The sequence below is a fragment of the Urocampus carinirostris genome, chromosome 7 (genome assembly GCF_059441175.1).
Source record: "Urocampus carinirostris isolate Australia breed hairy pipefish chromosome 7, RoL_Ucar_1.0, whole genome shotgun sequence".
NCBI lineage: Eukaryota > Metazoa > Chordata > Actinopteri > Syngnathiformes > Syngnathidae > Urocampus > Urocampus carinirostris.
In genome coordinates, this window is record NC_142355.1 from 27,215,623 (window position 1) to 27,337,518 (window position 121,896).

Sequence of the window (121,896 nt, forward strand, 5' to 3'; positions counted from 1 at the left end):
GCCCCTGTTCGGCTGCGGCTGCATCGGCTCGCAACAGTTTTTTACACGTCGGCCATAAGACCCAGTCTTCGACTCAGTTTTGACGGCGCACAAAGTCTGCTCGAACTGCAGATTAAGATACGATCGCAGTTTTTTTTTTTGCTGGATATGCGATCATCCAGACATCAAGCGCTCGGTGCTACGACCACTCGGGAGTGTTTATTAGCCACGGACTGCTATGTCAACAAGACCCAGCGGCCTACAAAGCAGCGAAGCAGAGTGGCAAGACAGCGGCGTGACCGCCGGACGAGGAAGCGAGGTTGTCGGGCCGGGCTAACAGCTAGGCTAAAGGCTAAACGCCTCTCCCATCCATTCTCCAACGTTTGCTCTCTGGACAATAAACTGGACCATTTAACAACTGGAAGTGGCATCGAACCGCGAGATGACGAACTGCTGCGCTAAAATTCTGACGAAGACATGGTTAATCTTATCTATCCCGGCTGACGTTCAAAGTAACTGTGCGGGTCAGATGTATCGACATTTCGTTCTGTATACGCGTGTATATGAATGACAATAAAGTAAATCTGAATCTGAATCTGAATCTAATGTTCTGCAAAGAATTCAATTTTTGATATTGTGACACTGTGAAGTTTTATTAAAAGAGACATGTATTGGGATTTTAAAACTGTGGGTTTCAAATTTAAATTCCCTGAAGAGAGAGTTCCAAAGAATTGATCAAGTATCTTTATTTTTCTACTCAAGATAAGATTAAAAAGGCCAGTCAACAAATCTTACCTTTATTGTAATTAAATATTCTGCTCATCACAATATTCTATTTTCTCTTTTTCTTTCTTACTTTTTTCCTTTCTCTTTATTAAATGTTCATCATGTGTCAAGTCAAGTTTATTTGTATAGCCCTTCACAAAGAGTCTCACAGGGCTGCTCAGACCACAGATTATTGCAAACCACAGACTATTATGACACCATCCCCTGATCTAAAACCTACATGACGGCAATGAAAAACTCAAAAACCTCAACATGAGGTAAATAAAGAAACCTTGAGAAGGGACCGCAAACAAAGTAATCCCCTTTCCAGGATGACCAGGCTGCAATGGATGTTGCAATACACTGACATCGTCAACATGAAACATAGGTCATTCATATGCTATGCGATATACTCTAAGTGTGTTTTAAGCCTAGATTTAAACATTTCCACTGAGGTTGCAGATCGAATGTCAGGGGGAAGAGCATTCCACAGCACCGGGGCCCGGATGGAGAACGCTCTCGAACCTGCGGATCTCTTCCTGGCTCTTGGGATCACTAGTAGACCAGTATTTTCAGAGCGAAGGCTCCGGACCGGAACATAGGGGCAAATTAAATCTGAAAGATATGAGGGAGAAAGTCCATGCATGATTTTGTATACTACCAACAGAACCTTAAAATCACATCTTAAGCTACCAGGGAGCCAATGCAGTCTAGCTAAAATCGAGGTAATGTGCTGTCTAATACAAGTGTAAACAATGCTCGCTATGAATGACAATAAAGTTGATTATAATGAGAAAAAAAAAATTAGACAAAAGTGAACAGGCAAACAAACTATCATGAATAACTCATTAAAAAGACTCAAACCATTCACTGTTAGTGAGTAAGATGAATGCATTTTTTAAAATTTAGATTTAAATGTGTGTATTAACTGTTTTTGCCCTTTAAGTTTCTGAAAGGAAATACAATATGACCACATCATGTCGTTTGTCTGATAAAAATATTATATTTGCAAATTAACTTCCTCGTAACCTACAGCCACATAGAAATGGGTTATATGATTTTTGAAATTAAAGTTATATAAAAAAATCTAAAAGCTTCCATTGACCTGTTTTGCTATACCCATCAGCACAATCTGGAGAGACAGCGCCAACCCGTCTTCTCCCAACTACATCAGCGAGCAGCACCCAAACGCCTCATCTCCGCCCACCCACCTGGCGGTCATTGTAACACCCACCAGCGCTTACTACATCATCTACATTTACGTGGCCACTTCGGAAAGCGTGCTAGCGCTGGGCTTCTTCCGGGGTCTTCCGCTGGTGCACACGCTGCTGACCGTCTCCAAGAGGCTGCACGACCAAATGCTCAGCTCGGTTTTGAGAGCCCCCATGGCGCTGCTCAATACTATGAAGACTGGTGAGTTAAGGCTTGATTGACAGTATTTGCCAGATATTGATGGGGTATATTTTTTGTGCCAGGTCGGATCATGAACAGATTCACTAAGGACATGGCCACTATCGATGATATGCTGCCTTTGGTTCTTTTTGATCTCATTCAGGTAACACATCAAAAAGGAACCTAATCCAAAGCAGAGTTTCTAACCAGAAAATCAACATGTCCTGTTTTTGTCCCCTGGCGATAGCTGTCAGTGATCGTCTTGGGCGCAATCTTTACCGTGTCCATCATACGGCCATACATCTTCATCGCCGCCATCCCATTGGCTGTCATTTTTGTCATCCTCAGGAAGTACTTCCTCAGAACAGGACAGCAACTCAAACTACTGGAGGCTGAAGGTAATTTCTCGGATGAAGTTACATTTTTTAGAGGTCAAACTAATATATTTTAAAGTATTAGTAAATCAACTCAAGTCCTTACTGTCCCGTATTGCTCGTTTATGCAAGTATATCTAGGGAGGATATATTTAGAGTTGAATGTGGAGCACTTCGGTGTGACTAGAATCTTTGTAGCGGCTAGTATGGCAGAAGTCACCATTATCAACAAGCTTCACATACACAGCCGTTAGCATTAAAGAGTCTTGGATGCTAATTTTTCATTAAAAAGTATTCCTTTTAATGAATAGAACACTGTCGGTTGTTTATTATGGTTAATAATTACAACTTTTGTCATAAATACCGTCTGTCATAAGAAAAAAAAACATAATTTAGTCCCTAGGTACTTGGCTTTTCACGACCTCTTTGAATCACATGCTGAAACATATTCCACTATCCATTATCCCCAATTGCTTCTTACAGCGAGCGGGGGGCAACAGAGCACATTTATGTGTGGCCCGGCAGATTTTTTCCCCCCGTTCTGTCCACCAGTAAGTTAACTACACATGTGTGCTCGTGATCCATTATCCCCAATCCTATATTGCTGCGAGTGGGGACTTTTTATCATGAGGCTTGCGGTTCTAACCTACCTAAAATGAAACGCACGGCATTGATTGATTATTTGCTGAAGCAAGATTATTCATCACTAGACATGAACTCTAAAAATTGCAGACACAACAACATGAAAAACAGGCGAATTGTGTTTAATAATTCTTATTCTGAAATCACAAAATAGTATTAGGGAGTACCTTGGGTTGACTTCCAGTTTGATAAATATTGAGCATGTTTTTAAAACCTGATTAATCCCTGCAGAGGCGGTAAAGTTTAGTTTACTTCACGAGAAACACTCTCCAGTATATTTTTGTCGGACAAATATCGAACAGCGGAAGTGCGGTTGGGCTCGTTTGACGGCTGAACCCTGTAGAAGGAAAACATTAGGGAGGAAGAGCGAAGAGGGGAAATGATGGAAGAGGCGACCACAGGAAGTCCAGCTTGGGCGCTGTGTCTTAGAGGTGACAAACATTTGTGATTAATCAGGTTATATTTGTCATTGAATCCGTAAAAAAATTTATTCCGGTGTTGAAGGAATTGATTAATTGGGATTTTAGTTTAAATTTAGAAAATCTTGTAAAACTGAGTGAGCAAATTATGTTTTTCAACTTCAATCTAGTCTGCGGCGCCGGTCGGGATGAGACGAAATGGGATTTCCTTCATCCCCATCCTGACGCTGGTAGCTGTGTGCACACCCAGAAGAACATCAATCACTCACGTTGTGACCCCTAGATAAACGACATCATTGTTTGTTGGGGTTACAGTTACATTTACAGTACACCCTCGGGGTACAACATTTATCCGTTCTCAGGTGGGGATCATAAAGTAAAATTGTTCTATGGCTGGTCATTGAAACCTATGGTCATTAGCTAAGGTGTTCAGAACCTACGGTACCCCAGGTAAAATCATTACATTTTTGTATACATCTCATCTCATTAGCCTGAACCGCTTATCCTCAGTAGGGTCGCGGGGGTGCTGGAGCCCATCCCAGCAATCATCGGGCAGTGGGCAGGGGACACCCCGAAGTGGTTGTCAGCCAATCGGAGGGCACACAGGGATTGACAACTCGCTCGCTCATTCACGCCTAGGGACAATTTGGACCGGCCAATCCACCTGAAATGCATGTCTTTGGAATGTGGGAGGAAACCGGAGTGCCCAGAGGAAACCCACTCAAGCACGGGGAGAACATACAAACTCCGCACAGGAAGTCCGGTAGCTGGATTTGAACCCACACTGTAGGTTCCCAAGACTTTAGAACTGTGCTGCACACGTGCTTCCCAATTTTTTATACATGTAAAACATGAAAAATAAAATTGTACATAGTAAGCACTACTTACAGCAAATGCAATTTACATGCTTATGCTTTAATATTATAGATAAGAACTATTAAAGTAAAACAAAAATGAAACTTTATTTAATTCTAGGGTGACCTGGCTTGAGCTGGTACACTGCAGTTAGTGAGCGGATGCAGAGGGGGGATGGCTCAGCAGTTAAAATTAATTTAATTTTAAAACTTACTCTTGCGAGGATTGTCATGCCCTTAAAGGATTTGTTTTCGTTAATCACAATGCAAATAGATATTGCAGGGATGTGATTTTTCCGCTAATTCGCGGAATTCCGCTTTTTTTATCTCCAAAAATAAAATTTTAAGATTTCCGATTTTTTAATTGGTAAAAAAACCGATTTCGTCTCTACAGCATTCCATTTTAGTGTTTCCGTAACTGAAATGAAACGTACTTGCGATTGGTTGAAGTCTCCGTGTTGACCAATAAACGCGCTTGTTATAAAGGCGTAGGAGTATGCCATTGTTCATTTCTCACACGTTTTTGCCGAGTGTTTAAAGAAAGATGTCCGAGATCGAACGCAAAGATGCTCCGCGAGGTAAAGAAATTGATAAGATCGTAAAAAACAAGTTTCGATCGGACTGGTTGGAGAAGGAATTATCTACAAATGTTGGAAAGAAGACTGTGACGAATTTGTTCAGTGACTTTATTCGGAAGATCGATCGTGCCGGGAAAGCGCTTTGCATTTGATGCCATGATACCATTGTCTATGGTGGGAGAGGTTTCAAAGCTCTTGAAAGTCACGCAAAGAGCAAAAAACACGTGAAAGAACTCCAGTCAAGAACAACAAATTATTCCATCGCTGGTAGTTTCGGTGCCCAAACGAAAACTCAAAAACTTTAAGGCCTCCATCCCTTATTGACACCAGAAACGGAAGCGGTAATAGAGAGACGTGATCCACCCCAAAAACCTGTACCAGTTGCTGATAGAGTCGTGAATTTTGAGGTAGGTGGTAAACTTTTCAAATTTATTTGACAGTTTTCCCCTTTTTTTCGAAAATATTATAACGTAATAAAAATGGCCATAAATATTTAACAATTACAATAATAGATTTTCATGTGTACATTACACCAACACTTTACTGTAGGGCCTATACTTATTGTACTTTCATTTATAGATAACATCTTCTGCTATAACAAAGACATTTGTGGTATGTTCTAATATGAGTTACTTTTCATTTGGTCATGATACAATTATTTCTTCATGAAATTTGAACTCTTCAACATGATTTATGTGTTAACTTAGTAATCACATGAGTTAGATATGATGATATTCTCAGTGATAGTTTTTAAAAGCAAAGGCAGTCCAATGTTTTTTAATGTGACTGATTTTGAGTTGACTTAAACTGTAATTTTATATGGGATAGTTCAAAATACATTGAAAATTGATGCTGTTGTTTTGTCTATTTCTTTGTCATCTGAGTGCATTGAAAGTACTTAAAAAAACGTAAAACCCATGAGCTCCGGGGGGCTTCGCCCCACTTGTCCCCCCACCAGGGCACTGCCCTGGACCTAGCTGGGTGCCCGCGGCCCCCAGACCCCCGCCTAATTTTCAGATAATTTCACTTTGGTCAAATCACATCCCTGATATTGATGAGCTATTGAATGAATCCCCATTTAGCGCTTCCTTTCTCTCTCTTTGCAGCCCGTAGCACAATCTTCTCGCACGTCATCATCTCGCTGAAGGGCCTGTGGACCATCCGGGCCTTCGGGCGGCAGACTTACTTCGAGATGCTCTTCCACAAGGCGCTCAACACCCACACGGCCACCTGGTTCCACTACCTGGCCACTCTGCGCTGGTTCCTTTTCCGCTGTGATGTCATTTTCGTGCTTTTCTTTACTGCCGCCGCCTTTATTGCCGTGGGAACCAACCGTGAGTACACACCACGGGAGAAACTTTTTAAAGTAGGATTATCAAAAGCAAGCACACCCCCTTTAAAGCATTTTACATATCATCCCACCCAGCAAGAAGACATCAAACAGGCGTCTTTATATTGTCTTTTGGTTGAAAAGTAAAAGTGGAAAATTGTATTTTTAAAAATGTTGAAAAAATGAATTTGGACCACATTAGAGGACATAAATACTGTAATGTCCCTTAAACTGATCAATGATGCACTCAGTCGCTAATTAAGTCTCATTGCCAAGTAAATAAAAAAATAACAAGCTGTAATAACATTCACACAAGAGCTACTGTTGGTCGTAACTCACACCGTTCACGCACACACGCAGACTGATTTTAAAGCACAAACCGTCCGCATATGCCGCCTCCCTCGCATCCTGTTCTTAAAGGGTCTATGTGTGTACTCAAACAACTGTAACAAAAGTAACAGACGTTACAATTCTATTTTTGGTGGAATAAACATGACTCAATTTTACATGTTCATTTTGGGACTAAATCGTGTCTAAAACAGACCAGAATTAGCCCAAAATCAAGCATCCAAATGATGTTCAGAGCAATCTAAATTGGGTCAAAATTGACCACTCTACTATTTGAATCAATTTTAGCTGACATTTTGTTGTTTTGCCAAAACCCCATATTGGTTCCTTAGCTAAAGAATATTTTTCAGTTGTTAGGAACAAAACAACCAAGTTTTAGGGTGGTTTTGTACAACACATTTTGGGGGTTCTTTTATAAACAAAACAATTGCATTTTTGGGGGAATTTTTGACACAAAATAATGCAAAAAAGGGTGGGAAAAAAAGAGACTGGAACAATTCAATCAAAAGTTTTTTTCCAACCGAAATGACAAAGTTCTGGGGTTAGTAGTTTTTTTACTGTAAAATCCACTGTTTTGCTTTTTTGGTACATGTAAGTGTATCCCCCCCAAAGGCAATTTTTTTAGAAAAATAGGGGCTTCTAATATAATCACACTTTTGGGGATGTTTTGACCCAATTCGTTTTTCACAAAACAACCCAACTTGCGTTAAATAATTCAAACATATTGTTCCTTTTTCTTATAATTAAAAAATAACCATCATTGGATCAATTTACTCTAAATTTCTGTCTTTTTCTACTTGTAGTTTTTGGGTACAATATAAAGATAAAAAAAATAATATTAAATCAATAACAAAACAACAATTTTGGAGGGCTTATCAAAACAAATGGTATCCTTCTTTTCACAAAACAACTTAAGTCAAGTCAAGTTACATTTATTTGTGCCGCCCTTAATCACAAAATGTCTCAAAGGACTGCACAATGACACCATCCCCTGATCTTAAACCAAAATGCTGGCAAGGAAAAACTCAAAACCTCAGCACGAGGAAAAAAGAAACCTCGAGAAGGGGCCTCACAAGTGGTTATCCCTTTCCCAGGATGACCAGGCTGCAATAGATGTAGCATTGGGTAGCAATACAGAAAACATGGTGAACATCGATAAAAGAAAACAATAGGTAAAATGTTGAAATTTGTCCGGAAAGTGCAACAACGCCTCAAGCCTGTTAAATAGTCCAAAAAGTCCATCAAGTCATTGATCAGTCCACACTCGACCCAAATTATGTTTTGCCCCACAAAAAAGAAATTACCTAGTTTGCATTATCCACTTTCTTTTGAAATTAATCAAGTTTTTGCGTTGTTTGTATTTTTATGGTTTTAACAAAAGAACCCAAGTTGGGGTGGAGTTATTTGGACAAATTGACATTTCCCAGGACCCAAGTTAGGATAAGCAGTGCCGAAAATGGGTGGATGGAAATTGACTATTTCTCTTATGATTAAAAAAAAAAAACGATCCTCTGTTGGGTGTTTTTCTTTTATAACAACATAGGCGGTTTGTTCAAATGAACTCAAGGAACTGATCCGTCCACTCTTCACCCAAATTGGGTTATTTCCCAACCCAAAAAATTTAAATCACCATTATTTTGTGTTGCTTTAAGCAAATAACAAAAGAAAACACAGTAGAGTTAAATGGGGGCATATGTGAGGCAGATGATAATGGAAAGGCAAGTCGGAAGAGGCGGGTTTTGAGTCCGGATTTGAAGGTGGACAAGGTGGCGGAATTTCGGAGGTCGGGCGGCAATGAGTTTCAGAGCTGGGGGACAGAGCGGCTGAAAGCTCTGCTCCTTATGGAGCTGAGACGAGTGGCGGGTATAGTGAGACGGAGGGAGGAGGATGATCTGAGGGTGCGGGGTGGCGTGGCAGTGTGAAGGAGGTCAGAGAGGTAAAGAAGGGTAAGGTTGTGAATGGCCATGTAGGTGTAGAGGAGGATTTTGTACTTGATGCTATAGTTGATTGGATTGTAGTAATAAATCGGTCCCCATTTGACCCAAGATGGGCTGTTAATTGTCTTAAATAAAGGTGCTATTTTTTGTAACACATTAGCATCAGCTTTTCGTCCTTCTGCAGTAGAGTCAATAAAGAAGGGAGCTCATTATATTCCACGAGCTTCCTGAGTCGCTCCTGTGGGACGAATAACTATCCAACAATCATTTATGAACAATGGAGAAGAACGTGTATCTTTGATCGTTAATAACACAGATGAATGTCCCGAAAGAATCTTTCCACAGGGTGTGATGAGTCTTATCTGAACTTTGCAACGTGTCCACCGTTGCAACGCTACTGGATAAAATGTCATAGGAACAGGAAGTGTGTGTGTGTTAGGTTAAACGGAGAAGGGAGCATTTGCGTCACGTTATCGCTATTGGCTGTTTTTGTTTGAACGGAACCGTATAATTGTGGAGCGCTTTGACATCATTACATTGAATTTTTTGTTTTTGTTTGTGCCTCAGAGGACAAACCGGGTGAGATCGGCATCATTGTGGCGCTCGCCATGCTGATCCTGGGTACGTTCCAGTGGGCCGTCATCACCAGCATCACCGTGGACGGCCTGGTATGCACGCCGTGACCTCATCACTGTACAATGAATGAAAAGAAAAGAGTAAAAGGAAAGGAGCGATGATGCTATGGTAAATAGCATTGCAACAAGCTCCTTGGGGGAAAACAAGGATGTAGCCGATGCACAACAATAAAGCTGATTCAATCAATGAACATTTCATTGCAACGTCAAATCGTGGGTTGGGATAGGGAATTGGCACTTCCGTTTAACTGAAGCTTTAAATTAAGGATGTTTAAACATGTGACCCGCGGGCCGGGTCAGGCCCGTCAAGGGTTTGAATTTGGCCCCGAGACAATACTGAGAGAAGGGCAAGACAAGCAACTGGAGCTGTAGTTCTTTCTCTTGTGCTCTCTTTCTCACTCTTTCTTTCTTGCTTTCTTTTTTTCTCTCTCATTTTCTTTCTCTCTCTGTCACTCTCTCTTTCTTTTCTCTTTTTTGCTTCTCTCTCTTTTCGCCTTTTCTGTGTCTGTTTCTCTCTCTTCTTTCTCTCTTTCTCTCTCTTAATTTTGTTTTCTCTCGTGTTCTAGTTTTTTTCTCTGACTCGCTTTGTTACTGTATCTCTTTATCACTCTTTCTTCCACACTTTCGCACTTTCTTTTTTCACACTTTGTTCTTTCCTTCTCTTTCTTTCTTTCTTTCTTTTTTTCTTGCTGTCTTGCTTTCTTTCTTGCTGTCTTTCTTTCAAACTTCCTTTCTTTCACACTTTTTCTTTTACTCTTTTGCACTTTCCTGAGCACCTTCTTTCACACTTGCACTCCTTTGCTCTTTCTTACTTTCTCTCTTTTCCCTGTCTTTCTTTTTCCCTGTTTTCCTTTATCTCGTTCTCTCTCTGTCTTTCTCTTTCTCTCTCTCTCTTTCTCTATCGGTCCTTTTTTCTTACTCTTTAATCCGCTACTGTGGTCCGGCCCCCATGAAAGTGTTTTTTTCTACCATGTGGCCTCTGAGCTAGAATGAGTTTGACACCCCTGCTTTAAAGATAAATTCTGTAAAATCTGACCACTAGTAGGCACTGTATTGTCTAGTGCGAACGAAAAATAGTGCTAAATGAGCACAGCGTAGCAGCAAGATGCCAGACGAACATGGCGGCGTCTACTTCGTATGGATTCCGCTATGTATATGAATATCAACATTCGTATGACAATTCATGTATTTTTGATTAATGTACAAATCAATGTTTTTTTTAACCGATAAAGGTTTTTTTGTCAAAAAATTATTTAATATTATTCAAAATGTTTGAAGTATTGTTTTTCCTATTAACTTTAATTGTTTTTTTCTTCAAAAATAAAAAAAGTAATAATACAAATGGGAGCACGACCGTGTAGTGGTCAGCAAGTGTGCGGTATAGTTCTGAGGTCATGAGATCAAACCTGGGGTGTTTGCATGTTCTCCCTGTGATGGCGTGGGTTTCCTCCGGGCACTCCAGTTTCCTCCCACATTCCAAAAACATGCATGTCAGGTTAATTAGCCAGTCCAAATTGTCCCTAGGTGTAAATGAGGGAGTGAGTTGTCTGTCTCTGTGTGCCCTGCGACTCGCTGGCAACCGGTTCAGGGTGTCCCCAGCCCACTGCCCGAAGATAGCTGGGATGGGCCCCAGCATTCCCGCTACCCTGGTTAGCGTGCAGCCCCACGGTGCAGAGTTTGCATGTTATTAATAGTAATAACAATCTCATTTTAGGTAACAAGATTTGCTCACTTGCTCCTATTAACGGTTTGAGGAATGCTTTGGAATCATCCCGCCTTTGCTCTGTTCTGCAGATGCGTTCGGTCGACCGCGTCTTCAAGTTTATCGACCTCCCGTCGGAGGAAGCATGGGCAGTCGGCAAAGGCTGCAAAGCGGGAAACGACCTGATCATCGACAACCCGCACGCTCAAGAATACTGGCCCAACCGGGGCCAAATGGACGTCAAGGGCCTCACCGTTAAGTACACGGAGGCCGGACGTGCCATACTCAGTGACGTCAGCTTCTCCGTAGACGGCGGGCACAGCGTCGGTCTTCAAAGCTGCACCTATCTGCTCCCAAGAAAAGGAACTTTTTTCTGACCGGGCTCTCCATCCGCTCCAGGTGGGCCTGCTGGGTCGAACCGGATCCGGGAAAAGCACCTTGCTGTCGGCTCTGCTGCGTCTGGCCTCCACTGACGGCGATATCTCGGTCGATGGCGTTTCCTGGAACTCCGTTTCGCTCCACACGTGGCGGAAGGCTTTCGGCGTGGTGCCACAAGTAAGTAATAGTCCGACCGCGATCAGAATTCAGATTTAAGGAGCAGTCCAAATGAATCGTTTACATCAGGGGCAGGCAAACATTTGGAGTCGCAGGCCAGATTGGTTTGAAACATGTGACCAAGGACCCGGGCTTGGAGACCTATCATGTAATGCTCATTTGCATTTCTGGATAAATAGACATGCATGTTACAATTGTTAGATTTGTTTCATCAAATTGAATTCAAAACACTCAGAATTAAAGCCAAATAATACATGAAGTCCCTGTTTTAAGCACTTATCCTGATTTGGTTTTTGTCTTTACTGTGCAATTTTTGTCGCACGGATACACCAAAGACAAAATCTCGCATACTGTGACAAAGAAAAGAGATCCCGCTCGCAGCCATTAAAACAAACTAGCCAGATAACTCTTAGGAAGTTGCGTCTGCAACATCAAGCTCTCCTCATTTGTTTTTGTTGTCCCGTCAAGCTCTCTTGTGGTTTACTGTGAGAATAACATGTCATTTGTTATATGAATAATCATAATCTGTTTAAAATTTCAAACATAAGTCGCTCCTCAGGTCAAGCCATGAAATAACAACGCGACTTATATCATGGTACATACGGTAGATAAAGGATGAGTTCATTTCACTCATCAGATTCAACGAAATACTGTTCCTGTTGGCTCCTCACTCCAGAAGTTGTGCTGGACACTATATATGGATAGATACAACTGTAACATGTTCTCCCTGGGGTCTGAAAACAAAACATAAATGTCCCGGAAATGTAACCCTTCTTTGCTGTACCGGCCGCCTGCACACTTGGAAAGTCTGCGTTGTTTTTTCGGTTGTTGTGGTTTGGGGGGATGTGGCTGAGACGTCCAATTGAATTCCTCATCATTTCAAAAGAAACACTGACACGAGAATGGCACCACAGGAAGACATAGGTGAAATAAGGCGTCTCCAGACGGACAAAATAAAACCACCTGCTTACATTGAAAAAGATTACTAAAATAATAGATAGCGAAAGTGCGCCTCCTAGTGACTTTTCACTACCTGCCTACTTCCACATGAGGCTTTTTAGCGCGTAAACCGGAGTTTGCATGTATTATTCGTACTACAGGTCCCACAGTGCTTTGCGGCATAAAATTATCACGGATTAGTGCAAGCAATCACATACGTCGATTCTGTTTAAGAGTAATCGCAAAATGAAAGAACTAGCCCAACCGTTTCCATCTGAATATTCGCAGTCGGACTAGGAGCGGGAACAGATTTGACAGCTTTAAATTTTCCCAATACTGGCAATCGTCTGATTCTTGCCTTGCAGGTAAACATAGTCTTTGTTTTTTAATCCTAGAAAGTTTTCATCCTCACCGGAACGTTTCGAATGAACTTGGACCCTCACGGGCGCTACAGTGACGAGGAGTTGTGGAGGGTCGCCGACGAGGTACTCGATTTCCGCCGTCTCACATCCGCATCATTGAATTGACGTGTTTTCGTTGCGGCGTTCAGGTGGGCTTGAAGTCCGTTATTGAGCAGTTCCCCGACAAGTTGGACTTCCAGTTGGAGGACGGTGGCAATGTGCTGAGCAACGGACACAAGCAGCTGATGTGTTTGGCCCGCTCCATCCTCAGCAAGGCTCGCATCCTGCTATTGGACGAGCCCTCGTCCTACCTCGACCCCATGTGAGCACAACTCGATTGGCAAAAACTTGTTCTGCAGATGAGTGTCTGAACTTTCCGACTTCCGCTTAGACAGAGAAAGAACAATATTTGGGGTTGTTGAGTTTAGTAAGAAAATTGATACGTGTATAGTATAGTAAACCTTCAAAATAAGGAGAGGAGGCAACAATACATGTACAACTTGCAAGGAGAACAGGGGAGGACTACAAAAAACCCTTACAATGCCAATTTCCATATCCATTCCAAAGATCCTCCTAAGCTCTTACTTTTCATTAAATCGCTTAAGTGACAAAGAGCAGATTCGCCCTAAAGGTTGTAAACATAAAAAACAGCAATACACACAATGATATAAACAGTTCTTAATAGTCAAAATAATGAACTAGAGTGAGGTATACTAGTCAAAATAACAAACTGGCATACTTTGCAATCACTGTTGCAGGTGTCCAATATCATAACGGAATAAACTGATCAAGTACAAGCAAAATGGCCTGGCATTGCCGAGCTTGGGGTTGCGTGGGTTGGTGTTGCCTGGCTTGGCGTTGCCAGGGGCCATGGTTTGTTGAGAAAGTGGCAGGGAGCCACTAGGGAGTGCCAAAGAGCAGTATTTAAACAAAAGCAAAAGTTTATAGATTTTGTTGGTATATTTTGGGGGTGCCCTGAAATGAAACCTAGTAAAAGACACTCCCAGGGGCCTAAAATACTACTGTGTAAATTTTCATGAAAGTCGGTTCACTAGTTTTAGAGACTATAAGCCACATACCAACACACACACGAGCACATAAATCAGGACTAAAAGATATATAGTATAGGTAAAGAAGTTATCTTAAAAATAAAACAGTAGTATGAATTTATAAATCATAAGTATAAAGTAAAAAAAAAAGAAAAGTGCTTTAATGTTAAAATAGTGTACGTTTTACAATTAATAAAAGTGATAATAATTTAATCGTATTACTGATATAGTGAATACAAGTAAAATTATCTTGTTTTGTAAAAAGTTCAGCTTTTATATTTTTCGATTATAAGGCAAATTTTGTAAATATATACAATGGGATTCAAAGACTTGCTCCATGTCCATTTTTTTCCTAATGTACAGTCAGTATTTTGCGCCTAAGTCTATTTTTTTTACATGGATTATAATTTAAGAAAAATGGTTTTAGAGCAAGCAGATGGCTATTATTGATGCAGTAGAAGAAATCACCCATAGCATAGAAAAAAAGATACGGAGTTGGTGTATTTATTCACTTAAAAAAATCATTTGATAATATACTATTAAAAAAACTGGAAAAATATGGCATTGGGGTGTGGCTCTGCATTGGATTGAAAGTTATTTGACGGGGAGGAAGCAAAATATAAAAATGGGAGAGTTGTCATCTGAATACTTGGACATCTGTTGTGGAGTACCACAGGGTTCTATCCTGGGACCAAAGTTATTTAATTCATATAGTAACGATATTTTTAATGTTTCAAAACTATTGAAAATAGTAATATTTGCAGACGACATTAACATTTTCTATTCAAATGATAACTATATTGTTTTGGTAACCTGTATTAACCGTGAACAAATAAACCTAAACGTATGGATGGATATAGATAAACTATCTTTAAATTTAAATAAAACCAAAGTAACATTCTTTGGTAATTGCAAGGCAAATCAAGATTTAGAAGTAAAAATGGATGGTGAGCTTTAGACATTGTATCAGAAATGACATTTTTAGGGGTCATAATAGACAATAAATTAAGATGGAAAACACACATCAGACACATACAAACTAAGGTATCTAAAATAATTTCAATAATCAATAAAGCCAAATTCCTTTTAAACAATAATGCATTGTATTTATTATATTGTTATCTAGTTCTGCCATACTTAACATATTGTGCAGAAGTCTGGGGCGTGCAATTAGAACCATACACAGGGTAGGATATTGAGATCATATCAATATTTTATTCCTGCAGTCCAAACTATTAAAATTAGATGATTTGGCAAAGATTTTCACTGCAAAACTGCTATTTAAGGTCAGCAAAAACATAGTGCCAGAAAACATCCATAAATTCTTCATTCGGGAAGAGGGAAATGATAACTTAAGGGGCAGTAGTGAATTCATAATCCCAAAGGTGAGAACCACCAGGAAAAGTATGTGTGTCTCTGTGTGTGGAGTCAAGCTTTGGAACGGATTGCAAGACGAGACCAAACGGTGTCCAAATATTTACTTGTTCAAATTTAAATACAAAAAAACATTCCTGGCGGAATACAGAGATGAAGAAAATCGGGTATGAGTGATACGAGAGATTGGGAATAGTGCGTCTAGTTGACTTTGTGTTATTTTTGCTATTCTTATATCAAAACTGTTATTATTAATATCATTACAATTCTTGTTATATCATTAGTATATTTGGTGGGGGAGATGAAGGGGTAGGTCATATAAGCATTTGGTTCTTACTACCCCTTTCGAACATATTTTGTAACGTTATTTTGTTGTTGAGTGATTGTTTTTGTTCTGTTTTTTTATTTTGATGTTCGAATAAAGTTTTCATTCATTCATTCATAAGTAATATGCAAAAATACATGAACTATAATATAAACATTAATTAAATACAGTTTTCATAGGCTAAGAAATTACTAGTTTTTTAACATAATATGAGCCTCACCTAGAGTGAGCTGACATAATTTTCGTACATCTTGCTGTTACGGGTACCCTAGAACCTCAAAAAGGCTGGGCAAAATAACAAGAAGTAAAATGGTGCAATATAGTCAAAATGAGCCTCCGTGGGTTATATTCTTCCTCGTGCTTTGTACACTCGATTTGGGTTGCCCCACTTAGTCTCTTCTCTATCACTGTCATGTGCGCAAGGAATGAGATTAAACTCAGCCGCGTGCCTAAACATGCGTACAGGCTGTTGTGACGCTACGGGTTTCTGATTTTCAGTCAGTACAAAATTTGGAGTTGTGTTTTGAGGATGGTTTTGTTGCACTTCCGTGATACGCTAACGACATTTTCATTAAGATTCATTCATTCATTTCATATTGACAGCTTCGATAGTCGATTAAAATTGACAGCCCCAGACACAGTCGGCAAACGAGTCAAGTCATGTTTATTTGTGATGCCCTTAATCACAAAGAGTATCAATGGGCTGCACAGACCACAGATTATTACAAACCACAGACTGTTATGACACCATCCCCTGATCTAAAACCGACATGAGGGCAAGGAAAAACTCAAAAACCTCAACGTGAGGAATTTGAAGAAACGAGTGTCTTAATCACGGCACAATGTGTGACTTTTCTGTACTAGATGTTTCCCCGCTGAAACAAAGTTGAGTTTCATCCTTTTAACCAGGTGTTCTCTGTATTTGGGATTTGTCGGTACTCTTTAAATCACTTAGTGCTTGTTTGCCGACAGACGATCAAAATAATAAACGTTTGCTGCGCTCCTACTAGAACCCTGCAGGTTCTCCGCAAAACCCTGAAGCAATCGTTCTCGGGCTGCACCGTCATCCTCTCCGAGCACCGACTAGAACCTCTCCTCGAGTGTCAGTCCTTCCTGGTGAGACCCCCCCTTATTTTTCACTCTATCGTCCATCAAAGGCGCTAACATTTGCCGTCCTCAGATGATGTCGGGCAGCTCCATCAAAACGTACGAGAACCTCCACAAGCTCCTGAACGAAACCAGCCAGCTCAAGCAGGCCATGAGTCCCTCGGACCGCCTTCGTTTGGGCCCCACGCTGCACCGCCTCAACTCCACCAAAAGGGCGGCGCCACCTTGCGCCAACATCGCCTCGCTGCCCGAAGAGGCCGAGGACGACGCGCTCGACACTCGACTCTAGCTAGCGCAAATTAGCGCCAGTTTGAAGCACTTTAGAAACACGCTGAGGTACTCGGTCCAAAACGAACAATAAGAGCACAAGTTGCCAGTAATTCCTTCGAAAGCCGCAATAATTCCTTTGGTGTTTTTTCTTCTTTCGTTTGTTTTCGTAGTAGTCGGGTACTAGGATGAAGCTTTGTTCTGTTCTTTCATAGAAAACGTGTTTTAAATTTGTCTTTTCGCTTCATCAAATATATTTACAATAAAACATTTTGACATTTAAAGTGCAGGATTTGTACAGGTGCTTGAAATCTTTGTGAATGCTGAAGTTTTAATGCTGCGTTTACATGGTTAGATGCTTGCTTTTACACAGGGTCATGGATTTGATCCCAGTCAAGCCAGCATTATTTTGAGGGTTTTGCTTGCAGGTTTTGTTTAGTGCGTTCGGTCCTTAACTAGGCTTCTAAAGCGGTTATGCTTTCAAATTAACAACAAATTTAAGGGAAATTTAAACTATCTTAGTATTCAACATTACTGGTTGCCCAACTGGTAAAATGTGTGCCTTTCAGACACCTGGTTGTGGATTCAATCCCCTGTCAAGCCTCGTGTTGTTTAAATCTAGGGCTAGGGTTTTGGTTAGCTCTATAGCCGCATGTCTTGAACATTTTCCTTCTCCAACTCAGATGATGCAAAATTTCAGCTTGTTAGCAAGCTGTGTGAGAGCTTGATAATGTTCCAGGTGATTGGAATCCTCTATACTGGAACAGAGAAACTCCGAAAAACATGCAGGACCTGTGGCTCTTGAGGACCTGGTTGGCCACCAATGAGCCAGGGTTACGGTTTTGTCTGGAGCTAGGGTTAGGGTTTTAGTATTTTTGGTGTGAACTTTCTTTAGTATGTGGCTGATTTGAAGCTGTTTTTAAAGGGGGGCTTATATGCGATTTCGGCTTATATGCGAATACATACGGTATTTGAAGTCATTTAGGTTTTGCTGGTTAATTTGTTTTTGTACAGAGCTGAATATGTTTTACTATCTCTATAAATCAACATTTATGTAGTGATTTTTTTTCCGATTTGGGTCGCAGCTGGCAGTACAGCAGCTTGGGTGTTTAGGGCGTGACACAGTTCTGAGATTATGGGTTAGATTCCAACCTCCCTGTGCAGAGTTTGCACGTTCTCTTTGCGCCTGCGTCGATTTCTTCAGGGCACTCCGGTTCCCTCCACATGACAAAAACATGCATGACAGGTTAATTGGTAACTCAAACTATTGTCCCTTGGTATGACTCCCACAGATAGATGAGATGGGCTCCAGCACCCCCGCGACCCTATTGAGAACAAGCGGTGCAGAAAATGGATGGTCAGATGGGTCGCAGTTTGTCTTTAGGGTGGAATGGTAGATCCTTAAATTCGACCAGTTGTAAACTACTATTCTAAAGTTAGAATAGCCTTTAATTTGTAAATAATTTGAAATTTTAAAAGCCTAGTTTAGAGCTGAAACCTTAATCTCCAAACCATAACTCTAACCAATTGAATTTACAATCTTGTCATACCAGTTGGGCTGATAAAGAATGATCCGGAGTTAGAATAGCCTTCAGTTTGGAGGTAAGGGTTTTGGTGCTAAACTAAAGTTTTAAAGCCTTTTTAGGGTTTCGTGGTAAGATGCTTGGGCCACTCAAACAGGGTTGACAGTTGGTTCGCCAGTTAGGGTTAGGATATTGGATTGGCGCTGGGGTTAATCAATGCTGAGTAATGTGGAGGAATTCCATTTTTTTCAGGATTAAAAAAAACTGTGATATGATATATGATATATACAAACGCAATTCTATTTATTATTGATACATTTTGTAAATAATTATACATGTTTGTTCTTCAAAAAAACAAATGCATTAACCATTGAGGAATGGTTTGAAACACTAACTGAACAAAACATGAAAGTCGTCGCGAGAGACGTACCCAAAAACAAACCAAATTTTTTCTTACATAACAGTAACAATATACTGACATTTTATTTAGTGGAACAAAAATTGGATTGCAGAATGCAAAACTATGTAAAAAAAATAAGGGGGAAATGGGAATTTGTGTACACTTGCTAATGTCAGGATCAGAAAGGACACAGGACTCAATTGCGTTACGTTCTCACGAGTTTTATTAAAGGAAAGAGGAAGGGCTGCGTCCACGATCCAGAATTCGGTAGGCGCGGGAAGCAGGTCGCTTTGAACGCGGAACTGGATCTTCCGTGGCGAGCGATGGCGTTGTCGGGAACGGAAAAACGGGTCAGTAACCGGGACATAAGAGCAAAAACTTGGTCAGGGTCGTAAACTAGTCGTAAGCTAGGAAAGTAGACAAAAACGGGTCGAAGCCGGGACGGGAGAGTAGACGTGGTCAGGATCAAAAACGGGTCGAAGCCGGGGGACAGACAGGAGCAAAAAACAGGTGGGAGTCCGGGCCGAAGAAGGCTTGCCTAGTGTTCCTGAGGTTCGCAGACGGACTGACAACAGGAGACAGATAGGAGTGGGTTTAAATAGGGACAGAGAGCCAATCAGAGTCCGAGGCAGTTGACGCCAAAGGAGCGGGCAAAGGTGATGTATATCGGTAATTCATGACAGCTAACCTGAAAATTTAAGATAGCCTTTGTATACTCCAATTTTACCTTAGTATGTGGACCTCAGAATAAAATATAGTTCACCCTAAAACACTGTGTCCCCGACTTACGACGTTTTCACTTTATAGTGTGAAATACAGTAAGCGCCCCCCCTCATACATGGAAACCTCAGTGGCTAATAAGAATACATAGTGCCCTCTGGTGGACGCATCAGAAACTATTTTTATTCGTCCATTTCAATGAACGTTTTCAATAAAGAACATTTTCCAAAGTAATTCCAGACTAGAAAACCACACCACTTTTTACCATTTTAATATTTGTGTGCTTAAAAGACAACTTGTTTTTCTTAAAAACTGCAAACAGCCATGGTACACTTTCAAAACGGACTAAAGTCTCTCCTGTACATATGTATACATCATATATTTATATCTCCGTATATTTATAAACATCAAAGTCATTTCGCTTGAGAATAAATGCATACACAGTGATTGATGAGAGAAAATAATCTTGTAGTAGTAGTATGGCTTACAGAACACATCTATTACCCACTTTCAAACACTTTTGTCGTCGACTGTACAAATACGCTAACGCTAAAACTCTTATTTACACGTAAAACCCTGATTCGTATCCAAGAGAAAATCCGAAACACTCAAAGGAAAAACTCAAAGTCGGTTTTTCCGTTCGACGAGCGACTAGTTGCTTCTACCGCAAAATAGCGTGGTCCCTAAAGTACACACGAGGGAGTGCGACTTGTAGTACAAAGAGTTCAAAGGTAGTGGTGGGGGGAGGACATCTGTGTACACCGTTATATAATAATTATACACACTGGAGATACACCTTTTAGGAACTTACAGTATTGCTTCGATTAAATACCGATAAAGTTTTGGATTCGCCATCTAGTCACTTAAGCCGGGTACACACAAAATCTTTGGATACAATAAAAAAAAACATAACGTGGGGAAGGGCATCAAAATTTCTTTTGTACTTCATGATTAATTAAAATGTAGGAATTTTGGATTTTTTTTCCCGTTTGAAAATGCCAAATATTTTTTTAAAAACTGCTAAACATGCCTCCGATAAGCAGGTAGTTGCCTTGCATGGCTGCTATCGGTGTATGTGTGTGTGTGAATAGTGACCTGAAATCTAAAAAAAGGTCTCAAAATTAATTGACTTAAGTTGGATGACAAAAGGGTTTTTTGCTAATCACACCAATATAAAATACCTTGTAGTGAACACATTTCTTAAAAGTGTCTAAGAAAAGCATGTATAATGAATGCTATTTTCTTAACAGTACATTGTGTAATATTTGACCACTAGACGGTGCTGTATTGTCTAAGGCGAAAGAAAAGCAGTTCCAAAGGAGGACAGCGTAGCATGCAAGATAAAATAAATACGTAACAATAACGCTAAAATAATAAAAAAAACACCTGATAAGAATGTTGTGTGTGCCAGGCTTAATTCATCAACAGGCAAAGAATACTTATTCATCCTCTCTGCTGACATTTATGAAAATTTGTAGCTCAAAATAACACCTAAAACAAACCCTCCCCAGACTTGGGACTTGGGCATGCGATTGGCCCTCGCTTGAGTGGGCGGGGCTTATTTGCGATTGCGTTGTCCGAGCCGAAGTTGCTCTTGTGATAGTTGGTTGCTGCTGTTGCTTCTGCTGCTGCTGTTGTGGTTGCCGGCGGCGATGCGAGGCTGCTGCTGCCCCCTGCTGGGCACAGGAAGTTGGGATCGACTTCTTGGGATGGAGCGACGTTGGCTAATCTGGACGGTTACCTTATCAAACAGCGACAATAACAAAAGAGTCTTCATTTCTAACTTAAATCAGGGGTTTGAAACTCAATTTACTGTATTTTCTGGACTATAAGGTGCACCTAAAAAACCCAAATTGGCCAGAAATTTGAAAGTGTGCTTTATAATCCGGTGAGCCTTATGAATAAACAGAGTGAATATATATACACAAGGTTTTATGTTGTAATTCAAATGATTGATTAATCCATTATCATAGCTGGCCCAAATCGCAATACAATGTGTGCAACGGGATTCAAACCGGCGGTTAAGGTGTCCACACTTTACCACAAGACCATCAGTGGTGTAGATGACGTATGAAAAGGCATTCGTTTATTTCATCATGACACCATTATTACTGTGCCAGAAACAGTGATTTGCAAAGTGTATTCTGATAGGTTAAACAGTCTCTCCATTTTTTCACCTCTGTGTCAAAAATGATGCAAAATACATAAAACAGAAGGTTTTTTTAACAAAATACTGATATATAATATAAAACTGAGAGGTTATCTTCACACAGGTGAAGAGGTGGAAAGACTGACTTATCAGAATACACTATGCAAATTTGTGTTCCTGGCACAGTGAGTAAAAATGTGTGATAACGTGTGATAGTGTAATAATGAGATAAGCACTCATGCCTTTTCATATTTCATCTGTACCACTGTTGGTCTAATGGTCAAGAGTGAGCGCCTTCACCGTTGCAATTCGCGTTCAATTCCCGTGGCAAACAATATTTTGCGATTTTAATCAGTAATCCTTATTGGCTGGCTCTTAATGAGTCTCAATTTCGTGTGCCTTATAGTATTTAAGATAAAAGACTATTTTTGGGGGGGTTGTGCGTTATTATGCGGTGCACCTCATAGTGTGGAAAATGTATTACAGGAGGCGACCGGAGTTCGGGTCTGGGTGAGGTTGGGCCGAATTGGTTTTCAAGATAAGCTATGATGAAAATATTCCACTGTAATTTAATATCTTTTTGAACATTTTCTACAGACAAATAAGATGAAAAATATAGAATTAAGAATTGATATGAAAATAAATTCAATCAGTAATACAATAGTTCATATATCTTGCAAGATGCACTCAAAGTTTAATGAAATTATTGGCCCTCGGGCTGCAAGTTTGAGACAACCCGCCTTAAATCTCCTAATAAATAGTTATAAAATAAAAAAAGATGACTTTCTAACAGTTTGGCTCCACCTTTTCCATTTGGCCCATGAACGTGAGATATTTCTTTGCTTTTATTACCGGCTGAGCTGATCGGTCCACGGCGACTTCCTGCTCTGGCGAGGTGGGCGGAGCTGGGGCGGGTCTTCTGCAGGCAAAAAGGAGGATGTCGTCGTGGTTGGATGCCAAGGTCTGGATGCGGCAAAAACAAAAACATTCATACGACTGGATACTTTCAATGACTAAAACTTAAAAAAAAAGAAAACACATTTTATTCATGATGATTCAGATTGTTTCTGGGATGTAGAGCAGGGGTCACCAATGAGAGCTACTTTTTAGCACAAAGGTAAACCAGTTCAATATGCATTTCTAAAAATAATAACTCATCGCTATGTTGTTACTATGTTATGACCAGTTTGTGATTATTACAAGTAGGTTTAAAATCATCTCAGTTAACCACTACAACATCTGCTTTGTGTAAGTGCATAGAGATTCACACATAACGATTGTAAGATAGAAATAGGTTTGAAGACACCAATCGTGTCATTGGTTTCTCATGCCAGTTACATATTTCATTTCCTAGAAAATCAAAATGACCTATAAGTGGTGAGCTGTTCTCAGAAATGTGGGCACCACATTGGTCAAGTCAAGTCATGTTTTATTGTAAACCCCTTAATCACAAAAAGTCTCAAAGGACTGAAGAGATTACAGACTAGTCGAAATTAATTTAAAACATAAGCAATTGAATAACTGATGGACAAGACAATATACAACATTTAACATAAATTATGGTAAAAGAACACTCTTACTTGGTTTAAAGGGGCAGTGTGTTATATTTAGTACCTTCATTTAGTTAAAAAAAATTTTTTTTGAATAATGGGCAAAAATGCATGAACTATCATACCAATTTCAATTTATATAGATATTTATAGGTTAGTCGGTGGCCTTAGGGTAGGGCGCCCGCCCTGAGACTGGGAGGTCGCTGGTTCAAGCCTCGGCCGAGTCATACCTGAGACTTAAACTTTGGTACCCGTTGCCTCCCTGCTTGGCGCTCGGCATTAGGAGTTGGAATTGGGGGGTTTGGACTCCCAACACATCAGTTGGGTTGGGCGAGGGGGCTGGGAATCCCCTCCTCTGTATAATTTCCCAGAAAGAGTCAGAAAAAGACTCTAACCACCTACCCCTAGGGGGGCATGGCTCTGGTATACTGTATATATACATATATTTATAGGTCGAGAAATTGGTATTTCTTTTACGTAGCAAAATTCATACTTAGTAGTCGCTGCCATGTTGGTGTGGCATTTTGCTGCTATGTTGTCTTATTTGCCAGTAGAGCAAACATTGACACATTGAGCCGTTTCGCGGTTTACTTTTCCCGGTTTCGGTGCTTTGCATATTTTCATCGCAGTGTACTTTGCATTCTGATAAGCAACCATTCAGTTAGTCCTGAAGTTTATCCCGCGCTTTATTGAATTTCTTCACTATGACATTCAGAGCACTCAGCAGAAATCAAATGAGAGAAACTATCGCCGCAGGCCCTTGCCATACTTTGTTTCCTCAGCTGGTCAGCACTAGTTCTAAGCCAGCTGCTGGGTGGCTCGCATCGACACAGGGGTTTCGACAGGCAGCTGGAGAAATCCTTGGGAAGAGCCGAAGCGCGTCTAGAGTAGCTGCTGACACCAGCGGGGAAATAACTAAGGTTTCAACTTCGCTGATTTAGACTATTGCGGCTCCTTTTAAGAATGCAACCTTGCAAAAAAAATAAAATAAAATACTCGGACAGATTACCTTACACCAAAAAATCATCCAAAATGTCCTCTATTGCCGTCTGGTGGCTGCAACAATCAAATACTAAGAAATAATAACATGTGAAAGGAGTTTGTAATGCAAACCGGACCTGTCTGATGTCTGGTTCAGACTTGCTGGAGCACAACGACTGAAGCTCTTGGATCAGGTCTGTCTCCTCGTCCGAGAACATCGACAAACCCGTCGACTCCCTGAACAGAAAGAAAAAGCAGGTTAAACTTGAAGAGATCTTGTGGATGTTATATGAAACCATAGTTAGCATATTGCGCAGGGGTTAACAACCTAACAGCTACTAGTTTTACATGCATTTCTGGAATAACAATTACTGTATTTTCATAACCATAGGACAGACCCTGTTAAAAGGTGGAATCTCCGTGGCTGGTTGTATTTCTGTATTCAACACATACACAGGGCGTACCACAGGATAGGGCGCCCTCTGTTGCAGCCGCCTTATAACCCAGACAAGCATCCAAGTGTGCGTTACGTCTTCGCTTCCTGACATTAAAGACTCATTATTAATGCACTTGTCTTGTTTTTCTACTGGCCTATGTATAGTTTGTCAGTACAGACGCTCCCCTACTTACGACCATTCGAGTTACGAGAAACAGTAGATACTGTAGTGCTTCTTTCTGCTGCTACTGGAATGTGGTGGCGCTGTGAGAGTTTACCCAGCATCCAGCCCCGAAGAAAAAATCCGTCTTCCTCTTCCCAGTTTGTGTGTAAACATATTGTACTGTATCTCAAGCGCGCCAAGAACTTTTATTGTTTAATATCTTGTGCATCCATTCAATATGATTGGTGTAAAGTATAAAGAAGAGGTGTGTCGTTTTCTTTTGAAATGAAAGTGGATTGCTTTTTTTTGGCCACTCTCTAACACATAGGAGGACCTCTTGAAGCTTGTCTTCCAAAAGTAAGTTAAACTCAACTTTATTTATCTTTATAGAGCATATTATTTTATGAAATGTTTATTTTTTGGTACAATACAATACAGGTTACTTAAACAACCCTTAAACATACTTATACAAACCTTAAACATACAAAATATAGCACTGAAGCAACTTACAAACAAATTCAACTTACGAACGCTCGTCCGGATCTTGTTCGTGAGTACGGCAGCGTCTGGAGATAGTTCTAAAAGTGGCTGCGCTCATCTGTCTACAACTAACTCGACTGATGCGGGGACATTTTCGGGAAGTCTTGTGGCGGCAGCAGAAGTGCTGCATTGTGGGATCTGTAGTTTGAGAGTTCTCAGCGCTTCATAGAGCCGGGCCATTATATTACAGGAGTATGAAATGATTTCACAGATATAATTGTACGCCGGGCTGGATGTGGCCTGCGGGCAGAGAGTTTGGCACATATGCTTTGGAGCCTCATAGTGTCCTCAGCTACGTCCGCCACTTTACACCACACACAAGGCGCACTGCACAATTTGGAAAAAATCAGAGATTTTATGTGCGCCTTACGGTCATGAAAATACAGAATGTTTTCTATTTTTTACTAATATGTTATTACCATGTTGACTCTGATGTAGCGACAGAAAAACACAGATATGACCAATAAGTATTGCATTCATTAGTATTTGGCAGTAACAAGTATAGTATATACTAGGAATTGACCGATATGGGTTTTTCAGGGCCGATACTGATTACAGGGATGTGATTGACGTGAGGAGAAAAAGTCTGAAACCTAGCTGGGGGTTTGGGGGCCGCAGCCCCCCCAGGGGGTCCAAGGCATAGCCCGGTGAGGGGGCGCAGGGGGGGCGACCCCCCCCGAAGCTCCTGGGTTTTAAGCAATTTACTTGTCCAAAACCACGCTTAAATTTATCGTTTGAGTAAAATCTTTAGAAGAATTAAATAACAAAATAATTTGCCCACATAACTGATTTTTTTTATAAATACTGCAAGGTCAGTTCAAATACAGTTCAGTCCCTGCAGTTTGTGCAACAATGCGGCCAATTTTTCTAACGGCCGCCAGGGTGCGCCAGAGCAATAAAGGTATGAGTGAGACAGTCGGATTTTTAATTTGTTTGCTACGCAAGTGAAAAAGTGAAAGTGAAAAAGTCGGAATTCCGACTATAGTCGGAAAAATCACATCCCTGTGATTATTAGTATTAAAAGGTGGCTAATAATTGATATTTGGAGCTGATAATCCGTTGCTACAAAAGCTTAAAAAATGGTGTAAGAATTTTTTAATAATGCAAAAAGAACATATTTTTAAAATAAAAATAATAATAATAAAAACTCTGATTTTATAGTAAATAAGTTAGAAATTCAACACTACTAACATGACTAATGTTTAACTTAAACCAAAAACTCACAGTGCAGGAAAGAAACTCGAATAAAGTTACACGAAAACTTAAATAGCGCCCTGATTTTTTTAAATATAAAATAAATACATAAACATGTCAATACAATCAACATGACTTAAATTAACTTGATGCAAAAAGTAATTGGAATTTTCAACAGTAGGGACAAATTGATAAGTGTGGGCACTCCTTATTTTAAAGCCAGATTGATGAACTAATGTAAACAGCTAACGAGGAGCGAGCGAGAGAATAACTCTGCTTCAAAGCAAAGTTCATGTCTGCCAATTGACTTAATAAAAAACCTTATACCGATATCCGTCAGTTTTCAAAATGTCTGTGCGGATAATCTGTCAACCTCTAGTAAATACACACCTGTGGATTTTCCCATTTGTGGTGCACCTGACATCCGTAGACGATACAGAGCCTGGAAAAATAAACGAGCGCTTAATTGTGATCCTACTTTTGTATTGAGGAGAAATAAATCCACAAGTGGTGAATACAATAAGTTAAATGAAAGCATTATGAAAAAGACGAACAAAAGAAGGTTCAAATTCTACGAGCGAAAGTTGTTGGGCGGATGATAATACCTTGTCTCAAGGAGCCGGTCCAGCTGGAGGCGGAGTTTCTTTTCTTTCGAGGGCTGGTATTGGATCTCCTCAGCTTGTCCCGACACCTCCTCCCACCATTGCCGCTTCCTTTTAAAGAGCCAATGGCAGTCAGAGGACCGACTCCGCCCCCGAATTCAACCTCTGAGAAGAAAAAAAAATTGTAAATAATTGTCCATCGATTCGGGACTACAAAGCTCACGTGATTAAAAGTCCGCATATTTAAGAAGGAAACTCAATTTTGTCTTCATATGAACTGAACTGGATTTAAAGCCTGCAGCTGAAAAATGAACTTGTTTGCGTCCATTTCTTACTTTCGAAAGAAAAAGTAGTTTGATATATAGCGTACATTTGTATTAGAATATTTAATCCCAAAACTCATACCAGCCGCAGCTCATGGAACCACAACAAAGAGTTTTTGTGGGGCTCAATCTTCCGCTTCACCGGGTGAGTAAAAAAACATTTAATGTAGTGTAATTTTACCCACTCACTTATTTCACACTCCTCATGTCCTTTCACAGTGCCAGACTAGAATCAGAGGACACATAGAACTGTAATTACATGCATAATTTTCGTTTTTAATGCAGGTTTAGCATTTATTTATGTGTTTTTAATGTAATAGTAGCAATACTCTGTGTCCTCTTGTCATGTGCGCAATGGATGGGATAGCTTAAGCTCAAACATGTATACAGGCTATTGTGATTCTACAGTCTTCTAAATTTTAGTCGATACAGTACATTGAGTTTTGTTTTGAGATTTTTTGGTCGCACTCCTGCGTATATGTAAATGCAAATTTAATTAAGATTGACATTTGCAATAGTTGATTGACAGTTGAAACAGTCCGCAAAAGAGTGTTTAATCACAGGACAGTGTGTTACTTTTTTGAGCAAGAAATTTCCGATCCTGTTCCCTTGGGAATCTTGTTCAACCATGAATGCATCACTAATTAGAGGCATTTGGCTACCAAAAGGAGTCATAGTTACTTCCGCTGTTAACCTGTGCTTCATTGAATTTCTTCACTTTGACACTCAGAGGACTTGGGCAGAAATCCCATCCCATAAACACCCACTTTTTTTTAATAAAACAGTCTGATTGCCTGGTTTGCAACAGTTCTAGTTCATCAGAATGAGCGGCATAATATTGTAAGCCGCAGTGTATAAATTGTAGAAAAAAGTAGTGGATTGTATTCTGGAATTTACAGTGATAATAACGATGTTGAATGCAAGTCTGACCGTGGCGAGGGAAGGGGCATCCGCGCAGGATGGCCTTGTTGACCAGGATGCTAAGAGCGGCCTTTAGCACCGCCTGCTGGCCGTCGCTCAGAACAACACTTCCCGGCAACGACGAGGAGGAGCGGCAGGCCGTCACCCGGGAGACGATTGCATTCTCCACACGAGGAACCACCACAGAGCTCCACAGCCGGGACAACCACCTGTAGATGGCGCCATTATAGTGAAAACTATGTTTTTGTTTTTAAATGAATGAATGATCTTTATGGTCATTACACAAGTACAAATGACCTCTTCTTACAAGCTTAATTTGTTTCAGGATGGCGCTCGTAGCTCAAATTGCTCGAGTAATGTGCAAATTTTCCCGTTATGAAATAATTAAAAACGAATTGGTCCGCTCCTGTCCTAAAAGCAAGTGATTAGCTATGAAACAAATTTTTCTGATCACTAAAAACACACAGAAACAGTAATTAAACAAAGAAATACAGTAATAAAATAAATATTATATTAGAGAAATAAAATGCTAGCTTATTATAACGAATGTGTGCATATGCTGCGGGCGAACGGGGTCAGGGGTTGCTAGTCTGTCTTGCTGTGAGTAAATAGGTGCCGCATTGTGTTTGTAAGGTTTATTTTCACTTAGTAAGTAGGATTTATAATTATCAATAAGGGACGCAACTAGTGGAGGTGAGATAAAGTGACTGTTGATACGTGAGGACCTACTGTACAGTTAAAATTAAAGTTAATTTAACTTTAGATGAACAAAGGCATAAAAACATTTGTTCTGCACAATTTTTAATTTCTTGGGCAGTCGTAGTTTGCTTGTGGAAACTGCACAAGCTGATTCTAGTGGTAGCCCATGCAATTGCTCTTGAACTAGATTTTCCTCCGCATAGCGAGTTTTACAGTCCTCACATGGAACAGCCGGTATCCAGAATTTAGTTTTATCTGTTTTCATTTGAGAGTGAAGAAAAAATAAGATGACATCTTATATCACACTTTACACTAAATTCGCTTCTAAAAATACACAAAATAAATGCCCTAGAGCCATTGAAGTAGTCACAAAATGGTCGCCAGACCACCATTTTGTTTATTACAAGAAAATGTAAATATGCTTGTTTCGCCCCTCAGTTTGCCTCACAATTTTCCAAAGAAAAATCCAATTTACACATTCCAAAAATACCCCACATTCCTTGTGATAAATTGTAGTTGTTTTAAACATTACACGAACCTGTTTTTATTTTAGGGTGAAGAATAGACAAGAGTCGTGTCTTGCTTGTGAAATGGCTGAAGAAGTCGTTACTAAGCACACCATTCACAGGCGACACGCTCCCCCTACTGGTCAGATTTGCAACCTGTACTCTCCAAAACATATGTGGCTTGTCAAGTCATGTTTATTTATGACGCCCTTAATCACAAAGAGTCTCAAAGGGCTGCACAGACCACAGATTATTGCAAACCACAGACTATTCTTCCCCATATCATCAACAGAAAAAAATAATACCTTCCAACTTGTGACAATAAATATTTCAAGCGTCACGCGAGCAAGATTTTTGTTGCAGATAAAATTGTATACAGAAATTCTCTTGTTCAGAGGTGCTCATACAAAGAGGTATCACTGTATTTTAAATCAGGATACGAGCAAGATCCTGGAACGCGTTAAACTCATATTTGGAGGTATTTCTGTGGCTTGTATTAGTGTACCTGACGATGGCGTGCGGGTCATCGGCATGGACGGGGCAGGCCAGGAAGTGCACGGGCCCCATTAAAGCTTCGTGCGTGCCAAGATGTGCCAGGCAGGCATTGAGCTGCCTCCACACTTCAGCCACCCACAGCACCGCCTTCTCCACGACGCCATCCCTGCACCAAGTCGCACTTCCTGTCTGGAGGACAACACATGAGGACCATGTCACTAAGCGGACTGGAACCAGATTCCGGACAGGTGAGGTGTAGACCTGGATGAGAACTTTTCTGCGCAGGTGTCGAGATAGCAGGCCGTGCAGAGGCTCCTGATCCCAGCGGAGACGCAGCCAGCGGAAATGCTGCTGTAGGCGAAGCTCTGAGCCTTGGAGGCGGGGCTTGGATAGGGAGCCAATCAAGAAGCTGCGCTGACAGAATTGATGTGGGCCTGGAGAGAGGTAACGATTGACTTTCAGGAAATAAATAATACTGCCGCTTTTAAAAATTAAACGATTTATCAAAAGGCTTGCCATTTATAATCTGAATCTAGTCTAATTTACATTTATTCATAAATGACGATTTGTGTGTGCGTGCGTGCGCGCATGCGAACAGCTGAATCTTTTTTCGTGAAAATTTACACAGTTATACTTAAGGCCTCCGGGAGTGTCTTTAACTAGGTTTTGTGTCAATGCACCACAAATAAATAGCAAAAAATTCAAGGAACATCTGCTTTTGTGTACGTGCAGCTCTGAAGCTCTAGCGTATTTAGAATGCCCGACAACACCAAGCACCGGGCCGTTATGCTTGTATTATGAATGACACTTTGAAAGTCTCTGGGTAGGATTAAATAAGCATATGCTCCTTCCTACTCCCTTCGAACATGTATGTTTTCCCGATTTGCTGTTTTTTTTTTTTTCGCTTTTGTCATGTTAGAAACAAAAATTTCATTCATTCAACTAGTAACTATAACTCATTACTGTAGCCTAGATAGTAGGGCGCCCGCTCCGAGACTGGGAGGTCGCTGGTTCAAGCCTCGGCCGAGTCATACCTAAGACTTACAACATTGGTACTCATTGCCTCCCAGCTTGACGTTTGACAGTAAGGGTTGGAATTTGTGGGTTTGGTCACCTAATGACTCCCAACACAGCAGTTGGGTCTAAAATGGCTGCGCCCTGTTTGGCTGCGGTTGCATCGGCTCGCTACAGTTTAAATGTACGGGTCAGGTGTATCGACATTTCCTTCTGTGTGCATGGTTGCAAAGAATGACAATAAAAGTAAATTATTCTTCTTTTTCAGTAAGACGCCCTACATTGATGCACTTACCAGTGTTGAGCAGCAGGGGGGCGACAGAATTCCTATTGTCCAAACTGTAGCACAAATCGCCAAGCAGCGCTGAAAGTGATGCCGCCTTCTCTAGACCCTGCAGCAGCAGAACCATGCAGACGCCACGATTGCGTGCTGAAGAAGGCACCAGGAAGCCTGCGTTGAAGGAAGGAGACGCTGATGAAGAAGAGGTGATGATTATGATGATGATGATCGTGATCTCACCACAGGAGACGAGAGTGTCCAGTAGGTGGTCCTTGGTCAGGTTTTTCTGCACGTCCACCTTCACCACTTCGCAAGTCTGACCGCCCGCCTCCTGCTTGGACTGACATAAGGGAGAGAGGAAGAAGGGATGTTGTCATGGAAACTTGAGACATATCACACATGGTAAGATGCATACAGCAAATGTGTCCAAACATTTTCTTCCGAGTGCCACAAAGAGAAAATTTGAAGGAAGCAGGCACCACTTTGATTTTTGTTTAAAACTATTTATTTTTTAGAAATAAGTATTTTAGTAAAAGCTGTGGTCCACTGAAATTTAGTGGGCCACACAGGCCCTAATTTTGACACTCTTTGGCATGCAGCAAAGCTGTTTTTATACTGCGTTGCATGTTTGTTTTGATTTTAAATACTGTGACGTATTACAACTCTAATAGTGGAAAAAAAGAAATGGTGAATTATAGTTTGACATAGTTGTTTGGCTCAAAGATACCACTAAATGGTTGTCACTCAATCTTTTAAAAAAAAAAGGTACCCAATCAGGCACTGAGATCATTGTTGATATCAATTTCAAAGACTATGTTAATTATTAACACTACAAAGTTGCTAGAATGGTCCTCATTGTCATGATGATCTCACCTTAATGCAACGAGCCAACAAAGCAGCGACGTAATCCTGACAGCTGTCCTCCAGGCCGTGAAAGATGACACTCCCGTATTGTTCCACCTGTCAAACAACACGTTACATATTTTTACTGTTCAACGTCATCTCATGGAGCAAATATAGACTATTATTAGCCGTGTAGATACGCAGTTAATAATGATATCTTCTAAAATCTGCTGTGTTGGATCTGAGCACTTTCCTCGCCCACACTTTTTTTTATTTGAGTGAGTGCGTGCGTACCAAGCGAACGTAGTTGAGCAAAACCGGCAGCGGGAAAAGAGACTCCAGAGCCAACTCATCAAGGCACAACTCCGAAAGACCTGAGGTATATAAAAAAATGCAAATACACACAGTTTTATGATATGTCCCTTGGCAATTATAACGGTAAATAAAATGTAATTACATTTCCAAGAGTACAGCGTTCCCTCGACATACCAGGGTTTGACTTTCGAATTCTCAGAGAACTACATTCTGTTTTATACAAATAACCCCCTATCCATGCTGTCTGCAAGGATTTCTATCAGGGGGCAAGCACGAGCGACGTTATAAAGATTATAGACGCTGTTTCCCCATTTAACATTTGGTATTAATTAAAGGATATTTGTATTTATTGATCACCAAAATTAACAGTTATGGTTTTTACGCGCTTCAAAAGTGTGCTCCTTTTCCGCTTCCAATGTGTTTACAAGGAGTGATGTAAGTGGCTTGCCAAAAGCATAGACTTACAGTCTATATGGATGGATCCGACTGCACCATTTTTGCTGTGGGTGCAGAAAATAAAACTGAAATTTCCCAGAGCAACCAGCAACAATGCCTGTCTGCATGTATCATTCAGTTTTGTATTACAAGCTCCACAGTGCAGTGCGGCATAGAAAAATGCCAGATGAGGGGAAACTGCAGCTCCACAGAGCTGATGCCGGTTAATGAGATCTAGAAGTCTATGCCTGTATATTAGGAATTAGTGTAAAGACTGCTAAATGGCTCCTTGCACATGTTAAGACATCCTGTTTTGTGTGTGTTACCTAGGAAAATACTATATAACTATATGCTGAGAACAAAATATTATGAAAAGGCCTTATTTACTAGGCTTAAAACACACTTCTATTCTATAGCTTATGACTTACCTATATTTCATGTATGTGTATTATTTTTTATTGAAACATCCATTGCAGCCTGCTCATCCTGGAAGGGGGATTACCTCATGTGCGGTTTCTTCATTTTCCTCATGTTGAGGTTTTTGAGTTTTTCCTTGCCCTCATGTAGGTTTTAGATTGCAATAATCTACGGTCTGTGCAGCCCTTTGAGACTCTTTGTGATAAAGGGCGTCACAAATAAACCTGACTTGACTAAATGGAAAAAAAGGTGGCTATAAATACAGTGCATTGATTAACAGATTCTTTGTGATTCTCAATGGTACATATTAATATGGAAATTCACTAAATACCGGTGGTTATCGAACGGATTAACCGTGGAAATCAAGGCAATATTGTATCATATAAGATGTTATTTAAAAAAATAATAATTGTACCTTTCAATCGAACAATGGCGACTTGCCCAAGAGGTTTTCGCACTAAATCCCAAGGTGAGACAGGAAGTTCCTGACCAGGCCGCCACTCATGCCCTCCTGCAACAACAATAACATTCATTAAGGAGATAAAGAAGAGGTAAAGATGTGCACGTCAAACTGAAAAGTCACTCTCGGATTCTGACCAATGAGAACGGAGGCGATGCTGTCGGTTGTGAGGCCCAGCGGGGGATGCTGTGCATCCTCACCACACAGTATGTGCAAATGTGTGCTGAAGGCCTGACCGATAGCGGCGCTCAGCTGAGACCAGCGCATGGAGCGATCTACGGACAGTCTGCACAGCACTGACTGAAGCTCGCTCGTCGGGTGCTTGTTAGAATCGTCATCATCCATGGAAAAAGTACAGAGATCGGTTCTGACACCATCTGAATACTGGAGTCGAACCACCACGCTGTACTGATCTGCAGAGAAATCGCCACCCAAAGCATCAAAATCGGTTTTAGATTCAATTCAACGTCAAAATGGTGACACAGTAAATATGTTTAATTAGATAAAAGTAGAAACTTAAACTTGGCAACCCATCGAATTCGTTTGATTAGGTGATCATTTTAAAACTTGCTAAATAGTGAAATCGAGGGTTGGAATTTGAGTTTCATTTGAAATACCATATTTCCCGGACTATAGGACATATCAAAAGATAACAATAAAAACACCTTAGATTTAAAGTGTGCCCTAAAATCCATCCTCATAGACCAGAAATCACAATAAATAAAATTATAAGTACATAATTATAATGAAATGATACTACTAAATACAGTAACAATTTATGAATAAATCTATTAATTTTAAGAGCGAAACCATATTTCAGGTTGGTTTATGTTCTGTGAAATATTTTTTCCTAGTGATCACCCAGAACAGTGGCGCTTTTCAGCATGTAAGCTACTGATAAAATGATCTGCAGGGTTTGGTGGCCAAATTCAAGCATTTATAAAGCACTTTCAAAGCCAATTTCCCCAGTACACGGCATCTTGTTCTCTGCACCTGCGTCCTCTTGGGTGCAAAATATTGGGGGTAATGACTCTTCACATGACAAAGCCATACCAAATAATGCCATCTAAAGTTAGACACGAAGGAACAAGAAATGCAACGGCAAAGCTGAGCAATCAGAGCAGGCGTATCAGTCATTTTTAAGCAGACCTGATTCATTTTTCTTTATTTAATCCGTGGTCTGTTGAGTCAGCCTGCCGAGAAATATGGCAACTATTTCAACCCTTTACGAGCACTTTACCCAAATTTCAAGCATTTTTCGAACCTAGAAAAGTGCAACGTTAAAATACAAGCATTTTAAGGATTTCAAGCCCCTGTACGAACCCTGGATCTCATTACAGCAAAAATAGGCAGAATTATAATAATTTTTGAATGGTCTGAAGATTAATGTAGCATTAAAAAAAACGTCCCAACTCGTGTAAATTAAGGTTAATGATGTTTCTGAATTCATGCCTGAATAAATCAAATACATATGATCAAAATGAAATACAATGGTCAGAATGAAAAGCGTGTCAAGAGAGTGACTTAATTTAAATAACGGTAAGTGTGACCCAACAAAAGCACTGAATACACTTAACCATGATTGCCCCGGTAGATCATGATCGGCGTAATGAGCACCCCTGATATAGACTCATTGTTTTTGACGTTTTTAATCAAAGTTCAATTAATTGTCCATAATACTCTGTCTTAGTCCACACAAACACAAACACACACACACCCACACACACACACTTACTGAGATTTTCCAGTAGATCTTTGCAGTCATCTGTAGCAACGTCATGAATGGTGCGATTACATTTATCCCTCCTCTCGATGTCTTGTTCACGATGGCTACACAGCACCTCCAGACAATCCTTCAGGCCTAAAGCGGCAGCCATGTGAGCGGCCGTCCAGCCATCTGCGTTGGCCTGGTTGAGCAAGGTGGCCGGCAAAGTGGAGGTGACATTAGGTCGATGGGTTACGGCGGTGTCTCCGGCCCCGGGGTGGCAGAGGAGAAGACACAGCGTCTCTAGGTGCCCTGATCGCACTGCCGCGTGCAGACATGTGCAGCCGTCCTGTATGGAGGATCACAGCACATCGATCAGTCGGTTTATTTTATTTTTTTTTAATTACAAACATGTATGTTCTTATAAGACTGAATAACCCTTGAATTATGTGTGGGTTATATAGCAAAAACATTTAATAATGGTGGACAGAACAGCAGCAAAAAGAGTCGGCGGGCCCCCAAAAAAATGTGCTCTGCCTGTCCCCGCTCACAGAAATGTCCGATTGGGGATAATGGATGCTGGGCACATAAGTGCAGTTTTCTGGTGGACAGAAAGGAAAAAGGAGCTGCCAACCCTGACAAAGATGTGCTCGGACACCCCTACTCGCAGCAATATGCGATCATCAGGGATGATTGATTATAATAGAGAAGAGCAGATCATTTTAAGAGGTAATAAAGGCACAAAAAAATAGCAGGGCCTGACAAAATAGCGCACTGCCGGTCCCTACTTGCAACAAAATGCAATCAGCGATAAAGGATGGCAGCCACAAGCAGTCGGCAAGGCGGGGTTTGGTAGGTTGGTTAAATTTTGTCTTCAATTATATGGTGTGGCTCTCAACAACAACAAAAATCAAAATGCTTCTCTTCCATGGCTCTTTTGAGTCAAAAAGGTTCCTGATCCATGTTTTACAGCATCTCAGGGGAAAGCATTACAAGTGCAGCAAAAAACAAAGCACTCCGGAATAAGTGAATCACATCCAGGGCAGCCAGTGGGCCACTTAGCGTTGTCATGGCAACCCCTCGGGTGAGAATCAATCTCTTTATGCAAAGATGTGTTAATTGAGGCATCTACAGTAGATAGAAATTGTTTAAAGAAGAGAAATAACAGTTGCATTTTAAGACTACGTATATGAGGGAGGGGCTTATATACCGTGGCCGTATGGGATCGATCGGCGCCGGAGCAAAGCAGAATGTGGACGCAATGTTTTCTGCCTGCCCCGCTGGCCAGGAAGAGGGGAGTCTGGCCGTCGTCCGCAGCCGCGTCCACTACGGCGCCCGCAGCAAGCAGAACTTCCACACATCTGGATGGAATGCTTATGTTAGTTTCAAATTTTGGATTTATTATGTCTTGATAATATACAATGAATAGCACATGTCTTAGAAGTGGTGATCATTTATTCAGGAGAGGTGTCAAAATTGAGGAAAATGTATGAAAACAAGTAAGGTATTAATTGAGCAAGGTACACTGACAGATAGATTTACTCACTTTCAATTTACTGTTTATATTTTTGTACTTAAAACATACTTTGTTTTCTTATTGAAAATATTTTAAAATAAATCATGAAATAAGTCAAATGATAAGGAATATAAAAAATATTTTTAGTTGTATCAGAGAATACACTTTGTCCTTATTTATTAGAAATAAGAACTTTGTTCTATTGTATTAAAAAAAGTTAAAATAAAACATTAAGTAAAATATTTGAAATAAATTAATGTCCCAAAGGTAGATCATTTTGCCCATTTTAAATATATGTACTGTATGTATACTTTCATAAATTAATAAAATTTAATTTATTATTTTATTGAAAATGTTTTAAAATCAATCATAAAATTAATATAAAATAAATGCAAAAATAGTTCTATTTAAATTAGAACATACATCCTCTTAAGTCCAAATTTTAAAGTAATACAAATGTATACTATATATTTTTGTACACTGACAAGATCATTTTAATGTTTAAAAAAATCATAAAATAACATAAGTATTACTGATTTAAGACCATATTTTAGTTAAATTAGAAAATCTTTTTTGATTCCAAACTTCAAAATGATAAAATCATTTTCACTAAAATGAGAAAATATACTTTGTCTATGTCGTATAAAATATATATTTTTAAACAAAAAATAAAAAAATATACTTGAAAATAATTCATCTGTTATCAACCATGTCACATCATTATACTCTAAAAATAATTTTCTTAGATTTTTTAATGAGGAAAACAAGTGAGAAACGTAATACAACTACAAATACGCTACCTTAAATTGGCTAAACTTACTTTTCACGGAAAAAAAGTTTCCAAAGCTACCGAGATAAGAAACATTGGGCCAGCAAAATGGGGACATTTTTTTTTTAAAGTTTTATATTACAGTAAAAGTTAAAAGTTAAATAAATGTTTTTATTGTTTCCTTTATTCTTTGTTTTTTTTTACATGACGTGCTTCTTGTTTTATGTTTATTGTGGTGTAATCAATTTTTTTTTTTAAATCATACTTTTGCAAGGCTTGGAACGGATTAGCACACTTACATTCAAAAGGCGTCTCTACTTACAAATGTTTCAGGTTACGAAGCTACTCCCAGAACAAAGTAAATTCGTAAGTAGAAGTACAACAGTACTAGGCAAAATACATGAACCACCATACCAATGTGATTGTTTTATCCCCCCAAAAATTAATAGATCAATAAATTTGTATTTATTTTACAAAGTGGAATCTCTACCTAAAAATCACCGACAGGTTTGTCTGGCATCTTGCTTCTACGCTGTGTACTTGGCACTGGTTTTTGTCCGTATTAGACAGCACAGTGCTGTCTAGTGGTCAAATATTACAGACTACGGCTTTAATAAAGCATTTGCAGTCATACTTACGTGAACGTATGTGAACTTAGACTCACCCGCTGTGACCGTTGGAGGCAGCAAAGTGCAAAGGTGTGAATCGGTTTTGGTCGGACACATCAACAGGGGACCCAGAAGACAGCAGCAGCTTCACACACTCTATATTAAAAATACATTAAAATAAAGAAAAAAAACAATGTAATAGATATATGATCGGCTGTGCCCACCTGTGTGTCCGTGTTGAGCAGCAGAAAACAAGGCAGCAGTCAAGTTGTGGAGGTCTTTTGTTTGGTAGTCCGGGTAAGGGTTGTGGTGGTGTGGATTGCCGGAAGTGGTAGGGTGGGGTTGGTGAAGCAGCATTGACATTAAAGTGACATTTCCCTGGGAAGCAGCTTGGAGAAGGAGCAGCGGCCGCCCGCCGTCCAGGGCAACGGGCCCACCGCTGCTGACAGGGGACACTACGGAGGGACACCAGCCTGTGAGGAGCGGGGATGGGGATGATAGGGAGCAGGGATGGAACAAGTTAAACCGGGAGAGGGTTGACAATGACACTAGAAGTGCTGAGGAGGATAAAGAGGAGAGGAAACAATATTGCTAAGTACCCGAAACACAAACTTATACACAATGTAACTCAATATACTTCACGTTAAAAAATTAAAAGTACAAAAATTGAGATTTTAAAGCAGCGAAAAGTAATCAAAAATATCTTGCTCGTAATGAAAAAGCAAGAAAAACATGACATGAGGATAAGTACTGTTAATTACATCTGTTTAATCATATACTGTATACATTCACATTTTACATTAAATAAAGCATGATTTCATTCATGCTAGTCACCAGATTTAATGGCATACTGTGCTTGTTTGCTCTTCACTCCAAAAGTGAGCTCCATTGCTCTGTTTAGATTTACATTATAACTATGGCATCTGGTCTATATAAATACACAGATAGCATTTTAGCTGTGGGTGCAGGATATGAATTGGAAATGTCCTGCAGAAATCAACCAATATATACAGGGATCAGAATGGAGATTTTCATTTTCAGCTGAAATAGCCAGGGTCCAGGAATAAAAAAGGGGCGGAACACCCCCCAACCCCCCACCCCCAAGCTCCTGGGTTTTAGGCAATTTACTTGTCCAAAACCATGCTTATATTTATCATTTAAGTAACATTTTTAGAAGATTAAAATAATTTGCCCACATAACTGATTTTTTTGTAAATACTGCAAGATAAGTTCAAATGCAGTTCAGTCCCTGCTGCTTGAGCAGCAATGCGGCCAATTTTTCTAACGGCCGCCAGGGTGCGCCAGAGCAATAAAGGAAAGAGTGAGACAGTCGGATTTTGAATTTGTTTGCTACGCAAGAGAAAAAGTGAAAAAGTCGGAATGCCTTTGGGGTTCAAAAACAGCGGAAATCCGCGGATCCGCGGAAAATTCTGATCCCTGTATATATGTTGTTTTAATGAGTAAACCAGAGTTTACATGTAAAATTTGTCTCAGTATTACAAGTACAGTGGTGCTTTGCGCCATAAAAGTATCCCAAAAGCAGGGAAACTGCACGTGTGCAAGCAATCGGATAAATGCACGAGTAATGGGAAAATGACCTTAATCGGATTTCTGTGCGCATTTCTTTGACTTTACATGATCTAAATACTGGGAATAAATAATTTCAAATCAGATTATTGCCTGCAGGATAACATTCCATACAATTCCTGTGAAAACACAGTTAGTACGGTCGCCATCTGCAGGAAATCCATGTGAGCAGAAACTTGGCAAGTAAAGACAAATAAGCGACAACAGTAATTTGAAAAATCAATAAAGAAAGAAACACACATCTCGGATTGAATAAATAAATGCAGAGTGATTCCTGTTTACTCATCATCACATTACCTGGGAAGTGCAAATACCAGAAGACCAGTGATTGAGGCAAGCTGTTAGATTGCACGGAAGGGGCATGCTAAGTAAAGGTTGGAAAGGCAAGGGTAGACGAGCGCAGCCACTGGCACCAGCTTCAGAAAAGAAAGGGGTGATTGTCAAGAAAATTTAAATGTGTCTGTCTCTAAAACTACTCTTTGATACAGTAAGTGCTTTGTGTGCTACAAAAAGAGGAAGGAGGTGACCTAGAAATGTAAGCTGGATGTCCAACTTGGATCTTATCCTGATCTCTCAGTTTACTATGCCATGTTAACATGTTACCGATCAGGTTACACTGACCGAGGTCTTGGTATACACCGTGCCTTTATAAGACAGCTGGAAGAAAGGCAGTGGCAAGAACTGAAGGAAGATGGAATGCAGGAAGTGAGGGCGGGGGGGTCCTCTTTACCTGATGCTGTTGCCAGAGGGCTGTCTGCAGGGACACGGGTACTACAGTTGGATGGAGTGCTAATGGAGAGGGAGGAGGGGAGGGAAGTGATGGGAAGAATGGCAGGGGTGACGACAGGGGGGCATTTTGCAAACTGATCTGTCCCAGGGGAGGGGCGAAGGGGGTGTACACCCACCTGAGAGGCCGTCAGGGCTGGTACCAGGTCCAGGGCAGGTTTGGGCGGCAACTGGGGTGTCGCTGATTTGAGCCCGTGAGAACGGCCGCTGTCGCCCAACACCTTCATGGACGGATGCGGGGGTGAGGGGGTCTGCGATAGCCCAGGCTTTTTGGGAGGGATGGGGGGTGGATTTCCCCGGTCGATTCTGGCCACAGTGGGGGACTTAATGCCGATGGGATGGCTGAGGCGGCTGGGAAAGGGGCCTCCCTCTGACGCAGAGTGCGGCAAACCTGGCCGGAGGGCCCCCCCTGTGGTAGGGCTTGTAAAGCGTGACAAGACCTGGGTGACAGTGTGGCGTGCTTGCTGCTTGGCGGCAAAGTTGTCCCGATTGGTGGGGGAAGGGTCCCGGGCTGGAGGGCTCTGAGAGGACGTGCCGTTTTGGTCCTGTTCCTGGAACTTGTAGCGTGCCGCCTGGACGCGGGGACTGACCCCAGCAGGGAGGCCGTGGAGGGCGGTTTGGACCTCCGAGCCATTCTCGCTCTGCCCAAGACCTATGGAGCCGCTGTGGACGAGCCCTCTGGCAGCGGTTTTCGGCAGGCTAAGGCCAGTGTATGGGCCTGTCGCTGGTTTGGCAGCTACAGCAAGGGGGGACTTTTTCGGGCCCTCCACCTCGGGAAGTGACTGATCCGTTTGGCAGGAAGCTATTCTGAAGCTGACGGGATCCGTAGCCACTGAAACAGAAGTCTTAGTTGGAGTGCACGCAGGGGTAGCAGATTGGGTACCATCCACAGCACCTCCACGTTCAGTTCTGAGCTGCTCCACCTGCTGCCGTAAGTTCTGACTCTCAGATTCCTCTCGGCCCAACCTGGCCCGTAGCTGCTCGCGTTCCGTGTCCAATTCGGACATCTGTTTTTCCATCTCGGCCTCCATCTGCTGTCCGCGCTGCCGCTCGGTGCTTAACTCCTCGCGTAAGTTCCCGGAGGCCCGGCTCTCCTCGTCCAGTCGGGTCTGGAGTTCGTCAAAGCGCTGAGATTCCTCCACTACTCGCGTGGCCAGCTGCTTACACTCGCGCACCAGCATCATGACGATATGCTTATTCTTCTCGCGCTCGTCCTTCAGTTGCGCCGTCAGCTTGCGGTGTTCCTGCTCCAGGCTCTGCAGCTGCAGCTTCTCCATCTCCAGCTGTCACAGTATCAACAAAAAAGGGAGTCTTGATATCATGTTGAGCTAACAGGTTAAGTGCGTTTTTAAACAAGACACATATCTACTTTATTTCATTTAGCTACAGTTTTGGGTTGAGTGCCATTTGTTATGCTTTGATAAGTTGACTTTGCTTGTTGTGCTTTTAGACATAATGTCCCATTTATCAGCTGGACTCAAAACTCTTGTTTGATGTGTTTCGGGAAAACAATGGTAACCTGTGTGCGAAAAAATAAATAAAATAACACCAAGTTAAAAAAGAAACATTAACATAATAACAAAGTAAGCACATTTCTAAGAAAAATATTATCCAACGTTTTTTTTTTCCATTATCGAAATCAGGGATCACTGGCATAGTGAAAATACCTCACCAGTGGGTCATTGTGATATTCTCAGAAATTTTATTTCAAATGGCATGATGTTTTAGTGTCTGACTGAGCCTTTTTAACACAAAAAACTAATCCAATCAGTATTAAATGTACTATTACTTCCATCCAATAGGGTATATAATATATATTATATAATATGTAATGTATAATACATAACATATATGAAATAGGGGTGAAATGGCGGACCGGCTTTTAGCCCGCAGCCCCACGGTGCAAAGGTTCAGGGTTCAAGTCCAGCTTCTGCAGCCTCCCCGTGTGGAGTTTGCATGTTCTCCCTGTACCTGCGTGGGTTTCCTTCAGGTACTCTGGTTTCCTCCCACAATCCAAAAACAAGCATATCAGGTTAATTGGCTGGTCAAAAGTGTTGCTAGGTGTGAATGAACAAATGACTTGTCTGTCCCAGTGTGCCCTGCTTACTGCCCAAAGAAAGCAGTGATTGCTGTGGATGGATGGTGTTATGAGTGCACTGCAGGAAAGAGGTGTAAATATGATGGAAGCTAGAGTTCTTGTTGGTGATAGGAATGAGTGGAGAGGTGTTGTGAAAGGATAGTGGGATGTTGGACGCGTTCTAAGGGATGGGCAGGGCACCTGTATGATGCGGCAGGGGTAAGCCAGTGAAAGCTGTCGGGCCCTACCGAGGATAAGCGGTACACAAAATGGATGGATGGATAAACATATACTTCTATCTATATACGATTATTTTATCATTTTATTTATAAAAAAACGGAAAAAATGAGAATGTCATGACCAAAAAAACGACAATATTTTTGTATATTTTATGCAGCTTTGTATATTTTTTGCTCATTTGATAATTTTGTAGAAAAGTAAGAACAAAATACAATCAAACACAAAAAACAGGTTACATATACAATACAAAATAATTGAAAAAAGTGCTTGGCACAAAAAAGTTGAGAAACAGTGGACTAAGAATTTTGTTCAAACAAACAATTGAACAAATTATAATAATAGACAAAAGTAAGTAACTTACTAAATAAAGAAAATATAAATTGATAAAAGTAATAATAATTATTGCATATGATAATAGATGTGACAAAGTGGCAAACAAATAACATACACCGATCCATATAATTTACTTTTATTATTAGCTAGAAATCTGTTTCAGGAGTGCTTTTGGGTCAGAGCTCAGATGATTTGTGACGACGGCTTCTGCTATAATAAGAATGTTAGGACTATTGTTAGCCGGGTGGCAGCTCTGCAGCGAGGGTGCCGGGGCTTAAGCGGGGTTCCACACAACTAACGAGACCCCCAATGAAAGATCTTCCTCTTGTGACTTTACAAGCCAGCTGGTGCTCAAATGAAGGAGGCGCTGCCACTGGCTTCTAATTGGCAGGAGATTACAACCTCCAGACATCCGCCGAGGGTCCGGAAAATCCCGTTCGCGTCCAGCTGACTCATTTATAGTATGACATCAGAATACAGCATGTCCGATGAGTTTTGACTGAGATAAACTCTCAAGTTTCACAAACGATGATTTTGGATTTTAAAGAGTGAAAGGTTCATGCCATGTCAACACTGTTGCTAGCCAAAACAGTAACACCTAAACATTTTCTCCTATAAATGACAGTGAGTCATTTTCACACATGATGAAAACGTGTAATGCACTTAACACGATCCTACGTTATGTGGACAGGGCGTCTTTAGCGTCGATTAGCATTCCATTTAGTAACACATGATCGCTCAAGTGAAATTTATGCATCAATGATTATGCTTCCGAGAACTATGCCATGTATTTAATTAACAGTGCGGGCTTTCAAATAATTGCTTTTTGTAGAGCAGGGGTCAACAACCTGTGACGCCATGCTCGTATTGCATGTTTATTTTTAATTTCTTATTAGTCAATGTAGCATGAAAATGTTGAAAGTAAGAAAAGGACTGCTTCAAGTAGTGTCCAAACGCCAACCCAAACTCTCAAAAAGATAGGAAAAAAATGATTGAGCGTGTTTAAGAAATGCACATACTTCCACACGCATCTTGAATGAGTTGATCAAGCCTGTGATCATAACTTTTGGCCAAGAGATGGCGGCAGAGAGTAAGAGTTCAAATTTCCATACACCTTTGTCGTACACAATGCAGTACACAATATTTTAGGTCTTCACAATTTTGGGAACAAACTAATTTTTCTGTGCTAGTTTTGTTTTTTAGTCAGCACTTGATACTTGTGACAAGCTTTAAACTTAAGTAAACAGCGCCCTCTTCTGGGGAGCTTTGTTAGGATTGCTGTCTGCTCACACATGGTTGTGTGGCGTGATGTCTGCAAACTTTACCACACTTTTATTGGCTAGTGCTGGAGATACTTGCCTCTGATTGGCCGCTGCAGTTAAAACACAATCTGTGAAAGTTCTGGTAGGCGAAAAATAACAAAGGGGAACTATAAATCCTTAAAAAAAAATTAAAAAGCAGAATCTGGCGATAACACAATTGCACATATCGATTATATTTCGGTTGATCATGCAGCCCTATAATGTTTTATGAAAACTCTATTTTTTTATGGAGGATGTGAACACAAAGGGACAATGGGGACTAGAGTTGCACCAAAACGTAATTTTTTTGTGAAACTTTTTGTTTGTTAGCCGGACTCGTTAGAATACCCGTGCCATGCCAGCCGTATTTTGCACACCCCTGCATTGTAAAGTTGTTAAAAGATTGTAATTATTTGAAGTAGGGTTATAACAGGTTCAGTCAAGTGCTAAGACATCATGCCAGTTAGAAATCTAATTTCCTTGAAAATCCCAATGACACATTACTGGTAAAGTATTCTCAGAAATGGTCTGTGAGCTACTCAGGTGTTTTTAGGGTGCTACCTGGTCCCCACGAGCACCATGTTAGTGACCCCTGATGTTGAAACTATTTAAGACGCGCACATGTGGTCCCAGGAAAACATTTTATATTGTTACGGAAAGTCTTCACACCCGTATTTGTTAAAATAAATAAATAAGAAAACAACTTGAGTGCAGGCAACATAAATGGCATTAAGGCTCGTGGATAATTCATCGGTGAGCTCGCAGCAGCAAAATGACGAAAGCGGAAAAGGGAGTGAGAGATAAAGATAGCGCGGAGAGTGTGGGTAAATTTCATTCTACCCGGCAACCCGAAGATCCCAGTGAGGGCAGACGCTCTTCTTCTCGTGACGCTGCTGCTGCTGTCACAAATCCTTTTCCATGCCAGCAGCTGCTTTGCAGTGAACGATCACTTCACATAGCAAATTTAACGAATGTGTAGCTTGGAAATCGGACGGATTCAGCCTTACTTTGCACGCAAATAGTTTTCCTTTTTCCTTTTCAGAAAAGTGCAACATCAAGAATGTTATGTTGATTTTAGAATTATGTAACACATGTAGTTAATATCTAACACCAATAGACAAAAAGAGTTAATTGTATTCGTAGAAACGCAAACTCCAGTTTCCTCTACAGTTGTTTTCTAGTTCTGCCCGGGTTTTTTTTACGTCGCTTGTTTTCAGATCATATGAACAATCCAAGATGGCGATTACAAAGCCGAGCATTTATTCACCATTGCACGGAAAGAAAAGCCGAATGAGGGCTGCTTCGCGTAAAATGTGAGCCCTATATTTCTAGACAACAACGCTAGGGCAACCATACTGAGAATAGTGCCAGATTGCAACACAGACTAGAAAGTTGTCTTTTGGTGTTTCCCCTGGTTGTTGGCGCAATATTGGACCAAATTGCCTTCACTTGTGACCGTTCTTTGAAGATTAAAGAAAACTTGAGCGACCTGACTTTGACAAAGAGAAGTGAAGCGTTTTGAATAGCTTACTTCCAATGCATATGAGTTAAGGACTTGATATGTGGGTAAAAAAGTTTTAATATGGTGAGAACGTTTTAAATATTTAATAAAGTATTGTCAAACCTCTAGTTTTACTCCCGTTATGTATTATATGAATAATGCTGTCAAAAACAAACTCATTTCTATCAAAGGCCATCACAATTTTTTTTCAGACGTCACCGCAGTGTTTTGCATTTAGAGTACGTCCGTTGTGGAAAAGAGTAGCTCGGCACTTTCTTCATTGCAAAAAGAATTGGGCGCGCCATATTTAAAACCGCCATGTTTAAAACAAGGCAAAGGAGTAGCGGCTTGTAGTCCGGTATTTAGGGTATATAAATGCAACAGTGACATTTTTGCCCAGCTCTCGCTATTGTGAATTTCCCTTAGGGGATGAATAAAGTATCTATCTATCTATCTAATAGTTTTCTTCTTTGCAGGAAAGCGCAAGAAAGAAATGAGCATATTATACATAAATAATCATATTTAATTTCTGCTGTGTTGCAATTCTTGTGTATTTGTCTGTGTATTGCAGCTAAAGTGGATAATGATTAAAAATATCAACAAATAATCTAAATAAACCCATTTGTTGAAAGAACAAACCATTGTGTACTTTTTTTTTTTTTCAAACAAGCAAAAAAGATTCCCAACACAACTATATATTTAAGCACATCTAAAATTACACACACACAAGCACAGCCATAAACACACATGGTATATATTTAACTGGCTATTCCCACCATAGCCCCTCCTTTTCTGAGGTTGGCCTAACCTAAACTTTCACAGTTGGCTCTCCCCTCCATCATATCTGTAATTTCCAGGCGGTTCAAGGAAAGGACAGACCGCATCATTTCTCGACACCCCGAGGAACCATTTTGCCTTCATCTAAACAATTTCGCCATTGCATACCTCCCGAATTGTCTGTGTGTGTGCAAGAGCATCCTGGAAAAACGTAGACTCATAAACACATTTGGTCAAGCGGCAGGAATAGTCATGTGAGGGAATTGTCGTGTAAAGCTACATTTAGACACACTCGGTGAGAAAATGGATTGACACATTTTAACAATGCATTTATTTTAACAATTTTCTGCTCCTAATGCCAATTTTACTTACTTAGTCGTCATCAGTTTCTACATGAATGAATATTAGAACCCCTCGTTTTTTGCGGGAATGCAAGGGTCCCATGATAGCAAAAACCCGCAACGTACAAACTTTTGTTTATTACTCTATTTTACATTGAAACCAAAGAACAGGCTCAAGCGTTTGTTTGACAAACAAAAGTGCAGTTCTCTATAGACTTTACGTTTTACAAATAACTTCTGTACTTTCAAATTACAATTCTTAAATTAATTTTGCTGTTCTATGGCACTATTGATTCAGAACACGATCCACCTTACTTCAGATATTTTGCCACTATCATGAGGGCATTATTGGCGTGAAAAGAATATTCCAAACAACAACAAAAAATAATGGTGTGTAATATTTGACCACTACAAATTTCAAATTTGCAAAAGTAAATGGAAGGAGACCAAGAGGAAGGACGCGATTGCTGTGGATGGATGGTGTTATGAGTGCACTGCAGGAAAGAGGTGTAAATATGATGGAAGCTAGAGTTCTTGTTGGTGATAGGAATGAGTGGAGAGGTGTTGTGAAAGGATAGTGGGATGTTGGACGCGTTCTAAGGGATGGGCAGGGCACCTGTATGATGCGGCAGGGGTAAGCCAGTGAAAGCTGTCGGGTCCTACTGATGAACTGAAGAGTGTGTTGCGTCACCCTGACCCGAGTGACATGGCCGCTTTCTTGTGTTCCGTTTCATCTGGAGGGACGAAAGCATGACCAACTTGGGTGCTGAGGTGCTTAACTTGTTTGGATTTTTGGGCATTTGGGTTGGCCATGGTCCAAAATTATTTGTGTGTGTTTTTTTGCAACATTTTCCGTTTTTTTAAAATTGTCTTTGTATTTGTATGTTTGTCTTGCTGTCGGTCAGCCCTCTAGAGATAGATCGATATATAACAGATTTTAAATTATGATATTAGTGTGACGATATATTATTATATATTCTGGATTTTTATTTGGTAGGCCATAATAAAAATCAATTAAAGATTAATTCTGAGCAATTAAACTGTAGCATAAAAATGCTTTAACCTTCCCTTAGCTTATGGAGAAGTCCAACATTGTAGGTGATAGAAAGCATCTTCCTCTGTCTTTTGTGGTAGTATCATCAAGGTGTTATACGTCCGTGTACAATTTAGACTGCAACATCATTGACGCATAGGCAGACACAGGCAAAAAAGGGGTTGTGCAACTGTTCAGCCAATCAGAATGCAGAAAAAAATGCACGAAGAAAAGAAAAGTTAACGTCAACACAGTGAGGGATTACTGTATATAAACAGTGATGGCGTAATATTTTCCCGCACGGTCATCATCTCCGGCAATACCCTTACCCTCTTCTGGCGGCTTTCGGCAGCAGCCAACTGCGAAGACATTCTCTCCTGCATCTTCCGACAGTGCGCCATGACGGCCTCCAGGACAGACATTGGGCTGGAGCCCAACGGCCGTCGCTCCTTATCACCTCGTGGAACGCCGCATTCAAAGTCCCGCTGAAGCGCCAGGAAGGGGTCTGTGAGGCTGTAGTGGCTGTAGCGCTCCTGGAGGAAAACATCTTTTCTTTGAGCCTGCCAGAGAGAAGACAAAATAAATGACTTTAGACAATGTTAAGGTGCGCCTTTGAACTTGAGGAATAAAACATTGAATAGTGATTGAATCAAATCGGATATTGCGGTTGACAGGATCAAAGAGGTACCGTATTTTCGGATGATAAAAGTTTTTTTTCCTAGTTTGGCCGGGGGTGCGATTCATAATCCCGTAAGACTTTTATTTAAAATTATTAACACATTATTAAATCATTGAGTTTTGAATTCTTATGACGGGTATATCATTTCACGGGGTATTTTCACACTAAACCGCAAGAGGTTGCTCTGAGCCTTTTTTGGCACAACTTCGGTTATTCAAAAAAAACAACGGAGGAGAGCTGAACAAAAATGGCACCAACAAGAATATCAAATTCCGCAGATTACAAGATGCAAATAGTAAAATATGCAGTCTAAAACGATAATCAAGCAGCAGAAGGAAAGTTTGGAGTTAGCGAGAAGTGGAGGTGACGATGAGTCTGACGTAAGCAATGAAGAAGCGGAAGGAGGAAGCGGCGCATTGTCAACCTCCAGAGTGGAGGGAGTTGTTTACTGGTAAAACAGACACAAAGGATGAATATTTCATTGAATGTAGGGATTTGGTGTGAAACTGACAGTTAGCATCTCGTTTATGCTTAAGTTATCTGAATATTTCTTAATTTGTTACATCTTTAATGACATTACCGGGCATGTCAGTCATTTATTGTTAATATACCATACACTTATTCAGCCTGTTGTTCTCCATTTTATTATTTATTTAAATTGCCCTTTAAGATGACCTGATGTTTTTGGTGTTGTATTTTATCGGATACATTTTCCTTCAAAAATGCGACTTTGGATTTCATTGAAATGAACAAGGAGAAGGCAATACTGCAAAACTATAATTTTACAACTTTTTAAAAACAAATTACCATCTTAATTTTATCACGACTCTTTAAGAAAATGAAAAAGTGTCCAAAGATATTTAGGGAGACTGGTTTTCTACTAGCCTTTGGCTTCAAACGGTCACCCCCTTTTCCTTTTCAGGTGATTTGTTCATTTTGCAACATACAAAAAAGTTTTACTTACAGGAAAACATCTGACATGTTAAGAAACGTATTCAATTTCTTGTCGGGTAATTTATAGTATTCAAATGCAATTTTTTTAAACCAAATTTGGAATTTTTTTGACGTTAGGCATTGATGCAAAGACACCAACATTAGTGACTAATAGTGGTGTCCACATTGCTAGCATTGGCATTAGAAAAAATGTTTTCATGTTTACTTAAAAAAAATGAAAATTGACACGTTAGGATAATTTCTTGTTGGGATTTTATAGTATTTACATAGTTCTATTTTTGAATACAAATTTGCAATGGTTTAACAATAGGAATTGATGCAACAGCACCAGCATTAGTGGATAACAATCGTGTCCACATTGCTAGCACTTGCATTAGTAGTTAAGGTGCATGAAACTGCCATTAGCTGCTAAATCCATTTAGAATGAAAAGCTTAAGTGATGCTAGAGGCAAAAGCAAAGCTAGCCACCAAATTGATGCAATCCGCTAATGCCTGCTAGTAGCTGCGTTAGTGAAAACACAAAGCGGTGCGCTCACTCTGTAATCAATTTACTCTACTGCAAAATTATGGGATTCGGAATTATGGTATTCGGATTACATAACTGATTATTCAGCAGGTAATTAGTAACTGTATCGGATTACATTCTCAAAGTAACCACCCAAACCCTAAATGTTTGTTTCTCTCACTTTGCATTTTTTTAATTTAACAATGTTATCTAAATGTTGTGTCAATCGGCTTGCAGAAAGCCACATGGTCGGGGATCGAGAGAGGCAATCGTTGCGGTCTAATCAACCACGCCCGTCAGACCATGGCCGATGTGTTACGCCGAGCGTGTCGATATATCGACTGTGTGTGTCGGTGCAGGCTCGGCTCAATGCAGCTGACCTTCAACAAGAGAATAACATGCATTTGTCAGTCGCCTCCTTTAAAGTGTTTATCTTTCCCCAGCGGAATGATGATTACAGTACGTACGACGCGTGACAACAAAAGTGGTCTGGATTCTTTCTTTGACGTCGGTTTGCAGCGTGAAAGCCTAAAAAAGAAGCTGAGCGACAATGAAGTCGACTTGAGTCTGAATAAGAAGTTGACTGGGGGCAGAACGGCAGCGCAGTGGTTAGCGTGCGTGCGGCACAGATCTGAGGTTTTCTCCGTGCTTGCGTGGGTGTCCTCCGGGCACTCCGGTGTCCCCCACATTCCAAAAACATGCATGTCAGGTGAATTGGCCGGTCCAAATTGTCCCGAGGTGTGAATGAGCGAGTGAGTTGCCTGTCTCTGTGTGCCCTGAGACTGGTTGGCAACCAGTTCAAGGTGTCCCCTGCCCACTGCCCAAAGACACAAGTTGTTTGCAAGGAAGCGAAAAAAAAGAACAGAGAAAACAAAGAAAAAACATATTTAACTTTCTTGATGCCTTGACAATGTAAGCCTCGTATCAAATTGCAACACATCTGCACTGCACTTTTTCACATATCAAGATGCTCCATATACATTAGAAAATAGGGCTGCAACTAACGCTTATTTTCATAATCGATGAATCGGTCAATCATTTTTTTTCGATTAATCGATTTCTTAAAGACATTTTAATTTGGTCCTCTTGATTGACTTTTGGACAGATAGAAAAATAGTGCAAAAAACAGCAGAATATTCAATTATACAAAACAATAAAGTATTTGTCAATTAATTTGACAATAAACAAAAATGCATACAAATGTATGCTATACACCAGCAAATATGTAAGATGCTCTTTTCCTATCACCTTATCCAAAGATTAAATTATATTTGGACTTATCATACAAAACAAAACATAAAAAGATGAAGTTATATTTGATTTGTAGCATTTTTTAACCACCAAAAAAAATAGATCAAAAATGTAAACCCATTTTTCACATTTTGTCAATACATTTAGTTATTTGGTTAAATCTTTGAATATGATAAACATTCCCGGCATACAAATTATATATAATATGCTCGAGAATCTGCCCCTTGTGTAAAATAAAACATGCCATCATTATTATTTTCATTTTACTTTATTTATTCTGTTTACTCATTTTCTGTTTTTTTCCTCTGTATTTCTGCAGCACTTTCTGTTCCCTTGAAAATTGTTAACTTTGTTTCATGAAGAAACAGTCAAACATTACAATGTTGAAACTTTCAAGCAAAATTTGTTTGTAATAATGGCACTTTTAATAAAAAAGGAAAAATAAAATTAGGATAAATTTGTTATCAAAACTTTTACAAAATGGGGCTTTCTGCCAGAACAAAGTGTTACTACAACTCTTAGCGTCACAACAGAATTGTGTGCACTCTTTTTTGCGCACTTAGTGGCTCGTATCTCATGCGACACAATAAATCCATGATGTAATTAGTTACCAATATTCTAATAATCAGTTTTGATTTAGTTTATTGATCAGTTGTTGCAGCCTTAATAGAAAATACATCCTATTCTCCCTACCGAGCATCCCAAAATGTCGCCATGGATTTTGTACCAAAAGATGGTGAGGCACAGACTAACAGTGTGAGTAAAGGGATGTGATGGAGACTCATCCATTGAAGTAATTTGTTGCCATTAGCTTTAGCAACAATAGAGATCACCAACATTTTCTTAAGCTAAGAGCTATTTTCTTGTTAACTAACTTTGACATTCATTCATCATCATTTCCAAAATAACTTCTTCCTATGTACTGCTACTACTGTATGTTACTATTATGTTATTACCAGGTTGTAATTATTAGAATAAGGGTAAAATAGGAACAGTACACCACTAAAAGATCTGCGTTGCTTAAGGGCACTGAATGATTTGTATCGATAAAGGGCAATTTTCAAAATATTTTTGTAGGAATACATAATGTATTTAAAGACACTAAACATGTCAATGATTTCTAATACCAGTTAGAATTGAAATATCCTTCAAAATTACAATAAACCACCGCTGGTAAGCCACTCAGGTTTTCCTAAGGAGTGCCTATGGGCACCGCATTGTTGATCTCTGAGCTAAAACCGAAGCCAGGAAGGCAAAACTAGATAGCTAGTGAATCTTAACGGAGTTTCACATTACGGTAAATACTTTTTTGGCAAACACAGTTTGCATCAGTTAACAGTGGCTAATTGACATATCAAATTAACATCAGCTGACAAATTGACTCCATGAAAACCAATAACATTCAAGCTAATGCTGTAGAAATCTGCTGTTGTTGTTGTTTATGGCCCCATTTTGACCCGGCAAGATGAGGGACGGCCTTAAAATCTTCCCGTCAACTCTTAAAAGCTATCTGCCAATGATGGAAAATTGTCGGTTAATGTAACCTCCGCAGACACAGAAATATAAAATATGTAAATGTTTATACAGTCTTGTTTAACTTAGACATCGTTATAAAAAGAATTACTAATTGGTTAATTCCCTTCTCCTCCCGAGTCCTCACAAATAATGTGAAATTTTAGGTTTGCTTGGGGCTCAGTCCTGCAAAAAGTTAGTTGGTTGGGCTCCGGCTGGGACGGGCTTTAATACCTGTGGATTCAGGTTGGGTGGGTCTGGATTTTTCTTAACTCAACTCTGGTATAACTGGTGAAAGTATGAAAAAACAAGCACAAACGTCTCATGAATGTCCAAATCACATGCTAGCTATCCCGACCATCTGCAGGTGGTCAGTTAGCATCGGGACCGTTTTTATACACGAGCATGACTTGCAGCGATACGTTTGCATGTGTGTGCGTCGTCAGCAGCTCCTTGCCGTCTATTCTTAGCCATTTAATGGCACCATAAACCCAAGCAGGCCTCTTGCTAACCCCCTCTCCTGCTTCATTAAACTGTGTTGTCCCTGTGGGCAACACGACAAAAATTCCCTCCCACAACATCTGATACTGACATTTGTGATTGTGTGTGTGTGTGTGCATGCTTGCTCATGTAAAGGGTGTAAGAATACACTGAAATTTCACCAAAAATTTGTTTATTATTATAACCCAAAAAGCTCCGTGTGTGTACGTCGACTAGTGTCAAGCCTCTAACAACACACTAAAAATATTGAAAATGTGATGCAAGCAGGTTTAAGTTTATAACCCAAAATGTATGTGTAGTAGTCCGTCCTCATAAAGAGCTGCATTATGGAGAAGGTACCGTATTTTCCGCACTAGAAGGCACACCTAAAAGCCTTCCTTTTTTTTTTCAAAAGCTGACCAGGCGTCTTGTATTACGGTGCGCCTTATATATGGATCAATATTAATTAAGCAGCCGCCGACTCCATTGCCCACCCCCCGTAGAAGTAGAGTGCAGTGCATTCTGGGATATACATTTCAGCGTTTCATTTCCTAACCAACGTGTTAATCATCATTTGAATCGGTTACTATTAGCTAAAGTTATTTGGAGGTAAAGGAGGTAGGTCCTTTTTAGCATTTACAGGCTTGTATAAGGTAAAGCGGTGTAAAAAAAAGCCTGCAATTGGCCAGAACAGATGTGAATCACAAGTTAGGTTGATCACCAGTCCCGAGAAAATGAATTTATGTGGCTAAACAGACAGCTAGCAACAAGCAACGTCCATCAATGTAGAGATGCTTTGTGGCAGATTTTTTATTTGTCGGCATTATCGCGTGTTTTGGAGTACATAAATAATTTTCACGGTTTGGTTCACTACACTCACTGATGTAAGAGTACTATGGTTGCGTATTATCACTGAACGCGATGGCTGCAGAACGACGTCTTTGGTGAGCCACCTTGGTTTTATATTTTTCAAGTATCCTGTTTTAGACTGATTGTGATGTTTCTGTCATGAGTATATTTTTAATATTTGAGCATATTAAGAAGTGTTCCGCTGGTTCGAGAGCGTTCTCCATCCGGGCACCGGTGCTGTGGAATGCTCTCCCCCCTGAGATCCGATCTGCAACCTCAGTGGAAATGTTTAAATCTAAGCTTAAAACACACTTCTACTCTATAGCATATGAATAACCTATACTTTTCGTGTACAATATCTCTGTATTATTTGTGATTGCAACATCCTTTGCTGTCTGGTAATCCTGAAAGAGGGATGCTACATGTGCGGTCGCTTCTCAAGGTTTCTTCATTTTTCTCATGTTGAGGTTTTTGAGTTTTTCCTTGCCCTCATGTTGGTTCCAGATCAGGGAATGATGTAATAATAGTCTGAAAAATAGTCTGTGTAATAACCTGTGCAGCCTTTTGAGACTCTTTGTGATTAAGGGCTATACAAATAAAAATGACTTGACTTGACATATCTTGAATCCCAAGAGTTTAAGCTTTCCAACGATATGTGGTATGACGTATTTCGGAGCTGGTCGAACACCGTTTCTATACGTATCTGAGACACATACTTAATTCTCAACAGCCCGACAGCGGCCCGTTGGAACGTTAAGGAGTTAATAAAGTTTGACTAGCCTATCTGTTATTGATATTCCTACTGTAGCACCTTATAGCCTGGTGCGCCTCATGGATGGAAAATATATGACATAAGACTATGTTTTGGGGGTGTGTCTTATAATCCAGTGCACCTTATAGTGCAGAAAATACGGTAAGACATTTAAAATAAAAAGCCAAAGGGTTTTGATGTTTGTAGTATTTATTCATCACTGCCACTAGAGTTAGAAAATCACTGTGATTTGCATTTTAATAGATCAAGTTCGAAAGTAAGTGAACAAGATGCTTTGTAAGGTACTTCGGACATGCATAATATGATGTTAGGTGCTCAAACATTTTCAGCAGGTAACCTTCTTACAATGACCAATTCAAAACGAGCTACCCACAACTAAATAGCAAAATATCTAATAATGGAGAATTCTTTAACAAAACAACTAAAACAAATAAAAATTCAAGGGCAGTCTCAGTTTTGAAAAACGTTATGATTCATGTAATCAAAAACATTTCTCAATGCACACCTAAATGAATCAAATATGTTCATTCAAAATAAAATTAATAAAAAACATACACTTATTTGTAATGAATTATAACTTTTATTGACAAAATTTGGAGACCTCCAATTTGTTACTGCACTGCTTAAAAACGATGATGTTGATTCTGCATTTGACCACTAGATTGCAGCATGTCCCAACAAATTTCAAGCACTGGACACACTTTTCCGTGATGGACAAGTAATGAATGCCCCAGTAGATCACGATCAATTTAATAAGCACTCCTGAATTGTACACACAGCACCAGTCACCATTTTTTTCCATTTTTCTTTTACTTTAACTTAATATTTCAAATGCTTATTGGTGGGATTAACATGAATGGACATTTTCGGTTCAAATCTAAGCTGTAATAAATAAAACAGTTCATCAGTTTTCTTAACATGTTTGATCAGGCTTGGTGACTCAGAAGATTACAATTTTCTGTTACAATTTTCAAGAAATGTCATGTGTTCTGGATTCATTATCAATTAAATAAAGTATTTCAAACCCTTAAGCAGTTTGGCTGAGTATGGCTTACAGCCTACTAGTATACCTTGGGATAATTGAGTTTTCGCCATAATCACTACTATCCAAACAGACTTGCAATATTCAAAAATGTATGGCAATTGTTTTTGTGTTCCAATTCAAAAAAAAACTTCATCATAACATTCCTATTTTCTGAGACAGTCCTGTATATCCAATTTGGTCCTAGGCAATCACAAAATGGATTCAGTGATATATTGTGACTAATTGTGTCAGCTCTTTAATATGAGAACACACGCAAAAACACAGATGTATCACGCTCACCACCGTGTTAGCGAGACCCGATCAGGCCGAGCAACAAGCCAACAGGGCTCTTATCCAAACGGCTCCTCTGATATCACATCCATTTACTAGAACATCACAGTACTCAACGCACTTATACGCAACAGCAGTAACACGTGCACATGCATGCACACAAACATGCAGACATGCAATACTGATTTATTTCCCGTATGGGTGAGGGAGGAGTCAATTTGTTATAGTGGATGGCTGTAATTTATTCCATTCTACCTCAGGATTTATGTCACCTGTATTGATGCTGCTTTGCTTGCTAGCAGCGGAAATTATGCTTTTGTACCCATTACCCTTTTTATAGGTGCTTCTCTTTTGGTTAACAAGTGTGCATATGAAATTTCAACCACTGACTACGTTAACATGCAGGGAATAGTCCGACTGGGATCAGAAATCAGATTTTTGGAACAATGTGAATGAATTGTTTACATGCGTAGAGACAAACAACTAATTTCGTAATATTTTGGGCAGAAAATGGTGAAATAATGTAAATATTTTTATGAACGTAATAAATGCATTTCAACCACGAAATAGCGCTGGGACACAGAATAAGATGCAGGACAATGAGCGCAAGAGATCTTGATGCGCACTTGCCTAATTAGGCAGAGACATAGAAAAAGTTGTAATATTGTCATATTCCAGGTACAGATGCTCCCCTACTTACGACCATTCGAGTTACGGAAACCGTAGATAAGATCATTTTTTCCGGAATGTCGAAAAATAACTGGACATTGCTGTAACTCAGATTTTGTATTGTGTGCACCTTTTTCCGAGTACAGGACATTACTGTAGTGCTTCTTTCTGCCGCTACCGGCGTGTGGTGGCGCAGTGAGAGGTCACCCAGCATCCACCCCAAAGAAGAAATCCGCTTACTCTTCGTAGTTCGTGTGTAAACATTCTATACTGTATCTCCAGCGCGCTAAGAACTTTATTGTTTATTATCTCGTGCATCCATTCAATATGGTTGGTGTAAAGTGTAAAGAAGAGGCGAGCAGTTTCTTTTGAATTGAAACTGGAATAAGGAAGCTTGATGCGGTTAAGAAAATGGTCGGATCGCTTTTTTTCGGCCACTCTTTACCACAGAGGAGGAAGTTGCCTAACTCTTGAAGCTCATCTTCCAAAAGTAAGTTAAACTTAACGTTATTTGTCTTTATAGAGCACATTATTTTATGAAATATTTATTTTTTTAGTACAAAAAAATACAGGTTACCTATACAAGCATGATTAGCATCTCCGGCTTATATAAACCTTAAACATACAAAATATAGCATTGAAGCAACTTACGAACAAATTCAACTTACTAACGCTCACGTTCTTAAGTAGGGCAGCTTCTGTCTCATCTCATCAGCTGTACCGCTTATCCTCATTAGGGTCGCGGGGAGGCTGGAGCCCATCCCAGCCATCTCCGGGCAGTGGGCAGGGGACACCCTGAACTGGTTGCCAGCCAATCACAGGGCACACGGGGACAGACAACTCACTCGCTCATTCACACCTAGGGACAATTTGGACCGGCCAATTCACCTGAAATGCATGTTTTTGAAATGTGGGAGGAAACCGGAGTGCCTGGAGGAAACCCACGCAAGCACGGGGAGAACATACAAACTCCGCACAGGAAGTCTGGAGCTGGATTTGAACCCACGCAGGAGCTTCCCATGACATGAAGTGTGCCGCACATGCGCTAACCACTGCGCCGCCGTGCTGCCTGGCAGCTCCTGTATTACTCATAAAACATGTTCATGACATGATGCCACTAGGATTTATATTTTTTACATGAAAGAGTGTATGTACTGGTAGGTCGTGCATCCAAGGGTTGAATAAATACATATAGTTATTTTATTGTTTTCCTTAAGTATTTTGAGAGGGATTTTATTAAGGTCACCCACCATGTTGACGGGTTCACATCAGGTTGAAATTAAACGGTGCCATTAATCACAGCAGCAATACGTTCTAAAGAGAAAGAGGCAGAGGGACAATAAAGAACAATGACGAATAGATTCTAAAAAAATGCAGCTGCTCAAAGAGAGGAGCGGAAAGGTGAATACAATTTTCTTTAAAAAGGCAGCTACCAGCCTGCAAGTAATTCTGCTAAAGAAAAGTGGTGGATAAAAAAGAAAATAAGCTACAATTGTGGATTTTAAAAACAGCGTAAGAGAGCGGTGGATTTAAATAAATAAATAAATAAAGCAGCAAGATTGAAGGCTGGCCCGGCTTGAAGCCTGAATCAGTGATTGACGCTTCAGGCTCGACCCGGCCCAAATTTAGGTTTAGGGTTGGGTTTAACAGTGCTTTTTCAGTAAAAGTATCCTGGATGGAGGGTCCGTGCGTCCACACAAGTAATCAGATTACTTGAAAACATGTACATGCACGAGGATTGTCAGAATACTACCAATAGTCTGTTTTGGAATAATTGCCTGAATGTGAACGTACCCAATGTTTAAACCTTTCTTTGTATTTTTCATGGGAGTGAATAGTTTGACTGGGCTTAATGCTTTGGATCTGAGCACTTGTTCCTAATATTGAATCAATTTCGAAGGTCCAGGGTGAAACCTGTAGTGCTTGATCAAGCCTTCTAATTATCTGAGGATCAAATATTTTCCGCCGTCCAAAAAAACATTGGCGGAGTCAATGGCTACCACCGGCGAAGTGAGAAGCCACCGCGGCGCCAATCAGAGGCTTGTTAGCACGCCAGCAGGGGGAAAGCAGGAGGTGCATCCTCTAATGCCAACGCTGAGTGTGAATGTTTGAAAGTGGTGGCGGATTATTAAGTTATCAAGAGCCACCTCATCATAAAGAATGCTGTGCTTCTTGATTTGACTGATTCACTTTATTCAAATCAAGGATTTGGGGGGAGGAAAAAATATTACACGTATTTTTAAAGAAAATACAACTTAGAAATTCCCCATTTCACTTAACTGACTGCAGCACATATTTAAGCAATAAACAATCTAAAGGCTAAATCTCAATATATCATGCAAAAAAATTCATTGGCACATTTCTAAGTGTCACTGCTCCATTGAATCAGTCACTTCTCAAAGTGAAGCAAGGCCCACCAGTGTCAAATGAACATGCGAGACCAAAATATTTTCATTTTCAGATAATAAGGGACTGAAAAGCCATAAACATGCGTTGGTTGATTCACTTTAGCAAAATTATTGATACCCAAATGTTTCCATGTTATACAAGCTACAGCCTAATCATTAATTGTTCTCCATTGTGCATTTTTTAGATTTTTTCAACTGTTCTTTCAAATGGGTCACACTGTGGAACTTGTATCCAGATGATGTCATCATCATTTTCCTAGTCATCAGGCTGCCAAGCACTTTGGTCAAAAGAAATGGCCGGATATGCAGCCAGAAGACTGGCAGTGCTGATATAGCCGTTGTTTGAAATGGTACTTTGTCTCCATCTTGCGGTGGGATGTTTTTACGATGTAATTTAAAAAAAAAAAAAAATTTAAGGGGAAAATCATCGTTTCTGTGATGGCACCGTAACACCGTAGTGGGTTAAAGAAAACCGTACTCATTACGGCAAAACCGTAGTACTTGGCAGGTATGGCGGGTGTGCGGCACAGTTCTGAGGTCATGAGATCGAACCTCCTGCGTGGAGTTTGCATGTTTTCCCCGTCCTTGCGTGGGTTCCTCCGGGCACTCCGGTTTCCTCTCACATTCCAAAAACATGCATGTTAGGTTAATTGGCCGGTCCAAATTGTCCCTAGGTGTGGATGAGCGAGCGAATTGTCTATCCCTGTGTGCCCTGCAACTGGCCGGCAATCAGTTCAGGGTGTCCACTGCCCGATGATAGGTGGGGTGGGCTCCAGCACCCCCACAACCCCACTGAGAGAAAGCAGTGAAGATAATGGATGGATGGTTGGATAGTTGTAATTTTATCTGAATTTTCTACCTAAGATTTTTGCAGTGCAGTTCAACGATCCTGATCAAACATTACAAAATTCGTAGATACTGTGATCTTGCATTGTTAAAAAGTATTCAAAAAAACATTACCTTGCAAAAATATATTTTACACAGAGTTTTACTTCAATTTTCAACCACGGCAATTGAAGGTGACACAGACCATAAATACACTGACTAAAATTTTTATCTCAATAATTCAAATGTAAAAAAAACACAACACAGAAAACGATATAGCCTGTAAAACATTGAATGCAAAAATATATAAAGAATGAAAAATGCAATGGGTGTTACATTCTCTAATTTGACTGTGCCTCACGAAAATAGCACCCATCATCATCATCTGTAACCAAAAAAGAAAAAAATTGCATTTAAGGAGAATGTTACTATGTATTCTTTTTTTTTAATTCCTTACGAAAAATATTTTACAGATAAACATAAATTTTGCAACCTTACCATTCTTGAGCATTAGTTCATTCAAGTGTCATCAAGTGTCACCCCCAAGCCTTAGTTTGGATACCACTGATCTGGTAGTTTGCCCTAACGAAGAAAGTGGAAGTGTGAAGATAAACGATTACAAGCCCATCTTCTGGCGCAGACAACATAGGCGCTACTGTTGCTCGGGAAACTGGCCACCGTACGGACAAAAGACTTTCTGTAAGGAAGCCTGAGAACCCACCCTACTTAGCCCACATCCGCCGGGACGGCACTCGGTTGAAAAAAAAGCTTTGGCTGCCCCCAGGGCGAGAGCGAAATAGATGAGTTGCTTCTGCAGACACTTGTAAACTCAATTGTCCGCCCTGCTCCGTGTTACTGCCAGACTGGTGATTGTGAAGGCGGTAGATGAGATTTAAGTCGAGCAGGAAAGATGAGTGGGAAATGAGGATTATCATGTGAAAAGTCTTATATACTCTTGCGGAATCATATTGCTTTTACAGCAAAGCAAAATAAAAAAAGCAATGTGTGTTACAGTAGACCCCAGGATACAGCATCCATGCCTTACGGTGTTCATACTATACAATGTGGAATATGATGTTTTTCAACCCCTCGTTACGGCATATTTCCCACTATACGACATCACCAACTAATTATTTTGCTCTCTTATGAACATATACAGTTTCAAAATATGTTTATCACAGAAACATCACGATCAGTCTGAAACAAGACACCCAAAATCTATAAAGCCCTGAAAATATGATCTGATTATATACACGAGAGTCCAGTAAATCCAACAGTTTAAAAAAATGTACTAAAAACACACGATAATGCAGATAAAAAAAAAATCCCCAAAAAAATCCGCCCAAATGCATTTTGTCATCGTTAGACGATTGTTGTTGTAATCCGTCCGGTTGTCTCCATAACCCTTTTTTAAAAATTTCAAATCGTCAGATGACTTTTGATACAGCCGTTAGCCTCTGACATTTCGATTGACAACTTTCTTTGCCAATTGCAAGCCTTTGTTCACGGTCCTTAGCCTAAGACGACCTATGAGGGCCTGCATTGGGAAAAAAAAAACATGACCTACTTCGGCTTCAAAAATCTTTAGCCAATAGTGACCGATTTAAAAGTGAATTGACACATTGGTTGGCAAATGAAATACCCAACGTAATTTTACGGTCTGTATTAAAATCAGAGACGAAAATAAACGTGCAATTTGGTCGTCTCCAAATGGACACTTTTGGAAATGCCTAGACCACTATTAGAAAAATGTGTAAAATACAATGTTTAGTTTTTCAGATTGTGATCAAATTTGACAATATACTAGGTCATGCTTCAATTGTGTCACGTGTTTTTGTTAACATGCCCATGCTACACTCATCTGCACGCACTTGATTGTAGAAAAGGCGAGAATAAAAACCTTCCATTTCTGTGTGTTCCAACTCAGATTATATAATGTTAGTAGCACTTGCAGTGATTATTTCCGTTTAGGACAAAACTTCAGAATGTTACTTGTCAAAAGATACCAAAACAGTCTCTCCAAACGGTTCAAGAATAGCATTTGACTTACTTTGGGTACATCTTGTATTAGAATTTAAGGCGATTTTTACAGGAACTTTGAAGGGTTAATAGGGAGGCTATTAAAGCAACAAAAACTTCTAATGGCATGAAAATCCTTGTAAGTGGAAGTTTTTTTAAAATATTTTTAATTGTAATCCGACGTCTCCTCCTCGCTCTGCAACCACCCACTAATTCCACTGTAACAGCTCCCGTCACGTCAAACCAAAGGTAGAGTGCAATTATCGTTTACATTTCTTTTAATACTATTTAATCATATACTGTACACATACATTACATATAAGTAGGACTCTGTATATAATTTTTTTTTAAACTTCATACAGGGTTCGTACACCTTTTATTGCCCAATTTAAGCACTTTTTAAAGTGCTTCAAAGCAAATTTCTCCAGTACCATAAAAAGTTGAATCATATATTTTGCAGAGTCACAAATATATATTCCATTTACATATGTGACTTTTAACCTTGGATGTGCATTCATCAAGACATATAATTTTTAGATCTTGAGTAAATCGGAAATATATTTGTTTTTGAGACAAAACTTTTCTCTGATGTATTTTGGGTAAAAGTGACAATAATATATAATTATGTTTTCAGTTGCAGGAAGTTCTTCCTATTACAATTTACCACAGGGAAACGCAACCTCAATTTTGCATTGCCCATAATAAATGTCCATAAATAATGCACTTGCACTAATACACATTTCATAGTGCCCTGTTTAAGTATAAGGGGCAATGACGCTTTATAGGACAATGTCCTACAAACTAATGCCAGCTGCAGTTAAACGTAAGGGAAGAAATGCAATGGCAAAGCGAAGCCACCAGAAAGCAGTGTTGGCATCAATTTTAAGCAGACCTCTTGAGAAATGTGGCAAAATATTCAAGCACTTTTTGATCCTCCAAAACAAAACATTCAAATTCAAGCACCCATACGAACCCTGTTTATATCTGGGATACCGGGGGTTTAAAACGCATTAGCTAATTACCATCTGTTTATATTCCCCGCACACACAGCTACTTCAGTTTACTCCCCCCACCTCAGAATGGATTATTGTTGTATCCAGAGCATCTTCTTATTTGATATTTCATAGTCACACAAAATTATATGTATAGCTGCAGTCCTGAAGCCTAGCTTGCAAAAGACTAACATCGGATATCTCCAGTACAGTTTGGTAATGAAGTCTGGTAATGAGGTGACAAAAGTAGTACAAAGTTAAGGCCTAAGAGCCTTGAAAGAGGTCCATGTGGCCTTGTATTGTGCCAAGGGGCTTCCTTCAGGCACGGGTGGCCCATGGCCAGGAGGAGTTTGTCATCTTAGCCCATTTCCAGTACTGATATAATACTGTGAACACTCATTAGCCACCAAAACACAACCCCCCGTGACCATGATCCAACCCCGAGGCCGCTGCCATTAACGGGCAGGTGGCGCTAACATCTGCTAGCACATTTGCTTACAAAACATCTGCTTTTCAGCAACAATTTTTTTTCTTAGTTTTTCAGGATGGATCAATCTTGAGTAGATCAACTGCATTAGAAGAACACCTTTAATCATACCTTCCACTAAAGCCCACGATAAACTACATTCGATATCGACTCAACAGTGCTTAAGGCAATGGATTATTAGTCTGAAACTAAATGGCGGACCTTGCTCGTGTCACTCTATTGACTGACATTGACCCGCATACACCATTCTGCCTGCCTCCCACCGTTTGACATTTAAATGGGCCTTTTCAGTTTTCTTCAAATAGTGCCATTTTTGCACATAGTGTCATATATATATATATATATATATATATATATATACATAATACTAAAGGTATTTTAAACAGTAAGATACCATATGCATACTTACATATTCTTCAAATTAACACTATGCGATCATAATTATGTAGCTTGTGCCAATACATGCTAATGTATAGTCATCGTGTTCAAATTTGTTGTCCGGATGCATAAACATATTTTCATTGGTCGATACCGCAAATTAGGACTGCATGTTTCAAAAGTCATCAATTTGAAAATGTGCTTGATTGCAAAATGGAGGTTAGGAATTTACAAGTTATATTTAAATTACCCAAAGCAGGTTTTCTATTATTAAACAAGTTACCTTGTTAAATGTGACGTTTAAGGATGTTGGTTACATATGCAATGGTCTTTTTGCAAGAGCTAGGGCAGGGGTGCTCGTTGCGTTACTTGGAGATTGGTCTAAGTTGTAAGTGCATCTCGAACTACTTAGTAATAAAAGCCTAGTGAGGTTTAAGCGTGGATTTAAAGAGACCCTTGTCAGATTTAAGACACAACTCGAATGGGAGCCGATTCGAGAGCCTGGGGACATCAACAGAAAAGGTTCGATCAACCCAGCGTTCATATTTTGATCTGGGCACTTCTTGAACAAGTTGGTCCTTGGACCTTAAAACCCTAGCAGGATTGCTAATACCGTAAATTCCGGACTATAGAGCGCACCTGATTATAAGCCACACCCACCACATTTTAAGAGGATAACCGCTTTTGTACTTACACAAGCCGCACCTGTATATAAGCCGCATGCGCCCACATTAAAACATGTAACACAATCACAAAAGTAACCCAAACCCGACTAAGTCCCGCGATTGTAACTGAATAAAAAGTCCACAGTCCAAAAACCACAGCCGGCAAAATGGACGGAAAAGGATACCGGTACTTAAGCTTTGATGCAGACCTGCAGAGTCCGGGTCTCGCTGAAAGTAATCCAAGGAAAAAAAGTCTATATTTCCAAAGGTAAGGGTGGGAAAATTATATATCCACTATTGTCCGCTGCGTCCAAAAACACATCTCACCTTTACTCCACTTCCCGTCAGCCCCCGTTGTTTTCGCCCCTTTTTTGATTCGCCCGTGGAAAACATCAGAATAAGTCTCTAAAATAAATACATTACAAAAATATATAGTTGCAAATACATATTATACATGGTTACACATATTTACAAAGAAAGACGGTACACCGAGATAGTTTTCAAAGCTTTAATAATAATAATATAACTTTCATCCCAAACCGTGACTGTGACAGGTAGAAACACGCTACTAGCAACACACTCGCAAAACAGTAAACGGGTCTGTTAAAAAAATATACCGTACTTGTAAAAATCACGGCACACCATTCTCATTTTCTTCCATATAACTGACGCCATCAAAGTCATCTTCCTCAGTATCGGAAAGAAACTTTGTCATATAGACTTCGTCCCACGCTCCCTTATTCCAAAACACGCTAGCAACACGCTCGCAAAGTAAAGTTTACGTGCAATAGCTCTGTTTCCTTCTTTTCCGGATTGCTCGAATGCGTTTAGCTTGAAAGCTGCGTCATGTGCAATTTGCATGATGAGGGTAAGTTTACGCTAATTTAATTTGTGCACAAGCTAAGAAGTTGCAGTCTTCCTCGGCGCCTATATTCCAGCGGGCTAAATCTTATCTTTTGTACTCGAGCGCCGCTGGCGGCCGTTAGAAAAATTACATAAATTGGCCTTATCACTGAATAAGCCGCAGGGTTGAACGTTTGGGAAAAAAAGTAGCGGCTTATAGTCCGGAATTTACGGTAGTTAAAAGCTCAGATATACAAGATGGAGCAAAACCGTTAAAAGCTTCAAAGACAAACATCAAAAGTTTGAAATCAACTCTAAAATGGACAGGGAGAAGCAAATGAAGGGATATAAGAACAGGAGAGATATGCGCAAGTCTTCTGGTCATGGTTAAAAAACGGGAAGCAGCGTTCTGCATGAGTTGAAAGCGACTGATAGACGACTGGAAGACGCCAACTTAAACATCATTGCAATAATCTTACCTTGAGCTTATCAAGGCATGTATAGCTTTCTCTAAGAAAAGTAGAAAGTAGCAGTCTCTAGAAAAGTAGTGTGTTGAAAAGTGGTTCAATGACAATGAGCAGAGACAGATTTCGAAAACAAGTCGATATGATTACTCTTTTTTTCTACAAATAGTCCAAAGATGTAAAAAAAAAAATCCACAGTCTTGTGCGCGTGTTTGGGGTGGTGATCACCCTGGGGAAGAAATGTTCTCTGAGCGTGTTATTCCTCGTTTTAGGTAGAATAAAATTAAGTTTTATGCAGCATATTGACATATTAGCGCGAATGCAGTATATTATTGATATTAACAATTTCTATCATGTCAAATCTACCTTACAAATCCTGAACCAAAATGGAATCAATATCGCGATGTGACGTACTGCAATATTGTAACCGCAAACCACTGAGTTTCTTTTAAGAATTCATATTTCAACTTTGTTATTTACTTGACGGAGTGTTTGGCCAAAGAGGATTGTCACATATCGGGGTTTAACATACTGGCCAATCAGAAGCGGGTTTTAATGCCAACCAATAAAGGGGAGTCAAGGTTTGCAAGAGGTGTGTGCAGAGCTTTGATAGGCCGGCGTAAACTGCCAGTCGGCTAAATACCGCATACACAAATGGCCATCAAAACAAACGCCACAGTTTGTAGCTTTACCATCTCGTTACATTGAACATAAATTCATTAATTAAATCGGATTCTAAGGAAAGTCCGAAAAGCGCAAAGAAAAGCGGGTGCTGCGTGGATTTTTATCGCGTACGGGAATTGACTGAGGCGGAGTTGGATGGCTAAACTAACAGCTCGTCTAACATCTCTTAAGCCACCACTGCCGAACGTAGCTATTCACAAACGCCAAATCCAGTACCAAAAAAGCGGATGACTTGGAGCTACCACTCGTGGAAGACCGCTACATTTGTGACTCTTGTATTGTAATCATCACAGAGACATTGCAGAAGTAGCGGGGACCCTACTCTAGCGTGTAGTTTACCAGCCCCTTCATCGTTTATTTACACTGAAAGCAATAGCCAGCCTTCCAATTTCGTTGTGCTTTCGTATAATGACAATAAAGACCATTTATTCAATTGCAATTCCGTTCATATTTTGTAACAGTCGTATACTCTCTATCTCCAAGCACGTCAGCAGAAGTTAGGTTTCTCACTATGTTTATGTTCTCCCTATACCCCAAAAAAAACCTAGCACAGAAAATCGAACATCGCATCGAATTTGCAATTTAGGTTTGAAAAATCGTAATTAGGTTTTTTTCCAAAATCGTGCAGCCCTACTGTGATAAAGCATATCTTATAGCCATTCGTATTATATCTACATTGGATACTGTTCAACACACCTGTTCTTTAGCAAAGAGCAGCAAAAGGCGACTTTGGTAAAAAAAAAAAACAACATGTTTTTCCAACCCGCTCTGAAATGAAATGAAATGATCTGCATTTATATAGCACTTTTCAAGTCAATGACTTCCCAAAGCGCTTTACATTGTGCTTCACATTTCTCAATAGCGGCCGTGATCTGTGCAGCCATGTAAGGCGCTAACCTGCTTATTGGGAGTATTGGGGGTTCAGTGTCTTACCCAAGGACACTTTGGCATGTAACACGGACAAGCCTGGATTCGAACTGGGATCCCTTAATCCTAAAACGATCGCTCTACCTCCTGCTCTGATCTACAGTATTGGGTACGTTTTAGCGACTCTGGGATAACTCCCACGCTCGCTCATCTCTGATGCCACAACAAGCACGAAGCACGATCGCAGCAGATGAAAACCTCTGGTCTTTCCTCTTTTGATGCCTGCCACAAAACATGAGCATTAAAAAAAAAAAAAGGAAAAAAGACAGGTTATTTTCAATTCTCCATCCTCCTCCTCCTCATCAGTTTCATTTCTCTCGATGTGGTTACCTCAAGTGGACCTCTCACAGCTGCTGCTTTCATTTCCACGTGCAGGAGAGTGCGTGGGAGAGCACGTGTGTGAAAGTGTTAATTGATGCCAGTACGTGACAGTGAAGAGCGTTTTACACGGATCACGATTGAGTGAATACTGCATCACGTTTATTATATGGTAACATTTTGAATTAGCTTCAAAATCCAGGGGTGGCCTTTACTGTGTGGAATTTGTTTCCGAGTCAAGACAAGAAGAAAAATATATGATAAGATGGCTTTTTGTATATCGATTGTCTGAAAAGGACTCTGCGAGGGTGTGAGAAATTATGTTCCACGCAAAAACAGCACGTTGTAACATTGCTTGTGTTGGCGTCATGCCATCAAAGCAGGTCAGTCCTATTTTTGTTTGTATCAGAGGCTCTCATTACATTTCTGCATCACATGGATCAAGCGCGCTGCGCCTGTTTGAGTGAACATGTGTTTCTGTTCTCGGGCTGCAACAACGAATCGATAAAATCGATTAAAATTGATCATTATTAGCTTTGGATACTAATCAGATTGTCAATTGGTTGTATCAAGTGATTTATGAGCCACAGAGTATGTTAGATCAATTAAATTATGAGTGCACACCATTCCGTTGTGACGATGGGATTTGTAGTCCCCGCTTCAGTCTGGCAGAGGGCGTCAAGACCGTTTATAGAAAAAATTATGTTACATTTTTTTAAAATCCTAAATAAAACGTTACATCGTTTACAAACAAAATTGGTATGACAGTCCAAGTCTGTTCGTAAAAAAAAAAAAAAAAAAAAAAAAAAAACCGAGACAAAACTGATTAGTGGGTGGTACCTAATTAATGACATTATTCAGTCAGGCCAAGTCAAGTCATGTTTTTTTGGCCCTTAATCACAAAGAGTCTCAAAGGGCTGCACAGATATTTGCAAACCACAGACTATTATGACACCATCCCCTGATCTAAAACCTACACGAGGGCAAGGAAAACTCAAAAACTTAAGAAACCTTGAGAAGGGACCACACATTAGGTAATCCCCATTCCAGGATGACCAGAAGTATGGTAACAGTGACAAAAAAGAATTTATAAATGATGTAAGTTACCTTAGAGATTTTTTTGAATAAGACATGCAATATTCAAACTACAAAGAAACAACTGAGACAAATTACCAACAAGTCCCAAAATAAAACAAAAAAATATCAACCTAAAAAAAAACAACCACAATAACAACACAATGATTCTTAAAGGAGAATTTTAAAAAAATGTATATATATATATATATATATATATATATATATATATATATATCCATCCATCCATTATCTGCACCACTTATCCTCAGTAGGGTCGAGGGGTGCTGGAGCCCATCCCAGCAGTCTTCGGGCAGTGTGCAGGGGAGACCCTGAACTGGTTGCCGGCCAGTCGCAGGGAACACAGAGACAGACAACTCACTCGTTCGTTCACACCTTGGGACAATTTAGACCGACCAATTAACCTGACATGCATGTTTTTGGAATGTGGGAGGAAACCGGAGTGCCCGGGGGAAACCTACGCAAGCACGGGAGAACATGCAAACTTCACACAGAAAGGTTTGATCTCATGACCTCAGAACTGTGCCGCACACGCGCTAACCACTGCTCCGCCGTGCTGCCCATATACACAAAAATAATAATAATAATGATAATAGTAATACAGTGGAACCTCGGTTTTCGAACGCCTCTCAGTTCGAACAAATCGGAGTTCGACCAAATATTTAGAGAAATTCTTGCTTCGCTGTTCGGTCAAAAATTCGGAGTTCGAACGCCGGTAATGCATGATTGCGTACGCTAGAGTGCGATGCTGAGCGGCGTACGGGTGTAGATCGTGTAGATTGCCCCCACCCCTCGTGACCAACTGTTATCACGTGCCTACTTGCCTCTTTTTGCTTTCGCTTTTAATATCGGTGAACGAAGTGTTTTAGCCCCTAACTATGCCTCCGAAGAAGGTCGGTGCAAGCAGGACAGGTGAAAAAAGAAAAGTTGTTCGTACAACTATTGCCTTTAAGAAAGACATAATAGCTAAATATGAAAGAGGTGTGCGAGTTTCCGATCTTGCTAGCGAATACAGCATGCGCCTTCTGCTGACCACCACAAAGGTAAGAAATCCTATTCATAATTCTTTTCTTTATCTTTTTTTTTTTTTACACCTTCGTGAACGTACGATTAGCCTGGGTTAGCTCTATGATTACGTTGAACATTCAGGTAAACATTCAGGGTGTTGGAACGGAGCCCAAAATTCAGGGTGTTGGAACGGAGCCCCCTTTCCAATGAAGCTCTAGCCACTTGTGGTGCTAAATGACTTGTAAACGACCTGATTTTTTTTATTTTTACACGTTAATGTTAGCGTAATCTTTCGTACGGAAGATTACGATAACGCGAACGTACGATTAGCCTGGGTTAGCTCATGGTAAACATTCAGGGTGTTGGAACGGATTAAAACGATTTACATTATTTTTAATGGGAAAAATGATTTCGGTGATTGAACAAATCGCTTCTCGAACAGGGTTCTGGAACGGATTATGGTCGAGAACAGAGCTTCCACTGTAATTGAAAAAAATATACTGTAATATACTGTAAATAACGCAGTAAATATGGGTAAAGTATCATAAAAGACAAAATACTAGTACTGAAATGTTAAATTAAATAAAAAGATGAAATAAAAACATCCTATAAACTCCTGTAATTAAAAAAAAGAGAGAAACAGATTTGACATTAAATCCCAAACCAAAACAGTTACGTTTTAGTATAAAATTAATAAATCATTCGAAATAATTATGGCAATGCAATACGTAGTAAAGAATAATAAAAGAAACTATACATTTCCAAAAAGAAATTTGCTATGAGTATAAAAAAAACTATATTGCTAGATATAGAAACAATATTATCTCTTATATTAAAAAAAATGAAACTTATGAGGAAATATGACTGAATTGAACTTGATTAAATTATTTGAATACGTACGTACTGAAATTACAAAATAAAGAATAAAAAACAACATACAATTTGAAAAAAACACACGCACAGAAGCAATTCACACAGAATTACAAAATATAACAAATGTATTCTATCCTCCAAAATACTAAAAGAAACATGATTAGGATCAACATACGATTAAGAGTAACTAACGCCATAAAAGTTATGAATGTACAAAAAAGGGTGTTATGAATGAAAAATAAAATATCTATTTGCCGACTTTTTTATAATGAATTTAAGTGAAGCACCTGAATAAGAGTACTGCAATTATACTCTTATTATAGGGTAGAGTATTATAACTGAATGAACAAAAAATACATAAATCAGTAATTTAACAGGAGCAATCATGTAAGACCATAAAGATCATGTAAAAATGACTAATAATTCATAAGCCTTTCAAAAATATTACGTATTAAAATATATAGAAGCAGTTTAATTTACAAGTGTACTTTGTAGTAAGTATTTGAAATACCAGCAAAATGTTTCATTAACCAAGAGGAACTAACGTGTAAGGTTCGACTCCCAATTGCCGTGACCAGAGTTGACAAAACGAAGATGAAGAATAAATGACGAGTGAAACATTGGCCTCAATATGAGGAAGAGAAAGAGGAGGCGTACTAGTGTTGCAAGCGGAGAAGATTAGGCAGGAGAAACGGGACGTCTATGACCTACTTTTGCTCAACTCTTCACCAATCTTTCCTTTTGATCAGTGACCAGTTTTGCGTGCCGCACGCAATGACGACGTGAAAAAACCCTCGAGCGAGGGCTTCAAAACTGACGGTACAGTGGCCCCTCTACATACAAGATTGATTTGTTCCTGGATTAAGCTCTTTTCTAGAATTGCTCGGATATTGAAGGTATTTTTCCTATAAGAATTAACTGAATAGCAATAAATTCGTTCCCTGCCTCCCAAAATAATCCAAATTAACCCGAAAGAGCTTAACACAGCTTTTTCATCACTAAAACAAATTCAAAAATACAGAGTAGCACATTCATGAATCATGGGTCATGAATCTGTTTTGCAAAGTCAAAAACAAAATGATAGAACAATGTCAGAACTTGTGCATCAAATACTATACTTTAAATAAATCATTCACAGTGACTGAGGTATCTGGTAACACCTAGCGGCGAGGCTTTATTTGGCATGTTTGAAGCAAAGGTTGCCGTGACAACTCCCCGCAGGGGGCTGGCCAGTGGTAACCCCACCTCCTATGTCTAGGAGGCCAGAGCCCTGAGAAAACGCGGAACACCCTGCAATTGAGGTCTTTGGCCTACAAGAAGCCAAAAGAGTTCTCTGGAACTAATGAGCCAGGTTCCAGCCAAACCAGCAAAACCGAACCAAATCCTGGCCCATAAGCAACCACAAAGGTTTTGACCACGTCCCAGCTTAAAAATCAATCAGAGAACCTTGCTTGGCCAGCACCCAAGCCTAATCGAGTCAACGGCCAAACCGGTCGGACACGGCCATCGACCGCAAAGAAGCCTCAAGCCACCAGCAGTCAACCACGGCATCATGCATTCCATGGTCCTCTTCCGGACCGGGTCTCCAGTCTTTGGGATTCCTCACCGCTCTACCGCCGAGGACATCAAGTCCATCACCTTCTTCGAACTAGAACCACAGTCCATTTCATGGCGCTAAGGATTGGTATAACATTAAGGGGGAATTATATCAAATTACAATTACGTAATAATCAAGCCAACAATGTTTTCTAAATGGTGCCAGGTAAGGTTTGAATTTTTATCTTTCCTTGGTTTTAATTCTTATTATTGTTTTGTTTTGTGTTATATTAAAGCTTCTTCTGTAGATGATTGGTGAAAGAAAACATAAATCCGAGAGTGTGTGTGGCTTGATTAAAGTATATTGAACTATCAAAAACAGTAAAAAGAATTCACTTAAAGTTATGTGTAGCCACCCGTCGGAATAACCAAAAAGGGGTTTCCTTTCATTTTTTTCTGAAATAATGATCGAAAAACGTACTGTATTTGGTGCTCCAAAAGACAATTTTTGAAAAGCATAAACTTGGCTCTTTACTTTAGTTGGTCAAAGAATTTTGTTAAAATAGTTTATTTACCACTCAAATTTCGCTATAACGATAATAAGGTCAATAAGATATTAGTGGATTAAAACGCGCTTTCTCGGAGATTCATTACTTGACGGTATCTTCTCCCAGCTCCATGTCGCGTATTCGCAAGTACATAAGTGTCTCCATCGATTTATGAATGTTGCTTTAAATTTAAAAAGAATAGTCATTCTTGGTTTTTTACTTTTGATTTTCTGTTTTAATATCGTACAAATCGTAGATAATAACTAACTGTACTGCTTCAATAAATTAATAGCAAGAACATCTAGCTCATGTTTGTCTGTTAGGGCTGCAACGATTATAATAAAATAGTCAATGATGAATTCCATTGTTGACTATTGTCGCCAGACACTTTTTTTTTTTTCATGTGCAACAGCGTCTATCTCGAGTGGTAACGTACAGAAATGACGGTGTCAACATTGAGCATGCGCACCAAAACTTCTAAAGTTTGGGAGCATTTTAGCCTGGATACGAAAGATAAAAACACTATCTGCAAAGTCCGTACCATGAAGGTAGCTGGGTGACGCACAAACATTTAAAAGCACTTTGAACAGTTGAAGTAAATGGAGTCTGACTCGCCTCGGTAAGAATCAAGTAACGTTAAAGACAATACGGTTTTGATTACATCCATTGTAAATTGTATATGCAGATATTTTATTATTTAAGAGAACTTGAGCATTCTGCCGGACTGTCTGAAAAATGTATTAAAATAAATGCTGTCCAAAGAACAAAGGTCAGTAGTTAAAACGTTAAAAAAGTCAATTGGGGTGGCAGTGGCTCAGGAGGTAGAGCGCTCGTCTTGGGAGAGATCGCAGTTCGAATCCCGGCTCCACCAAGTTACATGTCGAAGTGTCCTTGGGTAAGACACTGAACCACTAATGCCCCCAATAAGCAGGTTAGCGCCTTACATAGCTGCACGGCCGCTATTGGGAAAGGTAAAGCACACTGTAAAGCGCTTTGGGAAGTCTTGACTTGAAAAGCGCTATATAAATGCAGATCATTTCATTTCCATTTCATTAAAACCGTTTGATTTCTAACTGTTGAGAATTGTTAAATACTTTTGTTACCTTACTTTGCGGTTGACCAATGAATGTACTCAACAAAATGGCAGTATTTTTTATTTGCAGTTCTACTGCTGCAAGTGAGATTGTTTTTACTTTACTGGGATAAAAATGTGTTTGTTTTCATTTATTTTATATTTTTTCATCCCTAAAAAGGTCTAATTGTGTAATTTTGTCTGTACTGAACGAGCACAGTGCCTAATTGGTTTTATTTCATTTTTGTACAAAACCGGAGTATGTTCAACAAAAGCCAGTCGTAAGTTGCACCCCTACCCAAAAGACATCTTGAATCTCAAATTTCTCGTATCTCGTATGTAGAAGGGCCACTGTATGTTTCAAAATTAGGGTGAATAATTAAAACAAGATGGAACAATATATAAATGCGTTCATTGACCGAACACATCGTCCTCGGATCATTAACCTAATTGAATCTGAAAAGATAAATTAATCGTCTCGCCTCCGTTACATAGGCGAAATAAAGCCAGGCGAATCTTGTCCTCAATCCAAGTCACTTTCTTCAATACAGAACACTGACACAGTAAAAACTGTATCTGGCTTACTAAAAGTGTATTGTTTTTCAGTGAAAAGACAGAATGTATGATGCATGCATCCCTACGAGCACTCAGACACGTTTACTCCCCCCGTGGGAGCCGGGAGACGCCTTTAACTGACAGCACTTGGAGAGATGGAGAGGGAAAAAAAGAAAAAAAAGAACACTAGGCTTCAGAGAATGTGGGTTGAGTGGTAGGGGGGGAGGTATAGGGCTTCGATTGACACTCGGGGTCTTTTCAGCTTCATCCTGATGTGGAATATGGGTGGTAGGTGGTGAGACGCGAGGTAAGAACTCCTGCAAGGGGAGGGGGGGATTGTCAGGTAGGGGCTTCTGGTTGCTAAGCATCCCACTGATAGAAAAATGCATATTGATTGTGTGATGTTACATCATCTTCACTGTTAGTAAAAGCTGGCCTAATTGATGCAAACATTTTTTTAAGCTAATACAAAAAAAAAAAAAAAGAATTAAACCCTGAAGTGGGGCAGACCTACACTTGCTTTTTCTCCTTCCAGGCGGTTTAATTAAATTGTTCCAGTTAATTGAAATAGAGAGCAGTGTTTCTTCACTATTCCAGTTCAGGATTTTAATTTGTGACCAACTTTTAACAATAGTAAAACTTTTTTGGGTTATGTTAAGTCCGGGATCTCAAACTCAATTTACTAAGGAGCCCTCAGAGCTAGGGTCTGAGTGAGGTGGGGCTAAGTCAAGTTTTCCCGAAAGAAAAAAAAAAATCAATAAATTCCACTATATTCAAATATCTATTTTTGTTGCATGAAATAAGTAAGAAAAATAAAGCCAAGAGTTTTAAAATTAGCAAGACAATATGTCATGATTTGCCTATTGCCCTCACCTGTGCCCGCTCGTTTCGCTCCAGCTGCTGCTCGTTTCCTGATTTGTTCCCCTCCTATTTAAACTCAGCACTCTCATTCACTCCTGGTCAGTCCGTCAGTCCACACATGCAAGGCAAGCACTTTTTGACTCTGGCTCCCGTCTGTCCCGTCCTATCCTGTATCCTACTCGTCTGGGCCTGGCTTCCCGATCGTTTCTGGCTACCTGACTTGATTCCTTCCTCCAACAACGCTCAGATCTCCCGTTCCGGCTACCTGACTTAATTCCTTCCTCCGACTACGCTCTGCTCGCCCTGTTCCGGCTGCCCGACTTGTTTCCGTCCACCGACCACGCTCCGATCTCCCGTTCCAGCTGCCCGACTCGTTTCTGTCTACCAACCACGGTCCGATCTTCCATCCCGACTGCTCGACTGGTTTCCGCCCTCCTTCCTGCTTCCCATGCCCAGCGATCACCAAATCGCTGGCGTTTGTTTTCCCGCACCTGACTTCTCCACTTCCGCAATAAAGCTAGATGTGAAACGTTACGTGTTTGGGTCTACCGTCTGTTCTGGTTCTGACACAATAAGTCAGCAATTAATAAATAAAACAATAATATAGAAAATAAGTCGGTTATTACGTACTTTTTCCCAAGAAATAAGTCAAGTCAAGTCATGTTTATTTCTATAGCCCTAATCACAAAGAGTCTCAAAGGGCTGCACAGATCAAAGACTATTGCAAACTACAGACTATCACTACTACACCATCCCCCCATCTAAAACCTACATGAGGGCAAATAATACACATATTATCAACATAAAATATAGGTTATTCATATGCTATAGAGTAGGAGTAAGTAAGTAAATAAGATCTTTAAAAAGTATTACTATGAAAATAAATCATATCCAACTTTAAAACTTAATATCAAGTTGGGGGCCCCAAACTGTCCTCCTGCGGGTGAAAGTTTGAGACCCCTAAGTTATGTCATCTTAGGCCTGGAAAAAATGCTTAGTTTCAATCAAGTTTCCTATCATTGGTTTGTTTTGATAAAACAAGTATCTACAGCGAGGTGGGAAAACTTAAGGCCTGTGAGCCACAAACGGCCCATTATGCTATTTAATTCAACCAGTCAAATGTTGGAAAAATAATTATAATTTATATAAATTATCAAACAAATGACTGAAAATAAAAATAAAAATGAGTTGATTTGGTGCCACTCTGGTTCCAACTGTCGCAAACATTTAAATAGCAGGTTATATTTTTTTGTTTTAATCCTCAAGATATACAAAAAAATTATGTTTTTTAAAAAACTTATTTTAGCCATATAAGTTTTCAATGCATATTATAAAATTAAATGTTTAGAAATGTATTGCTTTGCTTGGATTCCAAGTGTTTAAAATGTAAAATTTAAAATAAACGATCCATTTATACATTAAAAAGAAATGAAATATAAAATAGACAAGTTTATTTCTTGCATATCGTCGCTGCTATTCTAAAATGATTTTTAATTTTTTTTATCATTCATTATTTTTTGCGTTAAAGGAATGCTTACAAAAAAGGGCCAAAAATGTGATACCTGCACATATTCATGAATTAGCAGCAACCATATGAGTCATATTGGCTATGCTTGGGATATTTTCCTGTGTTGCTGAGGTATCTGTTTGCATATAATTACAAAATCAAATCAAAAGGTTTTTTTCCCTCCTCGCCAATCTTCTGCCATTTTTTTTAAAACCTAATCCCGGCCGCCAATCAAAAACTTTGCCTACCCCTGATCTACAATGTATAGTTTGCTTAAATTCACAGAAAAATATTTCTAATGCCAATTCACAAAAAGAAGAAAAATCAGATTGAATATCACACACAAGATACAAACATGTGCAGAAGGAAACACAGACTTCAAAGAAATTGAGTTGGCGGTACAAGCTTGGTACAGTTATAATTTCGCAACACATCTTCTTAGAAATATATTTTGAAGAAAAATTCACTCCAGGCGTTAAAAGAGCTTTCCAAAGCTTGCTTCAAGTTTGATGTGACCTCATCACAACATTTTTTGGGGTACTAAAAATTTGGCGCATCCCAAAGGTGTTAGATTCAACACAAATAATTTACACTGAATTATTCTTTTTTAGTCATTAACTTCCTTTGAGACTTATACCATACCAAGGCTAAAAGACTTGAGACATGTGCAATGAAATGCTAACAGTCCTTAAAGTCTTGTATCCAAGTACATCGCAATCAAGCATTCTTGCAGAAAAGCTAAAGCATTCAATTATAGGCTAAGTGTTAGCATTAGAAGACTGATGGCGTAATATGCGGGTCATTGGTTTGCTTATCAGTTTAACCAGTGCACAAGCCGAGAGTTTCCAAGGCAACCGTCTCCATCGGAGAGGCGTATTTATTCTCTGGCCTAATAGAGAGCATAACGCGCAATGACACAATTACAGAAGACGAGTGATGTGGCGGCGAGGAGAAGGAAGAGAGATGGGATCGTGCCCAGGGCAAACGGCAGAGAAGCCCAGCAACAGGACGTTCCTTAAATAGCGAGACGCTAACCGTTAGCGTCACGCTGCCCAACCGCTCAAGGCATGTGTTTTGTTACGTTGCGTTGTGCTCAGTGCGTATGGGCCCGCCACTGACAGCAGCGAAGTCATATGGTGCTTGTCACGTGAGCTTACAAGGACCGAAGTTCTATGAATTGAGACCTCCCTTTGCCTACAAATATATTAATATATTGATGTGCATTTATTGCTTATCTTTGAAAGTTGTGACCTAAAAACTTAAGAGATGCCCTCCTGAGTCCGCTCTGAGATGATCTCTAGGAACTGTGTGTTGGTCCAAGAAGTTTTCAATCGTGAATTTCAGGTGACCCGACAAAGTAACCTGGTCAGGCCATTACTTTTGTCGAGCCCTGGTCCCCTAACAGTAATCTTGAACCAAAATGAGAAACTGATGTCATCATATACTTTATACTGTACTCTTAGTAAACATGACAGTAACTATTCTAAAGCCACTAAAAGAAATTTGGAGTTGACTCCTCAGTCAGCCTTACTAGAATTCATTTATGGCTGTCATGGCAAGTGTCCAGGTTTTCCACCACCTCTTTAACATTCCTTTCAAAATGACAGAGCAAATGCCAAGGACTTTACAGCCTTGAGTTTCTTCGAAGAACTGTGCAAAAAGTACATGGACCTAGTAAAATCAGCTTTACCACCACAGAACCTTTACAAAAACCATCCCCTTAAGCCACTTATTTAGAAAAAAGCAACATTTAATATGCCTGTCTTGTACAAAGAGTTCTACAGATGCTGCCCTACTTATGAACGACATACGTTCCGAGCGATCGATCGTAAGTTGAATTTGTTCTTCAGTTGCCTTAGTGCTATATTTTGTACGGAATGGCTTTAAGGTTTATAGAAGTATGTTTAAGGCTTGTATAAGAAACCTGTATTGTTTTGTACTAAAAAAATAAACATTTTATAAAATAAAATCCTCTATAAAAATAAATCTCATCTCATCAGCCGTACCGCTTATCCTCATTAGGGTCGCGGGGGGGGCTGGAGCCCATCCCAGCCATCTCCGGGCAGTGGGCAGGGGACACCCTGAACTGGTTGCCAGCCAATCGCAGGGCACACAGGGACAGACAACTCATTCGCTCATTCACACCTAGGGACAATTTGGACCGGCCAATTAACCTGAAATGCATGTTTTTGGAACGTGGGAGGAAACCGGAGTGCCCGGAGGAAACCCACGCAAGCACGGGGAGAACATACAAACTCCGCACAGGAAGTCTGGAGCTGGATTTGAACCCACGACAGGTTCCCATGACATGAACTGTGCCGCACAAGCGCTAACCACTGCGCCGCCGTGCTGCAAAAACATGCATTTCAGGTGAATTGGCCGGTCCAAATTGTCCCTAGGTGTGAATGAGCGAATGAGTTGTCTGTCCCTGTGTGCCCTGCGATTGGCTGGCAACCAGTTCAGGGTGTCCCCTGCCCACTGCCCAGAGATGGCTGGGATGGGCTCCAGCCCCCCCGCGACCCTAATGAGGATAAGCGGTACGGCTGATGAGATGAGACTATAAAAATAAATAGTTAAGTTTAAATTACTTTTGGAAGATGAGCTTCAAGAGTTACCCGGAAAAAGGTGCACAATACAAAATCTAACTTACATGTACAAGTATTTTTCGTCATCCCCAAAAAAATGTTAGTTTCTACCATTTTTCATAACTCGAATTTTTGTAAGTAGGGGAGCGTCTGTACATGTAAATACAAAAATTCTGTTGGAATGAAGTAGACATTGATTGGTCCATTTCCAAGGATCTTTCAGACCAATTTACCGTACTTTAGTAGCACCTACCTAAAATTCAGTCAAAAACATTGTTTAATTGGCAAAATAAAAATTAGTTGGGACATCTATCAAGACTAAATACATATAATAAGGAAGCGTATGTAAAGTCCAACATTTTGGGTTCAGCTAAAAGTTAAGAGATCATTAAATAAAAATGTGCAGGCTAGATTACCATGATTAAAGCCACAAAGAAAAGTTTCAAGAGGTTAATGGTAACAAGTGTTCCTCAAAGAAAAAATGTTTCATTAAGTTTTTCACATTTATTATCTGTGGGTATATTTAAAAGATAGAAGACACTTAATTGAAATATAGTAACCTTGCATAGCAGCTGAGCGTTTGAGAGGATTTTTGCAAAAAATGAGACACAGCGGATGACTGGTTTGCTCATCTGCCTCACAGTTCAGGTGTCCTGAGTTCAATCTTTATGTGAGGTTTGCATGTTTCCCCGATACTAGAGTGGGTTTTATCTTGGCACTTGTCTTGTTTTCCTCCCACGCACCACAAACATGCTTGGCAGGTCGATTGGCAAGTCAAAATTATCCATAGGAACAAGTATGGGAGTGATTTAGTTGTCTGTCTCGGTGTGCCCTGCGATTGGCTGGCAGCAAGTCCATCCTGTCGCTTGCCCATTGCCCAAAATCAGCTAGGATGGGCTCCAGCACCCCAGTGACCCTGGTGAGGGTAATTGTCCGGAAAATGAATGGATGAATAAAATAAAATACGGTTGAGTGTCTAGTGTTCCTCTTCATATACGTTCTCAGCTCGGAGAACCTTCAAACAGTACTGGGAACCTCACTAAACATCAACTCCTACCTGTCGATGACCAAAAATACATGAGATGAGATTTCCGTGGAGACGCACAGCCCATTTTGGACAAGCTTGAGCTAATCATGTGATAGCAGCACCATTGTTGTTGGACTAATCAGCTTACGGCCTCTTTTCTTTTTGCTTGGGCGAAACTCGATACGGCGGCTCAGCGTGGCTTTACCCACATGCTAATTAATCTGCGGCTCCAAAGCTGCTTAATAACGCCACAGAGCCAGGCGACGAATGATTGATAAGTGCTGGTGTGTTGTCGCCGGGACTCGCTCGTTCACTCGTCCGCTCATCTGGTATCCGCAGCTGGCGTCTTCTTGCAGACGTTCCTTGTGGGAACAGACGCCCTGTTGCAAGACTTGTAACAGTTTGTGGAGCCTAGGATACGAATGCCTTTGTTGATGTTTTTGGATTTTATACCTCTTCGTTATTTCCAGACTGCTGGCCTCACATGACACGAGTCCGCCAAAGAACAAACAAGATCATTGTACAGCTCAAGGGAAGCTGGCTAGACTTCCACCAAGATTTAACCATTAAACAAAATTAATCAGTAAGCGGCTCAGGGTGCATTTGGTTTGCTGTAGATGTGGCCGCCACATACTTTTTCAGTTAAAAAAAAGACACACTTGATTACGGTACTTAACACTATAAAAATATTTGGGTTGACAAAATTGTGTATATTTTGCGTTGATTCTTATTCAAGTATACGCAAAATGATAGGGAATGACTGAAAAGGCCTTTTGTGTTTGGTTATGTTGTGCATTACTCACAGATGTCTTGTTAAATTAGTCAAGTTGTATGTCTTTTTGTTAAAAATTGGCTAACTTTTACAAGCATGAATCAGTCTGTATTACGTTTTTGTGAAGAGCAACACTTTGGATCTTTTGCGACTGGTTCTATCCATTCCAGGCCAAAAGTTGAAGATGATTCGTTCCTACTGTCCCAGATTGTAAGTTTGAGTTAAAATCGGACAAGATTTACTTCAAATTACATTTTACATCAAGATTTCTATCACTATAGATGATCAATCTTTATATTGTTACATAAATTCATGTATTTTCATTCAGCATTCATGCAAAGAAAACAATTCCGTTTGGTTGCAGATTTCCGAAGAACGTTGTGTTCTTTCCTATTCTTAGCTTCTCTTTAACTCTCGTGTTGTTCACCGTTCATTAATTTTTGAATGGCTTCCACTGCGAGGTGGGAATAGCAAAGATGTACTAATAAAATCCTTACATGCTGAAAGTTTCTGATTAGAATGCAAGAGTGATGCAGGGCAAACAATGCAATTAAAAAAAACCTGTGCTGTACCCTGAAAAAGGCCAGTGTCAAATTTGTATTTTACAATGTGTAATGCTTCCAAACAGCGTATCCAACATTTCACTATCTGCAGTGCTTATCCTCAGTAGGGTCACACGGGTGCTGGAGCCCATCCTAGTCATCTTCGGGCAGTAGGCAGGGGACACCCTGAGCTGTTTGCCAGCAGGGCACACAGAGACAGACAACTCACTCACTCACTCATTCACAACAAGGAACAATTTGGACTGGCCAATTAACATGACATGCATGTTTTTTAGAATATGGGAGGAAACCAGAGTGCCCGGAGGAAACCTAAGCAAGCACAGCGAGTACATGCAAATTCAGCACTGGAAGGCTGGTAGCTGGATTTGAACCCATGGCCTCAGAACTGTTCTTAGGACGCACTAACCACTCAGCTGACGTGCCACTCACAGCATATCCAATCGAATGAATCATATATTCAGTGTTAAAGTCAGCGCTGATAATTAAAAAAATGGACACAGGAATTTGCACAGCAAATTAAATAAAGGCCTCAAAGGCATACATGCACACTTATATACTAATTTAGGTAAAGACAGACACAACCTAGAACCGCCACATATCCGAAAGAATGATTATAAATATTAGAGATAAATCATAAAAAAATACCCTAAAGAAAATCCTTGCAAAGTAAAACAACACCACGTCAAAAGGACAACTCAGACAAAAAATAAATAACAATTTCACAGCAGCTAGCTATGAAAATCAATTCCCGCTAACCTTCTCTTGAGAAAAAAGCCACATACTCAAAACATTGACAAGAGAATAATCAAAATATTTTCACCTTCCCTCATCACACTTGAAGTAGACTTTGCTAAAGCTAATCTACTGGTGCAGAGCTTCCCGCAGATCGGCAAGGCAAACGAGTCCATTGCCGTTTTTCAAATGAGCAACAACTCACCCTGAGGGCCTCGATGACCAGGTCGCGAGCCTCGAGCTCGCCTTCCATGATGCTCAGCAGGGTCAGCAGCTCCGGCTTGCTCAGGTTATCCATGTTGAAGTCGCATTTCTGAAACACGGCAAAAACAAGTCAAGTTTTTTTCCGAAACTGAACTTGCTCCAGTTGAACTCGTAATGTCGATCATTACTGTAAATCTTTAAAGCAGAAATGTGGGGCTTGTGTACGTAAGATCTCAAAATAAAGGTTTGTGCCGTAGTTTAAATGTTGATGGACAAGATAAAACCGAATCTAAGTGTCACAATATTATAGCATCAAAAGTGCAACCATTAAGACAACTACAATACATATCACTGAGCGACCCACTCAATCCTGCGTCAAACTAATTAAACCGAGCCATCCAATTAAGCGAGCGATCCCGTCCTACCTCACAGCAATGAAGGCCTAATTACGTTTAGCTAGGTCATTAAGCAGCTCCTAGCGGCTAGTGGTTGAGGATGATCGTAATCGGGGTTGACCAGATCGCTTCTTGCCACATTACAAGATTTTTCCGCTTCACTTATAACAGGCAAACAGTTTAGGTGTCATTCCCGAGTCGATGGGGAGTCAATCCGCTTGCATGATTCTGAGTCGAGATTTTGCGGAATCAGAATAAGATGATTTTACGTCTTGAATCACCTGTGATGATAATCTGTAATTTACAGATTTTGTCATGTCTGTTCACAAAAGTACATTCGAATGGTATTGCATAAAGATGGTGGTACTCTGCGTTATATCTCTTCGCATTAAAGCAGTGGGTCTCAATTATTTTCTATCATGCCCGACCTTAAAAAGAAGGAAACCTCTTGCCCCTCCACCCCATTTGTCAGGTCTCCTCATCCCTATTAAATATTTTTACGGGGTCACTTGAGGGTCCGCTCCACTTAGTGTCGACACCATACTCAATACTTTATATTATGTGCAAAGCACGGATGTTAAATGTAAACAAAACACTGAAAGCGCCAATGTCAGTTAGTGTACTTGAGTTGCAATTGCACTCCATTCTAGGAAAGTTAAAAATCAAAAATATTCCCCGAGGTCAAACGCGTCCGCCTTGGGAACCACTGTCTTAGAAAAATCTAAACAAATTAAAGACCTCCCGTTTCCTAGAGGTGAATGGTACAGCCTTCATCTTGTGTCAAAACATTTAACAATTGCCGGAACAATGAATTTCAGTCGATGTACAGAACAACGTGTGCTATTTAACACAAAAAGGTGGCGAGTGTCGAACTTCACACTCCTTTAGCAGATTCACAAATCTCAAAAGCCCACGTCTGGAAAGAAAAATGTGGCTTTCAACTTTCATTATGTGTTTGACTGTTAATAGGAAAAAGGAGGGAAAATTCCGAGCTTTAGTAAGGTTTAGAAAATTGGCTTTTGGTGGTTTAGGGTGTTGAAATTGTAACTGACAGCATGAGGTAATGGCAGTAACAACTTCTTGGAAAAACATTGAGACGGAGAACGGAATGCTCAATTTTTTGTTCTAGTTTTTTCCAAATTTGGAAAATTTGTTCCTTAACTTCATTCTCAAATTTACATCATTTGACTGCTTTGGTTCTGTGTCCCTCATCATTACGTCTGCAGCAAAAGTGGCTGTCAGGATTTGAAATATCTAGAAACTTTTCTTGTTAATGATGCCTTGTGAAATCAAATTCACTTGATTTAAAAAAATAAGGAAAGACTCTGGGAGACAGTTTCCTCCCCTGAGCCATCAATGCCCTGAACAGGCACAAAACTGAAGAAAAAGAACAAGCACTCAAATCTGTAAACGTTCTTTAATCTGTGAAATACACCAGTTTCTCTAGACCAGGGATTGGCAACCTATGACACGCGTGCCAGCTGTGGCACGCGAGGGGTTAACCAGTGACACGCAAGCGCACGGCAAAATAATAATGATTATATTTTTTAAAATTTGCATTTTTACCTGAAATGTAGACATTTTCAGTTGCACGCCGTGTTATTTAGAGGCTTTACGTTAGCGTCCCTCCTCCTCTGCTTCATGTGTCAGCGTGTGTTTGCGCGGCACCTCGCAGAGAAGACAACCGTGTTTTAACTCAGCCAACGAAACACACGCGCGCGATAAATGAACGAATCATGACGGCTCCTCGAGCGAAAACATCTCGTTCTTTCCAGCCAGCATGGACAGACGAATGAGGCTTTGTGCAAAAACTGGCCGTGCTGTTTTGTGCAGTATGCCTAGAGAGCATTGTACTTCGCACAGCAAGTGTTAAAAGTCATTACGAGACGGAACATGAATTCAAGGATGAGTCTGACATGGCGGAGACATTAAAACGCGCAGTGTCCAGGTAAGGCAAACAAACACAGACCCTGAAGACTTTTGTCACTGCTAAAAACACCACCACTGAAGCAAGCTATCACATTGCTCACTGCATAGCAAAGCACAGCAAACCATTTACTGATGGTGAATATTTTAAAGAAGCCGGTGTGTGCGTGTATGCGAGCGCGTGCCTCCTGCTTTGCTACTGTTATTCCAAGTTATCCAAGATATCATTGATGAATGGTATGCTAGCTGTCCATAGCACTTGTTTTTTGATTGTAGTTCATTGTTAATGAAGAATGGTTGATTCTGGTTAATTCTTGTGGCAAAAAGTTGAAGTCATGGATGGCTACAGGCCTTTCCACTTGTTATTCACATTCATTTTTTAGTTGATTTATGAACAGGTATAGTGGAAGATAAATTGGTCAGTTATACCAGTGTTTTTCAACCAGTGTGCCGGGGCACACTAGTGTCCCGGGGCACACTAGTGTGCCGTGAGACCTTGTCTCGTGTGCTGCTGGAATTTGCCTAATTGTATCTTTTCAAAAAAGCAGGCCATTATTCAGTATTTTTGCAATCTTCAGACGAGCAACTGTAATAGTCATCCATATCAGTAGGCGACAGTAGATTTGTATATACTTTTTATGTACTAATTATATGCTCTTGAGGTAGCACAGTACATTTAATAACTTAATTTGTTTAACAAAGCGGTTTAAGATTGCACTGTAAAAAATAAAAACAAAGCACATCATTCTTTTTTATTTTAAGTATTGTCTTCTTTTTATGTACTAATTATCTGCTTATGAGGTAGTACAGTGAAATATTTGACATAACTTCAAACATTTTCGACGGACGGTGTGCCTCGGAATTTTTATAAATAAAACAGTACCTTGGTTCAAAAAGTGTTGAAAAACACTGAGTTATACGATTAAAATGTCTATCCATGTTGTATATTTGGACTGGTGTAAAATTACAGCTCTGTTGGATATTAAAAAAATGTTGTGCGAGTCATTTATTTTGGTGTGGCACACTGATTTACAAGGAAATTTGAAAGTGGCACTCCACACCAAAAAGGTTGCTGACCCCTGCTTTAGACTATGTATTTAAAATGTATATGTATTCAGTTCTTAATTATTACTTTTGAACAATGTTGCTTTCAATGTTGTTGCACTACTTACATAGTGTACATACAATTTATGCCATAACCTTCTATCAAAATGCTCTTTTTCATCTTATTTTGATTTTTTTAAATATGTTATTACATCTTCATCATAGAGTCCTACGTCTAATGATGTTGTAAACAACTACAGTAGTTGTAATCAATGACAAATACCCCATCTTTCACACTTCAAGGTGCATCGGATTATAAGGTGCCCCCCCAAAAAACATAGTCTCTGGTCATGTCTTTTCATTTTTAATGACGCACTCGACTCTAAGGTGCATGGAATTCCACCTACAGTAAGAGCTACTATACATTAGTACAATGATTGATCAGTCAAAAAAAATTGTCGCTGACAGAAATCGCAAAAGATTGTATGCAACGGGAATCAAACATAAATTATCGCATGGTGCCAGAAAAGAATGTTAGAGAATGGAGATGTTGTTGTTATGGTTTCTGGTGGACCCAAATGAAGGGAAGCAAAAGCGGAAGCAGGGGTGCTCGATTAAAGGGATTGATATTTAACAACAAAACACAGGAACAAAGTAACAAACAAACAAATGGTCAAAAACATCCAAAAAGACTCTCAGAAACAAAAACCAAACCTCACAAACCAGGAAAAAAATGGAAAATCCGTGATTTCAGTATAGATTGTGAAATTGATGGTGGTACACAGGCCCTATACAAAATGTCCCTATGAAGGCATGGGGTAATTAAGGACAGGTGTGTGGTGATTGGACACACATGTCCCAGTTCCAAACCCATCAGGGGCCCTGCGGTGGAAGAGGGTGCACCAGACCCCAACCTGAAAAATATGAATAAACGCAGAAAAGCACAACATTGGAAACAACACTTTGGTGTATCTTATGATGAATCTGACCTTGCGTTTATATCTTTCAGGACAACTTTCTGTTTTCTCTCATATTTGTTTCTGGCACCATGAGTTTTCACCGGTTTATAAGGCGCACTTTCGAATCTAGGGTTTGTAGGTGCGCCTTATAGTTCCAAAAATACGGTTAGTTGATTCCATTCTATTTTAAAGGTCGTCTTACTCTGGTGGTTTCCCTTCAGATTTATTCCCAAAACCCGATAGAAAACCCCTGATTATTCATTAGTGTTTTTTGTCTCATCGATCTTTCCACGCAAGAAAAAACTTTTGCTAATGTGCCCCGAGAACAATCTGACCAGTATTGAATGGTGTGAAAACAAGAAACTTCCCTCCTACCATAAGCCAGTTACAGCGAGTGTGACAGGGGCGAGCAAAGAGCAAAGCGCTTTATTTAACTGAGGCACTGGAGGGGGGCCCGGGGTTCGTCAGGGGTAGCGGGACGGGGCGGAAGCGAGCGAGCCGAGGGGGTTTGACCACCATGTAGCCGCTGCACCTGTTTGGCCTTGCAGCCAAGCGAAAGTGTCCTGGAGCGTATGTGTGAGGAGTGTGGGATTCGTTGGAGCTGACACGGAACTCCCAGCTATGCCCGCTGAGTCACTGAAATTAAGACTAATTTAGAAAGGTGTCTGGTGAACACTACCAAACCCCATAACACCACCTCCTCTACAGCTCTTCACCTCATACAGCCACTCAAACCCACGCACACACTTTACTTCATGCCTTTATGCAAGGCTGCCTTAGAAAGAACAATAAACAGACCCAGACAAAAAAATATAGAAATGGAAGAAATTTCTGCTCCCAAGTAGTAAAAAAAAAAATCAATGTTTTGTCAAAAAATACAATTAAAAAAAATACAATAACAGCCAGTACAAAACAGAGGTATGATCAAGCCTAAAAAAAATCCACTTCACACCTGACCCAGGCGACCAATTACCTTGATTTGCAAGACCAGGCCAAACCCCAAATTTCCTATTTCATTTGTGAGGACTTTGGAGGAGGAGAGGTGATTTATGATAACAAATGAAAGACTGTATTTTGCAACAAAAACTATGTTAAACAAGACTGTATAAACATTTCCATATTTTATATATCTGTGTCTGCAGAGGTTACATCAACCGACAATTTTCCTTCATTGACGTTTTTTTTTAAAAACTGACGGAGACATTTAAAGGCCGTCTGTCATTTTGAGGGTTGAAATTTGTGCCACTACCACAGCAGCAGTATATCCTTAAAGTCCTATCGTGTAATATTTGACCACTATATGGCACAATGTTGTCCGATACGAGCGAGGGCCAGCGATACACGGCAAAGCTTGGGAGCAGGATGCCAGAAGAACATGATGCCGATCCAAGAAGGTAAAAAAGAAAATAATTTTTCAACCTATAAGTTTTTATAAAAATTAACATTGGTACTATAGTATTCAAATCAATGTTTTGTATTTTTTTTTACTGGAAGAAAGATTTTTTGTACCACTAGGAGGCACGTAATATTATACACTGTTCCTTTAAGAATCTAGCGCAACACTTCAAACGAGAGAGAGGAAGAGAGACAAAGTAGAACAATGACAGGTGGATAATACTTTTTTTTAAACGAGAAAGAAGTCCAACCCGACCTGAACGTAATGATCGACATTTTAGACCCGACCCGAATTTTGGATCATGTCGGGCTCGGGCTTAAGATCTTCCCTCTAGTAGAGTATACTAGTACAAGTTCAGTGGACCCCTCACAACAAAATATTTTGCATGTCAAAACCAAACTTTGCGATGTTACATGCGTTGCATATGTAGAGTTACTTCTCTAAGATGCCCGTCTGCTATTGATTGACGTAATATATAATCCTAGTCTGCTATTGGTTTGCATCATGGCATCACGAAAACACCACTATACTTTTATACAAAGAATCAGATCAAATTGATTTGTAAACCACGGCGGCGCAGTGGTTAGCGCTTGTGCGGCACAGTTCATGTCATGCGAACCTGTCGTGGGTTCAAATCCAGCTCCAGACTTCCTGTGCGGAGTTTGTATGTTCTCCCCGTGCTTGCGTGGGTTTCCTCCGGGCACTCCGGTTTCCTCCCACGTTCCAAAAACACGCATTTCAGGTGAATTGGCCGGTCCAAATTGTCCCTAGGTGTGAATGAGCGAATGAGTTGTCTGTCCCTGTGTGCCCTGCGATTGGCTGGCAACCAGTTCAGGGTGTCCCCTGCCCACTGCCCGGAGATGGCTGGGATGGGCTCCAGCCCCCCCGCGACCCTAATGAGGATAAGCGGTACGGCTGATGAGATGAGATGAGATTTGTAAACCACTTTTTAGGCAATAAATTGCCACTCAGAGTACTGTGTAAAAACATTCCATGTACAATAATACAATTAAATCCCTTCCTTTAACACACACAATGGTTAAAATATCATTAAAAAAAACTAAAAAACAGTAATAAAATTACAATATGATTGTGGTAGGGCACAGACTAACCATGTGAGGATATCGACCAGAGGCAAATTTCCACAAGAAGGCATTTGTATTGTTACCATGGCTAAGTTGCATTGCTTTAACAAAGCGACAATCAAGACAATTATTAAGAATAAGGCGACAATTAAAGGAAAGAAATGTTCTAAGGAAATCTCCCCCTGCATCCACCGGCTATTCCCCTCAACCAACTCAAGTCACGTCACAACAAGGGTAAATACAATTTCATTTTTCTTTGCATGTAAATTTATTCATGTTGCTAATTAATCATATACACGGAATTACACATGAGTAGTTACATCACACGGTGGCAACAATACTACCTCGTAAAACCTTTAGTCATAAATCTTTAGGCATTCACACTATACAAACGATTTTAAGGAATACAGGAAAATGACAAAGTCCAGTAATCTTATTCATTTCATTTTTGCCACATGTGATGCATTCGAAAACCCAGTAGCTAAAAAGAAATATGACACACAGATCAGAAATTGCATGACCTATTTACTGAACGAACAAGTTTTTTTTTTAACCATGGCTGTATGAAAGTCCTAACACTAATTAACTATTTATGGAAAGCCACACTGGGGAATTCCAAAGTTCTGTTAATGGTTTATTTTATTTTAACACCTGTCCTGACCTTTTACTTTAATTGTGGCTGTTGAACAGGCCTTTATCTACAACACAACATCAAATTATTCTGCATGCCCCAAAATTTCCAACTTTACAGTGTTTGCAGCATATGGCGGGTTACATCTCTAAGATGCCTGTCTACTGTTGGTCTGCGTCATATAAAAGGCTTGTCCGGTATTAGGTTTGCGTCACGCCATCATTAAAAAAAAGTCTGAACTACCTCCCACAATGCTTTTCCCTTCATTCAATTTAGAATTTTGTTTGCTGTGATAAGACTTTGAAAATCACCATTACAACAAGGGCTGCAATGACAAACAGATACAATCAAATTAAATTGTTTGTTAAATGTTTTGGCAACTAATTAGATCATCAATTTGTTGTACCATGTGATTTATGAGCCACTAAGTACTTTAAATCAATGCAAATAAGAGTGCACACAATTTGGTTGTGACACAGAGTTGTAGTGCCACTTTGGTCCGGCAGGGGGCAGCAAGATCGTTTTTATACATGTTATCTTAGTTTTTTGTTTCGTCTTATTTACCATTGGTACAGTACTTTAATCCAGGAATGTCAAACTCATTTTAGCTGCGGGCCACACGCTAGAAAGAAATTTCACGGGGGCCGGACTAGTATAGTCAAGGGAAAAGGAGAACGAAAGAGAGAGAGAAAAATAGAGGGAGCACAATAAAGAGAGAAGGGGAGAAAAGGGGAAAGAGAAAAAGAAACGGAAAGGGGGGGAGAAAAAGAAACAAGGGAAATGAAATTTTTAAAAAAGAGAGAAATGGGGGGACGGAGAAAGAGAGGAGGAAAGAGAGAAAGTAAAAGGGAGAAAGAGGGAGAGAGAAGTAGAGAGCACACAATAAAGAGAGAGGACACAAGAGAGGGAAAGGGAGAAAAAAATGGTAAGAGAAAGACAGAGATGAAGCAAGAGAAAGGAAGAAGCGGAAAAAGGAGAGGAACAAAGTGAGAAAGAGAGAGGGGGGAATAGAGAAAGAGCGCACATGAGAAAAAGGAGAGTGAGGAAAAGAGAACAAGTGGGAAAAAAGAAAAGAATAATAAGAGGGAGAAAAAGAATAAATGGAGAAAGTGAGAGAGAAACGAAAAGAGTACGTGATAAGAAAGAAAGAGTAAGCGATAGAGAGAGAGCAAGTGAGAAACACAGAATAAGGAGAAAGAAAGAGAGGGAGAGGAAGAAAAATACAGATCCAGTTGCTTTGCATCATTACAATTGGAATGAAAGTTTTCAACATGAAATAAAGTAAACAATTTAAGGGAACAGAAAGAGCTGCAGAAGCACGAAGAAAAAAATATGTGAAAATAAGTAAATAAAATAAAAATAATAATATTAAAGACATAGTTAACACAACACAAGGGGCAGACTCTTAAGCATATTAAAAAAAAAATTATATTGACTATATTTATCATTTTCAAAAATTTAAACAAAAAGGCAAATTTGTTGGCAACATTTTAAAAAGCGGGTTTACAGTTTTGATATTGTTTTCGTGGATAGAACAAATTGCTACACATAAAATGAAATGTATTGCTATTTCTTTTTTATTATGTATAAATCCAATTATAATGTTTTTGGAGTAGGTGGTAGGAAAAGAGTATCATACATATTTGCAGGTGTATACAGACGCTGCCCTAACTTATAAACGAGTTTCGGACGATTGTTCATAAGTTGAATTTGATCATAAGTTGTTTCATTGCTATATTTTGTATGTTTAAGGTTTATACAAGTATGGTTAAGGCTTGTATAAGTAGCCTGTACTGTTTTGTGCTAAAAAAAATAAACATTTCATAAAATAATATGCTCTATAAAGACAAATAAAGTGCAGTTTAACTTCCTCCTCCATGGTAGAAAGTGGCTGAGAAAAAGCGATCCAACCATTTTCTCAACCGCATCAAGCTTTATTATTCCACTTTCATTTCAAATGAAAAGGCTCGCCTGTTCTTTACAGATTACACCAACCATATTGAATGGATGCACAAGATATTAAACGATAAAAATGTCAAAGTTCTTAGCGCGCTGGAGATACAGTGTAGAATGTTTACACACGAACTCGGAAGAGGAAGCAAATTTCTTCTTCGGGGTGGATGCTGGGTGAACTCTCACAGCGCCACACGCCGGTAGCGGCGGAAAGAAGCACTACAGTAATGTTCTGTACTCGGAAAAAGCTGCACACAATACAAAATCTAACTTACAGCAATGTCCGCATATTTTTCGACATTCCGAAAAAATGTTCGTATCTACCATTTTTCGAAAGTTAAATGGTTGTAAGTAGGGGAGCGTCTGTATTATATGTCTTTTTTGTTTATTGTCAAATTTATCGACAAACACTTTGCTTTTTTTATTGTGTTATATTATTAAATATTCTTTATATTTCTATTTTTCTATCTGTCCACTACACTAATATTTGAAACAAGAGGAGGAAATTAAAAATGTCTTTAAGTCATCCGATTCATTAATTAATCGAAGAAGTAATCAACCGATTCAACGATTATAAAAACAATCGTTAGTTGCAGCCCTAAATACAATCATGTATTATTTGTACTGTATTTTTTGCGATGTGTCCCAAGACTTGCAATGTCATAGAACAGGAAGCAAAAACACAATAACCATGGAAACAAAGCTTGTGTTTATGAAGAAATACGAAGAATGCACACGCATAGTTACCCTCGCTATCGAGTATGGACCTAACCAATTGACATTCAGGACTGTTTTTAACCATCTTGTTTCTTTTTTTTTTTCTTTTTTCGTGACACAACGCATGTCAGTGTACATTATTTGGACGTGGACTTAAAGTGTGAATACGAGTCATATAGAAATATTGTTTGACTTCCAACCTCTCAAAGTGTTCAGTAGCATCAGACAATCCATGCACAAAGTTTTTCATTTATATATTTACTTTTCGTTGCCCTCCCTTTGATTGATAATACAAAGAAATGTACAAAATATGTACCTGCATACCACGAAGGTGAAGACTAAGGAGCTGATTACGGTAACAAAGTCTTCGGAGGGCATAACAATCCTTGTGGGTGGAAGTTTTAAATTAAGTATCCCCTCTGACCCTCCAATGTTATCTCCTCCCACCCTCTGCATCCACCCGCTACTACATTTGACCAGTCACATCACACTAAAAACAAATAAGATTTAATTTGTCCTTTATGTATTTAAAATGTTTACTAATCACATGTATCTTTATTTCACATAAGTAGCACTTACTATGCACTGTGCTGTTTTGTTATTTTTAATGTTTTATCCGGATGACTAGGGTTCAGAGTGGATTAGCTATTTACCAAAGGTTTCAATCATCGCAATTTCTCTTTGCGTCCCCTCCTCAAAACAGATTAAAGTCATGTCCCGGGGTTTGCTCTACTTTATCTGAGACCCATGCAATTGAGTGCATGAGGTGAACGAGTGTGCAATACTTAAAACATACATTTCAAAACCAGTAATCGATTACTAGGCAGTACTGCACTTAGGTGTGTGTCAACAATTGAAACTGGAGCATCTGGTCTCGGCAAACTGAAGAAATAGCACCTCCTCATGAGCTTCCCATCCCAAGGAACCTGAGAAGGTTCGGCTCGGATCCACCTGAGAACCTCAAAACGCACCAGACCAACACAAACCGATTTCAATTAGTTGTTAATGAGATTTTTAATGCACATGCGCAAATGAGGTCGCCATGTCAAATCTTGCCTTTATTGTTACTCTCCATCTCGGGACGAAGGTTCGACGAAGCCCTCGAGGGCGAACAAAAGAATTCTCCATCACGGAGCGAGCTGAGTGGAAAGCTTGTTATTCGTCTTAAAAATTGTAAGACAAGGGGGATGGCGGCCTGTTTGGGTTCGGTTCGGTTCTTCTACGCCGAACTGACACGGACGCTTGTTGTGTTGTCCTCCGCCTCCGGACATTATCGCACAGAGCCCGGTAGGCACTCGCAGTGATTCATGCGCGTCATTTCTCACCGCGGTTCTGACTAAGCCCCTCCCGGGTTTTTCTCTATTTTTTTAGCATTCCCTTCTTTTCCGTTTCTTACCGAGTCGACGCTTCCCAGCACGGCGGCGGTGAGGGCTTGCTGTGCCGGGCTAGGAGGCTGCTCTCCGCTGGCTCCCTCCGACGCCATCTTCCTACTGTGGCGGTGCTCTGGCTGCCGGAGAGCGGCGGCAAACTGGGGCTCATCCGCCGCCGTTCGTTAACTAGTTCACCGCCGGACGAGAGTCATCCACACGCCCGGGGCGACATGAATACAACGTGGACGAAGGACAGAGAAACGGTCGGTAAGGTTGGTGAGAGGGGAGAAAAGAATGAGATCGGGGAGAGGGAGGTAGAGGCGGACCAATGAGTCGGGAGAGGGAGACGGGAGAGGCGTGTAATGGAAGGGGGCGGGCACGGAACCGGTAGTCGGACAAATCCAGATGTAAGAGGAGTCGCGAGCCCCATGGTGACTGACAACAACATTTGTCGAAAATATCAACATCGTTACCATTCTCTTGCTCTTCTGTAGTCCTACTTGTGTTTAGTCAGACGAGTATATTAAAGAAAGAAAGAAAGAAAGAAAGAAAGAAAGAACGAGGAAAAGAAAAGAAAGAGATAGAGAGAGCACAATAAAGAGAGAAAGGGAGAAAAGGTAAAAGAGAAAAACAAAGAAATGGAGAGGGGGAAAAAGAAAGAAGGAAAATGAGATTAAATGAAGAGGTAGAACAAGGCCCCCCTCGGATGGGTCTGGCCTTGATGCGGCGAGGGGGCTTGCGTGTTCCAGTGACCCTGGAGAGCGATACCGTCGGGAGCTTGCTCCTGGTAGGGTCACCCATGGCGGGCCGGTCTCCGGGGTAGGTTCCAGACAAACAAAGACCCCAGCGTGTCGGTACGCTGTGAGGTGGCAGCCCCACCAACCGACTATCCTGCGGAGGGCTAACAACTCACCCAGGAGAAACACACTTTGTTACGAAACTGACCAGAGAAAGAAGCCGGACTGACCAACACGGTAACGGACCCCAGCCTGCCCCCGACCAACGAGTACGGATCGATCTTCGTCATAAGACCTGTGTCGCCACCTGGAATGTCCAGACACTCCTTCGCCCCGGAGCTGCCACCCTGCTGTCCCGAGAGCTCTGTCGCTATAACATCACCATGGCAGGGCTCTGTGAAGTACGATGGCAAGGCAATGGTGAAACAACAGCTGGCAACCATTGCTACATCTGGAGTGGCCCCGAGAGTCGGACCGGCCTTTACGGTGTGGCTCTTGCCATTCCAAAAGCCCTCCGGAGGTCCCTCATCAGCTGGACACCAATAAGCGACAGACTACTGTCTGCTCGATTCCTCCACCATCACGGCAAGATGACAGTGATCGTCGCCTACGCCCCCACCGATGTCGCTGATGAGGATGCGAAGGACGCGTTCTTTGACCAACTCCACCAGGCTGTCAACCAAGCCCCACCACACGACGTCACCATCATCCTCACTGATGCCAACGCCACTCTATCCAGCAATGATCGGTCCCCCGGCTCACCTGTCGGCACCACCTTCGTTGACAGCACAACAAACGACAATGGCAACCGCCTCCTCCTCCTCTGCCACCAAAACAACCTTTGTGTTGCTGACACCTGGTTTCCCCGGAAATGCATCCATCACTGGACGTGGTACAGCCCAGATGGCAGAACCAGGAAGGCATTGGACCACATCCTGATATCACGACGCTGGAAGTCGTTTGTAACCAACTGCCGGGTGTTCAGAGGAGCACAGCTTGGCAACACAGACCATCGTCTGCTGGTGGCCCAGCTCAAGCTAAAGCTCCGAGCCAACCAGCACAAGACTCTGCCTCGCCCCGACTCCTCCCGACTCAGCGACCCCAACATCGCCAGAGACTTCAGTTGCTCCATCCGCCGCTCTCTTGATACCCTGGCTCCTGACAAGCTGACAGACTGGGCGGCCTTCAAGGAAAGTGTCCTCCAGTCTGCTCACAATGTCCTCGGACGCCCGCGATCCTCCCCGAGAAAGCCCTGGATATCAGAGAGGACACTAAACATCATAGACCAGCGGCGTGAGGCCCGACTCCGAGGCGACCTCACAGAGTATCGGAGACTGAATCGCCTGCGCAATGTGGCCATTGCTGAAGATAGGGAGAGGTTTTGGCAGGCAGAAGCCCAACAGCTTGAGTCCGCGGCCAACAACAACAACATGAGCCGCGTATTCAGTCTACTACGCCAAGCCCGTAGCGGCCCACACATAAAGACAGCCCTGGTAAAGGACTCAGACGGCAACCTCATCATGACAGAAGCCAACTGCCTCGAGCGCTGGAAGGAGCACTTTAGCCTCCTCTTGCAGCACAGCACCATCCCGGCTGATCCCACCCTCCTAGGGGCTGCGAGCACAGCACCTCCTAACGACACCTGCTGCACAGACCCTGTAACACCCGAGGAAGTGAGAGCTGCTCTGAAGAAGCTGAACACCAAGAAAGCCCCCGGCATCTGTGCCATTACCGGCGAGATGCTCAAGGCCGGCGGTGATGGCATGGTGGAGTGGCTAACCCGCCTATTCAACCAGGTGTGGGAATCGGAGCAGCTGCCCACCGACTGGACCAGAGGAGTCATCTTGCCCTTCTGGAAATGCAAGGGCGACAGGCTTGTCTGTGGAAACCACAGGGGCATAACCTTACTCTCCATCCCGGGCAAGGTCTTTACCAGGATCTTGCTCAGCCGTGCCCTTCCAGCAATCAGAAGCTGCCGCCGTCCCCAGCAGGCTGGCTTTATGCCCAACCGCTCCACAACGGACCACATCTCTGCCGTCCGTTTGCTGATAGAAAAGACCCGTGAATTCCGTAAAGATCGCCATCTATATATCGGATTCATTGATCTGAAGGCCGCCTTTGACACCGTCTGCCACTCTTCACTGTGGAACATCCTCCAAGCTCTCAGAGCACCACCCAAGATCATAGCCCTGTTCAAGCTGCTCTACAGCAACACAGAGAGCTGTGTCCGTATCAACGGCATTGACTCCGACTGGTTTGCTATCTCCAGCGGCGTTCGCCAAGGCTGTGTGGCTGCTCCCGACCTTTTTAATTGCATCATCGACCATCTGATGTTCAGGGTTAGTGAGCGCATCCCCGGAGTGTCTTTCGGCAACTACCACCTGACTGACCTGGAGTATGCTGACGACACCATCATTCTCAGCACTTCCTACACCCAGCTGAGAGACGCTCTGGGCATTTACAGCGAAGAGGCAGCGCGGCTTGGCCTGCAAGTGAGTTGGACGAAAACCAAGTTCATGTATGTCGGTGATGGACCAGATCCACCTCCCATCCAAATTGGTAGCGACATCGTAGAGCCTGTCAAGAGCTTTGTATATCTGGGGTCCATGGTGACAGACAATGGGGACCTAAAACCAGAGATTCTCCGCAGAAGAGCCCTGGCAGCATCTGCTCTGCAGTCTCTCTGGAAACCACTCTGGCGGCACCAGACCATCGCACGCAAGACGAAGCTCCGCATTTACAACCTCGCCGTACTCCCTATCCTGCTTTATGGCTCAGAAACATGGCCCCTGAACGACACCCTGGCCACAAGAATCGATGGTTTTGATAGCAGGGCTCTCAGAACCATCGAGAACATCAGGTGGCCCCAGCGAGTCTCCAATAAAGAGCTCAGAGCCCGCACGTGCCAGCCCCAAGCATCTTCCTTGGTCGCACAACGCCGCACCCGCTGGTTTGGCCATGTCCTTCGTCTACCACCAGACCATCCGACACGAGCCATTCTCCAGTTTGACCCAAAGGCCGCAGGCTGGAGACGACCACGAGGGAAACCCCGCACTCGATGGCTCGACGTCGTTGCGGTCGACCTCCAACAACACGGAGTTGCCGTAGAGGATGCAGAACAGCTGGCACAAGACCGCCAGCATTGGAAAAACCTGGTTCATCTGGTCGGCTCAACGCACAGGGACGGGACCCCCCGACCTTCGCTGGAGCAATAAGTAAGTAAGTAAGTAAGAACAAGGGAGACAGAGAAGGAAAAAGAGAAATAAAAGGGGCAGAAAGTGTAGTCCTGCTTGTGTTTAGTCAGACTAGTATATTAGAGGGAAAAGGAGAAAGAAAAAAAGAAAGAAAGAAAGAAAGCGATAAATAGAGCTAGCACAATAAAGAGAAAGGGAGAAAAATATAGAAGAGAAAAAAAGAGATGGAAAGAGAGGGAGAAATAGAAAGAAGGAAAATGAGATTAAAAGAAGAGATCGGAGGGAGACAGATAAAGAGAGAAGGAAAAAGAAGTTAAAAGGGGGACAGAAAGAGAGCGATAGAGAAGTAGAGAGCACACAATAAAGAGAGAGTATACAAGAGAGGGAAAGCGAAAAAATGATAAGAGAAATAGAGGAATAAAAAAGAGAAAGAAAAGGGCAGAAAAAGAAGAAAAAAGAGAGAGGGGGAATAGAGAAAGAGTGCGCATGAGAAAGAGAAAAGGTGAGTGAGGAAAAGATATGAAAGTGAAAAAAAGAAAGAATGAAAGAGACAGAAAAAAAAGAAAAAATATAGAAAGTGAGAGAGAGGGTGAAAAAGAAAGACAGACAGACACAGACAGACAATTTGACAATATTGATGCAGATAGTGCACACTGCAGACTGATAGTATTATACATAAAACTACCTTTTGCAACAGATTTTGAGGTTCATATCTGGTGAGCAGAAAATAACACAGGGCTCGTACAGGTGCTTGGAATCTTTGAAGTTTAATGTTGTTTTCTCAAGGTTTGAAGAGTGCTTGAATATTGGATGAACTGTTTGTAAACGCTTGAAATTGTTGCTTTCTTCCTCCACATTCTGACTCGATAAACCGTGCATTGAATGGAAAAAAAGTTAAGCAGTTCTGCTTAAAAATGATGGCAACGCTTCTCTCATTGCAAACAATGCATAGCTCTTCGCTTAGACGTTGTAAACAGATTTATTGTAATAATTGTACAGGAGAAATTGGAAAATTGGCCTTGAGTGGCCTTAATAAGTCCTTAAATTCGGCCATGAAAAAGGTGCACGAATCCTGAAAATAACAACTTATCCTGTTCTTACTTTGTTGTTACTATGGTATTACTATGTTATTAGAAGTAGAATTGAATATAATCAGTCAACCACAAAATATTTTACTAGAAAATCACAATGACCCAGCACTTGTGAGCTATTTTCAAAACAGGTTTGTGGGCACTTCAGATGTAGGGGCGGCAGTAGCTCAGGAGGTAGAGCGCCCGTCTTGGGATCAAGGGATCCCAGTTCGAATCCCGGCTCCTCCGTGTTACATGTCGAAGTGTCCTTGGGTAAGACACTGAACCCCTAATACCCCCAATAAGCAGGTTAGCGCCTTACATGGCTGCAAGGCCGCTGTTGGAAATGTGGAGCACATTGTAAAGCACTTTGGGAAGTCATTGACTTGAAAAGCGCTATATAAATGCAGATCATACTTAGAAGACACCCTTGTGCCCGCAGGCACCACGTTGGAGACCACTGGCCATCCCCAATCAAGGATCAGGAGCATCATAAGTAACGATACCTTAAAAAAGGCTGTATTTGTCAACAATACTTATCCCCGTTATTCGTACTCACCCATCCTTAAATTAGACTACCTAAAATTCAAAATATCTTAAAACTCTAAAATTCAGAACAAGTCTGACGGTGGGTGTCATCTAGTCGTAATTTAACAATTAGCAACTAGAACTTAGAGGGATCAAGAAATTCCATCAATTTGTTGGGATTTAACGATGTATTGACATTTTTTGCAGAGAGAATGGAATATATACTGTTTTTAAAATTTGGTATCAAACTTCCCTCATAAGTTTGTACAATGATTAGTACCATGGTAATTCAAAATGGTTCAATATATAGGTATCACTATTTTCTTCTGGTTACAGATTAAACCAGAGACTGCGTGCAGTCCAGATTTGAAATAATGTCCTCTTTTGATGCAAATTTCATTCTTTCATCCATTATTTGAATACATTGAAAAATGAATAAGATCAATTAAATTTTGAAATAATAGGTAGTTGCAGCAAGTGTAGTAAGGTCATTTTACTATGTATTTTCTATTGTTGTGTAGGAACATGAAACGTAATGGAGTATTTATAGATGGACATGGATATATCGTATACGTCAACATCTTATGTTTTCTTTTGCAGTGCAGTTATCCATCCATCCATACATCCATTATCTGCACCGCTTATCCTCAGTCGGGTCACGGGGGTGCTGGAGCCCATCCCAGCTACTTTGGGCAGTGGGCAAGAGATAACATGAACTGGTCACAGGGCAGATAGAGACAGATGACTCACTCGCTCATTTAAACCCAGGGACAATTTAAACCAGCCAATTAACCTGACATGCACTTTTTTTTCAATATGAGAGGAAACCCGAGTGCCCGGAGGAAACCCACGCAAGCACGGGGAGAACATGCAAATTCTGCACAGGAATGCTGGTAGCTAGATTGGACCCATAACCTCAGAGCTGTGCCGAGGACGTGCTAACCACTCAGCTGCCGTGCCTCCCCAGTGCAGTTATGTACTGCAATATTCTAAATAATGCAATACACTTCAGCAGAGAGCATTATTTATGTAGTTTTGCATAGTACAGGTTATAAGATACTGTACTCCACCTCTGTAATGTGTAGTAAGTCGTTTTCGATGTCGTAGCGTATTACACAAAGTGCTTAATGCATTTGAACTGCAGCTCTAAACGATCTCTCAATAATATTTCCTCCAAAGACGTGATGAACAGTACTCGAGAAGCATACGATGACGGGTAAGCTCGGCGTGTCACTGATGTGTCCACGGAAACAGAAGCTAAGCGCTAATCTCACACGAGTCAACGCTCGCGCTTTGAAATCTCCCCTACCATGGATCTGTTTATCCAAGCACGGCAGGAAAGCGGGGACGGGGGCCTTCTCGGCTCCCAGATGTGGTTTTGGGATTAACGGATGCGGTTGATCCAGGCTGCTAGTGCGGAAAGAGGTTAGCTCGGCTTTATTTAGGTCAAACAGTGGCTGACGTTCCGCTCATACTTCTGTTGAGTCCTTTCCTTTTTAAGACCCCCTCTGAGATGATCAAATCCTAATAGGAGTCCAGGTGAACACAAAGAAGCTCCCTGAAGTGTAGATCAACAAGAAGCTTGTCTTTGTCACGGAATGTTTGATACAAGATCAGGACGGTATAAATTATGCCAGTTGGCCACCAAACACCGATGGGATTTATCAAGAGCCGGATCGACCCCCCACCTCGGTGTTCATGCTTGTATTACGCCAGGTCCTGGCAACCCCGATCTGGATTGGATTAGCAGAACAGATCATGAATGAATTGGAAAGAAATACGATTGGAACTGGGAATGTGGCGGCAAAGCTAACGTTTAGAAGTTAATTCGTTGACCTAGTGCCATTTGGGTTGTTTCCTATTATATCACTGAACTGACATAACTGAGTCAGTAAGTTCAATTTAGTAAACCTCAACTAACTCAATGTAGTCCAAACTATTGCATGTGAATCCAATAACTTGATTTGGAGAAGTGGAACTCTCGAATAATCCAAATCGTAAAGAGAGCCTGGATCACTCTGACAAGGGATCAATAGTATTGCGTTGTCCAGACAGTATGTGGAGGGTTTATGAACGGAAGGTTTGAGTCTGGAAGGCTTCGCTATCAAAACAAGAAGATCATGGGCGTTAATGCGATAATATCTATGACATGCAGAGAGATACCAGTACTTGTAGCTGAATAACTAGCTAGCCATAATAGCATTCTTTCAAATACTTTCGATATTAATTCCAATAATTTGTCACCTCCAAAATGTGTAAGTATGTTTTGTGTTTAAAGTGTCATATTTTGTAGTCAATGTGTTTACAGTATGTCATTTACATTTATTCTTAAAAATCAGACAAACTACGTAGTTGGCTAGCTTCCCAACAGGCCCTTTTTTGAAACACATTGGTATGATCTCGAACCCACGACTTCCTATCTGCGTTGTTTAGTTTCTTGAATTTCACGCTAATCTGCTTGCAAGGTCCAGAAAAGGAGAAAGCATGTGCAAACCTTGCCAGATCTGATATGCACCACAACTATTCAAGAGTTAGTGTTAGTTTAAGAGGTGAATCATAATTAGGGGATTGTTCTAGTCTCAGAATGATACCACATTATTCCAAGTCAAATAGTTCAAGGGAGTGAATCAAAGAATTTTCAGTCTTTCATGTCTGCTGCAGGTCGGCTCGTTCGAGCCTGTGAATGAGAACTGAATAGTGATAAGACTGAATCATTCTAGCGAGTAGTGCAGGGGATCACCAACAGAGAGCTACTTTTCTGATTGCAACAAAAGGCTACCAGTTTAATATGCATTTCTAAAATAATAACCCTATCGTGTTTATTATGTGGTTTAGTTTTTTTGAAGTAGGGTTTAAATAGGCCGAGTCAACCTCTAAAACATCATGCCAGTTAAAAATCAAATTTCCTAGAAAATCACAATTACCTTTCACTGGTCCGCAATTTTCAGATCCGGTCCGCGGACTTCTCAGGTGATATTAGGGGACTACCTGGTGCCATCGAGTGCCACAATATTGACCGGTACTTTTGAGTTTTCTTCAAATCAGTTACATTAGAAAGATGGATCTGATGTTGTGAATTCCTGAATCTGGAAGGTTTGAAAACCTAAGTCAGCGGACTGAAACTCAACGAGTCCACCGGGGATGAAAAAGAACAGAAGCACACCGAGATCTAAAGCAATCCTCTGTTCATTCATCAAGGATACTGAACCCGTGCACACTTCCTCCCACATAGGACGCCTCTGTCTCAGTAACATCCTGTGACTGGAAAAAAGACAGCAGGTGTTTGGCTCTCATTTTAAAACTTCGGTCCCCAAAGTCGGTTTAATCTTATATCATTAATTTTGTGAGGGATTTCCAACACGTTAAGACTCTTTGAAGGTCGACCATTTTGTTTTAATGCAATAATTTTAAGGATCTTTCTGATTGGGTCTGAACTTTGTCATCATCCGGCGTGGCCGGAGAAGCGGATCGCACACATCTACACACAAAATAAGATGTAAAAAAAGGATGTATTTACAGAAAAGGAAACAGAAAAGAATAGTGTAAAGAAATAGAACAACGACAATCTTCATAATGTAAAGACATCAAAGGTACACTAACACAAGCTCGACTACACATCTCTGTTCCACACTGCTGAAACACTGACTAGATCTAAATGAACAAAATATGAAATTGAAAAGACACAAGATATGTAGGAACAAAATCTAACTCCAACTGAACAAAGCAAGAAAGAAACAATGCGGGATATGTTATAATACCATGTAATTCTAACTGAATAAAAAAACACAAAAGAAAAACACAGGGAACATACTCAAGCAGGGGTAGAACAGCTACATAATGTTCCAACACGACTAGCTGTAACAGAACAATACATGAAAGTAAGTTAACACAAGAAACCTCCCATACCTCTACAGATAACGAGAGCGCTATGACAAAAAAAAACATGAAATATAATTTGGGGAGACTACCGAGCTGAACATAAGCAGGAAAGTAAGTTATCGCAGGGTATGGCTGGAACCCGAACTAACTCTAACTGAACAAAACGTGAAAGGGAGAGGTTATGAAACAGAAAAAGGTTATGTTTGAGGATCAATTAATTGTAACTGAACAACATGTGAAAGAAGGACAACACAGCATTTATAACTGCATGGTGATAGAACAATAACGGGAGAGCAACGACAGCCAAGACCATCAAATTCAGAATTTACCTGACAAAAGGCATTATCGCAAAAATTCAGAACATGGCAGTACAAAAAGTACAGAACATGATAGGCTCTGTAGTTTTTTGCCAGAATGCTTGGAAAGTTTAACTCCCTAGCTGCTTTTTCCCCCAAGTAAGCCTATCTGAGTGACATCACATTTCGACCATGAGTCCAGGAATTCACTTCATCCGACCTGTGTCGCGTTCCTAACTGTTTACGCAAAAGCTGCAGAGCGTTCCTCAAACAGCGTAAAAGCTACAATGGTTTGTATTGTTCACTCAATTTTCTGGGCCATTTACTTCCTTTTGCCCAGACAGAAGAGTGTTTGTCTGCCTGTCAATCAAACTGACAATCTTAGCAATGTTGATGAGCAGGTTTTACAAATTTTACACAACCAGAGTGGGCTATGTGTATAAATGTACTAAGCATCTTCCCAAAGAAAGCCAAAATGATTCAATATTTAGCATGTAAATTACCGTATTTTCTCCCCAAAGGGTCTCACCGGATTAGAAGGCGCACCACTCAAAAATGTTCTTTTCTCGTTAACTTTCCATATATAAGGCGCACCGCACTACAAGGCACTACCGTAGGAACGTCAACAATACAGTCAGATACTGTAGGTCAGTCAAACTTTTTTAACCCCTTAACATTGAGAAGCAAAGTTGTGTCTCAGACATTGTGTTTGTACGACGTCACCAGTCACTTAAATACGCCATGCCACGTATCATTTGAAAGCTTAAACTCTGAAAATATACTAACATAGAAACATCACGGTCAGTCTGAAACAAGATATCCAAAAAATATCAAGCTAGGGTAGCTCATCTAAGACGTCGATGATAATAGGCAACCATGATCTCCCTACATCCATGAGAGTGCAGTAAATCCAACCTTATAAAATATTTATGTGCTCCAAAACACGCGATGTTCCAACCCAAAAAAAATAAAAATCCGCCGAAAAGCATTCCTGCATCAATGGACGCTGCTTGTTGCCAGCTGTCTGTTTAGCCCCATAATTCCTGTTTACAAAAAGACAGACCTTCAAAATTATTTTTTCTAGGCCCCAGACCAACTTAACTTGTGTTTCACATCTTTTTGGGCCAATTGCAGGCTTCGTTTTACCGCGCTTTAGCCTATATTAGTCTGTAAATACTAAAAAGGACCCTCCTTCTTTACTTCCAAATAACTTTAGCCAATAGTGACCGATTCAAATGATGATTGACACATTGGTTATATATATATATATATATATATATATATATATATATATATATATATATATATATCCCAGCATGCCCCGCACACTACTTCTACGGGGGAAAATCAAGTCAGTGGCTGCTTAGCGTGGTTGTGAGACCTGTTGCGACTCAATAATTAACCATATATAAGGCGCACAGTATTATAAGGCACATGGTCAGCTTTTGAAAAAAATGAAGGCTTTTTAGTGCACCTTAGAGTGCGGAAAATTCGGTATATTCATTTATTGTGTCTAGTTTATTTTCTATAAACTCATTACTTGGTACTTATTCACAAGTTGTGTTTTCAAATAAGGCATAAGTGATGTCAAATTAGAGTTCAAAGTATAAATAGAGTATACAGTATTTCAAGTTGTCCCAAAGCATCATTTTCACAGTTGAAGTCACAATGTGGCCAAGTGTTGCCTTCTAGTGGACAGTTAAATAGCTTTATGTGTGCTAGAGCACTACACAAGTGGTAGTGGCCTGTGGCCCCTAAGACCACTTGAGTATAACACTGGCCAATCCTGAAAAAAGCTCACCATTGATGGGTCGTTGTGATTTTCTAGGAAGTTTTATATCTAACTGGCATGATAAATCATTAAAATGATCTGTGTCTTCCATAGATGATAATTTTTTCTGAGATATGTTTTTAGATTTGTTTTCTTGCCATTAGGCCTTTTAACAAATAAATATTAGTGTTTTACGGATACAAAATGTTATATTCATCTAAATATTATTACAAATACTTTTCATAAATCCTTATTCCGAAATCTGTCTTTTCAAAGGCGAAGAATCCCTTGAAGTGGTAAATAAATAAAAGTAATACACACAGTGTTTTGTGATTTTCTTCCACTAAAAACAAATTGTATAAAAATTGCTTTGGAAAATCACAAAGTCCACAGAGAGAATGCACACATTTTAATAACGTTGTCTAAAAATTCAGTTGTCCTGTTGTCGTCACCTGTAGGAAGACAAAAGTATGACAAGACAGCGTAACACTTTCACCAGGCGGAAAATAAACTGATTAACTAAATATGTCAGCTAATTTCTTCCCTTAGTAATGACTGGAATTCCCCTCATTAAGTGATAATAAACCTGACAAAAACAAAAAAGGCACCTTCTTACTCACAGAAAAACAGACGATGTAGAGAGTACTGTGACAATATTACAGTATACGATGACGTTTTCGCCTGCTACCAGTGATTAAAACAATTAAGATTAGATCCTATCTATCTATATATCTATCTACCTTGGCCATATCCTTCGAGAGGGGTGACTGACAGCAAGACAAACACATACAATAACAAGGAAAATAAAAAGGGAAAAAATAGCAAAAACACAAACATTTTTGGACCACGACCAACCCAAATGCCCAAACAGGTTAGGCACCTCGGCACCTAAGTTGGTCATGCTTTCGCTCCTCCAGATGAAACTGGACACAAAAGAGCGGCAATGTCACTCAGGTCGCGGTGACACAACACACTCTTTCAGTTCAACAGCAGGGCCCGACAGCTTTCACTGGTTTACCCCTGCCGCATCATACAGGTGCCCTGCTCATCCCTTAGATCACGTCCAAACATCACACTATCCTTTTACAACGCCTCTCTACTCATTCCTATCACCCACAAGAGCTTTAGCTTCCACTACATGTAGACCTCAGGATTAGATCCGAAATTGGAAAACCGAGAACAGTCAAACAAAGAACAAGGTTTTTTTTAAGGTACTGTAATTGTTATACGGCGTACACAATTGGAAATGAACAAAAAACGTATAAAATATAGGGGGAAAGTATAAGTTAACAGGTATGAACATGTCAACTGCGTTTACCCTTTTTGAACGTTTGATTTGAAACGATACGATTCATACAAAGAATATACTTAATTGTTTGTAGTGTAAAAAAATAAAAAACATGTGATCTTTGACAAGTTACCAACACTTGTAGAGCGTGTTGAGTCTGTAAATGTCGTTCTTGTTCATCTGGGTGGCATAGCCGAAGCTGACGTTGGGATTTGGGATGGCCTCCATGGTGGGTTTGTTGTTGGCTGAAAATGCGTACCTGCAACAGTAAATTTGTACTTCCTGCATACTTCTTGACAACTGGCAATATTTCGTGATTAAGATGTGTTTCGGTCCATTTTTAAAGTATCACGTTTGATTTGAACCTGTGGTACTGCATGATGGAATTGTAGTCATACGGTGTTCCCATGTTGAGTGTGTTCACCTTCTCGAAGATGCCCTCAGTACCTGAGGTGGAAAGTCACAGCAACTCTCACATTGTGTACACTACCATTCAAAATGGTGGGGTTTCTTAGAAATCTCCTTAGTTTTTAGGAAAACACGTTTTTTTTTTCTTTGAAGATAACACAAAACGAATCAGAATTACACCCCATACATTGATAATGTGGTAAATGGCTATTTTAGCTGCAAATGTCCATTTTTTTAATTCAATATACATTGTAAATAGGTGCACAAGGACAGCTGAAAACAGTTGAGCTGGTTAGAGAAGCTATTACCTGACCTTCCTTTGAGCTAGTCTATTATCTGGAGGATCCTATTTGTTTTTGTGATTAAACTTTATGAATGGCCAGAAAAATTAAATATTTTTGTGAAACTGGACAGTCTGTTCTTTTTTGAGAAATTAATTAGCTAAAAAAATCTCCTTTAATGGTGTGTTCAACTATTCCCTCCGTTACGGTTTACCTCGAAAGTAAATGGTAAATGGTCTGCATTTATTTAATGTTTTTCAAGTCAATGAAGACCTCCCAAAGCACTTTACAACGTGCTTCACACTTACCCATTCACACACACACTCACACACCAATAGGGAGTCAGCCATGCAAGACACCTACCTGCTTATTGGAGGCATTAGGGATTCAGTGTCTTGCTCAAGGACACTTCGACATATAACACGGAGGAGCCGGGAATCGTCCCGTAAACTTCAGCTGGTCTATAACTCTCACCAAAAACCCCTCTCGCCATCATATCACCCCTGTGTCCTTCACCAACTCTACTGGCTCCCTATCAACACCTACATTTATAACCTTGGCACTCCCTACCTCTTCAACCTCCTTCACACTGCCACGCCAATCCGCACCCTCAGATCATATTCCTCCCTCCATCTTATTATACCCCCTGCCCGCCTCAGCTCCATGGGGAGCAGAGGTTTCAGACGCTCTGCCCCCCAGCTCTGGAACTCATTGCCACCTGACCTCCGAAATTCTGCGACCCTGTCCACCTTCAAATCCGGACTCAAAACTCACCTCTTCAGACTTGCCTATTCTTGACGAGCTGCTTCACATACCGCCCCTTTTAACTCTAAGGTGTTATTTGCTATTTATTACGTTCTTGTTTTACTCTTGCTTTATTGTTGTGGCCTACTCTATGTACAGCGACCTTGGGTAACCTGAAAGACGCTTCAAAATACAATGTATGATCATCATTATTATTATTATGATTATTACAACTCCCTCAGAGAGAAGCACAAACAGGCTCTAAACAGAGAAGAAAGAAGTTGGAGGCACCACTGCAGAACCAAGAAAGAAGACAAGTACATTATAGACTCTAGTTTGCGAAGCAGACGCCTTACAGGTTCTCAGATAGCAGCTTGGTTAAATAGTACAAAACACAAGTGTTGGCATCTACAGGGAAGAGGCAACTCTCAGACTCTGGCCTTCACGGGAGAGCGGCAAAGAAATAGGCATATCTGAGACTGACCAACAAAAAGAAGAGATCAAAATGAGCAAAAGAACACATGATATTGGACAGCTCGATTGCAAAATAAAACTGTGACTTTTTGGTAATTGTCCTGCGACCCCTCTCCTTTGAATGGTAGTGTGTGTTGTGCATGTACCTTTCTGGATATTCCCCCACAGAATGCGGATGTACCGGTCACGGTCAGAGCGGCTTTGCTCGTGGTGGAAGCCGAGAGCATGCAGGAGATCGTGTTGGATGGTGCCATGGTACAAGCATCCATTGCGGTCCAGGGACAAAGTCTGAGCCCAGACCTGACGACCCACGGACGAGGAACACCTCAGAGGAACAGAAGGTACGTGACATCAAAGCAGAGCAGTGACTATCTTTCTTCAGGTGCTTTTGAGTAATCTACAATAGAAGTTATTTGAGGTGTGACATTTGGGTTTTTTTGCAGTGAAAATCTGAATTTTTGTGGATATCCAGTCAAATTTTATGTTAAGATGTCACTTGTTCCAATCTTAAATGAGATTTTCCTATATATGTGTATATATATATATATATATATATATTAGAATGAAAACAGTAAAAATTTAAACTTGAACCGGAAAATCATCTTTTAAAGAGGTTGTGGTTAGTTGTTGGGATTACGTTTCAGGTTCAGGTTTGGGCTTAGGTTTGGATGGTTAGAGTTCAAACTTTAACCAAATTAAATCAAGTTGATGCTTTAAAACTGCCCGAATGTTAAGGGTTTCACATTTCCAGAACGTTTAACTCAACTAGGCGCTTTATATTGAAAGAGTTTTAAACTTTTTCCATCCATCCAATATCTGCACCCCTTATCCTCAGTTGGATCGCGGGGTGCTGGAGCCCGTCCCAGTCATCTTCGGGCAGTGGGAACTGGACACCCCTAACTAGTTGCCAGGCAGTCACAGGGCACACAGAGACTGACAAGTCACTCACTTATTCGCACCTTGGGACAATTTGACCCAGCCAATTAACCTGACATGCATGTTTTTAGAATGTGGGAGGGAACTGGAGTGCCTGAAAGAAACCCACGCAAACTCCACACAGGAAGGTTCGATCACTGACCACTCACCTGCCATGCTGCCCTTTAAACTTTTTACTCGGTTTAATTTGGTTAAAGCTTTAGAGTTACTCCAAAGCAACATAAAATTTTAACTCAATAACTACAATTAAATATAAAAATAATCTTTTTGGGGCAAAATGTTGTTTCACAACAACAACAACAAAATTGGCATTTATGTTAGGCTTACCATGCTCCCGACCATATATCTCATCTCATCAGCTGCACCACTTATCCTCAGTAGGGTCGCGGGGATGCTGGATCCCAGCAATCATCGGGCAATGGGCAGGGGGCACCCTGGACTGGTTGCCAGCCAATCGCAGGGCACACGGGGACAGACAACTCACTCGTTCAGTCACACCTAGGGACAATTTGGACCAGCCAATTCACCTGAAATGCATGTTTTTGGAATGTGGGAGGAAACCGGAGTGCCCGGAGGAAGAAACTCACGCAAGCACGGGGAGAACATACAAACTCCGCACAGTAAGGCCGGGAGCTGGATTTGAACCCATTCAGGAGGTTCCCACGACCTCAGAACTGTGCCGCACATGCGCTAACCACTGCACCGCCGTGCTGCCCCCGACCATATATACATTTATTTTGTGCAGAATTGTATCAGCGTTTTCTGGGCTAGGCTGCCCCATGATTTAGGTCAAGGTTGTCCAAACTTTTCAGAAAGTGGGACTGACTTGGTTAGCTGAAAACATGTAAGGGCCCACTATTCAGCCTGGCATTCTTTAAGCAGTCTTTAAAAAAAAAATTCAACCTACTTGAAAGGTTGGCAGTGCTTGGCGATCAGTGTCTCATCTTTGTAGCATTTTCATTTCACTCTTAAAAAAACAGTGCTGTTGAAACAGCTTCCAGTTGCTACACCTTTTCACAGCATTTGTTCCCAGTTAGCTTTCAGTAGTCTGCATATTTCGTTTCAAGTGCTTTTTCTTATTATATTCTTTGAAAACAGTTGTAGTCTCTTGACGAATTGGGCAGAAGCAGTTGTTTCGGATTTTCGTGAAAAAATAATTCAATTTCCATTTGTCCTGGAAGTGGCGGCCCTCATAGTCAACTTTCCTTTTTTTATTTACAGTTGCCATGTTGGAAATGGGGTGGACTTGAATTCTCACATAAAGCCAAAGTCAAGATGGCCAAAGGGCTACTGCAATCCCCTGGTGAAATTACATATATATATATATATATATTTTTTTTTTTTGATAGAAATTTAATTTAAACTGCGGTCAACATTACTGGTGAGCGAAATAATATTAATTTTATGACATTAAAAATGATCACAGGCCGTAACTCGGCCACACTTTGGACATTGCTGATTTAGGCCGTCTGGCTACATCCGTTGTACTCCTGGCTGTAATGTACCTCTATTACTGATATATATTATTACTTTTCAGAAATACATTCTGTGTATAGATTAACTCATTCATTGCCAAATCTTCAAAATTGACATCTTTAGCTGACAATGGCACTAAACCAGGCTGCTCTCTCAAATGTCGGACAGATCCTATGATGAAAGTATTATCTGGGAGTCAATAAGGTGAATAGCCGGATACCCGTTTCCAGATACGATGCTGATGTAGTCTCTGTGTGAAGTACGAGGGATGAAGCGGATGCAGGAGACAGAGTGGAAGGAGATCAGGCCACGCTTGATGATGGCTTCCTCGCGAGGGGCTGAATTAAGTAGAAAGAAGCTTTCTCATAAATAGTGGTCCGTTACGATTCACTGGAGTACAAAGGAGCATTAAAATACTGTAAACGCTGGAGATGGTGTAGGGGACATAGACGTTTCCATCGGTGGATTTTGGCCACAAGCATGAGCCAGACGGGCATGGGTGGGCATTCCTTTGGCGATCTCGGTCCACGGCGATGTCTCCGATCACCAGATGCTTGTCCGCTGTTTGAACTGTCCCACGAGTCAGTCGAGTTAAGCGTAACTTTTCAGGAGGCGTGTGAAGGAATAATATTACCCACGTCCTTGTTGGCCCGCCACAGGAGCTCAGACACAGACAGTTCCTGTTGAGATCATGTAATAATCAGTTTAGTAGACACTTAAAATAAGGAGAGAAGACATCAATTGATTTTGAACTCGCAAGGAGGACAGGGAGGGAAACCCTCAAGATAATAGAAATTCATTCCCCGTTCTGATGCCCTCCCCTGTTCCCCTTTTTTCAGAATTAAATAGTCAAGGTTATATAAAACGGATCAAGGGGTGTGTAAATCGAAAAATAGCAACATGATTGTCAGATATCTACAACGATGTAACAGCCAAAACAACAAACAGCAGTGCGCAATTATAGTCAAAATAAGGACCTGGCATCCAATGGATTTGCCTTTACATAATAAAAATAATTTCCTTTGTATTGTCATTCTTTGTAACAATGTACACAGAACGAAATGTCGATACACCTGACCCGTTGTAGCGAGTCGATGCAGCCGCAGCCAGAGGGCGCCGCCATTATACCAATTAGGTATGTCTCGGTCGAGGCGCGAACCAGCGACCTCCCAGTCTCAAAGCGGGCACACTACCATTCGTCCATTACTGAAAGCTGAAAAAAAGTATCAACTATATATCAAGAAATAATATCAAGTCCAAATAAGCATCTCTTATCTCTCTCTTTCACTCTATTTTTCCTTTTTTTCACTCTCTATCACTTATTCTTTCTTTCTTCTTTATTTCTCTCTCTTTCTTTCACTCTATTTTTTTTCAATGTCCTTTTCTCATGCTCACTCTTTCTCTCTCTCCCTCATTTTCACTCTTTCTCTTTTCCTCATCCTTCATTTTTGCTCTTTTCATCACTCTCTTCCTTGCTCTCTTATCTTATCTCTCTCTCACTCTTTTGTGCTCTCTCGCTTTCTTTTTCTCATGCTTCCTCTTTCTCATGCTCTCTTTTCTCCTTCTAATGCTCTTTTTCCTCTCTCTCTCTCATGCTCTCTCTCTTTCTCATGCTCGTGCTTTCTCATGCTGATGTTTTCTCTCTTTCTCATGCTCTCTCACGCGCTCTCTCTCATGCTCTCTCTCATGCTCCCTTTCTCTCTCTCTCTCTCTCTCATATATATATATATATATATATATATATATATATATATATATATATATATATATATATATATATATATATATTATACACAGTGTTCTCGTTTGCCCGCGTCCCTGCATCCTAGACGCATCATTTTTGCATAGTGTCAAGTCAACTTTTTTGACACAAAATTGTCATTACCCGATTACATTTTTTTTTTAACAAAGATTTACCGCACTCCAAACTTTTCGTCAGGCAGATCCGCCTTTGTTGTTTTGGTCTCGCGGTTCGAGTTTTCGTCTGCACGCCGATCTCGGCAAACGAGATCTCGTTGCTTCGAGATGACGTCATTGTTGTGGTGCTTGTCATCGAGGAAAGGTGAAAATCAACACAAAATTGGCAATTTCTTCAGTGTCAGTAATAAGTCGAAACTTAATGCAGAAAGTGATAACGGCAATAATTCCGACTGAAAAATATTGAAGTGATAACTTATTTGTATTACCAATAAACTGTGATGATTAAAACTGAATGCATGTATAGATTTATGTCATATATTTGTTGCCGATTTACAATTTCCACCTCGATAACACTAAATTTTGGGGACCCATAGATCTCTGTTGGGACCCATAGATTTTTGAGCATGTGAGTCCCCGGGACCCATCACTTTTCAGAGGTAAAAGTAACACTGTATCTATCTATCTATTTATATATTACAAAATCTTGTTTATATGCTTAGAGGAGTCTGACCTGCTTCGCGGCCGAGCTGCCACTGAAGAAGAGGAACAATACGAAGACGCCGAAGGCGAGTTCAAGTTGCGTCATGATGAAAAGCAAAAAGGCAACGGCGAGCTTTTACCCGAGCTGCCTTTTTTAAAACCTTACCTCAAGTTACCTTGAACACACACTGCAATTTCCCAGGAGTTCTTCTGGGAAGGTGGCCTTTTGCTCTCTTCTGTGGAGAAGACAACCTGTCACGTTCCCACATTAAAATTGGCAGGGTTTAGTTGTAAATAAGGCATGGAGAGAAATTAGAAAATTACGATTAAAAAAACAGTCCATTTTTTCACACTAAAGTAAGCAGCGTCTTGGTTTCTCAGGGGTATTTTGTATGTATTTTTGCTTGAAAAGCTTGTATACTAATATAGGAAGATGTGTAAAGCTAGGACCTTATCTTTGCCTTTAGCTAGGACCTTATCTTTGCTTTTGAATGATCTTTGATTTTTGCAACTCGGAGATGGCATAGGAGCTTGCTCTGTCCACTCCACGCAACGGCCCGGTATTGCAGTACCTCCGGGAACGGTGCATTCGCAATGATCGCGGCAAGGCTTGAGGGCTAGGACCTTAGCTTGGCCTTTTGGCTGAGAGTAAGTGTCCCGGCTCCTAGGCTTTGTAGCATATTATGAACTGACCGATAACGGATAATGGATAATGATTTATGAACAAGCTAAATAACCCTTAAAACCCCCATCGATATGTATGGGAGTAACTACTATTGCATTTAGAAAATATCACTGTATATCACACACGAAAAAACAAGATTTATGAGGTTTTGTTTTTTTCAACAGTTCACTAATTCCATCAAAAATGAAGCAGAATAGACAAAGATGTCATATTTAAAACTTTATTTCCATTAGCTGCGAATCAACAACCAAAAAAACAAGACAAAAAGCCCAATTGCTACAACACTTCTGGATTTACCCGACGTAGACTAACCAATCAAAAGCTGTCAAGCTTTGGTAAACGTAACAAAGCATTGGAAATTGGTAGATGCAGAATATATATATTTTTTGAAATTGCGTCATGACAAACTATCAATTTAAATCACTTCAATGTCACATATTCAACTTAATACACTTAAAATAAATGAAACCTTCCTCTTGTTGCGGGTGCTTGTTTATGTTGCTTTGTCTCCCTCTGCTGGCAATTTACGTAACAAGTTCGTTGTATAAAGTGTAAAAGGGGACAGAGGTGTTTGCGTACCTCACAAACGCAACATTTTTACTGCCGGTGTAGTATTTTATTAGTGTGCATTAGCGATTGCAGGATCGTCTTGATTTTTTTATCACTAAATAATTAAGAAATAGATTGCAAGCAATAGCGTCTCTAGGTCTGATGGGACAGCACAGGGAAGTCTATTTTATTTATCTATCATTTGTGATTACAAATTTGTCTATTAATTAACTGGATGATTGCTCTTTTTGGCTAAAAATGACGAATTGTCAAATAGTATACCCATCCTTTGCGTGTGATTAAAATCAGAGTTGTAGAGCAATGTTTTAGTCATATTTAGACACAAGTTTATTTACATTAAAAAGGAGTTTATATATCTGCCATTATTTGTTTCTATTCAAATTAAAACACACTTAAATTCTATAGTTTATGAATGACCTATATTTCCTGTTGACAATATCTGTTTATTGGTCATCCTGGAAGGCGGATTACCTCATGTGCGGTCCCTTCTCAAGGTTTCTCCATTTACCTTATGTTGAGGTTTTTGAGTTTTTCCTTGCCTTCATGTAGGTTTTAGATCAGGGGATGGTGTCATAATAGTCTGTGGTTTGCAATATTCTGTGGTGTTTGTGCAGCCCTTTGAGACTCCTTGTGATTATGGACGTCACAAATAAACATTACTTGACATGATTTAAATATTTTCTTACTATATTTTAGTTATACCTTTAGTCAAAATGTGATTTTTATAAAACTTGATGTAGTAGTTAATATAAAATCATCAACATTGTTTCTTTGTAATTTTCTCCTCCTATTAAAATAACACACACAAACAAAGTCCACACATGACTGAATATATGTGCAAATTTAATTATCATCTGAAACTCTCCCTTGTGCTGGGGTTCCAATCTGCAGGAAGACAAAAATATGAAAAAAAAACGTCAATTAAAATGTACATCACTTTTGTTATATTTTAAAAGGTAAAATTACATTTCCTTAGAAGTGAACCGTTACACCAATTTGTAAAAATGTGACTTTTTGCAACAAAGCTTAAGTTATTTTGGCATTTACGTGTCACTAACCCCATTTTATTCATCTTATTTTTCTCATCCTCATTTGCAGTTGTAGAGTCCGTTGAGTCGGGCAATGTCGTTCTTGCTCATCTGGCTGGCGTCGCCAAAGCTGACGTTGGCATTGGGGATGGGCACCATGGTGGGCTTATTGTTGCCAGAAAATGCGTACCTGCGACAAACAATGTGTACTTCATGTGTGCGAATACTGTATACTGTAATAAAAACAATCAACAAATATAAGGCCATTATTAATCTGGCATTTTTAAATTTTTCCTTAGAATTAGGTTGCAGCAATGGTATCTGATGAGTTCTAGCGATGGATCCAAATATAGGGAAACAGGAATAAAGGCAACAAAACCCAGGAACAAAGTAATAAACACACAAAAACAAACCGGTTGTCTCAAATCAACTAACAAAATGTCCAAACTAGAGAAAATAAAACTGACATGGAAATAATGTGACCGACTATCCTGTTAAAGAAGTCCAAATAAAGGCTTGTGATCATGAGGGGCGGGGGATTAGCCACAGGTGTGTGCATTTCCGCCACTCCCCCCAGTTGGCGCGCTCTGACATGTTTTGTGACAAACTGTTTAATTTTGGAGTGAAATGGTACTTAGTTAAAATGCCTTATATAAGCCTACATCACATACGAGCTGACCTCCTAAAACTGCTTTAAAAAATGCCACATACTTCCTCAAGTAAAAATATACCCAAAATACTAATGGAACTAATACCTATAAAACGATCATTGTTTTAATGTGCAAATCATAATAACTAATTTATATACTGGTAATACAATAAAAATGCCTTTAAACCATTTAATGTAACCTTAAGCAGCACAATCCTTTACCTCTTTGACTTGATCGTGGATTTCACTCTTTTCTTTCCCCTTGTTATCAACTTTTTTGCGACCCATTATCACATCCGTCGCTATCGGCGCGCTTAGCCCCCCCCCCATGCATTTGACATGCCACGCTTGAGACTAATGTCTGGCAACGGGGGCCATTATTATGGGCCGAAAAGGCAATAAAACACACTAAATCACAATAAAATAAAATGTGTTCTCTTTGAAACACATAACTCACTCATTCAACAGAATCTATGTCAACTACAGAATTTTTTTTTTTACCTAAACCAAACACAACCTTTTCTTAAGCTTTTTGTGGCCCTTCTTTAATTTTGGTAGATCATTTCATTTGAGATCTTAAATAAATAACCAATATTTATCATTGATCGCTGCCAGCTCAGTTTTTGCCTACCGGGTTTTTATATTGTGTTGTCTAATTTTATATATATATATATATATATATATATATATATGGAGAGAGACAGAGAGAGTCAGGTTAATTGGCCATTCCAAATAGTCCCCAGGTGTGACTGAGGGAGTGAGTTGTCTATCATAGTTTTAAATAACAGCAACAAGGCTACTTGAAAATAAGTGCAACAGAAAAAACAGCTGATTTGGTCGCAGAGATAAATGGTTTCCCGTGCTTTGCTATGCAGTGAGCAATGTGATAACTTGCTTTAGTGGTGGTGTTTTTAGCAGTGACTTAGGTTTTCAGGGTCTGTGTTTGTTGGCCGTACCTGGACACAGCGTGTCTTAATGTCTCCGCCTTGTCAGACTCATCCTTGAATTCATGTTCATGTTTTGTCTCGTAATGACGATTAACACTTCATTTATCGCACACTGGTGTTTCTGTGGCTGGGTTAAAACAGGGATTTTACCTCCTCTGCGAGGCGCGGCGCAGACACGCGCTCACACACGTAGCAGGGGAGGAGGGGCACTACTGTAAAGCCCCTAAACAACACGGAACGCAACTGAAAATTATTTGTACTATTTTTCCGTGCACTCGCGTGCCACTGGTTAACCCCTCACGTGCCACTGCTGGTTGCCGACCCCTGTTTTACACAAACCTATGGTACTGCATGACGGAGTTGTAGTCGTATGGCGTGTTTAAGTTGAGCGTGTTCATCTTGTCGAAGGCGTACTCCCAACCTGACAAGGAAGGTTGTCACATCAGTTTAGTGTTTTTGGTGTTTTGGAGTGTTTTTGGTGTACCCACCCGACTGGATGTTCTCCCACAGGATTCGGATGTGGCGGTCTCGGTCCGAGCGGCATTGTTCGTGGTTGAAGCCGAGCGCGTGCAGGAGCTCGTGCTGGACTGTGCTGTGGTACAAGCAGCCTCGGCGGTCCAGGGACAAGGTCTGAGCGTTGCCGCGGCGACCCACGTAGGAGTAACACCTACGAGACGACAAAAGGTAGACGAGCCGTAGCGCCAACCGTCTTGAAGCTAGAAACGACTTTTTGTTCCTAGTTTCTGAACTCACATCTTATTGGGTTATTACTATTGTGAATTTTGGACCACAAGCTGCTACTTTTTCCTACATTTTAAACACGGCTTGTTCTTTTTCTTTTAGTGAGGCTGTTGCTGTCATTGAAGTCGGCAGCGATTTCGGGCGCTCTGCCCTTTATCGCGGATCTCTTCAGTGGTGGTTACCGCCGGGGCCCCATGTCGAGGCGGTTCGCTCCGGCCGGCGCCAGATAGCTGGTTTAGAATTTGGTAGACCAGGAGAACCCTATGGTGCGATTTAAATGAAGCATTGCGATGTCTGCCAAGTGCTCTGAATTTCAAATTTAAGAAATTCAATGAAGCGAGGGTATACAGTGTGGGTAGCGATGACTCCCTTTGGTACCCAAATGCCTTTAAATCTAAATACTGACGCACATGAATGGATAGGCGAGATTTCCACCTTCTCTACGGAGTAAGATTGCATACTTGGCATAATCAGCGGGGAAATGTCTAAGAAAAGTAACACATTGTGCTACAATTAAGAAACTCCTTTCAATTGATAAGAATTAAATTGCCATTAACATACACACAAGTGTAACATAAATCATCATACATAAATGCTTGGAATCTTTCTAACAAGTAGCACGTAGCCGTTAGCATAACGCGTTACCATGTTGTTATTAGCATGTAGCTGTTAGCATAACTTGTTGGCATGTAGATTTTAACCACTGTGCTAACAGCACTGTTGGCAATGAGTGAGCCTGGAATCAATACAGCTAGCCTTGCGAAGCCAGCCCCAACTCAGTGTGAGGGAATACCCGTTGTTGGGCTGGATGCTGATGTAGTCTCTCTCGTAGTTGCGAGCGATGAAGCGAATGCAGGACACGGACTGGAAGGAGGACAGGCCTCGCTCGATAAGGGAGCGTTCGCGAGATGCTGAATTTTTAAAAAAAAAAAAAAAAAAGGAAAAAAAAAAGTTTTTAGAATTCTGGAAATACTCTGATGAAATGATACATCAGGTTAACGGACAGTAGGAACCGGAGATGGTGTACGGAACGTAGACTTTCCCGTCTGCAGATTGGGGCCACTTGCATCCCCTGGACGTGCATTGGTCGGCGTTGCGTTCACCGTCTCGGTCCACGGCGATGTCGTCCATCACCAGAGGCTCATCTTCTCTGCGCACTGAGGACGGTTTACGTATAATGTCACCAGCATGCTAACTTTAGCATTTATAATTCAAAGCCAGTAGAGCCGTTTTTAGCATTACCGACGTCTTTGTTGGCCTTCCAAAGAAGCTCGGACACCGATTCCTCCTGTGGCAGCCGTGGAGTCATGGTTCAATAAAGCATCACTGATCACAATTTTGTTCAAATCAAGGGGTATAGGGGCGATGGCGGGCGGTACAGTCAGTGCTGTCGCAGCAGAGCGTGCAGCAAATGACTGATTTACAGGAGATCATGTTGGAAAAAGTATCTCATTTTGTTCCATATCCTTCATTTACATGCAAGCCCATGTGCCGTGTTTTCCAGACTTTAAGGCGCACCCAAATATTTCAGAAATTCAAAAGTGTGACTTATAGGCCAGAGCAGACATGGGGACTTGAGACTTAGTGACTTGGACTCGAGTCGACTCGAGTCGCTGTTTTTATGACTTGTGACTTGACTTGGACTTGGCAATCTAAGACTCGGGACTTGACTTGTGACTTGACTTGCCCAAGAAAAAAATACTTGGGACTTACTTGGGACTTGAAGGTGAAGACTTGAGACTTACTTGAGACTTGCACATGTGTGACTTGGTCCCATGTCTGGGCCAGAGAATACAGGAAATAAAATGCACAATTACTATGACATGCTGCTACGTACAGTAACCCCTCACAATTCAATAACAACGAATAGAATTCAATTAAAACCTTCTTTTGATAGTTTGGCTGACCTGTTGCATGGCCGAGCCGGTGCCGCAGGAGAGGATCAACGTAAAGACGGCGAAAATGGTAAGATGCTTCATCATGAAAATGGGGGAGACAGGCTGCCCACTGCGATGCCTTTTTAAATAGCTTTTTCTAATGACCTTGATAGCATACGGTGTTCTCCCACCAGCTCACTTGGAAAGTTGTTTTCTTCTAGGCTGCGAAAAAAAAAACCTGTGAAATTCCCACAATCTAAAGTTCAATGACGGGTTTTATGACGAGCGGGATGACCAGGATTCGCTAGTAACTGGTTTTCTCTACGTAGGACATTTCGGTCCATTAAGAGGGTAAAGGGGACTTTTTAGAACTGGTACTGTTACTGGTGAAGCGTAGGATTTCCATAACACTTTTTAGGAGCGATAGGATACTCAAACCCAGGGGCGATTTTAGGTTCGGAGCTTTGAGGGTGCTGAGCACCCACATCAAATTAAGTGCTTAAAAACAGGGTCGAACATCTTACTTTGTCTTCATTCTGATTAGAAAAAAATATTATAGAAATACCACAAAAACACTACTACGATAATACTATGATACAAACACACTGTTACAAAATATTATAACAGAAAAACTACAAAAATACAATTACCATAAATTAAAAAAGTACTTGAGAATGACTGGCTGGCAACCAGTTCAGGGTGTCCCTTGCCCACTGCCAGAATTTGGCTGGGATGGGCTCCAACACCCCCGTGACCCTACTGAGGATAAGCGGTGCAGATAATGGATGGATGGATAAAGATACTTGCATAGAAATACTTTGAAATACTTCTACAGAAATACAGTACTACAAAAATACTGCTACATAAATATTATGAAAGAAATACTACAGACATGCTATGATAATTGTACTATAAAAAGACAACAAAAATACGACTATAGAAATACTAAAAAATATTTCAAAATTAAAGTACGGTAATGCTACAAAAAAACTACA

The 121,896-nt window shown here is 40.5% G+C and overlaps 4 protein-coding genes, 1 long non-coding RNA gene and 1 pseudogene across 6 annotated transcripts in view; 3 read left to right on the top strand and 3 right to left on the bottom strand.

Annotated features, from left to right (window-relative positions):
• Window positions 1-17,259, top strand: part of cftr (CF transmembrane conductance regulator) — a 45,036-nt gene extending 27,777 nt beyond the window's left edge. The window contains exons 17-27 of the mRNA XM_088340411.1: window positions 1,871-2,157; window positions 2,220-2,299; window positions 2,384-2,534; window positions 6,110-6,337; window positions 9,186-9,286; window positions 11,048-11,278; window positions 11,355-11,510; window positions 12,845-12,934; window positions 13,000-13,172; window positions 16,609-16,714; window positions 16,779-17,259. Coding sequence (XP_088196537.1) covers window positions 1,871-2,157; window positions 2,220-2,299; window positions 2,384-2,534; window positions 6,110-6,337; window positions 9,186-9,286; window positions 11,048-11,278; window positions 11,355-11,510; window positions 12,845-12,934; window positions 13,000-13,172; window positions 16,609-16,714; window positions 16,779-16,994 — 1,819 coding nt within the window. The 3' untranslated portion in view covers window positions 16,995-17,259. The remainder of the gene's footprint in view (window positions 1-1,870; window positions 2,158-2,219; window positions 2,300-2,383; window positions 2,535-6,109; window positions 6,338-9,185; window positions 9,287-11,047; window positions 11,279-11,354; window positions 11,511-12,844; window positions 12,935-12,999; window positions 13,173-16,608; window positions 16,715-16,778) is intronic.
• A 2,611-nt stretch (window positions 17,260-19,870) lies between these two features.
• On the bottom strand, window positions 19,871-95,241 carry cttnbp2 (cortactin binding protein 2). The gene is made up of 22 exons (XM_088340415.1): window positions 94,949-95,241; window positions 83,448-83,555; window positions 48,842-49,072; window positions 40,854-42,192; window positions 38,761-39,009; window positions 38,593-38,692; window positions 36,854-37,004; window positions 35,674-35,992; window positions 34,076-34,351; window positions 33,894-33,989; window positions 32,606-32,685; window positions 32,342-32,428; window positions 31,709-31,808; window positions 31,484-31,639; window positions 30,436-30,608; window positions 30,185-30,363; window positions 28,484-28,683; window positions 27,234-27,395; window positions 27,019-27,070; window positions 24,433-24,532; window positions 22,617-22,727; window positions 19,871-21,356 (listed from the first exon to the last, which is right to left on the bottom strand). Exons 1-22 carry the CDS (start codon window positions 95,033-95,035, stop codon window positions 21,174-21,176), a joined length of 4,539 nt encoding a protein of 1,512 aa, XP_088196541.1. The 5' UTR covers window positions 95,036-95,241; the 3' UTR covers window positions 19,871-21,173.
• On the top strand, window positions 94,594-100,713 carry LOC148362836 (uncharacterized). 2 transcript variants are annotated; one of them, XR_015850903.1, is made up of 3 exons: window positions 94,594-94,839; window positions 94,924-95,189; window positions 100,366-100,713. It is a non-coding gene; the product is annotated as an uncharacterized LOC148362836 (long non-coding RNA). The 2 variants fall into 2 exon arrangements; XR_015850904.1 differs by having other exon boundaries at window positions 94,924-95,185.
• A 6,078-nt stretch (window positions 100,714-106,791) lies between these two features.
• Window positions 106,792-114,524, bottom strand: LOC148362837 (high choriolytic enzyme 1-like). Its single transcript, XM_088340416.1, has 8 exons — window positions 114,436-114,524; window positions 112,639-112,684; window positions 112,422-112,574; window positions 112,225-112,342; window positions 109,739-109,917; window positions 108,051-108,132; window positions 107,819-107,944; window positions 106,792-106,849 (listed from the first exon to the last, which is right to left on the bottom strand). The coding sequence occupies exons 1-8, from the start codon at window positions 114,508-114,510 to the stop codon at window positions 106,846-106,848; spliced, it is 783 nt and encodes a 260-aa protein (XP_088196542.1). The 5' UTR covers window positions 114,511-114,524; the 3' UTR covers window positions 106,792-106,845.
• Window positions 114,525-114,852: 328 nt separating this feature from the next.
• Window positions 114,853-114,998, top strand: LOC148362838 (U2 spliceosomal RNA; annotated as a pseudogene).
• Window positions 114,999-116,485: 1,487 nt separating this feature from the next.
• Window positions 116,486-121,055, bottom strand: LOC148362839 (high choriolytic enzyme 1-like). Its single transcript, XM_088340418.1, has 8 exons — window positions 120,932-121,055; window positions 120,267-120,312; window positions 120,029-120,181; window positions 119,818-119,935; window positions 118,772-118,950; window positions 118,623-118,704; window positions 116,718-116,877; window positions 116,486-116,544 (listed from the first exon to the last, which is right to left on the bottom strand). The coding sequence occupies exons 1-7, from the start codon at window positions 121,004-121,006 to the stop codon at window positions 116,748-116,750; spliced, it is 783 nt and encodes a 260-aa protein (XP_088196544.1). The 5' UTR covers window positions 121,007-121,055; the 3' UTR covers window positions 116,486-116,544; window positions 116,718-116,747.
• Window positions 121,056-121,896: the final 841 nt, after the last annotated feature.

Coding starts and splice junctions, on each gene's coding strand:
- cttnbp2 (XM_088340415.1), bottom strand. CDS start 95,035: ATGGCGTCGGAGGGAGCCAGCGGAGAGCAGCCTCCTAGCCCGGCACAG. Junction 34,352..35,673: donor AGATCTACTGGAAAATCTCA/GTAAGTGTGTGT, acceptor ATTTCTCTGCAG/ATCAGTACAGCGTGGTGGTT. Junction 27,396..28,483: donor ATGCCCCTTCCCTCGCCACG/GTCAGACTTGCA, acceptor TTTTCTTCTCAG/AGGTTGAATTCGGGGGCGGA.
- LOC148362837 (XM_088340416.1), bottom strand. CDS start 114,510: ATGACGCAACTTGAACTCGCCTTCGGCGTCTTCGTATTGTTCCTCTTC. Junction 109,918..112,224: donor AGCATCGTATCTGGAAACGG/GTATCCGGCTAT, acceptor TGTTCCTCTGAG/GTGTTCCTCGTCCGTGGGTC. Junction 108,133..109,738: donor GTGGGGGAATATCCAGAAAG/GTACATGCACAA, acceptor TTTCCACCTCAG/GTACTGAGGGCATCTTCGAG.
- LOC148362839 (XM_088340418.1), bottom strand. CDS start 121,006: ATGATGAAGCATCTTACCATTTTCGCCGTCTTTACGTTGATCCTCTCC. Junction 119,936..120,028: donor CACCATCTCCGGTTCCTACT/GTCCGTTAACCT, acceptor TTAAAAATTCAG/CATCTCGCGAACGCTCCCTT. Junction 118,705..118,771: donor GTGGGAGAACATCCAGTCGG/GTGGGTACACCA, acceptor CTTCCTTGTCAG/GTTGGGAGTACGCCTTCGAC.